Here is a 144179-nt window from a genome sequence, read left to right as displayed (position 1 = left end):
GAATAGAGAAAAATATACAAGTAGACCTTTTGAAAATCCTTGCATTTGTATTTCTTTGTTAGTGAGGCAAAATCCTACCATCAGATGTGCTCATAACGAACTGTTGTCTAATTTAAGTGAGGTCCTCAACATTATTTTTTGGATCATTCTTCGATCATAGTTTCCTTTTACATATTTGTTGACTCTTTTTTTTTTCTTCTTCAATCCTTTATTACTGCTGCATCTCTCCCGTCCGTTATCACAATCTGTTCACTCATTGCAACAATTACAGCCTGTGAACATTTCATTAACCTAATATGTCTTGGCCGGGGCATACAACATGATTGTGCTGAGCCCGCTATTTTCATCACACTCTCATTGCAATAAGCCCTCCCTTCCTGCTAACCCCACCCTGTGCTGTCAACTGAAAAGCAGCTAAATTAATTGTGTGTGTTGTCCTATGCCTTCATCACAAATTAACTCATGAGAGCTACCTTGCATCACCACTAAAGAAGGCATTGATTTAGAGTTGTTCTGCGTATCAGTGTTTAGTTTTTGCACTTTATGCATTATGTTTAAATAAAGTACATACAGTTTCCTTGTAAATAAACCTTTGTTTGTATTATCCTTATTTTAGGGATGATGTAGTTTAGGGGCAGTTGTCCTTTTTTGCAGTTAAATTTAAAAAAGAAGCAATAGACCAGGGAGATTATCAAAATGTGAGTGTGAAACAAAGCCATGCAAAGAGTTTTAAAACCAGAAAGCAGAAGGTGACATGCTTCCTGTCGGCATCAGAAATAAGCTTCTGAAGCTGGACTTCCCTGCTCTGCGTTTGCTGCCTTCATGAACCAGGGCCATGCGGCTATGAATGGTGTCCTTGTGAGAGCTACTCTTTTGTTCTTTTCCCGTGATGGCCTGTCATTTCGACTTGGCTTTGCCAGGAACAGTCTGTTCTGCATTAACTGCTTGAGAGGTCAGAGCAGCGTGATCATTAGCCTCCCGAAGGAGCTTAGTCTCCCGCCCACATTTTTTACATATACTTTTCTTATTTCTGGGCCTTTTCCCCCAATCTCTTTTATTTTTTCCTTTTCTTCCTCCCATAATTCACGGCTGTGGTAATGTATTTGTCCCCTCTTTGCTATAATATTTTCTTAATGCCAGCAGGAAAATATGATCAACTATGTAGATTGTAACTATGCAAAAATCCTTTCAGTCAAATTGCAGAAAAATGTATCTTCATTGCAGTGATAAAGCGATTTAGTGTAACACTGCTTGTACACAATGTAATTAAAATGATATATCATGTTAAATAATGCTATTATAATTATTTATGACACAAATGTGTAAATCTAACAATATGGTTAACAGCTCTCCTCTTCTCTGAAATGGAGCCTGGTTCCACTGCTGCCTGTGCTCCCTGTGCATGGTCAATCATATACACTTTGCATGGGAAATTAATTCCATTATTAAACATGCTGCACTTCAGAAATTTCAATTACCGACGGCAGCAAGAGGAGGAGAAAAAAAGTAATGCATGCCTACTCTAATGCATGAATATTGTATTAGGCCAAGAGAGTAATAATGGCCAATGGCTACAGAAGTCAAGTGTGTAGAGGTCCATTTATATACACGACTTCTGGCCAGATGGCCACCACAGACAACAGGTTCATTTATGAAGCCTACTTATGCAGCCATCAAGAATTGAAATGTGTTAAAATGGTCAAGAGTGTGACAACGGAGAGCTCCCAAACAAAATGGCCACTAATGGGGTTAAGAGGTGTAATGGTAAATGCTCCGAGTGGCGGTTCTGTTTCCCCTGAATTAAAACTGCTGACCTGTCTGCTTGTTATAGCAAGAATTTGTGACACAGAGCAACATTTAGTTTCTACAATCACACCGCCTGTTTTTCACAAAGTAAATTCAATTCTCTTTCCGAACACAAAGTGTTGAAATAAATGCTCAAGGTTTTTTAGATGTCTTTTGGGAAATTGGCAAAGCATAAACACAAGGGAACAAAGTGGTGCGTTTTGACCCCGTAGAGGACAAACACTTACCACTGTTAATTTCCTCGCTTGCCATTTCCTCATGTTTTGCGGACTTGAGCACTCTTTCCAGTTGGGTAAAATGTCCCTTGTTGCCATCGAGCCATGAGTCTGAGAGGAAAAAAAGGTCAAAGCAATTTATATGTGACACATAGAGTTTGATCGCTTTGTCATCGCCTCGGGGGCCAAACCTGCCGCTCTCATAAGTACGCTACACACACACAGGCGCACACGCAGCCTCATACACACAGACACGCACGCACAGATGCGCTCATTTACAACGGACACACACACACACACACACACACACACACACACACACACACACACACACACACACACACACACAACAACCGCCATCTGCATGAAAATGAGAGGAAACGATTTTTGGTTGCATGCCTTTGATGTGTCTTTGTGTTTTGTGTGAAACAAGGCAAAGCGTCATTACACAGAGGTCAAATAAAGGACTGATTTAAGATTCAAGATATTTCAGTACATAGATCTCCTCCAGTCACACATTTATTTTGTAAAATGCTTCATTTTTTTAAGGATATTGTTGACAATGAAACAAGTTAAAATGTACATCCCAAGTAAATAGAATTCATCTAATGAACCACAAGAGACAAAGTTAACGTTTAAGCTGTAGCAACTAGAACGTGTACAGAACCATATTCATCACGAAAGCATCGGGCATTAACTGTTTAAGGAATTATTTGACATATATAATGTATTAAATCTGCTTCACCTTACAAAATAAATGACATCAGTTCTCAATAATAAAGTCATAAACAAGTAGCAAATGTGCAGATTGACTTTACGATGTGTCACTGTGTTTATGATATTAAAAAAATGACTCCTTTAACTCAATACACTGAAATGTCAAGATACTCGAAGACAGAAAGAAATGAAGACCTCAGGTAGAATGGTGGCCATGGCATGTCTGCTGCTAGTGTACTGTAACAGATGAAATTGTCCAGATGTGTCATTATTTATTGTACACATCTGCTCGGGTTACAGGCAACAAGGAGATGATGGGTGAGTGGGAAAGACCGGGAGGCAGTAGCTGCCTCCATGAATACCCATCATTCCAATTCCCAGTGATTTATGAAGAGTCTTGCCAAAGCAGGGGACAAATGACCTTCACACATAGTTATCAGAGGAAGATATCAGTGGACAGGGATTTCTGTAGCTCATCCGTCTTTGCCCCCAGCACCCCCCCCATCTGTGTGTTTCTCTGTGTGCAGGTGTGTATGTGTGTGTTGTTGACTAAAACTGACATTGAGCTGGTCCTCGGGGCGGACGAGCACTGCCGCTTGCGTTCCATGTGTGGGAGTCTGTCTTTGTGGGAATGCCATACCAAGTGTTTGCTGTGTGACAACTACAGATAAGAGTCTGTGCACGGCCAGTATGCAAAGTCCAACAGGCTTGATGTGCATGATGTGTGACATAATGTCCTCTGCGATGAAAAATAATGACCACTCGAATCATTATCACACAGTCTGCTCTCTATATCAGGATGTTTAAATGTAATAATGTGCATTGCCGGGACAGAGATCTAAGCTTTAACTTTATTTCCAATACCACTTGCTATTGCTTTTTGAAGGACCATATATCTTGTATCACTGTCCGTTTATCGTACATATCTAATAAACAATAAGAGTTTTTGTCATACCTTTTTTCTACATCTAAACTTTTTTTGCACAGCCAGACGTTTGCGTTACTCGTGGCATGTTCAAGCTGCGGGTGTCTTCTTGGACAGACACTCTGGTTTGTGTGTCAGTCTGTCGCTTAGAGATCCTGCTGGTTCTTGGCGTCGCTATTTCCCTCATGACTCCAGATGTTGTGTGTCATCACCTGCTCTAGCCAGTCCAGGTAGTCTGGCTCTTTCCAAAAAATGTTTTCATTCCTCTTTCTTCTCTGAGAATGTCAGAGCACTTTCCTACAAGCCAACACAAAATATACATCATGTTTTTTCAAAGGCGGACAATCAAAGCTTTTTTTTATTGCCGTTTGCTGGCACATTGGTGAAATAGTGTAAAACCATTGGCAGGAATATGCATCACAGCACCTGTGTCTGTTTGTGTGCATAGCTTCATAACATCCATAAAGGTCAAGAACTCCTGAGGGTACCTTTCTTAAATTAGGTTTGATCCCAAGCTGAGGACCCACTTTTCATCAGAATATATTGTAAAAAGTCAAAAAAGTATTGGAAAGGATGCAGCACAGGAACAAAGATTTATGGTTGCTTGTAATATGTAGATAATCAGAACTTAAACACTCAACAGTGCCTGACACTGCCCATGTGTTCATGAGAATAAAATGTGCTGTATCTTCACATGAAATGCAATCGTGGTTACATTTAGTTTAATCTAAATGCTTCTAAACACTTACATGACATCACAGCATAAATGCTTTTTGTAGCCGACCAAATTTGAAACACATGGTCGGAATAAATTAGTCAGAATAGATAGAATATGAAGAGACGTTTTTACACTAATTGAATGATCGGTTTCCTTGTCCAGAGCTATTTAACTTAAACAACAGTGGGAGTAGTAATTCCCCATCCAGTGGACGCAGAGCCTGGCACTAACTCCACTTGTGTCTCTAGACGTCTCCAATATTTTTTCAATCTTTATAACTGCATTAAACGGTGATAGGAATCAGCGTGTCCCATTTGTCAGGCCTTTTTACTGGAGGCTCCTGATGCTCCAGTCCACAGATCATGAACCCAATTAAAGCATGCAGTTTGAGTTAAATTTATTATGCCAAGGCTGCGCTGCCATTGGCTCAGAACTCATCAGGCCTCACCTTTATCACCCTTAGCAGTGAAGCCTGGTCCCTGAGAGGTCTCTGGTCGTTTCTGTTATTGTACCTTTTGATTTATTTCCTTCATAGCATAGGAAGTGGCCAGTGACTGCCCCCGCTGCCCACCGAGAGTAAAATAAACTACTGCTCCATTATGAGCTCTCTTATCCTCTGATGACAGTATTATGGAGGAGAAAGATATACTGACTTATTCAACTGTAGAAACTTGGTCTAAGCTCATGTAATAGCAAAGTTTACAGGTAAAAAAAAACAAGTGGAAGATGATACACGATACGTGATACATTTTAAGTATAATATACTGTCATTAATATCTCAGCCATTAAAATATTGATCCCATTATAACTTGATCGTGTATTTCCACAAAGGATACATTAAGCACACCATATGTATTTATTTATTTTACTTGTAACTTATAGCTTATAACATAGAATTCTCAAAATTCTTTGGTTTGAAATGAACACTTTAACTCTATTTCTTTTCACATTCCCTCTGATTGCTATAGAATAGCTTTGGAGGCAGTGCTTGGAAGAAATCTCATGAATACAAGAGTTATTTAACAAATACTGCAGCGCAGGAGGGGAGGAGACGAAGGCATTGTTTCATTTCAAGCCTGTCAGTCTGACTGATGACTTCTGGGCCTCACATCATCCCTCTCTTTCTTTTCATTGTATTTATGATTTGAAGTAGAGACCTACAACGCTGAAGGTCTGTAGAATCTCCTGCATTTATTTTAAATCCTTCTTTCACTTTCAACTGCAGGTAGCTACTTTTTTTCTTTGATGGACACATGCGTTTAAAAGAACACATGATAGACCTTTACAAGTACTCGTGCATTATTAATCATTTAAAAAATATTTTATAGATGACAACTTCCAAACATTTCAAAGCATACCGCAGTATTTACGATCTGTTCCCTACCCTTCAGGTAAGCTATTCATGCTCTTTTTAAAAACAAATTTCAGTAAAGGCACACTGCATGAAAACAAACCAAAGACTTGAAACTAAATTCCGTCACAGTGAACTTAGTTTGTGTGGTGAAGTCACTTTCCGGCAAGAATTGACATCTCAGAATTGGCCGCTGAATAGTGTTGATTTAATGGATTTAAAAATCAGTTAGGTGTCCTTTGAGGAGGGTTTTACAGTTATGATACACTGTAAATATGACTACATAGTACAGTATAAATGATGATACATGGTGGTGACAGACCTCTCATCAGTATTTCTAACATTTCCAACAAAAACACAACTTTCACAACAACAATACTGAGTACATTGTCCACTATGATGGATTACAAACCTAAACAAGTTTAAGTAAGTGAATTGTGTCACTGTTAAGAAATTAACTGATGCCAAGGGCTGCTTGCAAGATTGAAACTGTACATTTAACTTATCAAAAACACTGCGGTACACCATTGGAAATTGGATATTGCATAAGGAATTTATTGTAAATGTGCCTAAACAATGGTACATTCCTTTAATTCCTTTAAAAAGATGTTAACATGCTCACTCAGATTTTTCTCATCCTTCAAATAACATGCTGAAAATGATCTTCTGCATTTAATCTTTGCTTTTTGTCAAGACGTATCATCAGTCACACCTACACTCCCCAAAGTCAGTCTGTCCCATGACAGAAACATGGCACATTATGCTGGGCTCTTTAATTTCTCCCCAGACAACATTAATGGGATGTGATGGTCCATTGAGTTCTTGTCCTTCTAGTTGTCACCTCTCTGCTCCCTTCTTCAAGCCATACTGTCTGTGACATATTCTTCTGAGGGGGGGGGGGGGGGGGGAGCCCATAGGAATCTGTTCAAGGAGTGATTAATTAGTCTAGGTAAAGAACTTGCTATATCTATGCTAGACTAAAAATAATTAACAGTATAAAGAAAGGAAACCACCAAACAGCAAACATTCTGTTGACAATTTTTGTGTTTTTCTTTCTCTTCTCGAGCAAGAAACCCAAGTTTGCAACCGCAGAAATGTAATGCAATTAGAGCAATCCCCAAAGTCACAGGCGAAGCATGTATTCTATACAGAGGTGTCAGATAAATGATCACACATGGGCACACACATTAACTTTTTTTATTGGCAAAATAAATAGAAGATGTTCAGTCATTTTAACATACGCAAACACACACGCATGCACGTGCGTTCAAGCCAATATGTGTGTGCACCCAGCCGGTCACACACATGCAGACTGAGGCATTGCATTAAGGGAGAGACCCATCTGGTAGTTTGTGCAAGTGTAGCACTCAGCGGAGCCTGATTTCATTATCTCAGCGTGTTCTCTGTGACCCGGAGAAAAGTGACATCTGATTTACCTCAAGATCAATTTGTATGTAAATCAGTGAGAAACTGGAGGGCAATAGAGGGGTGGCGTAACAAAAGCTGTTTTTGAGTCCGTGAGCAGGTTTGTGTGTTTGGTCGACGCAGCGGCCCCCACAGAGACACTAATAGAGCTCATTTAAGTAATAGGACCCTTTGGTCCACAGGGCAGAGTCTCAAATAAGAACCCGGCACAAACCATACTGTCACTTTACATTCAAGACCAGCACGCTAGTGTAAAATTCATGTTATTTGCCATTAAATGCTCACATAATAGACCTATTGCAAGGACTCTGCATGTCAGTACATTACCAGAGCACTATGGTGCATCTTAAAGTACAGAATCGGACAAAATTGTGGCCTTTCTATGGAAATGGATGGCATCAGAGAGAGGTCACATGCTAATCCCTCCAAAGTCCTGCCAACTGGTTGTTGCAGCCGCGTTACCGCGAACCAGACTTTGCCGACACTAAAGCCCCTCTGTGTGGTCGTAAAATATTACAACCACATTGAGAGAACACATTATGTCTTCGGATGATAAATGCTTCTGCCATCTCAGATATTTTGGTCAATTTCCTCGTCTTTGATTCGAGACCCGGGCAGGCCGTCCTGAATCTTAATGGATCACATAGGAAGTGTCAGTCATCGATGCTTCTGCTCCTCTCCGCCATCTGCAGAGAGAGCTGCATTTGCTTATATTTACATTACGGGCTCATACCGATGTGGAGCTGTTATGTGACAATATCGTACTTAATGCTTCAGCATGAAATCTGTAGCATCTCTCTTGACTTGAGTAGAAGCTTGCGTACCTGTTTGTCTCAGCACACAATGATGCTGTTTTCATTACTGCGAAGATCTCACACATTTTTGTACAATCTGTTACTGAAAGCTTTAAGTGATATTATAAAATAAAGACATTTGTGATTAGGTAACGTGTGTTTTTGGTGGATATTGGCATCTGGGTGTTATGGAAGGGTCAGGGTCACTAATTTGTGCAGGTGATTGATGGTTAACCTTAAGTGATCTCTGTTGACTGACCCGCAGGAGCCCAATAGGGGAGACTCAATAGTGGGATTTAGTCTGACTGTGTATAACTACAGGTCAAGTGGGAAAATATCGTTATTGTCTTTGTTAAGAAAGGTTGTATGAGATTCAACCTGCTCAGTTTGAAACAGTTTCTAACAGATAGAGCGGACTTTCCAATATCGTACAAACTTCAACTGGCTTAAAATGTGTTTTATGTATTTATTATGGTTTTACATGCGCACATCTGCACGCACCCACACACCCACCTTACAATTGTCATATCAAATATGAGCTCAGGACTGCCCCACAAAATTGCATCTATAAATTATGTTGAAGGTAGTTTCATTTTATCTGCAAAGCGAAATGGTCTTTCTAGCCAATCAAAGTATGCCAATCCCAGGGACACAGTCATATAAAAGCTCTTTCTATTATTAAACAGGTATATCATCTCTGGCCGGCACTGACAGTTTAGATGACAATGGCTGCATCACTCACAAAACACCTTTAATTTCTAAGTGAAGAAGAGTTGCTTACTGCGAACAGTGATGTCGTTAGAATGGAAGTTGGTTGGTTTCAGTAACCAAGCTGCCCATGGTATATAGTTCTAGTAAATTAGCATTACCCTCTGAGCATCAATCATTACTCATCATTAGCTGTGATATGGACCAAACTTACATCAGCTGTGCACTAAGAGGATTTTAAAGAGTAACCAAGAGACTGTTAGGAATACAGTTATGGTTGAGTGATTTTTTCTCAACATCTGACTTTGTTCATCTCAAAGCTTTTTGATGCTCATCCGCTTCATTTGAATATCCCCTTTACCATGTATATGCTGCAGTACACCTCAGTGTATTGATTGTAGCCTCACTACACACCTTCTCGGGCCCTAAATGAAGCACCCCCTCCCCTCTGCCATTGTATTAGGCTGTTCTGTAGAGCCTTACAGAACACAGGCATGGTGGACTGTGTCCTCCTCAGGCCATTTAACTCCTCAGGTACCACTCACACTCCTCGGCCCGGGGGATGTACCAGTGCTCCATGGCTGCCCTCGGCTGAAAGGAGCATACTGTCGCACACGCACACACACGAACAATGAAAGGGCTGAAAGCTGATGATGACCTATTTCCCTTTATATCTTCCATAAATTACCACATTAACATCTCTGTAACAGCACCAGTAAAGACAGAGGATTCAACATCTACTCCTCAGGACTGACCAAGCGCAAAGGTTATGGCCCATCACACAGCGACTGGGTCCACCTCTGCGTAGACTCTCTTCATTTTAGTATCTCCTCCGTGCCTGAGAGAATAGACTTTGTGCAGTAGCTGTGCGTGTGTGTGTGTGTGTGTGTGTGACAAACTGACTTTGCTTCAGAGAGAAATTAAATGATTGTCGGTCTGAAATGGATGTATATTATTAACACAAACCAAATAGAGCTGAGTTCAACAGAGAGAGATTTTGTCTGGTTTGCACCATAACAGGCACACACTGCACTTAAGTAAAAGTAATTTATTGAGAGACAGGTTCAAAGTGAGATGAAATAGGGTTAGAAGTGAAGAGAAATGTGATGATCGGTAGTATACGAGGTAAAGAGTTGAGAACGGTTGAAAATCTAACTATGCAATTTGTTTGACTCACAGAGATTAAGAAAAAACCTGAAGATACTCATTTAAAATGGATCTCAGAGGGTAAACAAGCATTTACAGAACTCTCTCTCTCTCACTCTCTCTCTCTCTCTCTCTCTCTCTCTCTCTCTCTGTCTCCTCAATAATTCACAATAAATTCAGTCTTCATTATTTTGTCAATCAGAACTTTAGTATTTCATACTCATTTTGTATTTCACTGTATAAATGCAACGTTGTTCTGTGTGTTTCATTTTAGCGAAAAACCGTAGAACAAAGAACAAAGACGACAAACAAAAGAAAAGCCTGCATATACATTTTTCTCCTCGACACTCCAAAGAATTAATCTCTCAAACTGTTTTGACAAGTGACCCTGTGGGGGGCTGCTAATGTTATGGCAAGGGACCCTATTTAAGTAGCCCACATCTACGCTTTTTTTCCCCTCCAAACTGAGTGATCTAATTATTGCATGTTAAATGGGCATCTGGTAAATGGTGCATATAATGATGCGCTTCCACAGAATTAAGTGCCTGCCTGTCCTGCTTCTGGGGCTAACACACAAATTGGCCTTCTTCTGTTCTCTCCTCCCTTTTTCTCCTCCTCCCATCCCTCATTTGAGTTCTGGGGGTAACCTCTCGCAGAGACATGCCTCAGGTTCTCCCTGGATTAATGAATGCAGACTGAGGTGATTCTTGGTCTGCAACCCCCATCACCAGCTCTCGGGTAGAGGGGAAAAAGTGCAACAAAGTGCTAGAGATGGGTGAATTACAATTAAAAGGTGCATTTATATTGAACGCTTATTCTACAGTAATAACAATTAGGTTATGATAAAGTCAAAAGAAGCAGCATTGCTTACTATAAACACTCAGGGTTCAGATAATCTTGATTGACATTTTCGGAGATTTGGTTGTCCATCGCTGGACAAGAATTGCTGTGAGATCCAATTTTGTCAGCAGGCCATGCCTTCCCCCCATCCTTCAGACTTGGCTCTGCTGTGTAAATATCAGCAGCGAGCATCATGTCTGCTCTGTTTCAGTAAAGCCTCAGCTACGTTGCTGACATTTATCTATATCTGCTGCCAGAGAATAACCTTTCTGAGTTATGAGAGGCTGTCCAAGCCTGCCTGTTTAAATGTCGTAACACATAAGTTCATCATCAGGCCTCCAAGGACGAAGCTTAAGGGCCCAATCTGTGATCCAAATGTAAACAAAAGGGTAGTACCCACCACTGACATTCAAAACACAGGATTGAAACACAATAGACTGACAATAAGAATGTTTATGTTGTCAAAGGATCAGTTCGCTAAAATCACAAAGAACATATTTTCACACTTACCCGTAGTGGTAATTTTGGCACCAAATAAATGGACACACAGCTGTTCGTAATACTCAGTGAGTGGGTGTGCTGTTCTGTGGCTTTGTGTGGAGACAAGCTTTGTCTTTTTGATTCAGATTCATGATTCATCTTTGTGCCTTCAGAGGGAGCTATTTTACCAATCACTCTACAGTTAGGCTCAAAATGATGCCCTCTCCCGACATTTTAGGTTATATAAGTGACTGACAGTCAAGCACAACATTTAAAATACCGCAGTAGGAATTTTTAAAAACTGTTGTTCTCTGGATTACAGTACAATACGGCAGTGTTTCCTTTTGCATGCCCTGTCTGGGCCTCTCAGCTTTTCAGAATAAAATCAAATCACATGACCTTGGTCTTTGTGATTAATGACAGGCACTGAGGGATTTTGCGTATGCTTATTGTCTCATTAATGGACACGACCATTAGTCATAAGTCACATGCTCACACTAGACATCATTAACTATGACAAGATTAGAGGATAAAGAGGTTTTTGTAACCGTGCGTGAGAGCATTTATTAACATGTTCAAAACAGATACAGTCTGTGTGCGGTTGATATGATAGATGACAGCTGCATGCATATTTCAAAAATGTATTGTATTTGAACTTTATGACAAATTGATATAAAAGGTGAGCAAATAATTCAAGTATATAGACTTAGCAATCATTTTATATTTCAATGAGAGTTTCATACATATCAGTAAATTCAAGCTCTTACAACTGTGCCCATGGCAGATGGGCAATAAAACCTCCCATAAAACACTAAGCGTACTATAAATGTTTCACAGTTGTGTTTCTTAACCCACAGTATGCGTAGTATATAACTTGGTGGTCTCATTTGCACAGTAAGCTCCAAACTGACCACTTTATGGAGTAATTTGAGTTTTGACTCGACGGCATCAATAATTTTCTCGCTCTATGAAGCCTTTAGATTTACCACTGAAATATCTGCATAGGAACAAGATGATCTCATCAACAGCAAACAGCTTCATTTTTGAGCAAAAGCATGAACATGTTTAGTTTTTGAACAAAAGCAAGAGCCGGGTGACCAAGCCTGAGTCGTGTGGCGCTCGTCTTCAGTCCTGTGCCATGTCTGGTCTGGTTGGCGGGCCCGGGAGCGACTGGGAAACAAGTGAGGCTGAGGATCAGCAGACTGGAGCTGTACACTCCGGTGCCTCTGCATGCTGAGGACAGCTGACACACGCTGGTATTGAGACAGACACACCAACGGTCCAAAGTTACAGAGAGGTGATGCTGCTCCAAAAACCTGCCTGTCCCCGCTACATGTCTCACCTGTCTCCTGTGTGTGTGCAGCCAAGTCTTCTGGCAACATGCTGCACACGAGCATGCTTAAGTGCACAAAGACAAAGGATATCCAAGCCTCAAACATACACTCGAGGACGTATAGTCGCCGACAAGCAGGCAGGGAGGCAGACAAACACACACTCTTACGGAAAAAAGGGAGGCACACACACCAAACAGCCTATCACAAAGTCTGTTAGTCATGGTCCAATAGAACTGTTGTCCTGACCACATGTTCTGACCACATGTATTGACCATATCTGTTGACCTGGAGGGCTGCTTGCACGGGGTTCACCGACTGTGCTGCCACACTGGAATGGATTAGCAGACAGCAGGCCTAACAGCTTGGTTTGGTGCTATCCTGCCTGGCTGCCATCCTGCCTTGAGCACTGCAGATGCCACCTCACTAGTGGGTACTGGGAATGTGTTGTGAAAGGTGATGATACTTCGCTGCTAGTGGACCCCAGCTTTAGAATAAATTATAGCTATTCACAATAGCCTTTTATGATAATTGTAAAGTCTGAATGATACTGTACAGTTAAGGTTAAACAGGCCGGACAACACAGAGATCATGTGATGAATGTTTTATTATGGCACAGTTCATATGCCCCATGCAAAAAGCCAACTGGTTTAGATATAACAAAGGCACTATAGTCCACCAGGGAACGTCTTGTGGAGAATTTTACAGCTCAAGGTCCTTCAGGTTACACACAACAATAACCCACAGTAAACAAACAAGTCTGACATGGAAACCAATGCTCCACTCCTGCCTTTGATACTTCCTCATGGGAGTCTGTATGTTTGCACGCACGACCGGTAAAGATGCCTTTAGCTGTGAAGGTCACCTTCAGAGGCTTCCCCGGGTTTTTACCTGCACTCTACTAGCGAACATGAAATCCATCACCTGGCACCACCATGGTAATAGACTCATTTCTTTCTGGCGGCTGGTTGTCGGGGAGATTCACGAGGGACACAGGTGTAGTTCCCACGCAGTGAATAATTGACCCTGTGCCAGGGGGGAACGTGGAGGTCATAGCTGCCAATGACAAAGAGGACGCCCCTGAGCCTGGACCCCCAACTCTTTGTGAATGGGAGGTAGAGACGAGAGGGCACGGGACAATGAGACTGAACGAGACGGAGAGATCATTAAAGTTAGTGAGGAGGGAGAAATAAAGCCGGACGAAGTGGGATAACAGGAAAAGAGGTGGTTATTTGGAGGAAACCATGAATGGAAATGGAGGGATAACATAAAACAAGCTGAGCAGGAAAAGCGAGAGGCAGAAATGTTTGGGCCAGATATCATGAACACCGTTTTGTAAATTTGATTGTTATTACAGTGAGCTGACTGCAAAGTCCCAGGCGTGTTCCATTTGTGGTTATTTTAGGTATTTAAATGTGTGATGCCAGCATGTATAAAGACAGAAGGCAGAATCACTTGCCAAGCAGCATTACTTTATAATTGCCACTGCTAAAAAAAACAACTACTACCATTTATTTTATTTAGCACACTATAGAAAATGGCAAAGGTTTGATTATGTGAAATGAAAACATTCATCATTTCAATTATCCCTTTTAGCACACCAGTGATAAACCATCAAGATCTCAGAATTGGCATTTTTATGTTAGAATGTTTATTAAACAAGAATATATAACGATTAACAGTATGCACCATTTAACCTCGTGCAGTAAAGGGGTGAGGGAGGGGGGGGGGGGGGGGGGGGGGGGGGGGGGCACAAAGTCACAGCCAATTCCAAAGTAGAGCGTCAACAGTCATATTTTCCCTGTAGACCAGAGAGCGGATATTACTCGATGTGTTGTGGATATTAACGTGCAGTCTGGTCTTACAGTGTATTTACCCACAGGGCACAGGGTCCTTGCATCTACACATGATGTTTGAGCTCCGGGGCCAGGCAGAAATCTGTGCATGGCAGCAGAGCTGGCACATCATCTGAAAATGATGTCAAAGCCATGGTGCTGTCCTTCTGTTCACATATCATACAGCCATACGTTCTCTTTTCTTCCTGTTTGTCTTTATTATAATAAATTCCTTCTGTCCTTAATAAAGGGTTTAAATAGATACATCCCTGTGACTTTTATGTAGATGAAGTTGGAAATGTTAGAGAGTTTATACAATAGAGATATATGTACTTATTGTAATTTTACTCCTATAAGACCTGCGGTTTATCTGGTTCATGATATAGAGCAACATGTAATGATAATAACGCAGTTCTAATTACTTTGGAGCTTCAGGTTAATTGTCCTAGAGGGTATTTGTCGAATCATCTCCTTATCTAAGTCAGAGCAGGCCTCTTCTGCCCTTTCAAACCCAAACACCTGAGATGCCCAAGTGTGCACTTCAGCTACTGTAAGTAGATAACTGCTCACTATAAAAGGGCTTTTGGGGATAAATAGGAACTGTTCAAAAATAGGCTAATGATAGCAATTTTCTAAAAATTACTAGAGCCCAGAATTGCCTCTCTTGATTTAGGACCCACAATAAAACCTGTGATTAATTGCACCCCTAAATCCGTCTAGATTTTAAGTATTCTGCGACTATTAATCAGCCTAAGAGCCGAATAAAGAGACTCTCTTCCTTGTTGATCTACACCTTATGCCTCTTCTCCCAAACGTGTTAAAAACTAACTTGCTGTCCTTTCCTCTGTGTATTTTGTAATATGCTTTTAGTTTAGTTTTTTGTCATGAAGAGTTCTGTCTTGATTAAAGTACCTGTTACATCCCCGCCTCATTCATTCTCAGTGTTAAGTAACATGTAGCCCTAGGTAACAGAAACATTGCCAGGTAATTGCCTTTGATAAGGAACTTGTCTCGTCTGAAAGCATTGAAAGAAGACAGGTGTTTTACATTATGAAGTGTTAAGAGAATCACAGCTGAGTCTCGGAGGAAGAGCATGCTACACATCTTGATATGGAGGGAAAGACTCGCTACGTTTATCTTGCACCGGAAGTCCTTCAGGTATCTGAATTATGATGATTAAAATGACACAGCGTTTGGATGTTTTCTTTGAAATGTTAATAGTGTTAATAGACCAAGGTCTGCAAAAAGTACGATGTATTCTGACAGAGAAAATGTTCTTTTGTAAAGTCACTTTCCCACTCCCTACTTCCGATGCCCTTGCTCGATCCACCCATATCCTTGAATTCGGGCCCCCATTTTAATCTCAACATCTATCAGGTTTTGTGACTGCCTCGTACACAGTCGCGACGCTCAGAGTGACAAAACTGCTCCACTTTCTGTGCATGTGAGTGTGCCCCACTGGTTAGCTCGAACACTGTCCAGACATGCCCTGTTAGCGTTGTTAGCTGCAGGCCACCGGCTCAGCCGTCGCCATTTTGAGAGCCGTTGAGATGCAATATAGAAATGCCTGCAATTTCGTATTCAGCACATTTTAAAGGAATAATCTTTTCCCCATTTGAATAAATCTTTTTTTTTTACTTTCCAGCAACCTGATTTCATTCCACCCCAGCTCAGCATGTCGCTGAGAAGATGAGCTACCATTCAGTGACTTTGTAATCCAAACATTCTTCCCATAACATATTTTATGATCTGTCGGGCTGAGCAGTTACAATAAGTCCAAGGCCACGTTTCAAGTCTCATAAATCCAATTAAATAATTGCAGCCACATTACGGAGATTTTTCTCCCACTATTATCTATTTGTCACCTAACTGTCCTGGTTTTTGATTGATTAGCAAAGGAAAAAGAATGCTTCAAAGGATGCTGAGCAGTTTCATACACATTTTTACACCTTTATCACACCCTCCGCTGTCTGTATGATCACCAGCCACCATCTGCACAGATGTGTTGCGACACACACATTTGGCTCTCTTTCTGTGTGGAGCTGCAGCAGGGACCCCACACTGAGACGGCGTATGAAGAGCCCCATCTTAGCTCCCCACTTCCGCTGAGCCACCAGCTGTAGAAATGAGTGAGGCAGGCTCTTCTCAATAGGGTTATTCCACACGATTCTGCCAATCCAAGCCTGATAGTAATGAAATCTTTTTAAGAGGAGGATACTGAGCTGCTGCTCTGTGGGTATGCAGCTCACACGGGACAGACAGAACTGGCGCACTGTAAATTGGTCTGATCCTGGCTGCAGCTTTATCATGTTTGGCCACAAAAGCCGATTAGTGGATTCCACCCCGGTCTGGTATAGAGCAGGGGGACAGTGAGGCTGCCTTAGCCCTGTTCCCCAAAGAACGTTCTTGATGAATCCAAAGAGCCGGCACTCTGTAAAGAAACGGGGAACATAGTAGTATCAATGCGTGTAGTATCAGGGAGAAACGACGAATGAGGGAAATTAGTCGTTCTAACCAAACGGATGAAAGTGTTACTCCTTCAAAGAGTTAACACTAAAGTGCCACAACTGATACAAATAATGTGAATTTATGAAATTCAAATAATGTCAAAGGTGTATACAGATATGCACAATGCCGCTCTTTTTTCCTTTGACAATAGGCAGCCATGTGCCTCATACACATTCAATCACAATCAGTCTTTAGTGTCATGACTATTGATTGTGATAGCGAAGCATCAAATGTCATAATTACCTTCACTATTGTATTGCAGTGTAATATATACTTTTCAAATAAATGTAACAGTAAACACAGTAAACGTGTATATGTTATTCCGTGTGATGGATTCCTTTAAGTTGCTGAGCCATTTCCTCATCATTAGCATGTAGACTACACACACAGACACACACACACACACACACACACACACACTTACTTCCCACTGGCGCCTAAGCACTTGCTTAATATCATACTTAATGGAATAAGAAATTAAGTCATTTATTTGTAAACTTTGTGAAATAGAGGTCATAAAACACTGTCATAAAATCACTATTGATTTGCATCTTAATGGTATAGGATAACAGCTCATGTCTATTTTTAACCTGTCTCCAAATATACAGGCCTTTATGGCTGCTCCCTGGCTCCAAACTCATCTCGGACTGTTAAATCCGCACGCAGTTTCTGCCCATGCGTTGTAAGTCCACATTATAATGACATTTTAAATTGTTTATTACTGATTTTCTATGTGCTTAAATGTTCTTTCCTTGATCTAAATTGTAATGGGCAGAGCAGACGGTCTGAATAGTCTGGACCTCTGTAATGGTGCAGCCTTATCTTGGTTGTGACTCAGACTGACATACCGGCTCTCACTGCATGAACACGACAGTCAAAACAACAGAAAAGACGCTCCAGTCAATTGTGGAAATGAATACCAAAGAGAGAGAAAATTGGTATTTCAGAGGACAGATAGATAGATATGCAGCTCTCTCATTCATATTGTGCATATTCTGTGAAACAATGAAAATGATATTGTTCACGTGATTAGATTTAGTTTTGGGCGGTCTTATGTGTTGTCTACATCACAAGACCTGCGTCTGGCCTTCAGATTTCAATACTAATTAAAAAGATTATTTCCTGACTTTACACAGCTGTATTTCCATCTGCTTGTTCTCCCCAAAGAGGGCCTTTAATTGATAAATGCAATAAACACATTAGCTATTCAGACAGTCACGGCCCAGCTCATCTGCATAAAAAAGCAATGGGAGTATATTTGACCTCATTATGTGATTGTCCGGACGGATGTCAAAGTCGCATAAACGTTACATTTTCTAGTGACCAGTCAAAGAGGAAAGATCATTTTCATGCTCTTATTGTGTTTTTTACCTTTTCTAATCTATTATCATTTCCATTTAATCTAATCTATTTTCTGTCCTGTACAAAAACTCATGGATTAAAACTCCCATTTTCGCTGTTGCGCTTTAACAGAAATCAATATTTTTTTGTTTACAAGCATCTTGCATATTATTCCAAAAGGCATGTCAGTGCAGTCAATATAAACAAGCATCTTTTACTGACAGGTCCGCCCAGCCAGGCACTTCCTGTCCACAGCTCTTCTGCCAACACCTTCATTGGATATTGTGAGCATCACTTAGGGTTTAGCTCCACTCATCTGCATGTCATATCACGGCCATATACAGTAAACGATACTGTCTGTCTTCCTTTATACTCTGGCAGGAGGAGGCTACTGTGCTGGTGTCACAACAGAGTGGAGAATCTGAAATATTTTCTTCATAACTGAAAAGATAGGAAGCGTTCAAAGACGGATGATGTAAGTGCACTTTACAACAAAGATTACCTCCCTTCACGCTGATGCATACAAAATGGTTACATATTATTTACAGGTCCATAATTGTATCAATTATTGGATGGACCAGCATGGTTTTTATAAAGACATTCCTTGTGCCCAGAAGATGTTTCTTACTGGCTTTTCCTTTAGGACCACAAGGTTGACATTTGTGGTTTAAAGTGAAATATCTTGAGAATTATTCAATGGATTGCCATGAAATTTGGTATAGATGTCGCATAGAAGGTCCAATGAGGATAAATTGTAATTATAGTTGTTGGACTGACTCTTTGATACTCTGATACTTTTCTTGGTTTAACAACATACTGACTTTTTTTTACAAAATAAATTGTATTGCTATGACAATAAGAATTAGATCTATAGTCAAAGGCTAAAGAGTGTGTAAATTGCTGTGTGTGTGGATGCAAAAGGAGCACATAATTTTTACAACTGAAGAAATATACACATCATTTTATTATCAATTTGTCTTCCATAAAGCTACAAACAGGCCTGTAGCTTTTAATGCCTTTATATGTTGATGAATTACACGTTTGTTCAGTAAATAAAGAGAGCTATGGACTACAGTGTGACATGTATATGTGTGTGGTTTGGAGTCACTCTCTAATTTGTTTTTGTTTAAGTATTGATTTCTTCATACTTTTTCATCTATTAAAGAGATTTACTGAGCAGTAAATGCTTTTATAGAGCCGCAGTGGGGAAGCACATTACAATGTATCATATGATGGTCGTTCAGCATTTTGTCATCAACTGGAAATAAACACTTGCACTTTCTCAAATTCATGTACAGAGTAGTGAATTATTTCGAACACTAACGCGGAGCGAATCACAAAGGAGGTTGAGTGTTTCAGCATTGACACGTCCTTGAACTTGTGCACGACATAATGTTTTGTTGAATATTGTTCCATTATTATTCAGTGCCAAGGTTGAACCTATTGAAGTTTTCCAGATCATAGATCAGCCAAGTCCAGGACTGAATATCTTGCTCATTGTAGCACATCCATTGACAGTGTACAATGTAACCCAGGACGAGGACGTGTACAACTCCCATGCTTATCGTGTATTTCTTATGTAGCATCTACATTGGTTAAAAAGAACAGAATCTCATTAAACAAATCACATTTTATTAAAGTCATAGATGTTTTTGTTTTATGCGACGGTGTTTTTCATTTAGACTTTGGCAGGATCTTCAAATATTGACATCATTTATATTTATCTCATTTGGTAGAGTGACAAAAGTCACTAATTGAATATAAATGAGTTGATACATCGTACTTTGTCTGCAATTATCTATTTTGTTTTCCACCCACTTTCTTTGACTTCATGTTGAATCTATTTTTCTTAATTTTCTGTCTCTCTTTTTGTTTTTTCATAAAAAAAGTTTTACCACAAGTTTTGGATCCGTTGAACCTGAGCTTCCTTTCCTTGTAAAATCATACATAATATGACATCAATAAAAGAAGTTATGTCAAAATAAAGACAGCGTCACCATATCATGAAATCATCTTATTATGAAAGAAACCTCATAAGTCCTCGATGCGTTTCTTCTACAATGTCACATTGCTGCCGTGTCACCTTCACCAAATCACTTCATCACCAAAGAATTGTCTCTTCGTGCAGAGCAGCTACTTGCTGTACCAAGAGAACTGTAGAAAAATGTGCCCGTTAAAGATTTGTGACACTGGAATAGAGATACAAATCCATCTGATTGCCTTTATTTTTGCTTCACTGACAATTTCAGGAGAATACTCCAATCCCTCCACCCTAAATCTACTCCATCCTTGCTGCCATTCAAACATATGGGCCACTAATTGATCCCCTCTTGCTTGCTGGTCCAACATCAGGCTGACTGTCAGCATGGGAGATGGGAAGCATTGAGAGGTGCACTGCTGCTTCAGCAGATCTGATTGAAAGCACAAGCTGTATCATCTTCTCCCATGCAGACGTGCAGGAGAGGAGGGCGCGTTTGTCAAGGAACTTTTTTCCTCACACTGTGCAATATTGTGTTACTCACAAAATGGCTCATTGGATGTAACGATTCAATTTACCTCATCTTGTGTTCATGCTGTCCCATCTGTACTGCGGCCTGCAACTGAAGCCATCTTTCTATGTTGACAAAGATTCACACAATACTTACTATGGAGAGGAAAGAGCATCTTTGGGATATTAATCACACAGCTCTATAGATTTGCAGGCTATACTGTATTATGTGACTTTTCTGACCATATTAATGTACAGAAAATCAGCATCATCAAAGCAATTACTATTCTTGGTTTTGATTGATTTTTATCTTTCATTTCAAATTCAGTTATATGACTTGTGTGTGTGTATGTGGGGGGGGGGGGGGGGGGTAAATAGCATCATGAAGTATGCATTTTATTGTGCATTTTGAATAGTTAAGTGCCACTGACCACTGGAAATTACAAATGTGATTGTTTTCATAAAGCATTTAAATCATTACCAACTGTGACAGTGTGTGGCTGCTGTTGTTTTCACCTTGTGAGTCTGTGTGTGTGTGTGTGTCATCATGGTCAAATGTGGAAGACACCTACTGTTGCTGGAACTACCACGGAGGCCGTTTTGAGTACTTTGCCAGGTGTTTACATTTCTGTCACCACGATAGCAGCGCAACTGTGCAAGATACTTGGGTGTCTGTAAAGAAACTTTATAGGTGTCTAGTTGAGATCAAAATGAAGCCTGAGGTCCAAGATGGGTTTGGTCTGATCAAGGACACCGGAGGAAGTGGGGTAGGAAGTGAGGATGGGGCCGTACACTTTCGTCCCAGGCCCGATTTGGCGTCACAGCTGGCGTGATCTTATCACAAGATGGTTTCTAGTTTAGTTTTGCACATGCTATTTACATTTTTATTTTTAATTTTTATGCTCAGGCAGCTGATTTACTCATGTCAACATGTTAAAATAACTTCAGCATCATTTTAAAATTGTGTACCGTTTTGATAATAAAATCTACAAGTATTTGGGGACAGTTCATTTTCCCTTTTAAAAACCACACTCTTGGAGCGCCTTCATAGCTGAGTTGCTGCATCATCTCGGGTCAGATTCCAGCCTTGGGACCTTTGCATGTCATGCACCTTTCTCTCCTCCCATTTCCAGCCTCTGTCTCTACACAGTGAAAGAAAGGCAAAAAATGCCCAAAAAGCACAGTCCATTATCTAATTTGGTTCGTAAAAATGGACTAAATTAAATGAGGAAATAAGCAGTAATGAATAAACAGAAATGGCACAGGGATTAATGCGCAGGAAGGAAGGTTGGTGCAGAACGATAACAGGTGCCTCTTGCTCCATCCCTATGCAGTGTCACGTCTTAAATTTCTTTTTATATCTCCATACATTCTTTGTGGACAGGTGATTCACAGCAACTCAAGACAGTTCCAGCTCCTCATTGTCCCACACTTCGCAGAGCCTTTGCGTTGTAGCTGATGCACTGCAGAAACAATACAGTAAAGTTTCCATGCAGTCGGCCAAATATATTCTCATTCTGTGAGCTACAGAGCAATAAGCATCTTCAGAAAGCTTTACTGTACAGCCCTGGTGGCAGTACATAAATTAGCATGAGAACGCAATGTTCACTTTAGGATATTATGCAGAGAAGGCGTCGTGGGCTGTCTCTACCGCCACTGCAGCAACATTACTGTGATTAATGTCGCGTTTCACCCATCCCAAAGAAGAAAAGTCCTGAAACTGCCTCTTGTCCTTCTGCTAATGCACCAGCCAGTTTGACCTAATTGTAGCTCATCTCAAGCTAGAAAGCTGCTCACTGAGACAGTTATTAACTATCCCATTCCCCCCCATCATGAAATCGCAATTGCATCAGAGCATTTAATGTTTAATACTTCCATAAATTTCCCAGCATGTGTCCTATTCGGTTGGAGGCTGAACCGGCGACGCATTTCCACTGTCTCTAACTGTGACATACAACCAGCCCTCTCCCATCAGCCCTCACTGTGTCTGGTACAGAGGACGGCGCAGTGCATCTATAGTGCATTGTGGCCAAAACCATAAAGAGCAAAGTCACAGAGTTATTAAAGTTGGGAACGCTGGCCCCTTCCAGAGGCGTTCCCACTCTAAATGTGTGCAATGTTTAACAGCAAATGTATCCCAATGCAGAAATCAGAATTATTTGAGATGTAACGCGTTTTATTGCGTCTCAGTTTATAATGAAGATGCGCCAAACGTGTCTTTTTTCCAGTTATTTCAACAAAACGAATTTAAGTACATCTGTAAACCTCAAGGTGGCAGCTCAGCCACTGCCTTACTTCCCACTGAGTGCATCTCATAAACAGTCAAATCCCTATCTGCCATCACACGCTGAATCACTGCTCCGAACAAAACAGTTTGGTTGAGTACACGTCTACGTCCTGGCCAAGTCTCTTTTGCTTTCCGGTTTGGAACAACAGCGTGTCCTTAAGCATCAGCTAGATTAGCTGTTGTATAATGTAGTCCTCAATGCTCTACATTGGGAATCAGTGGATCAAGTGAAGTGTTTTATTTTTGGACACTTCCTTCTCCGCATCTGAGTTCTCTTCAACGCCACACTCCCAGCCAAATACATGTTAATCTGTCCCCAAATGCAGTCCAGCTGTCTGTTGTCTCCTACACTGTTGTAGGAACTTTGTGATGAAAAGATGCAACCTGCGCTGACATCGTCTTTTAAGATAGTTTCACAAAAACCTTGGTTGACGCTTGAGTTCACACTGAACAAAGACTGTGACTTGGCTGTCTTTAGACCTGTAGCTCAACGAATCATACATAGATCGATGTAAAGCACAGAAGAACATGCATCTCATTTTATATGCCCATGTCGTCATCAAATTTTCTCTTTCAACCTCTGAAATAACACTATGATGTCTACCGTCTGTGGCTGCACATCCAGTCCAATACAGAGGGTGACAGATAGGCAATACACGCACTCCAAGAAATTTCACACTTTTTTTCCCCCCCAGAAAATCCAAGCTGGCCTCTCATCTCAATATTCAGGAGGGTCAGACTGCCAAAAAAGAAGAACACACAATGAGCCATCTGGTATATCGTAGTCTTCTCATCAACTCTGGCCAATCTGGAATCTCTCAAAAAGTTGACATCAATAAGCTACTTTGACCTGAGGGTGAGATCCTAAAGTGATATTGAACAGATTGTAAATTAGATAGATAGATAAATAAATAAATAACTATAAATATAATAGAGGAATGGCAAAATCCTTTTAAATATCAGTTGTGTGGAGGAAATACAAGGCAGGCACTCTTTTAAATATTCTCTTAGGAAACAAAAAAATGGGAAACATTTGAAAATAGCTGCTAAACATGAAGCCAGTACGCAGGCGGGAGAAATGGTGTGCTTGGATGCACTCCAGCGCTCAGATATCCAAACTGTGTGTGTGTGTGTGTCTGTCTATCCGTCTGCATTAGTTGGCCACCATCCTGGATTTCTCTGTTCTTGTTTTAGGGTTGGGAGATTTAAACATGACCCATAATTGAATGCAAAGGCTGCAGAACCACAGTTTTTTCCTCCAGCCAGAGCAGGAGGACTGGACAAACGAGGGGAGGGGGTCTTCTCAGTTCACCAGCATCCACAGGGTGGAAAAAGTGGGAATACGGCGAATGCAGCTGATTTACATTTAGAGCTTTTAATTGCCCCCTTTTGAGTCCTATTACTGGGTGTTTTGTACCTGTTTATGTTGGCACCCCCGTATGTTCCACCAGGATTTGAAATTCATGTACTGTCTAAATTCTCAATCATACTGACAGCTTGAGAGAGAGAGAGCTCCAGCTGCCATGGAGGCCAAATGCTTTATAGTTTTAACTCTAAATATTGCTTAAATCATAAATAATAGTACGCTCGTAAAGAGGAGTTTATAAGCAAAGCCGATTACAGGAAATACATACAGTAGGGGGGCAAATATTGTATTTTGTATAAATAAATACTTTGTTCTATTATTTCAGTTTTATTCACAGCATCAGGACAGGATTCTATTTCCTTAACAAGATCACACACACACACACACACACACACACACACACACACACACACACACACACACACACACGCATTAAATACACTCAACCGATCCACTCAACTGACTTAAGTCTCAACATGCTGTGGCATGAAATATACAGAAGTTTGGTCTCATAATAAAAATCACAACATTATTCACATGCTTCTTCAACATAGAAGAACAATCTACCTCTGTGTCCTCTTTGTGACAGGGCCCAGATATCACAGTGCAGAAGGCTGAGATGTTGAGTCAAAAGAGCTTCCCTTTACTGTAGAAATAGTAACTCAGGAGCTCGAACATGTAATGATCATTATCAAGATCTGCATTGAATCCACTAAACTATATAACATGGACAGAATATTCCATACTCTCGTAATAAAGAAATTCACACCTTAACCTAACTTATGCATATATGCCTAAATAACCATGCTGCTCTGTGACCTGATGTTACCTCTCAGGGTTTCTGGCTCAGTAACACTGGGTGCATCTATGGGGAACTAAATCCTCCTTTTGACAGACGTGTGTCTCCGTTAAGGGGATCAGTGTGTGGAGCTCCTTCCAGAACTCAAAATGGATCATAGAAACAGCTTTGAAAGGGGAACTCCTGACTTTACAGGTTGTTTACGGGTCTTTGGAAGTACAAACGCATATCTGAAAGACTACACAGGGGCATACATAATAGTAATAGCAATTTGGGGCTCAGTGTCTTGCACTTTGACACGCAGTCTGGACGATCAGGGATTTAGCCGCTGATTTTCTGGTTGGACGACGAGCCGTTGTACCTCTGAGACACAGCCGCCCAACACATTGTTGGTAAAATATATATATGCTTAATGGTGTGTGTGTGTGTGTGTGTGTGTGTGTATGCTAGTGACTAGCGTACACTAGGGTTCCTTCATAATACTGTGCCGGGAGGGCCCTTCATAACAACCTAACGCCACTCAGACTACAAGTTTGCAAACAATATGCAGTAAAGAGCGATGTTATCCGCGCTTTGTAGCCCGCTGCTCATCTCTGCTTGAAGCTAGCAGTTCAAGGCTACATTAGCCGCTACTATCACAACACACCAGAAACTCCGACTGAACTGTCTGCCCTCGTGTTGCATTGTGGAGAATGTAGGAGCAAGGTTTTGACAAGAAAGAAGAATAAGACATCTTTGGTTCTGCTGAATACATCTTTTTCTTCTATTTCTTACAACTATTTATCGTGAGTCCAACAATGGTGTAGGAGTGCAATGCTAAATCCGTGGAGTTTTCTTTCGGAGAGGGTTCAATTGTGTTTGTTTGCATGATCTGGTGCTAGTCATATTCTATGGTAACTTTATTGTATCATTGTTGCAGTTTTGTGTGTTTTTTTTGTTGAGGGGATGATCATAAAGGTCAATTCAGGTCAGTAGTATACCACACACATCCATAGGCATGTATGCAGACCCGCCATTGTGTTCCTTTTTCAGTTAGGATCCTTGTGCTTTTGCACCTAAAACAATAAAGAGGAAAAAAGCTTTTTTTTACCAAGTTGAGGTCAAACTTAGAGGCTGCTCTTATAAACATGACTGATGTCTCTAAATGCAGACTGCGAACAGCATGAAGGGCTTGGTGACTTTGGAGGTGGTTGTACACGTTGAATGACATACAGCAGATGAAGGGAAAATGTGACTGAACAGCGTTTCCCCCAGGACTTAACATCAAAGCCTCACCAACAGGAAACATAGTTAATCTCCCTCGTCTTCTTACCCAGTGGGATACTCACAGCACAATGAGGGAAAATGGGCCAAGTGCATGAGGCCTATAGAAGGATAAACACATGTGCACAAACAAAAGCACACTTTTGAATCCAAACACTCACACACCCAGGCCAAAAGTACAGTATTCTTTGATACGTGGATTGTGTTTACCGTGACTACTGCTGCAGCCCAAGCCTTTCATACTGTATCACTGCCTACGTCTTCTTTTGAAATTTCTACTTCAAAATGCTCGTCTCGATCCTCCGGGATAGTAGATCTCAGACTAACCCTCGAGAAGTGTTTACTGGCCCAGTGAAGAAGAAGAATAAATTTCACCTTTCCATATATCAGTGCAGTATCCAGCCATGACACAGTGCTCTACACTGAGAGGAGAGAGAGTTAAGGACCCAACCCAGCTTAATGGCCTTCCTCCCCCGAAAGGAAGCTATAATTAAAGTTAAGTGAGCAGATGCTGAAAGAAAAGCTTTTTTTGTGATGATAAATGTGGTTTTGAATTTAACACCTCGGGGTAGAGGAACCCTATCTAAATGACCCTGGGGCCCCTGCCACTTCTACAGTACGGCACAATGCTGTAAAATGCGGTGACAACACCCTCCTCCACTTCCACTCAGCTCTCCTCCCCTCCCAGCCCGCTGGCTAAGGTTGAAGCCCTTCTGTTTCAGAAGGGATTAAGTTACTGCACTTAAGTGTAGCAACAATGTCGATGAAATTGAGACCAGTAATGTTTGCATTGTACCGACAAGATAGAAAGCCCCAACAGTAGAAAGAGGTGTGGGAAGAAAAAAGAGCGTTAAAACTGCAACATGTTCGCTGTTGCTTTATAAAAAACATGTTTAGACTGTTAGAACGCTAATCGTTTATTTGAAATACTTGCAAGTAAGCATATATTTGCATTTTAAAGAAATTGTGCAAAGAAATGGCACATTTTCAGAATGTGTGCGGTTTAAAAAGGAATAATTTTCACTGTTATTTTCAAAGTATGACGGCTGCTATTTAAGCTCAGAGGATTTTGTTGATACAATGTAACACTTTTACACAATTAAGAATGTAATAAAGGTGTATTTTCTATATTTGTGTTTGACCGACATCATCTAGTTCCTTCCAAAAAAGGAATAAACAGATATAATTATCATACTGTATCAGATAAAGCAGGATTTAGGCAGTAGGCCTATGCACAATTTAGATGAAATCCAACTACTTTCTATCAGTTCATCTTTAGTGTCCTTTTCAGGGCTGATGACGTGAAGGTTTGACTTCAACCTTTTTTTTAATTGAAGTTCACCCAGAGGGTTAGGAGACCCTTCGGGGACTGGAAGGGGAGGACCCCCTGCTATAACCGGTGTAACCTGGAGCAGAAACAGAGCAGGGGTCCCGGGATATCATCCGCTCCCTGCCCAGGAGGGACCCCACCAGATCCTGTCTCCTCTGTTTCTCAGCCTGAAGTGAAGTCTGCCTGAAAGCCGTGACTCTTTCGCCACAGCCCATCTCAGCAGGGGTCTGGTGGAAAGCTCTCCGGGCTCCAATCTGGTGGAGAGAAACAACAGAAATGCAATTAAAGCCCTCTTTTGGTTTTTCATCAACACCCCCTCAATGTCTGGTTTCTACAACTAATCAATAACGGGATCTTCTGGTAGCTGTTAGTTTCTGTTCAATATAGTGTACAAAGTAATGACTGCAGGGGCAATTTTTCTGCAGCAGTTTGAAATATGCTGCTCTGAAACATTCTGCCTAACGGTTTAAGCATATGGGATTTAGGAACAGTTGCGTTTTATCTTTTATGTCTTTTTATTTGTTCATTGTCACAGTGAGTGTGAGCATTGTGTTTACTCATTGCTGTGCATTAAAGCTTACGACTAAAACTGATTTGTGGCACAATATACTGTGTATACAAAGTGAAAAAATGAATTCCTGCCGAATACATAAGATACAAAATCTTCCATTAACAGTAACTTACTTTTAAACAGCCATGTGCCAAAGAAATTTGATTAAGTGTCCCTTGTCTCTGTTGTGGGAGCACATGTTTATTTACAAATCAAAACCCTCACCTATCAGGACCGTGAGTGCTTTATGAGCTGAATAATTTAATGCGCTGTGACTGGGAGTGTGATTATGTGTGTTCTGTCAGTGAGAGTGTGTGACCACGGAGGGCGGAGGGAGAAAATATTTTGATTTCCATTTTTCCTTGGTTTGCATATTGCTCCCCTCCGGCAACAACCTATTAATGAGACAAGCAGGTCATTCCCAGAAAAGGATGCTTACCGTGCGACTACACACAAACACACATGCTTTTTGCCCTCTTTTGTGTTGAGGGCACACACACACACACACACACACACACACAGACACTCTCACACAACTGTACAAAGACACACATGCAGAGATAACTTTCTCTCCACGCTTCTCTTTGCTCATTTGTGACCTGTAGAGAGTAAATCAGCTGTTCTTCGATTGATTCGACCTTGTGCTGACAGTTTGCATCCATGCCTGTGTTGCAGCAGCAAGCAAGGAGCAGTAATATCTTGCAAGGAAGTCAAACCCATATCTCCATGTCCTCCCCCCTTCGCCCTGAATTCCTCGCTCTTTGTGTTTGTCTTGTGTTTGTCTCCCCCCCCCCCCCTGCTCTGCAGCTGTGCAGATCAGATGGCTGATACATTAATGGGACCTGTGCTGAGTAATGGGGCAGGATTGGAGTTTGACACACTGACCCCACCCATCAGGGCTGCTTGCCACCGGGAACCCCACAGGATGCTCTCTGGGAAATGTCTTTACTGCTTATTGGAATTTCTTTGATGAGTCTGAGTTTCGGGTTACAAATGCAAAGAGGAACACAATCCGAGTCTTCCAACACATTTGAGCTCACTCTGCCATGTTGGTCTCGGCATCATAAAGAGTAGATTTTATATTTTACTATGGCATCATTTTGTTTTGCCCCATCCGGATAATACTTTTCTTGGATTCCCGCTTCTACCTTGAGGCAGGTCACTCATCTCTAAGATGTTTAAATGAAGTACTTTGGCCCTTTGTTGGCCTGGAATAAGACAGTTTATTGTGCAATACCATAAGAGTGGAATGTAAAAGGGGGTAATGGATTCCTGTGTGAGCCTTCATTAGGTGTCATACACTGTGTTTACAGTAGCTTTCTCAGTCTGACTGCATTACCACAATCCGGCCCTCAAGCGTTCATAAATCATTGTTAACAGACAGACCTGACATCCTGCTCATACATCACCACACAGGCCTTTAGTCCCCCGTAATTCAAACGCTGGATGTACAAACATCTCTGGCTGTGTCATGTCAGTTCAAAACACAGCTGAAACTCACACCCTAACAAAGAACAACAGGCCTGGCTTTCAGACGGGCCAGATGAAAGTGTCCTAAAGAAAGTGGAGAGCTCTCATGCTTCAAGAGCATTATTCTGATCCTTCGTCTGTCATCTACCAGGAATTTGGATTTGTGCATGATCCTGCCGAACTGAGAGCGATTCAGACTACTGTGAAACTATAAATTAGATGGTTGAATGAGAAGGGGCAACAAGAATGATCATAAATACATCACGGGGGTGAAAACCATTTCTGAATGACTGTATGTATGTACTACTGAATACTATACACATATATATAATATTACAATGGTTACTTCCAATCTGACATCTGTTCATAAAAATTAGAGACGTTTGAAAAACTGGAAAAATAAATTAGTCAAAAATGTTTGACAGCTTTATGGAGCTTTAGGTTATTAAAGACGTGAAAGATACATTTTAGTATCAAATCCTTTTCAATTACATCCAAACATTGCTTGGCAGCCATCTGGCTGATTGTAATCAGTGTTGCTCCCGCTTTGCCAAGACGCCAGTTGTTGCTCAACTGTCACTTCACCTCAAAGCAAAGGACTTTTAATGCTGCTTCCACAGTGATTTTGTGATCTGTTATCTAATGATATATTAAACCAATTTACAATAAGTTCCACTGAATATATAGCAACGTAAGTGTGGGGTTTTATTGAGGCTGCCTCATTTGAATCTCTCTGAAATGTGTGCAACAACAGTTTCCGATGGTACAGTTGACCATAGTGACCAGTTGGCCATCATGACAGAGAGAGAAGTCTCTTCATTGATCACTTATTGGCTGCTTTCAAACCATCAATACCTTTTAAAGCACCACTTAAGATGAGGAACATATGTCTCCCTGCTGTCCAGCTGAGTGCTTTGGTTTTAATGAGCTGAAGACCAGCAGAAGCTGTAGTTGCTTTAAGACATGCAATAAACGGACTCACAAAACTTAACAACATGCAATGTAAATAGAATCTAATTCATAATTTAAAGGATAGATTCTTGTTTTTTTCTAGAACAACACTCATATGCCCACATGTACAATGAAACTGGTTTTGGTGTCTGTAATTATTCGTCCTGTCCATACTGGCTGAGAGGAGATCCCTTCCTAATGTAAGAGATCAGTAGTCCAGAGAATGTATCCTACAATGTAGATGACAAGACAGTTAAGTGGGTAGATTCCCCCAGGAAACAGAAACACACACTAAGGGGGAAATTGACAATACTATAAGTTTGTAACACACCCTCTTTATTTGTCAATCCCAGACTGCTGAGGCCAAATGTAAGCTTCAGCTGAACTTCAACCATTTTTGCAGAACGAGGGCTGTGGATTTTGTCCCAGATTCCAAAGGGATCTCTTCGGGCCCAGCAAGGACAGGGGGAAGGATTAAAGTGCCCAAAACCTTTTGCAATGTACAAAGACTGGAAGCATCTACAGTACTTGTTGTTTTAAGAAAGAATTGAAAGAATTCTAACCAATCCTTTAAAAAGGAAAATTTAAAAGGAACATTCCAGGTGAATCCGACCTCATCAAAAGAGCTGATCAACGGCATAGCATATATACATATCTATATATATATACATAGAAACAAACACACATAACCCTGCACTTGCTTCCAAATAGTGTGCTTGAGGTGCTAAGGTTAATGCAGCACCAAAGTCATACTGAGAGATGAACATCAATAATTTTCTTTTGTCACTCGCCTTAACTTGTCTAGAATTATCCGCTCATGTATTTTCATCAAGTTTCTCTGAAGCAGTACTTTAATTAATAAATTAATTAATAAAGCAGTGTTTAATTATCAAAATGGGTTTTACTCAAAATTCTCTGTAAACCTTGGCAACATCACCGATAATAAGAAATTGAAAGAAAGAAAATTGGTGTTTTATTTCTGCAGCATTGTATTTCCCAAAGATCACAGAAAAATCAACCGCTATCTTTTGTAATGTGATGCATTTTTCTCTGGCTTTTCTGTTGATTGCGATTCATTTTCTGTTGTTAAAGTTGATTCTTTGGCTTTAAAAATGCCACTCTAGACCTACATGAACAAGTCTCACAAAGCTGTCATTGGACTGTAAAATACTGGGTTGCATACAGTAAATCTTGGTTGCCAAACACTGGGGATTTTAATTAAATAGCAGATGATCATAATGAATGACAATGGTCTGTGGTCATTGAGCAGCATCTTTGTGCCTCAATGAGTCATAAAACACGTCATGAGTATATACTAGAACTAATTAGTTGAGATTGCTAATGTCAGTGATCGCTGGTTGTGTCAGAATATACTTGACTTTATAAACCCTTGCTCATATTTGGGTTTCAATACAAGGAGAATGATGTGTAACATGCAATAATACAAATGTGTATGGGATAATCCAAATTAAAACTCACATGCTATGAGTAATAACATATTGGTTTATAGGCTCATAGAATAGTCTGTGAAACAAAAAAACATCATCCCAATTAGCAGTCAACAATATCCTCTGTTTTTTTTCATCCATTTGAAATATCATTTTCTACACCATTCATAAAGAACTCTTTCAAGATTAAAAAGGCAATTATGATTGCCATTCATGTTTCATAAACCGCGGTAGATTGTGTTATTCATCTTTTTGAGAGCTAACAATTAGCACAGTACATCAAAAATTGAGAAATCATAAATATTAGTCCTCAATTTTTTCATGGACAGTTTTTGAGGTTAAGTATATAAACCTTCTGCTGAGAGCAGATTTTGTGGTAAATTTTGGAGATTTGAAATGTCAAAGAATACAAAATAATACCGCATCCATGTATTCATTTTGTAGGCAGAAGTGAAACAATGGAGGTTTTTTTTCTGGCATTTACCAGTGAAAGTGCGTGATGTTTTTTTTTCACTCTCTCATATTCATCACAGATCACTCATTAATAAATCCTTATCCAAATGTGTGAACTACTTGTATTGTTGTAAAAAGGGGAACAAGAGACACAAAAGAAAAACAATGATTATATTTTGTCCACCCACTGCTCTAGTTTACAGCAGCATGTTTCACCCCGAGCCAAAGTGCCACCTCCTCTTCTCACCGTCCTTGACACACTTACCCAAGGTGGACACGCTGACCCCATCAGCTGGTGCGGTACACGTCCCATAGGGGGCCATAACACCCGGCAACCCTACAGCATCTATCTCCTGGTCCCATGTGCATCTGTGTGGCCCCCTTCAAATGCCTTGGGCTGTCCCTCAGACAATTCCCTCTCAAGGAGTGATTAATGCCTGTTTACTTCAGAAAGGCCAAACCATTTCCCCGGATGGGAGGTGGGGACTGTAGAAAAGGAAAAAGAACGAGGAGGAAAGTGGAAACGATGGGGAAGGAAACAGATGTGTGGAAAGCATGTAAGATGCTGCAGTGCTGTATGTGCTACGAGAGTCTGGCCTCTGAGCCGAGGTGAGCAAGAGATAATCAGAGGCTTTTACATAATTAGCAAAGGCCATGCAGCAGCCTCTAAGGATTTGAGCCACAGCATGCTGTGGAAACAGAGCAAATACTTTTCTTCAAAGATGTACTCAGTGTTTATTAAACAACGAATCACACACATCCTGTGGCTGCCTTGTGGATATTGTAGTTCTGCTCTAATGGTGAAATGCCACTGGTCCAGGCTGCTACTTATGTGTTGTTGAACCTTAAGAGCCTTAATGAGCTTCAGTTTCACAATACATCTAACAATAGCATCAGAAACGCTAAGCATAGAGGAACCAAAATGAAAGCATCCTACTGTATAAAAAAAATAGTTCATGGAAAAAGTGATAAACAACTAATTTGATTTATTTCTCCAGGAATAAACTTTGCACTCGCATTTGTTTGCATATTATGCAGGATGCTATTTGGAATCAGTAAATTGGCGGTGCATACAGTATGTATGAGTGGTTGGCTTGTGTGTGACCTGCTTATGTTTGGCACTGCGTCTTGCTTTTGATGTTCCTGTGATAAAGAACTATGCCCGGGAGGGATTAATGAAGTGCTTCTATACTACTACTACTACTACTACTATAACTGTACTTACTGCTACCATATCAGTAGCCGTGAATCTTTTGGTCATATTTCTGCTCAGATTGTGAGATCTGCTTGGCTCAGATCTGATCTTGGAAGGTTTGGACGGATACTAAACAGAGTGGAGCTTCAAACTTTGATTCTGTGGCCACAGCACAGCCAAACCCGGGCTGTGGAGAAGATGTAAGATGTGTTGAAGGGGATGTTGCACAGTAGGGAGATCATCTTCCTCCAGGCCAAGTGTTCAAATGAGAAGTCTGAACTATCAGTGGCTGGTGCACAGGGTCAAGGTCTGGCTTGTGTCAGCAGTCACATCGGAGCAACCCTGGTGGTCTATAAGGAGCTGCAGCATGCCAATATAATCAACCCTTATTACTCTTTGTACTGTAAATGTGGTCAGAACAAACGGCCCCTCCTTCAAGCTTCTCTCGTGGAAGAAACAGACATTTTATTTCAGCTCAAACTGATAAAACCATTCTCCCAGTAAGACATACCCCATGAAAGATATTTCAAACCCCATGCCTCACACTGTCTGCAGCAAAAAAGAATGCATAAATAAAACATTCCCTATGTTTACATCATCCCTTGCTGTGTAAAGTTCATTAATTCTGTGAGGCGAGCAAATTATTTCACAGATATTCCCCGACACCAGAAATGAAGTTTTGTGTGGGCATGACACACACAAAAAAAGAAAAAAGAAAAAGAAAACAGATTTCAGCGCTGGGACACTGACTAATAATGTAATTTCATCACATCACTTGCAGATAATGGAGATGGTAATTAAGCTCAGAGTGTGATTATTTTCATTTCAAAAACTGCAATTGATGAATTGCGTTGATATTTTCTTATGTGTCTATTTACATGACATAATCATCCACCATCCACAAAAATAGCTCGTGATTATCTAACTGTCATGTTGAAACACACTCCTGGTGGCAGCGCTGTCATTGGCTTCGTGGTTTTACACGATGACTCACTATTGTGATGGACGGGCAAATCGATATTTTGACTTTGGCCACTGGTTTTTCTCTTACAGGAGGAGCGACTGTAATGGAAGCGGACTGTAAATAAGTGGAAGGTTCTTGACAAATGAATCCATTAACATTTGCCTGTGTCGCCTGGCGAGCATATTTGCTGTTTTATGGAGCAGGAAAAAAGAGCTAGTAAATCTGAGGGCGCAGTGAGGGTGAGGAGCTGAGAGCAGGCTGGGGAACACATCTCCCATGATGCAGCACTTTATCTCCCTCCCAAATGGCATCTTTATCTGCCTAAATTAAGTTTTGATTCCTTGCCACATACGGAGCTGCAAATCACTTTTAATACTGATATCAAGAGCAGCAGTAAAGTGTGCCCAAAGCGATGGAAAGCAGCTTTATTGTGTGGCACATACTGCCATCACCACCATTCACTGTGGCTCTGTGGCTCACAGTTGTAAAAAAAAAGAAAAAGAATCTGCCCAAAAACCGCTGCTTTGTGTGCAAAACATATTATGCTATTTGTCATCATTCAAATTCTTCTCTATCCTGCAGCTCTGCACACAGAGTAACTCCAGCTACCTGTAACTCTGTGGACGAGGGAGAAGGATACCCGTAAAGGTGACTTAATTTATAGCTGTGATTAATTTCCAATTCCGTTTCCACTCAGTGATGTTTATCTTTAAAATTAGAAAGACGCTCGGGCCTATTTGTGTGGATGTGTGTGATGGTGGGAAGGGGGATGGGTTGAGATTAGGGAGTGGGTCCCACATAGAAACTGCATCACATCGCCTCGGCTTTATCATCGTTCTGCCTATATCTCCGTTTGGTTGGCTGCCTAACAATCTGTCTGACTATCTGTCTGTCTAATTGATCAACAGCCCGGCGGGAGAGACAGGGGTCCTGTGAGCGCCCAGCAGGAGTATGGGATGTCTGGCATTTGTTGAAACATTTACCTCAACAAAGGATGAAGAGTCTATGTGGTAACTGATGGGAATAGCATTAGTTCGGCAGGTAATTGGTCCTAAACCACACCAAGATTTAAACTTTTGACCCGATGGAATGTAACAACCGAAGTTACAGTTTATCCTGAAAGGGACATGGATGTCTGTATCAAATGTGATGGCAATTCATCCAATAGTTGTTGAGACATTTCACAAAAAGACCGAAATGACAAACCTCCTGGTGGCATTACAGAGGATTGCCAAAGTTATTAGGATTCATCATCTGGGAACCATGAGCATGAATATAAAATATGTTGTCGATCCATCAAGTAGAGATATTTCATATTATGGTTCAGCATGAATGTCTGAACAAAAATGAATGGCAAAACATCAAATAGTTGTGATGGACCGACCAGATAGCCACACGGGAAGCGTGGCTGGAAACAGAGAAGCTTTCCCTCCAATACGTCAAGAAAGGTTACTAAGTGTTTTAAAACCATGAGAGGATATGTGTCATCCTGGCTTCTGAGGATGACAGAGCTAACTTACATCCCTGTAGATTTTCTGCTCAACACAGCCACAAAGCGTCCTACTCTTTCCTTTTAAAACTAACAGCCTCTGATACCATAAAATACACACGTTTCACCTGTTCTAGAAAAAGACGGATCATGACACCGAATGATATAATCTAAATGGGGTGAACTTTGGGTTTTTACGCTTCCCTTTTTGCAGGCAATAAAGATGAAATACACGCACTCAGTATCCATCTTCTGAGGTACCTTCCAATTTAAGCCAACAGCTAAGTGACTCAGACAGTGGGTCACGCATAAATAAAGCAAAGTTATAAAGCATGTAAAGTTCAGGAGTTCAGTTGCTCTTAAACTGAAAGCTAAAATGGGCGTTTGATTCAAGGGACTTTTAGTTTGCTGGGGTTGTTCGCTCTAGACACTCCACTTCCAGCATCTCAGACAGCTTTCCTCCTGGGGTTGTCGCGCACCACGGTATCAAGTTTCCTGCAAGACTAAAACATCCATCTAGCAGCAGAGCTGTGGGCAAAAGTGTTTTTTTCCCCCCGACAAAGGTGTGCATGTGAGTGGAGTTATTTGCTGAAAGGGTCATGTTAACAATCTGGGGGGCATATACGCCTCAATGTTTTCTTCTGAAGACATCTTCCTTTTTTTCTATTACTCCTTCAAGCTGGATACAGTAATTGCCAAATATTGTGCTGCTCAACTGCACTGAGAAGCAGTTAATAAGAAATGTAAACACAATTGTAAACCTTGATAGCTGCCAAGCCAAACAAGAGACAACCTAGAAATATTATTGATTTAGTGCGATTCTTTGGAAAGCAACAGAAAGTGTGTTTTTTCTTTTGTTCTGTGTGATTATGTTTTAAAATTTCACATTGCAATTAAAAAAAAAAATGTAATGTCTAATGTCAGTGAGAGGTCAAATGAATTGAAAGAGTGCATATCGGTGCTCATAACGAATTATAATAGTTCAAAGTAACTCCCTTTAAAGATTATTCTGCTGCGTTTCTGCTTCACAGTTCACAACAGATTGAGACAGAAACAATAGAAGGGATCGTTTAAGTGAACTGACACCTCGAGATTTCACTTGTTGCTTTGAGAATCGGCAACTCAGTGGCTCATGAGAGAAGTCAGAGGAGACTGGCAAAACTTGTTCAAGTTAACAGGCCACAAATAAATGACAGCCCAGTACAACAGCAGTGTGCAGAAGGACATTTGAGAAAGCACACATCATTTAACCTTGAATTGGATGGGCTGCAGCCGCAGAGGGCTGTGCCGATTTCTACTCCAGTCAGCAAAGAACAAGAAAATGAAGGTGAGACATCACCAGAGCTGGGTGACTGAGGAGATGAGAAATCCTGGTTTGCAATGAGACGTGCTGGTGACAGGGTCAGGATGTGGCCTTCATGACGGTGCACTTTTATTTGTTCAAATGAATACATGCAGCAAGATAAGATGCTATTTCCCATGCACACATCCCTTCAAGATGGTTTTTAGGAGCATGGCAGTGACCTCAGTTTTTCTTCCTCAGCTCGCGCACTCGTCATATCTCGACCAAACAGAGCACCTTCGGGACGATGTGGAATGTGTTGATAGGAGCATGAATGCATCACCACGGAGTCAGCATGGACCAACGCTCCCAGAGGAACGTTTACAGCACCTTGTTGAATCCATGCTTCCATGAAATGGCTAAAGGAGCTCCGACAGTACCTCATTAAACACACTGTGCATTATGTTGAATATATACTATGTAGTATAATTTTGGAGACCCGAAACACAGCTATCATTCCCATGCTAGGAGAGTTTGAGTCAAGAATAAAAGCAATTTCCTGCACATCCGACCTGAAATTGAAATGCCAGCAGGATGACAGCTGCTCATTGACATCAGAGTACATGAAAAAAAATGTTGATGGAGGGGAGGAGAATACCACGCTTCTTAAATTAGATTCATATTTTAAAAGTTTATCACATTATATTTTGGTGCAGAGATAGTGTCAAGCTCATATTTCCCATTAATCACAAAGTATCGGGGGCATTGCCTAGACATCTGTCATGCATATGTAATTATTCATGAGGCTTTTATCGGAATCACTGAAACAAATTTCCCCTTGCAAAGGAAATCAAAGCATTGTGTGTGTGTAAGTGTCTCTCTCTCTCTCTCTCTCTCTCTCTCTCTCTCTCTCTCTCTGTTTAAGAGAATGTCTGTTAGGCTGAGGTCATTATTGATCAGGTTTTGTGACATGCTATTACTACTTCTAAATAACAATTAGAGTGACAGAAACAAGGGCGAGTGCAGGGCCCAGTCAGATAAATTATGCCTTCCTGTTGCAGCGCCTGCATACGCTAAATTAATGACGATTTATGTTCTCAAAATACACAGAGAGACCAGGAAACGGAAGCACCTGTTGACAATACACAGAGGTAGAAAGGTACTCCAGTACTGTTATATTTGACAAACTTGAGGACTTATACTTTACTTGAGTATTTCCATTTTTTCCTGCTACTTTATACTAAAATGGTTTCATTTGAATAATGTTTTGAGACCCAAAAAGGTAAAATTCCAATATTTCATAAAAAATAGAAATATAAAAGATTAGAGAGAAGTCCAAAAATGCAATAGAAGTTTGTGTATTGTACTTTAATCATCTCACGTCTCCTCCTTTTATTTTCTGACCCTTTGGAGCGGGCTCGACCCTTGGGTTGGAAACTATAGCTTCAAATGCATTGATGCTTCAGTATTCAAAATCTAATGTCATTTATATGTATAAATCAGTGGGATAAAGGGGGTATTTTACTGCAGAAGCAGTACATTTCACCTTATGGTAGTAGCCTAGCCTATTTTACTTTAGTAAAGGATCTGAGTAGTTCTTCAACCACTAACAATTCAATAGCCCTCTAATAAACACCACACTTATAATATTAATTTGCCAGAATGTGGCTCATAAATTGTTTCATACATGTTTTGCAGTTAATAGAGAGATCAAATTACATAACGTGTAAAAAAAAAATAAAAAAAAATAAAAACACTTTAGAGCTGTAGGCATCACTAACTTCAATGATTGACATGCACATTGAACCCAAAGCGTCCACTAATCATGCATTTGATAAACGCCATCCATTCCTCGCCGCTGTCCGGGCCAGGTTTTGATACAGCGCCGCCACTTGCCGGAGCACTTGGATTGGCTGAAGGAGCAAGGTAGCCCGCAGAGACCGCTCCTTCCCCTGGATCAGTCCCGTCAGTGGAGCGCGAGGCGCGGCGCACTCACACACACACCGGTCGACACGCGTGAGAGAGTGGACTCACCGGAGGACTCAGATTTCTGTGTGTGGGACTAATCGGAGCATGAATTTGTCATCAAGTCATCGATCCACACCTCTAGACAAACCAAGTGAACCTTTCGAGGGAAAAGCAAACGGGGACAGATTTTAATGCAACATCCTTCCTGACGGAGGGCGATGCACCCGCCTCTTGTTCCCTTAAACTGTCACAGTTTTACATGACTGCGAAAACAGAGCGCTGGATATATTTTCTGCAAAGAGAATTTTTATTTTTATTTTTTTTTTTTGCGCTCGGGAGTTTTTTGAGGGCTGACATTTCGACTGCAGCGCACAACAACGAGCGACACTAGCGCGTGCTTGAGCGCAATTTCTCAGTGACTCGGACTTGCCTCTGAGCGGAGTTTGACTCCTCATCATGGGGCACGGTGCACGGACTGAGAGAGAGAGAGGAAGAGTGCCGAGATCATCGCCTGAGATGCTGACCGTGTCTTGGCTTTTGCTTATTCTCCTGATGGATATCGGAGTGGCTCAAGGTAAAGTCCAAAGTCTTATTCTTGACCTGTGAACTTGGCTTTACTCTCTGTAAAAGTTGTGTAAACTCCTACATGCTACAGCAGGGGTGAAGTGGTCAGGAAGAACCACCTGAAGTTAGTCCACTCACACTGTTAGTTGAAAAAAAAATACAACAGCCACCTAAGTCACCAAGAAGGCCTAAGTCATGATAATGCGGGCTAAATATGGAGATATGACAAACAAGGTCAAATTAACTATAATATAGAAAACCACGATGGAAAAAAGCCACCACAGTTTAAATCAAGACATTTAATGTTGCTTATTTCAGTTGTGTAAACCACAATTGTCGTTTGTAAACAGAAACAGTCACACTGTCACATGCGTGTTTATAGGAAAATAAATCATGAAGTGCTGTTGTGCTCCGACAGAGAAACCAGCTCAATGAAATTGAGCCCATATGTAGGTTGCTCGTTTTACATCCAACCCAAATCGACCCTTAAATATACTTGTGCACAAATGTATTTACTACAATAAAAATGGCCTACTCTATATCATATTACAGGAGGTATGATATAATACAAACTGTAATTATTATGAACCAAATTATATTTTAATTCTGACACATGGCCCAGTTCCTACTGCTGTGAATTTAGTTTTAATGTGGACTGCTCACACTGTGAAAACCCTCTAGAGGATGTTCATTCATTTCCTTTCTTTTCCTTTTTATAGTCTACAAAATGATTAATCTTTGGGCCATCTTGTTTTAATGTACATATTAATAGTTTCCTTACAAAGTAAGATGTTCATTCCATAGAGACACAAGCTCATCATTCTATTGATAATTATTGTGGAAGTCCAGTGAAGCTATTACAACTATTTAATAGTCTTCACCGTTGCTAAGAAGACGGGTCTTTATTAGCATTAAATAATCGTGTTGGAGTTTCTAAGGACCGTTTTTATTTTCACCACACACATAATCAGCTCTAATTTCTCACTGTATTTACCTAAGAACCCTTTTTATTTTTTTGAACCTTCAGTGTTTTCTCCAGCTTTTTCCCACAGAGCAGAGTCGTCTGTTGAACAATGTTTTTTCCGTAAATCGTGCTAGATGTCAGTTATGAAGAGCATTGTGATAATGCCACAACACCTGAAGCCATTTACTTAATCTGCTCCCTCCTGAGTGGGGATTGTCTGTCAAACAAAGGGGGCTAGGAGGAAGCCATCTGTGTGAGGGTGAATGTTCAGTATGTGTTTGTGCATGTGTGTCAGATGCCAGATGAAGTGTGCATGCCTCTGGTAGGTGGTCTGCCTGCTCCTCTTGGAATCAACTGTGGCTGAATAACGTGATGAGATGGGAGGAAATGAGCAGATTCTCGGTTTGCAGACAGAGCTCGGCGAGGAAAGGCTTACAGTATCCGATTTTTCAATGATCTCGCATATTTTTTTGGGGAAAGTTAAGGCTGCTCATGCGAGAGCAACACTAGCTTAAATTGGAGGTCCAAGCACATATCCTAGACAGGTATGAGGGTCTGTGAGCAACCTTATCTAGCTGCTCCAGACCTTCATCTCACTCCTACATAGTTAATGAGCAAAAGAGGGAGAGCAGGAATAAAAAACAGTGCAGGTCCGGTTTCTGAAGGGCAGGGTGAGATGACATAATACCCATTCCAAAACCCCAGAGAGCCCTGTGTCATTGACTAGATGGGAATACGAACAAGGTCCTTCTCTGTCCATTAAGGAGTCGATACAGCAGGAGAACATTGTTTGAGACTAATTAATGGGCCCCGCTATTTTTGGGCACTGATGAGCTCTACACATTTCCAAATCGCTGGAGAGACACTTCTTCAGTGTAAAACTACTGGTGATTAAAGTGGCTCACTTACCCGGGCGCTCGTCGCGCAACCGCCCCGTTTCTGCATAGGTTTGTTTGGAGTCATTTGAACACATTTCAATATTTGTATACTTACTTTAAGGTACATTTCTTCAGGCTGTTGTAGTTTGTTTTTACTTCCTGACTTTGCCTTTGGAGAGGGCTTGCTCTCACCCCATCTACAGACAGAAGTGAGCGCTGGGAAATGAGAGTGCTCATTAACCTGCTGAACTCTTGACAAAGGAGACAGGTTGAGACGGATATAAGCTGGGAGCTGCCAGAAAGGTAGCTGGGAGCTCTGTGACAGCAGCTTGATTGGAAACCCTTGGTGCAAGAACAGATGTACTCCGGGTATTTCCAGCACAGCAGCAGAGCCGTACAGTATGTGCAGTGTCCATATCCGTGTGCAGTTGTTATGGGAATGTGTGGAATACTTCCTCCTGATGATATGTGGTAAAAAGGAAGAACGCAAGATGTGTTTAGAAAAAGTTTTTCTAACTTTGCATTCACAATGGGGCGAAGTGAATGTAAAGTTCTACTGGGTCGATCTGAAATCTTAGAATTTGTTGTCTAGCAAACAGAGAGACCAGTGATTCAGGGGGAAAAGGCTGCACTGTCTTTATTGATTTCATATCAAATGTGCTTCAGGGAGGACACATGGGTTCATAGAGGATTTCTAAACCCTCTGCAAATAGAGACAGTTTTGTGTGTTAAATGTATTGCGAGAGAGAGAAAATAACATTTTTAGATGTTCCTCTTTATGGATTTCTACCAATAATACCGACATATCTATATTGTATCTCTGAGTTATAGGCACTGGTTACAAATGTAAAGTCCCACCCTAGGGTAGTGGCCTTCCTGGGATTAGTTCAGTTTTTCCATAATGCTGCTCCTCCTATTTTACTATGTTCCTGTCTCTGCCGCTTCCCCACTTTCTGATGATGTGCCCTCTGAGGATTGTTTTTGGGAGGGAAACGTGAAAGGTACCTCATTATGTATGATTTCTGAAATATGGTGACTCAGTGCACAGTAGGACGTTGCTATTTTCCACACGCGACACTCCCTTTGAGGCTGATCTGAGCGTCGCTTTAAGAGTGCAGGTAAACGTGAATGTTATTTCTATCATTATTATTCTAACTGGCTTCCCTGCGGCCCGACAACTGGCTGCTCGGGGGGGCCGCTAACATTACAACCACTGCGGTCATTCTATAAACAGGGGCTTCTATGCACAATGAGCACATTGTGCGTAAGGAGCAGTATTTATAAATTACCCTCTGTAACCCATGAGCAGGCCATATGACGCAGTCCAGCAATTTTAGGTAATTGAAGGGAATTGATATTCAGTAGCATACTCCCCTACGTACAGGTGAAGGAAGAGGTTAGAGTAAACAGTGTGTACAGTATGGCCTGACAGTGCTGAGTGGGGTCAGAGGTGCTTGCCGGCTGCCGGCTGAGCCCACAGACGGAGCGTGGAAGTGAGTGATAATTACTGTGGAAAGTGTCTGCTGCTGAACTTGCCTCCCTGCTCCACTTGATGTCATATACTATTGTTATGATGGCAGAAAGTATACGTGGAGCTATTTTGGGGCTGGGCCCAGTTCTGCAGTCACCTGCTGGAGGAGGATATTGTGATGTGCTGTCGCTGACATTGTAGCCAGGATTTTAGAACCACTGGGATCAGCTCAAACTTCCCTTTAGTGCAACCCCACACGGCACGCCTCAGAAATCTTTTACCAGCGAGAAAAGCTTTTGAAATATTCTGAATACTTTAGATTTTTACTTTACCAAATCATCATCTCCCTTTTATAATGCTCTAACTTCAGTTTCAGAGCTTTGCCTAATCTAATATAATAGTGGTAGATAAATTCTAAAATCTTGTATTATTATACTTGAGCGTAATTTATTAAATGTAGCCTAAAATGATAAGTTAAACAGTGTTTAATCTGTGTATAATTACAACATTTGAATGTTGTGTTAAGAAACTCCCAGGAACCTCGGTTTCAACAATGCTTCTGATGGTTAGGGGCCTTGCTGTCAATGACCATGCACCGGATTTCGGTGGGTCCCTCAAGCAATTAAGTTTATTCTGCATATTTATGCTCTCTGACCAGCCGAGTGGAAGGATGCCTCTTCCAGTAAAATAAACCTGAAAGCTTTGTTTCCCCCTTTTTTTTCTCCCTCACTGCCATTTTTTATTTGTTGCTCTCATATTTTAGGCTTTGTGAAACCAGAGCTTTGCAAAAAAAACAAAAACTTGACTGTCGGGGAGTGTAATACTGATTTTAGATTCCTAAAATCTCCCCCTCCTCCCAGAGAGGCCGCAGAGAGGAAAACAATTTCAGTGGTGAGAGTTAGAAGAAGAGGGTGATCGCAAGGACACACAAGAGGCAAATGGGACAGAAAGATTAGTGGCGAGTGGACAGGAAGCTGGAGGAGAAAGAAAGAAGAGAAGGGTGAACGCAAGATATGGAGCGAGGACAGGGATGGACAGGGGAGGAGAGGAGAGTGTGTCATTAATCACCCCATGTGACACTCTCAACTACAGGGGAGCGTCACAGTGCAACATTCACTTCTATTAGCAGTCCATTAGCAGAGCCCGGCACAAGTAGCAGCACTTGACAGGCAGGCCTGAGCCAGAATGGCTGACCTGTGTCTTGACACAATGTTTGCTGCACCACCTAGATAGTGTGTGTGTGTGTGTGTGTGTGTGTGTTTGCTAAGAGTTTCTGTGAGAGTAGGCGAAGTCAAAGTGCACCACAGGGCCTACATTACTATTGTGGTACATTTAGCTTTTTAGGCTTTGGGTGACAAATGAAAATAATTGTGTAAAAAGGTCCCACTTTCAATTACGCTACTGCATCAGACGGGGCATAATGATTGCAAAGATGATGATGATGGTGGTGGTGGTGGTGACCTGATTTCCTATACCTGTGATATTCCGCTCTGCCAGAAAATGGCTCTTCAAAGTTGAGATGGCTGATGCATTAGAGGTACAGTCATATCCCATTCAAAGGCTTGTTGGCCTCTTACTCGCCAAGAGCCTGGTGATTACAGGATCTCAGCCAAGGGGGGGAAGGGGGTGTGGACCACTGTCCCTGCTCTTGATCTACAGTTCATTTATGATTAGAGATCAGAGCCAACAGTCAGAAAATCAGGGGTTGAGGGTGGGGGGGGGATAGAGAGGAGGACCAGAGCCAAAGGGGGAGAGAGAAGTGATTACGAGTTAAGTGGCCCTTCCCATGCCATTATAAGCAGCAGGGCTGACAGAGCACATCATGAGTGAGCATAAGTACACACTCCACTTCTGCCCTTTAATTTGGCGTCATGGCCTCCCCCCTGGTGCTCAAACCACTAATGTCCTTCTACATTTTTGTGTCCCTAAAAGGAAATCAGTCAAGGGCATGTCATTACAAACACAGGTAAATAGGAGTATGAATCTCTAAATGATAGTAGGTGGAAGGAACTTTAATCTTCATAGTTTTCTCTGTATTTTTTTCTCTAGTCCTGCCTGTTATAGTAATATAGTCCATGTATCCTATCTGCTTATCTTCATGTTTGTTATATAATTGTGTGATAATCATCATCATCATCATTTTTCTGATGTAATCCTCAGTGGACGCAGCAAAAAACGAATGTCCTGTACTGTTGCCATTCATGCTATTCTACCTTGCAAAGAGGATTAGTGTACGAAATAGACAAGAGGTAAGGAGGATTTAAGATGGTGCTGGAATGCTGCTGCTATGCACACAGAGACAATATAAAAAGCTCAAACTGCTGATGAAAGGCCGAGTCGGTGGGAATGCTGTTATTTCCCCAATGTCCTTTAACGGTGTTCCCCGCAGTCGTGGTTCCCCGGCCCAGCGTGGAGCATGGAGCAGTCTTGCAAGCTTCTACATAGCAAACACAGTCCTAACATGAAACGGCACGATAATGGGAGCTCCAACAGTAGGCCAGAAATTTAGGGCGAACATGCCCTGCATGCAGTTTGAAGGTGCGAGATAATCCTAGCTTATCTCAGTCGTTGCATATCTATGTGGACCAAGAAGCGGCACTGGTCAAAAATTGAGGTTTGAATGAAAGAAAAAGTTAAAACATTTTGGAAAATGTGCATATTCGCTTCCTTGAGAATGAGATACGAAGTTTGATACCAGTCTCGCATCTGCAAGTTAAATATAAAGCCACTGCCAGCAGCGCTTAGCTTAGCACAAAGACTGGAAACAGAGGGAAACACAAGCCTGGCTCTGTGCAAAGATAACAAACTACCCATAAGTAGGGAGCTTTAGGGGTGCTGGTAGTTGGATTTGATACTTAATGTTAGTACTTAATAATATGAATGATTATTATTAAGTATTGGGGAGAGTGTAACATATTTTCCTACCTTTAACCAAAGCTACTGCCAATCACACAAAAGTCCAGTGACTGAGTGAAACTAGGATAATCCTACATAAGTCACATACCTTCAAACTGCACACAGAGGCATCTCTGAAAACAGCATCCACAATGTGCTGTTAAGTAAAAAACCTACATAAAACAAACTATTAGAAAATGAAGACATTGACACTTTGATAGGTGATGAGATCATTCAAAGACAGAAAGCGAAAACATCTGCCTTGGGCACGAATACCTCTTTCAATCCTCTGCCGCCGCCGGGGCACCTATTGATGGTAAAGCCAGGTTATATGTTCAGGTCTGATGAGAACGTGGAACGTACCACTAAGGCGGTAATGAGTGAGATGATATCATTGGTGACTCATAACACCTGAGTCACACATGCAGCATTGAGGCTTTGGCAATCACCTGCAATTTCACATCTCTATGGAAATCCAGCCTGCTCTCCAGAATGGAAATCCAGCTGCTATCTTTCCCTCTGTTCTGACTCTGATTGACGAAGCTAAACCCTTAATCCTGGCTTTGCCCTGTCTTGTGCTCCGAGCCGGAGCCTCACGAGTGGAATGGGACTAAAGCTAATATATAAAAGCCCTCATGAAGAATAAGAACGGCATTCATCTGTGATATGTCATTTGTATTTTGTCAAACTCTCTAGTGGACACATCCATAAACACATTTTATGTACCTGCAGACTGAATCGTTTACTTCATTTTGTTGCTGAATGTGTCACATCCCTGTATTGTGAAGTGCGGTGGTGCTTTCCAGACGCTGCACTAATGTCTGGTTGGGGAGGGTTGTGGTTCATGTATGTCAGCAGAACAGAGAGAGAGAGAGAGAGAGGGTAAGGAGGGAGGGAGGGGGGGGGGGAGCAGGTATGGGACCACTGGTCCCGACTGAAACATGAGAGCAGGAGACCCACGCTCCCCATTTCCTGTCTCCACTTTATCAGCATCTTGCTCTCTGTTATTTCTGTGCTCTTAAAGCATCCGATGAAAGCCTTGCCACAGATAAATGTTTGTGCCTCCTTGTTTTTTATGGGGCTCAAATGAGGGACTTTATCTGCCTGCCCCCACCCCCCTCCTACATACTCTTCTTTCTCCCCCCCCCCCCCCCCCCCCCCCCCCCCCATTCCTGTGTCTGCTTTGAGATGCCACAAGAGAAGTTATGGCCTCTGGTTTACATTACGGCTCCTTTGAGATGGGCTTGGGACTTCTAAAAGGACAATGCTGGTTCTTGTTCTTCTAAAGGAATACATTTTTACAAGACATTAGGGAAAGGGCATGACAAAAGACGGACGATGTGACTAAACCGCATTTGTGCTTACTGAGAAATAATTATTTCCACCTATAGATTTATTCAGATGTGGTGAATGAGAAGTTGAAAAGAAACCCATGCTTGTCCTCACAGTCTGCGCCCTTTCACCTCTTATCACCTCACACAATATTATCCTTTGGACTCGCATAATTCAGCCTGCTTCTGTTTTCTTAGCTTTCTGTATGAGCATGTGTGTGTGTGTGTGAGCGTGTTCTTGTTTGTCTCGATTGGTGGCACAGTGTGTGTTTGCGTGTGTGTGTGTGTGTGTATGCGCGTGTGTGTTTATTCAATAATAACAGAGTCCAGGAAAGTCTGTTTCAGATAAATCTGTGTGAATACCAGACCATTCATCCCCAGGAAATCAATCTTTCTCATAATTCCCCTCATTTTTCTTCCATCTGTTATCTACAGAGCTGCCAAACAGACTTTTAAACAGAGCAGACCATTACCAGAGGGCAGAATGAAATGTGTGTCAGAATGCCAGTCTGTAAAGTTGTTGTTTTTACTGAGTTAAATGAGGTGCTAAATTAAAGCTTCACAATTGGTAAGCACCGTTGTATGATTAAACCCCCAGTCTCCACGTACTCCAGTTGTCAAGAGCAGAGAAAAGTCAAAATGTGTGCTAAGAGTCAGGGATGGTTTTTAAAAAAAAAATGATGCTATTGAAAATCCTGCTTGACTGTTGGAGGCATGTGATAAATGGGTGTTTGTGGCTGTTTTTTGTGTGTAATTACTCCGTACAAGTCTCAACAAACACTGTGGAATTCATCACCAGCATCATGGGAAACATTTTATTTCTTAAAGCAAGAGAAGAGTTTCAAAGCGGAGTTAAACCCCCCCTAACTCCACCACCATCACCGCGACCACCAAACACCCACTAACCTGAACACCCCACTGCGTGACCTCTTTTCTTCACTTTGGGCTTTGTTACTGTGTGAATCCAGTAACAGTTTGCAACTCGAGATTGCTGTTGGGTGTCAGCACTTTCCTGTGTTTGTACAGCGTGTGTTTTCGAGCCTGTGTGTGTGTGTGTGTGTGTGTGTGCCATATCTCCACGATCAGTCCCCAGTGACCGGAGTACTGGCAGACAGTGTTTAACTGGGGCAGGCTCAATGGGTCTCATTTAAATGGGGCCCAGACAGAAGCCCCACAGTGAAGGGTTACTTTATGACTCCTTATATGTAAAGCACACTGTCAAAGCTGCTACAATTTGCGTAATTGCCAGAGAAGGCAAAACTGTACTGTATTCTTCTACTTCAGGAATCTGTCAGGGAACCAAAAGACGCTGCTTATGTTTGAAATCTGCCAAATAAGAGGGGTTCCACGTGGAGAATTGAGTGACTGTGTGGTCGTTTGGTTTGTGTGCATTCTTCAGTTAATGAATACTATGGAGATGAGGTTGATAATGACAGAAAGCAGTCAGCGCAGCTCCTAAAGTTCACTGCTGTAAATGTCAGAATTATTAATGAGCTCAGTGTGTCAGTCCCTGCTTGTCCTACATGATGTTCTAACATAAAAAGAATTGAGCAAAGTCGAGTCACATTGACAAAATGCCTGCAGTACAGTGCATGCATGTCCTTAACGGCTGGAAGAGTAGTCTAATACATTAGGAATTATCTCCTCTACCATGAATCCACATTTCCAAGTTGTGTCAGGGATTGGCAGCAGAGGAGAGCTTCCAGCTGTGCATTTGCCCCTTTTCAAGGAGCTAACCAAACAGTAGGCAGAAGGTGAATAATGGATGTTGTTGTGATGAATGCTCTGAAATGCAGAGAGAGAGAGAGAGGGAAAAAAAAAAATGCAGGAGTTTTTCCTAAACCAGGTCAAATGTCTGAATTGGCCCTATTTTGTGTACGGATGAGCATTCTCGCTCCAAGTTCCCAGAGCAAACACAGCTCCCGTTTGTTGTTTAACAGCCACAGGCTCCCAATCCGTTCAGGCATGTAACACACAAATATTGGTGGAGACATTTAACGTTGCACGTATGCTGCTGTCAGACCTGCACCTCCAGATTAGAATAAACCCAAAAGTACTATCACAACATGAAGGATCAGCTACTGCATTTACAAATACCCTTTCAAACCAACTGATACGTTTCTTATGTCCAGTATTGCTACTACCGTTATAAAAAGGCGATCATTGTAAATGAATTGCGCATAGTAGTATGTGGAGTTTTCTTGGGGCCGACCTGCCCATCAGCTTGGTGGGGAGTAACGGGGGAGGTTTTGTTGAACTGCTCTCCCTCAAGTCAAGTTAATGGAGAAATGAGATCTGAAGTTTGGAAAAAAATTACCGAGCTTACTAAGATGACAGGCCTGTTTCTCTAATTCCAGACCTCAATAAACTGTGACCCCCATACAGTACACCAGCTGCACTGGAGTCAGCACACACAACTGTAAACTGATCCTCCATAATGGCTTGCTGCAGATATGCTCGAGCATGTGCTGCGGAAACCGATAATTCAGTGGTGACACACCAGGCATAGGGGTTCCCATGGTTTTAGGCTGACGTGAGGTAAGCTGATCCTTCAGGTAAAACACTGAAGAGACCTGGAAGGGGAGGACAACACAGGGTAACCTCTGCTGTGTAAAGGAAGGAGCAGCGCACTGGTAAATCATACCTCCTGATGAGTTGCTTTCAGTAGCTGCTTGTTCAAATCCTACCGCTCGCATTCCTTAGCCGTCGCATTTACCAAGCTGCGCATCACTAAATCATGGTATTTTTTGTTTTTACAAGTCTGCAAAAGGCTTACTAGCTTCCTGCTAGCCACATTTTCTTTTCTTATCGCTGGTTTTTCCATGCCAAATGTTTTATTTAGCAGCTTGCTCTAGCCCGAGACCCCGCCAACAAAAGCAGCGATAGCGGCCAAAGGAAGACGAAGGTGGAGAGGAGGAGGTGGAGACAAGGGATGCAGTGAGACAGAGATAGCCACTCCTAAGCTGCGTGGCTTTTACCCACAGGATGAACAGGCTGAGAGCATTCAGGATTCAGGCACATTACCCCACAGCTATTCTGGGCTGCTTTGTGTGGCTTTTTGTTCATGGGAAAGAGGTAACAGTCTGGTAAACAAATACAACAATGTTGAACAAACCAATGTGTTGTAAGGATTGGACAGCTTTGAGCATTACCAACTAACATACATGCACGTTTCCCTCCCCTCGCAATTTCTTGGGAAATTTGACGGGGTAATCTGAGCCTTATTGTGTTGCCTTTTTTTGTGGAAAACCAGATACCAGCGCAACCTGGTTTGGGTTTTGACTGCCATTTTCCTTGTTGGCAGTTGTTTCCACATTGATTGAGTTTGAGGGCGAGGGACATGAGAAACTCAAGCTGGAGTATTTACTCTGTAGCTTCCATTTTGGGTCTTTTGCCATAGTTTGTTTTAATAAGCGCTTGAGAGAATGCAGTACTCTGTGCAAGGAATTTCGACGGGGCATGTCAAATTTAAATCCAAGGAGTGTCGGCGGTCACTGTTAACACGGGGCTCTGTCTGAAGCCGGCGGTCATGGACTCAAATGGATTGGTCAACGAGTGGGAGGACACAAGTGATCAGTGCTTTGACGGATGCATCACAACGGGGGGGATGTAGCTGTCTTAACATCAGTTGTTAAAGGTTTTCTCTGCTCAGCCTGTCACTTACTTTTCTACCTATCTTTCCCCATGGCTCTCTTCTCTTACTCTGCTAGAAGAAGCTGGGTGTTGGATGGACAAAAAAAAAGAGATAACGTCAAAGCCTACAAAGAGAGTTTTTTTGTCAAGGTTTTAAAGATTATTTGTCACGGCCCCTGTTACACGGAGACAAACTATGTCCTTTGTATCGGGGTGGTCTCTTGGGAGTGAAGCAGACATTTTAATTCAATCAGCAGCAATAATCCCCCCCCCCTTCCCCCCCTTCCCTAAAACTCACTCATCTCACTTCAGTGATACAATTACGAGCTGAGCTGCATTGGCCATCTTGTTGTGATTATATGTGTTTACTTGGGAGGGAGGTGTTTACTGTGGAAATTGTGGCCCTGTCCCGGTGCCCATTTAGCTACCGGGGGAAAAAGAGCTTCTGCGAGATTTAATTTATTTATCGTCTCTGGGGCAGAGTGATAATCATCCTCTAACTAGCATTACGATTGTGTGTTCCTGAGTCCTTGAGAGTCTTAAGATGAGCGGCTCCAGCTGTATCGAAAAAAAACCCGGCTATAATGTCTAGACGCAAGGACACATGGATGGATGTGCTTGTATGTGAGGAGAGATCTATAGCATGGACTCTCAAGCAATAACTGGAATTCACTGTGTACTTACTGTTGCTTTTGATGCTTTGTAAAACAATATGAAATATGGGCCATACGCAGATTTGTGTTTGATTCACAGTATTTTGAAAAGTCTTTAAATACTTAAAATCTATTTGATTAGGACTTATTTATCTTTTTCATATAATATGCTCTATAACTGTGCTGAAGTTTAGTAGTGAAGTCTAATCTACAATGTACACGGAAAGTACTATTAGAATACTGATATTCTATAAATAACCCCTGGATTTTACAAGGTCTTATTTGTCAAATGCCCTTTTTATGTAGCACAATGCAATCCAAAAAGAGTAAAAGGGGTAAGTAGTTTTTGAGTAATAGCATCCACAATCAGTCTCTTAAATTGCACGAGACTTTTGAAAAGAAGCAAATCAAATCATTTGTCTTCCATTTCATATTTCTAAGTACCCCGTCCACCACTGGCCTTGTGTGTCGTCCCATTCTGGTGATAACATTGCCTCACTAATCTTACTGATGGTCACATTGCCTTTTCAGGCCCCAGCACTCTGTTTTATTGGTGGAGCATTATGCACAGTGTTTTGACCGTTGTTTATTCCACAACATGCCACTTGTTATCTTCCGCAGAAGATGGCCATGTCTTTACCAATCACGTCTGGCTTTTGTCTACATTCTTTTTTTTCCCACTGGATGAGCAGCCATTTAGTGCAAGGGTCAGGGTTGTAATTGACAGCCACCACTAAACAAATCTGCCCGGGCTCGGCGGTAGACCAACCCCACCTCCCGTCCCCCCTCCCGCTACTCTAATCTAACTAATGCACCCGTGTGTGTGCTGGAAAGTGAATTAAGCATAGCAAACTCAATACCTGATCCATCTGACAGAGCTGCCCGCGTGCACATTAGCAGTTTCTCTGCAGCCTCTGTAATTGTATTACACAAGTTGGCCGCTCTAACGATCAGGCCTTACACACACTTACACACTTATACACACTCTCCCTGTTGTCGTTAATCGCTGCCTTCGCTGGCCCCGGAGGCGTGCAGCGGGCCAAGAGCGGAGCGACCGAGAAGGAGGAGGATGAGGCGAGTGGTTCAGCCCTCCCTCAAGGCTGACATAAAATGAAATCTTGATACGTGGTCTGTGTGTGCGCGTACATGTGTGTGTTCTGAAATTGGTGCATTTCACAGCGTCTTCTTTTTTTTTTTTAAAGCTTTGTTGCTGGACTTTCTGTATCTGCCTCTTTGCCTTCTAATCAGTGCCTTTCTGGGCACTCCCGCTGCGTGGCCCTGTTTCTGTTTCTGCCTTCCACATATCCCACCGCCTGCTATCTGTGTACTGTCAGCAGTCCTGCCCCTTTCCAGAGACCACAGCGTGATAAAACGAGCTCACACTCTCCTCCTCTCCTCCCTACTAATTTCCCTTGACCTATGCAGACCTATGCAAGGTTAGAAAAACATCTCTCTGCTTAGTATTTTAACAGTATGCCGGAGCGAGGCCTCAGGAGATGCAGATGTAATGACCAATATATTTGATCACGTGGTGTAGTAAACATATACCTGTGCTCCTTTACTGGACTTTATCAGTGAGAGCCCAGAAAAGGGAGGAAGAAAGGGAGGAGAACAAAAGGACTGAGAGGGTGATTAAAGGGGTTGTTGTGTTGATTTGCTGTGTGTTGCCATGCACGCAACCATCTTCTCTGGCCTCACTAATGGAGACTTCAGTTAGAATCCGGGGAGAAGCTCTTTAAATTTTTATTCCTTCTAACAGGCTGATTTATAATGATGAGCCCCAGACTCTTCCCACCGCAGAAGGGCATCACAAAGAGTCCAGGGAAGCGAGGGAACTATATATAGCGAGACCGTGGAGGGACACGCTACAGGCATGAGAGAAACCAGTAGATGGATGGTGAAAGATGACCTCCCCACACAGCCCAGCCCAAGGCTGAAGATGTATAGATGCACTGTGTTGTCCGGGAGACCTCCGTGACTTCTATGTAACCACTAAGGTCACCCCCCCATTTTTCAAGTTCCCAGGGTCCAGTGATACCCTACCTGCCAGATGACACCCCAGGATCCAGACCAGTTTGTGTGCATGTGTAGAAGTCCCTCGGGGAGGACTTTTCAGAGAGTAGGTCATCAGATATGCCAGTGTGTGTGTGTGTGTGTGTGTTTGTGTGTGTGTGTGTGTGTGTGTGTGTGTGTGTGTGTGTTTACCGCCGTATGCGTGCACGCTCACATTTGTTTGTGTGTGTCTGTGTGTGGGCACATAACGGGAGGAGCTGGGAGGAGCTGGGATGGGCGGATTCATCATGCTTATCTGAAAGGTCACTCCGTCATTGTCGGACTGCACTTTACAGAACCTCCCTGTGGTCACCGCAAGGCACACTGATCCTGGAGAGACAGAAGGTGGGAAGGGTTGGAAGAGATTAGGTTAGCCCGGAAATGTTGCACCAGTTTGCATCAGAAATTTCCAAAAGTCAGCAAAGGAAATGCAAATTTCCAACAACTGCCTCAATTTGCACACAATTACATTATCAAAATGGCACCTATACCTCTTCTGGGACTCTTATTTCATGATATCTCACTGGGTTTTCCCAAAGCATTTATGAAACTAGAAGTAGGTCCCACAGCATGGCTTTTACTTCTATTTGTGATTCCTTACAAATCTTTACTATTTCCTTTTTCTTTTTTTTTAAATGTTTATTCACAGTGTATGCAAAACCAGGTCAGTAAAAATCCCCCTATTGTGGAAAAATGAGGCAAGGAACAAGAAATCGGCGGGAGCCTATGAAGGGGTTAATTATGTTTGGAAGCACAATTATCACTGGAGTGAAAAAGCTGTAGAGGTACGATCTCGTCCTCCTGTGCCGACTGTGAACAAGCCAAATTTGTGAGCGACACTAATCCTACTGGTTCTGCTGGTTATCCCTCCTCCTCCCATCATCCCTCAGCAGGTATTCCCTCCCTGCCAAAGTTCCTTCTGTGACACCCATCCCCTGCTTTTCCCTCCTCACCCGCCTCTCCTCTAGAGCTCTGTTTGTTTTTACTGTTGTGTTTCGGTGACATTAGCCACAGTAATCCAATCGAAAGCTCCTCAGACCCACAGCCGGATTCTGTGGGGTTGAGGCGTTTCCATGGGGATCTCATGGATTCCTAATTAAGCTCATTAAAGCTTGTTATTAAAGCTCGTTAAATCTCATCCTGACACGGTGGCGCAGCTCCTGGTGTCTAACTTTACTAATTCGTACACTGATAACCCCCACACACACTTACAAACATGCACACTCGCACACAGAAGTCATCAGTATAATGCACTTTGGTGGGTGTAATTAAAGCTCTCAATAAGCCCTGCAGTTTTTCCTACCTCCTTGGTTTGAACGGAGTGGCGAGAATATCATTTACATACCCAAACACCATTTATGCTCGTGCAGTTGATGTGCGGTTCCTGTGGGGAATTTTTAAAAAGAAAAGAAAAAAAGTTCCCCAACGTTACAGCAGACAACATATCATTCATGAATGACACGTTAGCCTCATGGGAGATATTTCAGTCAAGTGCAAGTCAGGAAAATAAGGAAAATCTTACTTTATTTTTTTGCTCACACACACTGAATCATGTTACTGTGTGCCCTTTGACCTCACTCTGAGTTTACACTTCAATTCCAAATATTGTTCTTCTGCTGAGAGGGAACAGTAAACCATGATGTATTTGGGGTCTTCAGGGGGCTGAGTGGAACAGTGTGTAAGTGTGTGTGTGTTGAGAGAGAGAGAGAGGGAGAGAAAGGGAGGGCGAGAGGGACTCCTCTCGCAACCTGAATCAGCCCTTTGATGCTGACCGGCCTTGACATCAACAATGTGGCCTTTCACAGCCTTCACCCACCTCTGAGGAGCTCACTAAGAACACACACGTAACCAGTCTTTTTCTCTCTGCCACTCTCTCTTTAGTTTTCAGCATTTATGTTTTGTAGCGTTTTGTGTCCATTCACAAAGCGCCTGTCACTTGAGCTTGAAAGCAAAGAAAGCGTGGAAGGAAGAGGGAGGACGCTGTTACATGGAGTGAGTTAAGAATTCAGAGCATTAGATTCCAGCCGGAGACGATCGTTCTGCATTTTTCCCAGCAGAACCAATGAAGCTCAAAGATCTTGTTAAGTCATCTGCAGAAAACACATTGTAAACACGAGGGGAAAAGAAGGGATATTGAGCTGAGAATAGTGAAGAGGGGAATCGGTCAGGGCTAGAGGGACACATAAGACGGTGGATTCCTTACAGTAAGTGCCCCCTCACTTTTTTTGTTTTTTCATTTGTTCCCGTAAAAAGAACGACTGCTCTTGTCATTCCTTTGACATGAAAGGGACTTCAGCTCTTAGAGTATTTTAAATGTACCCTGTGCCACAATGGCTGCGGTTAAACAGTCAGTCTGTAAATGAAGTCCATTCCAGATGGAAGTTGAAACACTCAAAGGGAGGTTCTGAAGTACGGCCTGCCGAGGGACTACCATCATTGACATCATTGCTAATTTTGGTGACATACTCGGCAAAACATGCCCAGCTGTGTGTGAAAGAACTACATGAACTCAGTGTTTCCATGTGGGTTTTTCTTTTCTTACTCTGAACTTTTCAACAGCTTACAAAAGCAAACGCTTATATTAAACATGTGTTTCTTTAACGCTCCGTGTGTGAAAAGAACCGACTGTGATCGCGCTGACAAATGATGTTTCCAGTTGTGTGTCAGGCTCGGGGAACATAAATTCTCTGAACTTAATCTGTGTTTAATCTAGGCATGCTCTGATGGACTGTTAGCATTAATTAGCATTAGCCCTGCAATAATGCCTCCACATTAATGTCGCTGCAGGAAGAGAGACGTTTATAGAGGTTGACATAACTTGACAGAGGTGAAGAACTGTCCCCAGGGCTGTGGCCTTCAGCGCGCTATAATGAGATAATACAAGAGTGCAATGATTACACTGACCTAGGGTGTGTGCTTCTCAATCATACTCCAGTTCACTAAATGGAGATACTTACAATAATGTAGATGCAGGCTACAAATTCATGCAAAAAAAGAAAGACAAAATCGTTCCTGTTTTTTGTTTCCACTGACTTCTCTTCAAAACCAACAAGATTCTCGTGGTTAGGACATTAACTCTGTGTCTCCCGTCGCTCTCCAGTTAAACACATCTTACAGAGCATGCTATTTCCTGAAGATGAATAGTTCCCTGTGATGAGGAGAGCTAAATGCATCCAGTCATTTCCCCCGCAGTGCGTGAGTGTGTGTTTAGGTGATGGGTCGAACTGAGGATGTGGGCAGTCGCAGTTCGGCCACTTTGGTGCCTCGCCGCCTGCATCCTTGGCCTCTTTGCCACGTGGACGCTGGGCGGTTGAAGCCAGTGTTTGTCTTTTTTCCCCTCAATGATTGACTTGTGTGGTTCAAGCCTCAGCCAAATGACTAACCTGAGGATGATTGGCGCCAGATGAAGACTTGTGCCCATTGATCTGGAGTTTAGAGTTCCGATACAGAAACTCTCGATAACTCTTAGCTCTTTTACTTTTTAAAAACCACACTGGACATTGAAATTTGAGAGTGAGAGATGGACCTTGTCTGCATCCCTAGATATATAGGCTCCATATAGAGGGCCCTTTTTTAGGGTGAATTTAAGCCGGTTTTGTCCGAAAGCATTAAATCTTACTACAGTTGCTGCTCTTCACGAACACCATTCAGCTATTTATAACATGTATATTTATAAATGTTGAAAATATGTGGACAGGATACATAAAAAGTTTTTTTTTTAGAACAACGGAATTTGTGCAAAAAACAATTATATTTTTCCAATGTTTAATCCAGGGTGATTATCAAGTTAGTTCAAGCCATTTCCCACTTGAGGTACAGTGATTACAGTAATGGCAACAGTGGACGTACGATCCTTGGGCTGCCTACTGATGATTTAGGGAATCTTGTTTTCTCAGCCAGTGAGCGCTTGGTCAAGCCAACTGCTGTCAGGGAGCCTTTGAGCTCCATCCAGCTGCCGCCTACCTGCATCCACAGCTTCTGTGGTCAAAGGCTCATATTCCAGTCTTTCTGTCTGAGGTGGTTTGCTTTGATAGTCAGGCCTGTTTACCGCTCCCATGTCCTGGGGGCTAACTGGGCTCAGATCACCCGCAAATGAACTGAGGAGTGAGGGAAATATTCAACACAGCTGTGCTTACTCTTAGGGCCGGGGCCAGGAGAGACATGCTGCTGCGTTTTCAGGTACAGGGGCACGGTCTCGCCTCTGATGCCGTCTTCAGAGAGCCTGTTTGCATTTATAAAAATGTTTGCTTGAATACGAAAATAAAGATTTCCCGGATGGCGAGGGATGGGAACGCAGAGAGAGAGAGAAAGTAAGCTGGATGTAGATAAAAGATTTTTTTTTTTAACAGGTAGGAAAGCAGCTAACCCAGTGGCTGCAAGGGAATATAGCAGCCACTCCACAGCAAATCAAAGGTAGTGGTACTCGGAAGACTCTAGTGGGCAAACTATCCTTGAGTAAATCTAGCCAGTCTCTCCCTAGAAGCTTAGATTAAGAAAGATGGTGTCGTGAATGTCGATACTGTACATTTCTTTCTTTTTGCCTCAGCTTGCCATATGTCATACGCAGGCTTGATGCTCAGTCCCAGTTGAATAACAGTCTCTCATCCTGGATGTCTTCGTCTTTCACTTTAAGATCCATGATGCGATGGGGATACATTCGGTTTCTGCTCTTTTCTCAGTCTGTCAAGAGTTCTCTGAGCCAGCGTTGCTGCTTTGACCAATTTAGCATTTCTGTGTGCCTGCACAACAGACCCAAGGCTGGCAGCAGCTATATGAGTGGCACAGGGAGGCTGCCGTGTAATGAATAGAGGGCATGGCTAGCTGTTTGGCAGGAGTGGATGTGAGGGGATCACATATGCTGTTAACTCGGGCAGCGTCAAGAATTATGTCAGGTAGTACGTAAACAGCTTTTCGCCTGCCAATAATCAAAGCTCATCGTGATTCCTGACCAGTTGTGGCTTAGTAATACCGTGGGGCAGTCGTTCTGCATGTGCGTAGCCTGCTCTAATTATCAACCTATTTTCAATTCACGAGTGTGGCCTTGCAAATTAATGCATATGCGTTCCAATGTTTGTTTGCCAAATTAAGGATTCATAATGTGACTTCGTAGTGTGCCTCCTCTATTCCCACCGTCTTTTCCCTCATTCTGTCTCATACACATACACAAACCTAAGCTGAAATATACCATACACATACACAATGTAGGCTAATTTATGCTCAATACTACACAAGAGGCTTATATCCGCTTCTGGTGTACGGTATGTTATCACCGCCATGCATTTACAAGACTTACATCCTGTCTGATTAATGCAAAACACATTTTAACAAATGCACATTTTTTAACCGGATTTCTTCCATTTTTTCCCCCTGAGCTTTCCAAAAGTGAATGTACTGCCCTATAGAATATGGAGCAACTGTCGTCAAGAGAAGTGGAAAGTCATGAGCAAGCAGTGTGAGCAAAAACATGTTGTGAGTGCATCCTTACTGCCCACTGTGTTGCTGGCGCCCAAGCCGGCCCCCTGTTTGCGTGTGCATCCTGCACCCCTCTGCTTCAACGGCCCTCCTCGCGTTTCTCCATATTTCCACCAGTTCTTTTCTGTCCAAGCTTTGCCTAGTGTGAGCTCTGGCAGGCCGGCCCTGCCCTGGCCCTCTCCGCTCTGCTCTTCCTCCCCCTGGCTCGGTGGCCTGGCTGCCCGGCGGGGGCAGCCTGCTCACCTCCGGGGCAGCTGGCATGCCTGATGGTCCCATTCATCAGACCTGAGGGTGAGGGGTTGGGGGCCACCGGTGGAAAGGGGGGGGGGGGTTGCGTCGCAGGCCTTGTTGTTGACTTTATTGGGGTGGTTATTAAATACGCCATGATGACAGGGGAGGTGGAGGAATGCTTTCAACTCCCTCGGCAGGAGATGTCCTACACAAAGCCTGGGACTGGATGGATGTCGGCGAGGACGGAAGGAGGGCGGAACAGAGCAAGGCAAACAGTCATTTTGTGAGCTTGAAACACAGAGGGTGGGGTAGGCGGGGGGGAGAGACAAAACTGGCAGAAAGATATATTTGCCAAGACAGCGACTTTCAGAAAATGATTTGGGAGTTGGGGAAAAAAATTGAGCATTAAGGGAATATGCTGAGTTTTTAGGTTTAAGAGAGAGATCAAAGTTTGTCTTTTATGGACAGATGACTTGCCCTGGGTGAGGGGCCGGCGGCCCGCAATGTGGAGGCTGGTGGTTGAATGGCTGATGACTGAATGACAGAACCCCTCCTGAGATACGCCATTAACACGCACACACACGCACACACACACAGAGTCCATTGAGGGTCCCAGCAGGGGAAAAGACACAGTCTCTGGGCCAGGGGCCAGTGGAGGGATCCAAAGGGCAGCGGAGGTCTCCCCACAGTTTCAAATACAGCCAGCAGTTAACCATTGGCATGGGAAAATCCAGCCCTGTGCCTCCACACACAGGTATTCAAGCCTAACAGTAGCACATCCTTGAGAGAGAGAGAGAGAGAGAAAGAGAGAGAGAGAGATTCCCTTGACCCTAACCCTGCTCCACAGCTGTTGAACAAGGGAGGAAGAAAGCCGTAACACCAGAAAAAAAGAGAGGGACACAGAGAGAATGGACGGCAGAGATGAGAAAGCTTGAATCTAGTCCCTGGGGGCAAAATGAATCACTTACTGACATCCTCTTGGCTAGTCTCAGAAGTCTGGTTGCTCTGAACAATGCTTGGAAAAAAAAGGTTTCATTCCGCTACATTTTATTGCCACATTTATCTTTCAGTTCTTTGTTCTGGATTTTTATGCTAATTCTCTGAGGACCTTCTTGTACACAACATTACCTGAGCTTTATAGTAAAGTCTTGGGGTATTTTAGGGACCATTGAGTGTGTGTTTTGCAGATGATAAAACACCATTTATCTTTGAAATGCAGAACAGAGCCACATACTATTTTAAATAATGCTCCAACAACATGAACCATGTTAAAATGTGTAAAAAGAGGTTGACTAAAGGGAGAATCTCAATCGCAAGTGAAAAATACTTATATAAATATTTTAGCTCAACCTCCCGTCACCATGCTTGTTATTTACTTGTCTACTTAGAGAAGACCTGTCAGCCAATCACAGAGCCCATAACTGTCAATCATCCTAAATGAATTCGCAGCAATTAAACTGCAAGTTGTTGAAATGACACTACCTGTCAGGTGTCAACAATTTAGAGGAATAAAAGAAAACGAGGATGCACAAGCCCGAATTCAAGTTGTCCTAATGTTATGGAGCTAAAGAAGACGAATGCAATGCGTGTGAAAACTACAAAAGTAATGTTTCCTTATCTTCTTACATAAAGCGTTTGATAGCTGTGTTGCTGTTACATGCAACATCACTGAGGGACCTGAAAGCCGCTGACCAAGAGTCACAAAATCAAGTCTAAAACAATGGTAAGCCTTCACCGGCACAGTGTCCTACTGATCAAAGGCCCTCACCACATGGATACATGTGGGCTGTTTTAGGCCTGCCGAGTCCGGTTTGAATGTTCTCATTTGAAACTGGACGAGACATGACTATGAATGGTGAACACACTAAAACACCAATTTTATGGTACTTCCCTGAAACTGATAATGGCGGCAGAACATTGTAGCTATTGTAGGTTTATTACAGTGGCTGCATTTATTGAAATCTGTCACTTTATTATTTTGTTTCTTTATATTCTTTCCTGTATTTATTTTGCACTCTTTCATCTGGCATTGACACTATATGCACAACTATTAACTTGTCGTTTACAAGTTAGCAATTTCCCTTTTCTGGTTTGGTTTCTGATCTTTTCAGCTAATTATGGTCTCACAATGCTTTTATGAAAGGGTTTGGGCAGACGGGCCTCTGTGTTCGAGACTGGCATGTTTGTGAGGGAAACTAACAAAAGTAGCTTGGTTGGCGCCAAGTTTCCCATGAAAACGAAATGACACATGTAGTTACTCATTACAAATAAACAAATACAGCTGCCAGCATAATGAATTGCACTTCGAAACATGTGCACATGTTTAAGAATCCATCTACCCATCTTAAAAATGCACTCGCAGGCATGCGTGCGACCCTGACTGCCGGTTCTCATCCTTTCCCTCAGTCTTGTAATTATCATGTCAATTAACCTGGAGGTGGGAGGATGAATGTCACTCTTGTCTCCCTCACCGTTCTCACTGATGCCTCCCGCTGTTCTCTGGTTTCCAATCAATGCACAATGGGGTGTGTGGAAAGAGACCGATGTATGTTTTGAAAATCAGGAGCTATTTAAATTCGACTTTGCTGATCATTTCAAGATTCCCCCTACACCCCCGGAGATCTTTTATCATGTTCTATAGCTCTATTTGCCTGATTTTTTGGATCACATAGCTGTTATATGTTATAAACTAGCTATTTTTTTACACAGTCAAATTCCCATCTCCAAAATATAGATTCCCTCTCCCATGTCTACTTTGCTCTCATCTCATGTTTTACACCTCGATGAAAGGAGACACTCAAATTCCAGTTCAGTGAATCCGCCAAATGAATATAGACTTTTCACCCTCGTTTACTGTAAGTCATGTGTGCTTTGTGCTACATCTGCAGCAGTCCGTGTCACATCTGCATAGTCTCAGCAGTGTAAATGAGCCTGTCTTGTATCCGTCGTACTCGGGACAGTATGCCGTCACATCTGGTCACGCAAACCACAGTGATTGTTGGATCCGTGCAGGATCCGACTCTCTGGGCAGAATTTCTAACTTCAGCAACAACGACATCCTCCTTATTGAAAACCTAAAAATAGTGAGACAAGGGATGAATAACTGAACACTCTTATTCATTTTTAACAACACGCGTGAAATGAAATGACACATGGTTTGGGGAATTGGAAGGAAAGGAACTCTGATAGAGTTTTGAATGATGAATGGCACATTTTATCCACCTGTGTCCAACACGTCAAGAAAATCTGGAATTTATAACATTTTCCACATACTCCAAGGACATCCTGAATACACCGTACCTAACACTTGGAATTGAACGTTTCAAGCGTGGATGCATTTAGTTCCTCTTGTACCTCAGAACTCATAGAACACATTCTTTTGGATAATTGTGTGTTTACTCACGGTTTCTAATAGAAGTCTTAGAACGGAGATGCTAAGAAGTGCTTGTATGGTCAGTGGAGGCAGATAGTCAATAAGGAAAGATGGGCTTGGCAGCTTGCTTTTTTTCCTCCCTGCTAACTGACTCATTATTCTGTATCAACTCATTGGATCTCTGCTGTCAAAACATGTTTGTTTACAGACAGCGCTGACAGATGTGAGAGGCATTTAATAGGCAATCTAGTTGTCAAAGTTACTCCATCAAGGATAAAAGCAAGAAGCACAAAGACATGTTTAACTTAACATGTATTTACGGTGATACATTATTTAAAAATGACATGCAACCTGTAGTGTATGCTGTTGAATGAGTGAAGTATGACAGTTTGAGTGTTCTTCGAAAATGTAGGTTGACTTGTTTTACAAAGCTGGTTGGGCTCTGCCCAAAGGCATCATTTCTGCTTCGGAATGGGAGAGGTAAAAGAAAATGGAGTAGATCAAAATCTCTTTTCCACGTGCTTGTATGTACATTGAGAGCTAAAATAAATCAAATTCCTTGTATGTGTAAATTGTCAATCAAGCTGATTCTGAGATTGGACACGCCTCCTCACAAAATCCTTTTTTCTTGATATATTAGGCACGCTAATTTCATCATTGCGTGTCATTTGCTCGATTGATATTAATGTATATAACGCAGGAAGTAGGATTAACACAAGGTAGAAGAAACACTGCTTCGGAAACCAAACCTACACAGCCGATGGCTCTGCCAGTGATGCACACTGAGACTCTTGGTAATTGGCGTTTTAACAATCCCGAGATGAAGTACAGACACCTTGCCCCTGTGACCCTGCGTAACAACGCGTACTATATACCTCACACTTCACTAAGCACGACCACTGCTGCATGTGTGCCGTTGCGTGGAAGAAGACCGCGAGTAAAAGAAAGAAAAACAGAGGGAAAGAGATTATGATCTGTCCACCTGCAGCGTTGTCAGTGCATCTGTCCTGTTGGTGTGTATCCGCAGCTGCTCACTCCACTGAGCACTCAATCACTGGGAATGGTTTGTGCTGAGTTTTTGTGTCTGACTTTAAGCAAGAGGGATGAGAGCGTGTGTGTGTGTGTGTGTGTGTGTGTCGGTACGTGTGTTGCAGGGGTGCCCATGCGCAAGCTGAACAACACGCTGAGTGCATTAACACAGCGCTGTGTGTTTGAGGCGTGTGTCTGCATGCCCATCCACACTGCACTCTACTCACAAATCCTCCAGGTCATGCCACTCGTGCTCGGAGTGAAGCTTTCCGTGAGCTCAAGCTTTTAATTTTTTAGAGGCTCGTATGCCTGTTAACTTAACCTCCAAGTGACCTGAATGATGTCAGTCTTTCCGCTTCACCAAGCCCCATTTTTTCTTTTTCCTCCTCAACCAGCCCACAACATGTCTCAGTGATGAATTCCATGATAGGAAGGGGACTTAATTACAGAAGAAACATGAAAAGCCTCCGTCTTTGCATAGCATGATATTCCCAGCAGGGCCGATTAACTTGATAGAGATGGTTTGGATAATGTAATGTGCCGAGTGTGCTATCCTGGTCTGGGGCACCTTTTTACATGTTAACAAGCTTGTAAATATTTTTTAATTTCAAACCGTATTCCTGCTGTAATTTACAGTGGTTTGATAATTGATTGATAGTGATAAATTGTGGAAGGTTTGTTGAAGTGAATGAAAACATTCAAACCTCCGCAGCACATCCCATCAACATCCTCTCTTTGTTCTTTCTCGTCCATTTTGTTGGATATTACAAATGCCTAGATGGATGGAGAGCGTATGGGAAGGAGAGAGCGAGAACAGCGGGAGCCGCTAATGCAAATGCAGATGAAGAGGATCATATAGTCTCCTACACAGAGGACACATGCTGGCCTCTGGATCTTGTCTCGGTGGAGGGCCAGCTACAGCTTTCCCCTGAACTCCTCATGTCGCACCGGATCAGGGCAGAAAGGAAAGGAAGGGAGAGGGAAGGAAGGAGGAGTGGAGGGATTGCATTTGACATTCAGCCCCCCTCTTCCCCCCCCCCAGTCATCCATTTAACCCTGCCACCGCGGCTGGTGCAATATTAATGCCCTTAAACGCAGATGAGGTGAAAATGTGTCTGAAGGAGCGGATCCCTGTAGGGAGGGCAGCTGCATGCATGCACGGGGTTATGAACACACACACACACACCCCCACACACACGGATACTGCACACATGGAACCCTAGATACCTAAAGACACTTGCACAAGTAATGCTAATTAATTTAGCGACATTTACATTCAGTTGGTCTTCTCAGCCAAATGTATGTGTCTCTATACTACACATGATCTATACAGCAGCCAGCCTGCCTGAGTGTTTGAGCAGGCTCTTTTCCTGCTGTTTGAAACTGAAACAGGCTTAGCTGAGATTTAAGGATCAAGGTGTGTTTATGTGAAATCCTAAACCAGCTCAAATGCGGGCTATTCCACCAAATACCCCTGAATACTGGCTTGTGTGGCCGGGGCCCTTTGCACTCCGTGTGGAATGTTGATCTGAGAGGAAGAGGAGGCAGGTGAGAGTTTAGGGCTGAGGGCAGGAAATCGATTTCGTCCCATGTTACCTGAATAATGAATAAGGCGCTGTGTCCAGAGATGTGGAAGGTGTACAAAGAGATGGTTGTGTGTTTTGGTCCTACATCGCTTTGAGTTTAGCATGTTTTTCTGTTTCTTGTGAACATTTTCCATTTGTGCTCAAAAGACTTGAGTGGAAACAGCGGAAAAAAAACAGTAGTGCTCTGAGCTAAATGCTAACATCAGCATGCTAACATGCTCACAGTGACAATGCTAACATGCCGATGTAGCAAGTCATGTTTACCATGTCAGCCGTCTTAGTTTCGGAAGTTAGCATGCTAACATTTCCTAATTAGCAGTAAATACAAACTAGGCCTACAACTGATGCTGATGGGAATGTCATTAGTTTAGAACATATTTAGTAATAAAGAGTATTGGACAATTTCAAATTTATAGTTAAAAGAATTCATCCTAAATGGACATGTTATTCAATTTCATTCCAGTCAATAGCTTTTGAGATAGTTCAGTCTGTCACCAAAGTGATGGACCAATCAACCAGCCATCTCAAGAGCCAAAAAGGCCAAAATATTGTCATTTTTATGCATTTTTACATTTTTACTGAAGTCAAAATATAATCAATATACAATATAATGCCATGATGTACCAGAGTTACAACTAATTTGATTAATTGTGTAATTGTGTAACTTCCTTTTGAGTATATGATTCAGATTTTATTTTGCTGAGATGTCAAACATGACCTCTAGCACAGTACTTCAGGGAGCAGCATAAGACAGCACTTCTGTCAAAGTGGGCACTCCACCTTTTAGCCAACACTCAACCTTCACCTCATCCCTCCCCGAGATCTCTGAGTAAGTGTCCCACGTTGCTTTTTTAAGATGGACAAAGTGTCCACAAACTGCCGCTGGATGAGCTTTCTGTGTTCTCCAAACCAGATTCAGCCGCTGCAGCAACAGCGAGTGAGTGCTCACAGCCTTTTTAAATTCAGTTTTTTTATTCTGTGAAAAAGCGTGTTTTGGGCGTCTCGGGGATTGATGGAAGTAGTCGTGGCTGCGGTGGTGAGGGGAGAGGGGAAGTGCCAAACAAGAGGAGAGGGCTTCGGGGAGAGTGAGCGCAAGACAACTCTGTAATGCTCTGCAGAGAGAGCAAGAAGTTATTCTGTACCCCAAATACTTACCATTAAGTCCCTCTGAACCTCTGGGAGCGTTCTGCTGTCACCACCGCCCTCGACTGGCTTTTATGAGGTGTCTTGCTTGGATGTTTTATTGACATGTGAGTTGGAGAAATCAGTCGTGTGAGTGAAATGTAACAGATTTGAACTTCTGCCACCTCTGGAGTGTGAAGGGAGGGTATGTAAAGACATTCAGATGGGTGGGGTCACTAGTTTTGGTCATGCCACTGTAACGGATGAGGTCAGCTCCTGAAGCTAGGTGCTGCCAACACCACCTCTCCCACATCGAGAGCTGAAACCATGCAGTACAAATATTCACTTTCAACCCCAACTCCCAAGAACAGCAATGCCCTGTGAGTGACCTCTCCCTTTTCACAGCTACTGTACTCGCACATGCCTCTCTCGCAATTACTTTCGCATCACAACGCAGAGAAAAACACGTGCATGCACACACATGCGCTCTCATGAGGATGTCTCCTGCTCCGACAGTGGTGATGGGGTGACAAAGAAAGGGCTAATATTGGCTCTTAATATTTAATGTGCGAAGAGGAGCTTAGTGTGTGTTTTTCATCAGGATGTCTCTGCCTCTGCTCGCTGTGTCTCGGGTCAGAGATTGTAAAGAGACATTTGATTGCTTAAAGAAATAGATGGTGCCGTGTAATCTACTTACATCATTGATTCATCTTTTATCCAATTGTGTTTCCTTTTGTAACCTTACTCCAGGCTATATCTCTTCATAGAAATAAGAAGTAGCCTCTTAAATGTTTATCGACAAAGTCTCTACATATTCAATTAACAGTCTCTAGGTATTGTAGGACAAGTCTTACTATAAATTTCGTTGCTTGCTATGTTTGCATTTGCAGCAAGGGCTCCCCCTTTTCATGGAAAGTTGTCAAAAATTCAAAGATTGTTTATTTTTTTTTTTTCAAAGATCCCAGAAGACACGATATTTGATGTCATTGTTTGTTGCAGGAAGGGAAGCAGTGTGTGCTCTAGCCCAAATAATTGGTGGAGGATTCTCAGCAGGGGAAGGTAAACTGAAAGTGACACCGTGGTGGAAAGCTCGGCATGATGCCTTCTTCCTTTCAGCACTTCAGCGAAAAACTACAGACCCTCTACAGTTTCCACTGGAGCACAAGTGAGAGCTCCCTGACTGAAGGAGTGGAGAGCCTTTGGCAGACCCGAACGCTGATTCCCCCCTCTCTTCCCATTAATCTTTTATATCCAGGGCTAAATATGAGCCGAGTTGATGTGACGCTGCGTCTGTGTCGGGGGCAGACTGAGCAGGGGGGAGGCCTGTTGAGGTTAAGTGCTCTGGTGTCTGCGACTCAGGGGATGTGGGGAGAAGAAACGGGGAGGGGGGGGGGGGGGGGGGGTGCTCTGGGCTGAAATTGAGGGTGGAAGAAAGGAAGAGGAGACGGAGGACAACTGGGAGATCATCCCATGATTGGAGACCTCAAAGCCGGGGTAAGGTTTTATGAGTTTGGCCTTTTTGTGCCACACGTGAGCATGCTCACACACAGATCAATGCGCAGGCACGCACATGTACAGGTGGTGAGCCTCAAACAAAAGCTTGCCTAATTCAGACAGCTCTCATGTTTCTGTTTTTAAAGATCCACGGGCTCCTCTCAGAAGGGGGGTACTGGCATAATATTCCGGCTATTGTAATCCAAGAGACATTTGTACATTTTTTTAAAAAATTCTCACAGCAGAGGTTTTCATTTTCGGGCCGCTGCAGATCGTCATGGGGCGCTTCGATAGCGCTGCGGCTTTTTCAAAGCTCTGTATGATTCTATTGCTGGTTGAAATCTGAAGGGAGTGCTGGGGATGCAGTGGAGCGTACAGTAATTCTTTCGGTCTCTTATTTTGTCTCTCGCTCTGCACTTCTGCGCGCACAAAAAGACACACGCGAGACGTGGCAAAGGTCCCCGCTGTGATGCTAGATTATAGGTTGCTAGATGCTGATTGAAGCCTGCGTCTGTATCTCCCTGTGTGTCTATGAGTGTGTGCATGAAGCAGAACACACCCTGATCATCATATCAAAACAATAACGAGGAGAAAAGTCAACATTGTTCTCTTGCCACGCTCCATTAACAACAGCAGAATCCATAATCGAATTCATTTTCAAGCAGCTTTATTTAATAAAGTGAGATAGGCCTGGTACCCCTCATTACCATAATGCTACTTAACATTAATCTTGGTCATTAAAGAAGACTGACACAATCCCCAGGCATAGGAATTAGGGAAGAAGTGAGGGAAGAGAAGTGCTTAATAATGTTTTTGCCCCTGTTTTTCAAATAGGTACTCAATGCAAAAAGATTCTCCATGTATCTGGAAGTATTGATGCTGCTAGCCATGGTTTGGAGGTGAGGTTTTGATCTACCGCTGTGGATGTAAACAACTCATTAGGAAGGGAGCAGGATGCCTGCTGACTGGCAGGGACAGCAGGGGTTCTGGGGATAGCTGGGAACATATTAACTATATCACTATCTCTCTCGCTTGATCCTCTTTTCCCCTTCCATCCGCTCATCAGGCACCAGAGGCTTACTTTGGAGATGTGGTGGTATAATTGTATCTTACTCACAATACCCACCCGTTCTTACTCTTTCCTTTGCCTGCTGATTGAGCCTGAAGCTGCTTTCAACCCCCCCCCTTGTTGCGCTTCCTCTTGCGCTTTAGTCATCCTTTTTATCCCACCTTCTTACCTCTACCTTTTTCTCCCTTGCTGGGCTGCCTCCTCTCACACATTCTTGCTCTCTTAATCAATAACCCGCCCCACCCTCTTCTCAGCATCCTGCATTTCCTCCTTCTCTCTGTGTCTCACTTCTCCTTTGAAGACGATGTCAGACAGTCTTTCCTCATATGAAGCCATTTTCATTCGGCTCCATCACTCTAGAGACATGACCTCTCCAAGTACCTCTTTTTTTCCCTTTCCACCTACGGTATCGCTTTATCGCTCTTGCACCTCCAATTCTCAATTGAGTCACATCTCCTTCTTACGAGCTTAATAATGAAGAAATTGCGTAGTCTTCCAATTCTCTTGTCTCGGCCAGGGATCAGTAAACAAATATTGTTTGAGGACTTTGATTACTGCAACACCTTTAAGTAGGACGGTTATGAATTTTGCATTGTGGTTTAGTAGCATACAGTAGGTAACGTAGCACGCAGCCCTTGTGCAAATTTATTTAACCTCTTGAGCAGGAGGAACATGGTTTCTTTATGATTTATTCCTGCATTTCTCACAGTTTAGCCCACTAAAAGCACAGTTTTGATTACCATGGTGCTTCAGATGTGGAGTGGACTTACAAATCTATTTAGAATTTTGCTGTGATCAATAACTAGGCAAGGCAAGGCCCTTTATTTATGTAGCGCATTTCAAACTGATCCAATTTTAACTGCTTTTTGTAGGCAGACTAAATAAAATCAATTAATTAACTAATTAACATAGAATAAAATGATCGGAAAAATAGATGAAATCAATAAAATACGAACAGAAAAAAGTGTAATAGAGAAAACCAATAAATCTTATTCCTTAAGGAGACCAGAATGTATTTTTTGAAGAGATGGTTGAATAATAAACTAGCAGGAGCATTTTAAAAATCTATTGTGTAAGTAACCTGAAGCCAGTGTACATATTTAATAACAGGAGCGATGTGCTTGGTTCTCTTGGTTCTTGTTAGAACTCTGGCAGGAGTATTGTGAATAAACTGAAGTTGTCCAAATCGTGTGTATTCATTAGACCTGTCATTCTCGCTATTTGATTAAGATGATAGAATGCAGATTAAGTTATTGCCTTGATGTGGCTGCTGAAGCTCACATCTGAATCAATAAAGAATCAAACTGACCAAAAACTTTCATTCATTCCTCCAAAATACAACGATTTGTGTATAGTTTTTATTAAATTAAAGAAAATGTAACTGCATCAAGCTATTTAATTGCAGTTAGAGAATGAGTCTAGGAACCATAGTCACTTGGTGAAAGAGCAAAGTAAATCTAAGTATCATCTGCGTATAGCTGTGATAAGCACCTTTATTGTCATGTATGATTTGATCAAGAGGGTATACTCGTTGAATAATGGCGGCCCAAGAATGAAACCCTGGGGGACTCCACATGTCATTGTAATCCGCTCAGATTTATGATCACAACGTTGTAGCTTCTGCCTTTGAGATATGATCTGATCCAATTGAGGATACCGGATAATCCCAAACACTTTTCCAGTCTGTCAAGAAGTAGTTTATGGCGAACAGTATCAAAGGTTGCACTAACATCAAGCTGCACCAAAACCGATGCTTTACTCGAATCAGCATTCAGACAAATGTCATTAAAGATAAGATAAGAAAAAAGTTTCATTAAGAAAGAAGAACAGAAAAAAACAATAGAATAAAAATAGAAACGTATATGAGCAATAGAATAACAATTACTAAGTGTAAATAAATAATACAAACACCAATGCAAAATAGAACACAATAGCACTTAGAGTAAGGTAAAAAAATAATGTAAAACAATCTACTAAAGTAGAAAAAGTACTAAATGATCCTAAAACTAATGGAAACTCAAATTAAAAAGTAATACTGAGTATGATATTGAGAGGGATATTGTCAATGGTATTGACAAAGTAGTAGAAGGTTATATTGCACACAGATTGAAATGTAATATTGCACGATGTTGGAAAAAAAGGGAATATTGCACATGGTGTGGTTATTGTTGTTGTAAGTGTAATCACTGCAGTCTTGGTGCTGTGATGTTAGAAATCTGTCAAAAATGCCATTTACTGTTGTTAAAAGTTTGCTGAATTGTATCACAACAGCTTTCTCAATATGTTTCCAATAGCAGGAAGATTAGAGATGGGTCTATATTAACTCACTATTGAAAGATCCAGGTTGCCCTTTTCTAGAGGTGGCTTAACAACTGCAGTTTTCAGTGATTTTGGAAAGATGCCTGATAATTAGTGCTCTCACCAAGCAAAATGAGTTGCCGTTGGTGATGTATTGATTGGAAGTAATAGTTCATGCATTCTAATGAGTTTTCTGATCCATTAAGGTGAAGCTTTAAAATGTGAGTTGAGAATTATGATGTCAATACTGATATCTGGGCTGCCCGAGGAAAACACGAGTTCAGACTCAAACATATGTATTCATCAATTGGACTCAACATGACCCAACACTGACAACGTTTATTGTGCGTTTTAATTCTTTTTTTTTTTTTACTTTGATTTATCTTTTTTTTCAGCCCTCTAGATCTCTTTTCATTCAAGGCTATGTTTAGTCGAGTTGTCGTCTGCCTTCACTACTTCCAGCCAGTCAGTTAAGCTGGGATTAGTGTCTCTTTGTCCCCCTGACTGGCATCGCAGAGTTTGTGACAGACCTGAGAGGCACCGGAGTCCCATCAGATCAACCACACTAATTAACTGTTTAAAGAAACTCGGGGCGAGAGTCAGGAGGAAAGCTTTCAGCCCCCTTCAAAAAGCCATTAAAAGGGAACAGGGAGGGGAACTAAGTGACACAAGAGGGGTGGTGTGCAGTTTTATCGATGGCATGGAACCTGACTCTTTTGTGTATGTATGTGTGTTTATGTGGCGGGGAGAGGAGATTACGAGGCCCTGTGTTTACGGCGCAGGTCGGTCAGGAATGAGGATGCCTTCTGAAGAATCCCAGACGTGGGCAACTTAACCTGTGACCTCTGTGCACTGAGCTCAATCAGAGATGGCAAACACAGATTCTAGGAAGGAAGAATACAGGGAGGATCAAACAGACAACTAAACATACCTAAGGGAAAGTCCTGGACCACAGCTTCGTTGTGAACTCCATTTAGGTCGGTGGTTGACATTCATAACCAGTGAATCAGCCGTTTTTTTTTGTTTCTGCTCCCAGAACAGGGGGGTTTAGTTCTTGCGGCTGTGCACACAGCGATATAATATTATTGTAGCTGGTTCTAATGCAGTCACTTGGTTTTGCAATAGTGATTAGCTCTGTAGCCTCTGATTGAAGCGTCTTGATAAGGTGCCATCCGTAGTGTCGCCTGCACCACTAATGAGCTCAGCTTACTACCGCTGCAACAAACTAGCATAACAACCTTCATAGAGTTGTGTATATGACGCATGTCCCCCTTTTCCTTCTTCCTTACTCTCTATGCAGTGTGTTATGTGCTTGTGGGTGTGTGTGTGTGTGTGTGTGTGATTGCTGGCATTGTAATTAGACGAAGGGCTATTATCCAGTAAAGATGTTTTCCCTCACAGACCAGCGGAACATTCGCCTTGAGGATTTTGCGGAGCTGAGAGTTAATAATAGAAGCGTTCAGGTTGAGTAGAGGCAGCATTTCCACAGGGCTTCGTTTAGTAATGAAAAGCCCCCGTCACTGTGCAGTGGACAATCATACGCACATACTGGCACGCGCAGAGAGAACATTGCACGCCCTGTCAGAAAATGGCAGTGTTTTATCTCGGGCTTTGACATCCTCACCATCAATGGCTTCTACTTGGTAAAATCCCATCTACATGTAAAATGTTTCTGAAATATTCTTTACAAAACTCCCCCTGCCACCAGATTCTACTCTGCATCATATACTATATGTAGCCACGTGGTATTATTAATGTCCAGCAAATACACTTAAACAGATGCACAGAAACGGAGACAAAGCCATGTTGAAGTCGCAGGGATGCCTCAGTGTGATGTATGATCTTCATTTCCCCCCCATGGGCCATCTCCAGCTCAGCATCAGCCACAAGACAGACAGAGGAAATGAACGCTGGGGAATTTATCTCCCATGCCCGGCATTGTTTCTGCCTGGTGAGCTCTGAATTAACACATTTATTAAAGTGCTTGGGTGAAACCTCCACTTATTACAGGGCAGAACTGCTGAGCAGGGAATGTGTGTTATGTGTTTTTGTCAAGGTGCAAATTGAAATGAAAGCCGTAGATTAGCGAATTAAAAGGTTGGAAAATTAAAAGGAGGCTATCATCACTCCTATCATCCTCGTATTTACACTGAGGGCCCAAAAAAAACATTGAAACGCACACACTAAAAGAAATGGTGTGTGAATTTGTACATGTGTGTTGACTCATTTCGACACTGTTTGCATGTAATGGTATATAGTCCCAACAAACAAGAGGGCTTTTACCCTTTCTCCGTATATATTTTCTGTGTTTTTGCAAAGTTCCTCAGGAAGTCACTGCTGTCAACATTTGTCACTTCAAAGAAAGTCGCACTGACAGACACATGCTGGAGGAGGTAGCAGAGGTCTTGGCTTACAGGATTGTGTATGCACGGAGTCATTTCGTGTCATTTCTCTCTTTTTTCGCACAAGATTTTGTTTCTCGGCTACATGGTGGTTTAGTCAAGCTTCATTTCAAACTGACACATCCCTGTAAATTTGAGCAGAATTTGGCACAAAGAGGGAATACTCTTTAAGCAGTTTGAGCGTGTGCATTACATAATGCCCCAGCAGGTTAGCTGGTATTTGTTGCACAAAGGAAGGGTGAACATGGTTAAAACCCTCGGTCACCCTGGCCAATCACAATCCCCGTTGCATACATAGGCAACTAATTTAGGGCCCCTGACAGAATGTAGTACAGTCTACATGAAAAACACTCATTCTTTAACTGGATTGGAGAATCCCTCAGTAGCTCCCCACCAAACATGTCAACATCCAGTCAAAGTTTAGAGGGGGAGCAGAGCAGGAAATACCCCTGATTAGTGATTGGATCGGCTCATAAACTCAGAAAGCAGTTTTGCCAACAGTTGAATACCAACTGCACCGATTCTTGATCAGAATCAGATGTGCAGACTGAGAAGCCGTGTTGCCTCAGTGGTTTTAAACCCCTACTTGGACTCACGCTCATTTCCTGTGGTGTTCCCTGCTCTTTTCGAACCACTGTGCTGCTTCTGTCTTTTGGGCCCGAGGGTAAAGCAGTAGCTCTGATTTGGTGCCTGAGCAACAATCTTTAACTTTGCCCTCCAGTCCTTTTTTTCTCCCCTGCCCTGGACTGATATCTCAGGGGCACCTCATCTCCTGTCTCTCTCACTCCTTCATCCATCCTGCCTCCACTTCTACCCCTACGGCTGCTGCAGTCAGCCGGGCTAATGGAACCACTTACTACCCCTTTAAATCTTAAAGGTGCTGGTTAACCCTTTATTGATGTTCCGAGACCCCTCAACTGCCCGCAGGCTGACCAGACTGTAAATCTACTACCTGTGCTTGATCAGCTGCTCACAGGGAAGCTTTGACTGAACGCAGGCCCGGTCATTAGGCAAAAAAGAAGAAAAAAAAACTTAACTAGAACCATTTCTCAAAAGCTGAACTGTGATGTGTTTTCCTCCACATTTCGAAATCCTTTGTTCTGCTTCAAATGCGGTTGCCTTCTGGTGCCCGCAGCCACTGGAGATGGGATATACTGAACATTTTGTAGTTTTCCAATTTACACAATAACACACAAAAGTTAAAACGATTCAAAGTACTCGACTACGCTGGTGTGCACTTATATCTGCATCTAATTTAGTTTCAGCTCGAGGCATGTTTTGTTTATTTTTTTTTCGTGAACAAGCTTTCCATGACATGTCGGCAATAATACGTTACAGCTGAATTCAACCGTCGTGTCCCCACATCAGACGGATCAGCCTCAGTGGCAATGGGTAATCTGACAACAAGCAAAGCTGAGACGTATACACATTAGCTGTAATCTTATGAGGCTCATTCACTGCAATATGAGCGAGAGCTAAATGGGACAAAATGGGAAAAGAGGAAGAAACGGGTGTAAGAGCAGTGGTTGCGAGGGAACAATGACAGGCATCTACATCATGCTTCTCGGATCATTTCCTCTTCCATATTGGAGTTTATGGTTTGTAGATTCTACTGCAGTGAAGAACGCCGCTTCTGAGGCAGATGTTAGCTTTTGATTGATTTCTTCTTTGCCATAGAATATCTCACAGATGCTCACAGATGCTCACTCTGTGTTCCTTGACTGTTTGCATTACAGAGACACACTTAAGCTTAAAAACCATCAGCAGATCTCCCCTGAGGCACATGGGGCTTTATAAAGTCTGGAGAGCTTGTCCAAATATCTAATAACCTATCTTTGGTCTTTAGGCTACATCCCACTCTCATCCTACTCATCTCTCCTTTCCCCCCTAAGCCCTTCAATGGAAAACCAAAGGAAAATATGCTGGTTCACATGCAATATCGCATTTGACCACCTCCATTGGTGTACCCTGCAAGTATATCCACATGACAGGTGGCCTCAACTGTGGCCCAATGAACTACACAAGACTGCTTCTCTTCCTTGTTTTTCCTCCGGCTTCGCTCCAGCCCTCCTCTCCAAAGGCCAGCCGTATCCTTTTACCCCGGGCGAGTGTTGGCCTGATGGTCTGGGACATGTTAGCCAGCTGCCAAATGAAAGGGGATAAATCACGCAAATGAAAACAAATAGAACCAGGTCTGCTTAACTCTAATTAAAGCCGGTTCCCCTCCTCTGTAAACTCAACTGTGTTCTACATGCTTGATGGTGCTGCCGGAAACATGTGTTCCTCCTGAAGTCCTCCATCTCTGAAGCAGAGCCATATGTGGCTGCACGGGGGGGGGGGGGCAGGGGTACGACTCTCTGGGCCGCTCACTCTTTCTCTTTCATCAGATGTTCGGCTCTGTTTATGTTCGAGAGAACAATTCCTCCTAGTTTACAACCAAGATACCCGTTACTCCATGTACATGGAGGAAAAGATACTTAATAGAATATGTGCTGTGATGTTGTACTTTTTTAATGTACTGCGGTTTATTTGTGTGAATTGTGCTAATTGACGTTTCTCTCCCTCTCTTTTTTCCTCTCTCTCCCGCACTCCTTTTCACCTTTCCCCGTATCTGGTGACTCCACTGCATATAGGTAAGCATATTCTTTAAACATGTCTTTTTGCCACATTATTCCTCATCTGAATCGTAAGAGTCATCTGGAAAGTATGAATTATACATGCGTGCACCAAAAGCCATTGCTTTAGTGGTTGAACTTGCACAACTAGAGGGACAGACTAATGAGTGTTGGCTGCCTACTAACTTAATGAGATGTATGCCATGTGTTGCTCTGCATCACTCAGGCTCTCTCATTCATATTATAATGTCTGTGTCAGGGTGACAATTTTATTTGTAATGGGTCTATTCAGGGAGATAGGCATGCTGTGACTGGTTTGTGTGTGTGTGTGTGTGTGCAAATCAAACGCTACTTTTGGAGGAAGAATATATCAAGGATGTTTTCAACTTCCTTATTTGCCCAATGTAAATGAGACATGAATGGAGCTATAGGGATCTGGTTGATATACAACTTAGGTATATACAGTAGATGTCTGTTCACCAGTACATCCTTATGTGTAGCCCACTGGTTGGTCGAACGAAAACACCAAGTTGCCACTCTCCGTAAACCTCGTCATCACAGGGCTCAGAGGTTCCTCCCCACTTAACTGTAAAGCCTACGAGTAGCTCGATTGTCGTACAGTGGGAGGCCGAGGTGCCCTCCAGCAACGACGATGTCTGCTCTGCCAGAATGTATCTGTGCACTTCTGCACAGGGAAAACAGGAAGGCTCACTGACCCATGGACCAGTTCAATTGGCATTCGCCAACGACACCTGCTCTCACCAGCAGCACACAGTGCCGATGTGAGCGTGCATGAGTGTGTGTGTGTGTGTGTGTGTGTGTGTGTGTTTCGCTGGTATTACTGCACATTGCCATTAAATATTAAAACATAAGGCTGGGAGTGTGCTGGGGTAGACCTCCCGTTCCCCTCTCTCATCAAAAATAAAAGGACAGCAACTGTAAAGTATTTGGAAAATGGAAAAAGGAGAGGAGTGGTTAAAGAAAGGATTTCACAGTAGCTAGAAGAAAGCAGCAGGGGGAATATGGGCAAAACAAGTGAAATAAAGTAATTATTGAAATAAAAATATTGTGGACAAATTATGAAAATGTATGTTTTTGTTTTTGTTTACCGAACAAGAGCTGTAGACTTTATAACACCTGCTGCCAGGTCAGCTTTAACTTGGAAGTGTTGAGAAGAAAAGACAGACTGTGGTGAAATGAGGGTTAAAGGTCAGAAAGTGGAGCCACCCAGCTCGTAATGGCTTTAACCTCTGACTCGCAACCGTGTCCTGAGTCGTCTCTTAATGCAGCATGACTGACAGCTCGGCGGCGCTTCACATTCTTACGTCTGTGTCTCCAGCAGACTGAAGGACAAAACTCTAATTTAAACTCCAAATTAAAACAGCAACACTGACTATCAGTATTTTTTTTGTACGTTCTGCCTTCTCCCACAATCTTATGATTCAAAATGCATTGTCAGCATGATGCAAAATGCTGAAAGTTTTACTACAGGAAGCCCCCTACTGTAGGATGCCATTTGTGCTTCCTTAGAGCTAACAGTCCCAGTTTTCTCTCTAATGGAACAGAGGACTTCAAACGTGACTAATTGTTATCTGTTTGTTTGTTAATGTGCCTCTTGTTCGATGCTGTTGGGAACAGATGTGCGTGATGAGCTTTGTGAAGTGGCGGAGATATGCAGTGAGATGAGCCTAATCAGTAGCACAATTATAAGTTGTGGAGTACATCATCTGCATGAGCCGAGGAGGAAAATAAAGTTGTTGTTCTTGTTTTTAAATTTGCTGTACATGCTGCATCTTGAGTGTGAATAGCAAGAGATCTATCAGAAGACGAAAAAAAAGAGGCTATGTGCCCCGGCCCAGCAGAGGAATAACCGATGTGTGTGTGTGTGTTAAAGAACATCTGGCCTATAGTCTGACCAGCCTGTAAAAACACAGGAGAGGAAGAAGGAGCGATGTGTAGTGAGATAGGACTGAAATGAGGTTGGATCTGCTGCTGAGGGATGAAGGGAGGTGACATACCTCCTAACCTCCTATCTGACCCTGTGTGGTGATGCCTGAGGACTTCTGTGAAGGACACGACCTCAGAAATCAGTGTGATAGCTGCCTCGGGCTTCTCCAGGATGGTCTGTGAACACCTACTGGGTCTATGATGTGTCGTGTAGGAGATGCTATAATCATGAGGCTTAGTTATTTCATTCAGTGATAATTTCAGAATTTACCGTACGACACACACACAATCACGTATGGAGCCCCAGATTTCTTATTTTGTTCAGTTGAAAAAGCTGTTGAATTAGGCCATGTAGACTTTGTAGTTGACTTTGTTGAGTAATTACACATGGATCTCATACCATAACCTTTTACATTCACAGAAAGACTTTTACTTTGATTCCTGGGTGACCTCACATTAGCCCTTTAGCTGTTCAATTTGTTATGAATATGTTACCAATAAATACAGTCTTCCTTAAAAAGATGTTTTTCATGTTCACAGCAGATTGCAGATCTTATCATGCTCAGGGGAAGCAGCGTGTGCATGTGTGAGTTTAGATTCCTGGCCAGCGGATCACACAGATTTCTTTATTTTTTTGGAGTGCTGTGGCCTTTGGGACAATGCATTCTGGCGTCAGGTCCTGGATGGCACCCGAAATGCACACAGGGGTCTTGAGGTTACGTTAGAGTGGCACACAGCTTGGCAGTAGAGGGCACAAGCTCCTCTGTCACTGCGGCAGCGTAGCGACACATTACACTGTGGGGTCTCAAAAAGAAAAACATCAAGCATCGTCCAGTTTAAACACAATCAACAGTATTCGTCAAGTACATCGCCCCGAAAGCACACGTGCATTGGGATATTTTGACGGAGTCACACAATAGCATAATATTTCAGCTCCTGGGTGGGAAGGTTAATGCTTATTTGGCTTTTAAATTCCTCTTATTACAAATGCAAACGTAACAGGACTTAAATGGAGATGTTTGCAATTGTGTCTTTCCTCAGAATCCTTTTTTTTTGTCTTTGTCCACCTCCATCTTCCCTCTCTTTAGCTTATGTTTTATCACCCTCCGTTCTTACTTCCTTGTCCCCTATCAACCTCTGAAAAGGAGTCTTTACTGCTTATAAAGGTAGATTTACGCCTTTATGCTGATGCGCACCTTCACTGTAGTTGTCTGCAATGTCTGCTTGCCTTTAATTAGACACGGGGCCTTTGCATGCCACAAGAGTGTTTAATTGGTCTGCCTGGTCTTCATTATGTTTCCTCACAAAATGGTAGCGGTCATAATTCTTCCTTTTTTTAGGGTTCAGCTGAATTAGCTTTTTCTCGTCTCAGAAAAGTAAGCGCAAACTTTTCTCTTCTCCATTATAGTTCCCACCCTGTATCAACAAAGTGAATACAAAATAAATGTAAATGCTTTTACTTTTCACAAGACATGAATGCATAACGCTTCACTTTCTGCAGTTGGAATAGAATGGTGACGGCTACCCGGAACTATAAATCGTTTGCTACTATTTTGGCACCCACAGCATTGCCATATCAATACAGACGTACAATTCAGGCTTAAAATGAAGCTTTCCATATTTAAGGAAATAGTGCTCATTCTTCCTCTCCCTTCCCTGATTAGAGTAATGGAAAACCCACACTAAAGTCCATTCCTCCAATGAAACTCAAATCTCTGTGGGCTGTCTGGAAAGGCCACACATTCAAATGTAATTTTTTTTTCTTTTTTTTCCACCACACAACACATTGGAGCTCAACACACTTCACACCACTTTTGTGTTCCCGAATGCAGAAAGGACCCTCTGCCGTCTGTAATGGAGATTTTGAAGTGTGTGTGTGTGTGTGTGTATCATGCGTTCTTCTCTTTGTGCATGTATATCCGTGCGCATTCCTACCTCTCTCTCAATGTGTGTGCATTGCGTGCATGCTTTTGTTTGCATGTCCTCACAGTGTGGAAAGCTCTCTTTGTGGAGCGCGATATGCTGAGTGTGTCCCCGGCAGTGTGTAGGAGATAATGGCAGCAGACAGAGGCTAATGTAAAGTCCTATAAACAGTAATAGATCCTATGGGGATACAGCGCTGATATGAAACTTGTAGGCCACTCTCATGTTATATTACCTTTAATATGGTGCTGTTGACACACTGCGCAGCACATTATGGGCAAGGATGTTTAGAAGAACAGCAGGAATGTGACATTACTGTATTAAAAAGACATTATGAAAATATGACCCAGGCACTGGGAGGCGCTCAGTGCTGAGCTGCGGTTCCCTTTGTCAGGACATGGAAGATCATTTTGGGATTTTAATAGTTTTAGATTATTCCAGTGTGCAGGAGATTGGATGTGATATGATGCTGATTTTATCAGAATTGCTGTCGTTAATCTGAGTGCACATTCTTTATTACTCCTATTATTAACACAATGACAGACAAATAGATACAATCCAACGCCGCTGGTATTTCTGTTTATCATGGACGTTGGGCTCCTCCGAGTCTCAGTGATTATAGCGAAGTTATGATAATGTTTAGTGTAGTCAGGGACAGTGGTGCTCGCATGACCAGATACACCATTAATCATTCTGTCGAGAACGAAGGGAGGTAGGGCCCGGGAGGGGGGGGGGGTTGGTTTGGAAGGGGGTCGGGGGCAGTGACAGTTTGGCAAGGTGATGTGAGCGGAACTACTAGCCTGTGGAGAAGCCCCCCCCCCCCCCTCCCCATCTTCCCCCATATCACCCCATCTCTCCCTCTGTAGCTACCGCTCCCTGTCGCTCTGTCATCTTCTTTTCTCTTACCAGCCATGTTTTCATCCCCTCTATTCAGGCACTGTTTACCGCCTGGTGTGTGTCTCCTGTGCCTGACTGTCACTCACACAACTGAATCTTAGAATGCACATGTTCCCGATGAGATATAGGTTTCATTCTTCAGATGTGTGTGTGTAACAATTGAAATGTGGGTACAGTATATACACACTGTATATTTACTATTTTTATGTGGGAAGGACAATAATCCAAATATATTGTATTACTGGCAATATGAATCTCTTACTGATCTAAATTGACTCATACAGACGTTTTAATGAATGTCTATAAGCTAACGTTACAACCAATCAGCCACCCAGTATCTTTGAAAGGTTGTGTTGTAAAAAATAAAACAAGTATACAACTAGACTCAGAGTCTGGACTTATGCTAACGTCAGTGTGCTGGCATGCTCACACTGACAATGCTAACATGCTGATGTTCAGTTTTTGTTACCTATTTGCTAATTTAAAATGCAAAGTCAAGGCTGATACTGTCATCAGTTTTGCCAGTATTTGGTCGATAACAAAGTATTGGACAAAGTAAAATTTCGACCTGCTGATGATGCTTGATGAAAAGTCAGGGCATCTCCATCCTCCAGGGACCACGAACGTCTATATATTTCATTTTTATTCGACTGACCGACTGACATTGCCATCCTGTATAGATGCACACTGCTAGCGTGACCAAAAAGTAATTATTGTTGTTTTTTAAGGTAATAATCTTGTTACTGATTTTAGGTCATATCATCCACAAATACATATGTCTGTTTACGTATTTGTACATGTGTGTGTTATCTTTTCGTGCATGCGAGTATGCTGTACAGGCACCACTTGTAACTTAATCGCAATAAGTTCACTGCGTCGTTTTTTGTGTGATTACTGACTAATATGATCCGACAGTAAATGTCACTGTAGAAGCGCTTCGTGTTAGCTGTCAAGTCCAAACCTTTCATGTCTTAAATTTAGTTCAAGGATTACATGCTCTGTAATGGGATGAGAACAACGTACACACCCCTTGATTCGTGAAACCATTTCAAAACCCGAGTAGATAAATTCAAAAACACATGGTCATCGTACTAAAAATGAATAAAAACAATACTGTAAACTCACGCCTCACATGGCAAGTTGTCATGTCATTTACTCTCACAGCTTCTGACAGCTGAAAAGTATTTCTTTCTTTGATAAAGGGTGCTTTGAATGTCAAGTGCACTGCTTTTAACTCCAGTAGGACGGGGGGAAAAAAACATCGTGTGGAATCCTGATATGAGCTGGAAACAGCAGTGGTCATTCCTTAACACAACCGCAGGGATAATTGGTTTATAGGAAAACATCCTTTGGTAGATTTTCAAACATTCTCAAAGGTTCATCCCTGTGTGTGTACTCTTTGATCTGTCAGCTTGATTTCCCTGTGAAGTTTCTTCGTGTATATTGTGTGTCTGCATTAGTGTGAGCTATTGAATGCATGCTCCTGGGTGGAATTGCATGTAGTGTTGAGTATGCCTGTGTGTTTGCGTGTGTATTATCTCATGACTAAAGGCCATGTGTGTAGGAGTGTGTAGCAGTGACATCAAGGGCTCGCCATAGACAGGAACCCCGGGGAGTTGCACGAGCATCGCAGACAGACATGCTCCTATCTGATGTGGTTGTCATGTCTAATTTAACCTTTGAGCCGAGCCTTATTTATATAATCAAATATATAATGGTTACAAGTTGAAACTCTTTTTGAACCGCTTCTTTTTCTCCATCCATTTCATCCTCTCTGTCATTTCTTCGCATTCTGGTTTACTAGTGAGGCTTCTGTGTCAGTTGTGTTTTAAACACCTGCTTTGAGAACAGAGATCAGTCGTGTGGAAAAGCCCAACAGAAGCCTTCAAGGGCTGCGGATCACAGGCAAAGTCAAATATTTGGGCATGGAAAGGCAGGGAGGTACACAGAAGGAATCTTTTCATCCCTCCTCCCCAGATGAGGATTTCTGCAGCTGTCAGAATGCATCTTAGGGTTTTGGGGAATGAGTCCCGGCAGGTGACAGGGTGAGATATGTTCACAAAAGAAGCTGATTACAATATCCATCTGTTTGGCCAAGCTGCTCACCAATGTTGTCCTAAAGGGATATATGACTTAATTTAAAGCTTCAGCTATCATATTCCTTCTGTACGCCGTCCTACTGCTGGGGTGTTTAGCTTGTAACAGCAAACATCTCTCTCCTTTCTGTGAGTGCCAGAGAGAAGAAAGACCAGCTTCTACACCAATCCACTGTACAATATTGAAAACCAGTTGCTTTGGAAAAACCTCATTGGTGACGAGCTTAAAAAGCAATCATAAGAAGTTACTTCTGGTAGGGCAACTATAGGATGCCAAACAAGTAATCCAGTGGCTCGCGCTGTATTCTTACAGTATTTTGTATATTGGCATCAATTTGAAAGTAATGACATCAATACTAGTACATTTTCAGCCAAATTCACTTTTAAATGTCTGTAAAACCACAAACCTGTCGCTCCGTCTTAAAGATCACCGATAGGACTTTTATAGGCCTCGGAAGAGGAGAGTTTCAAAATGGCCACCCGAGGGCCTGGTAGATTTTTTGGGAGAGTAGAGGCACTTCAATTGTCATTATGATACTGTAGTGCAATTGCCTTTTAATCCAAACCATTTAAAAGCAGCACAGGTGGAGGATACAATAACTTAGAACTGAATGTCACACTGTGACGTGAAAATCTTCAGTTTGAGGCAGCACTTCTAACTGCACTTTAAGTTCTGATGCCTGAAGAGTTCAGGAATCTTGAGCAATGAGGCAACAGATCAGATTGTTTCTGTGAAGCGAGAGCTAAACTTAATAACGTACAGTCTTAAGCCTTAGGTAGTCTCCACTGACGCAAGAAGCCAAGATGTTGCATATGATCCCTGTCTGGTCAGGCTTATTCTGGTCTTGAGAACAGGTTTGGCCCCCCAAATAAGGGTGGAAACACAAAGGGATTTTGTAACCAATCATGTTACATTAGGAAGAACTCTTGCTCTTCTAGCTTTTGCCAGAAGAGCAATTTGGGGATCTTTCAGGAAGAGCTGCTATTCTGGGAAAAGGACATCAGGCATAGCTTACAAATAGGGGATACATGCATTAAATGGTGGATGAATGCATTTTAGCTCTTATCGTCATAGTTTATATTAAATATTGACAAACAGAAAGTATGAAAGAGAATAATTTGCATTGCTACCCCATGGACAAACCTCATTTCAGCTGCTCGTGTCTGCAGTGAGGTTCAGTATGAAACCAGGATAATTGGCTGAGTTTCTTTATGTCTGTTGCCTGCTGTCATCTCTCTGCTGCAGTATTTTAGATATCTGCCACTGGGGAGTGTCAAAGAGATGTATGCAGTAGAGATGAGAAGGGGCAGCATCCACTTTTTAGACTGCGGAGCTATCGCTATCTGTGGCTATTTATCTGCATTTCCCTGTGGGTGACAGGGAATGTGGCTGAGCGCGGCTCTGGCTGAGCTCCGTCCTTGGAAGTGGGTGAGCAGCGGACAGGCTGAGAGTCAGACTGATGCCCTCAGCTTACCACAGATCATTAATGCATGAGGAAGATGGAGATGGGCAGTATCCTGTTCCACTGGAGAAAAGGTCATAGCCAGTAGAGACTGCGGAGAAAAGACAACACGAGTTGAGAGTGCAGGGAGATGCAAAGTATAGAAGTAAGATAAGTAGAAGAGAGGGAGGATAGGCCAGGCCAACATATTCTGACTTCAATCAAGAAATACTGGAACGTACACTTCCCATAATGCAAATCCATTAGATAGATCGAGTTGAGATACCTGGGTGATGTCACTTGTGTAATTTTCTCTATAGAAGACTGTATGCAGCTGTTTTCATAGGCTATGTTGTACTCCTTGTGGCTATTGAATTGACTTTGACACGCACATTTGGTGGAGTGTCCATTTATTGTTGGAGCATTGCCGTCCCAGTAAACGTGCTTCTTTGCAAGCCTCCACCTCTCCCCTCCGCCATCTCCTGCTCCCTATAGTGAGCGATAAACCATTTGGTGATTGCAAACAGTTCCACACAATACACACAGTATCCATTATTCAATTTTTCCAATTTTCCGTTGTCATTTAATGTTGCAGAGATGAGCATTTTAAGCCGTTTTTTCATTTTTTTTGTCTGGTGAATGTGCTCATTCCTTACGATAGCCTGGAACCCGCTCTGTTCAAGCGTGGCTGTGTAAATGCATGTTGTGGCTGGGAGGTTGGCATGTTGTGGCTGGCTGTGCCCGTCTCCCCTCAGCCAGCCTCCGTGTGTCCATGGGGGGGGGGGGGACCATAGCTTGTTTTCGGCTGCTAGATGGTTGAGGTAACGGGTGAGGGAGTGCCGAGGGGCAGGGTGGGGGGGGGGGGGGGTGCACAGACTTGCTCCTCATTGCCCTTCCATTATATGTGGTTGACCTATTTCAGTAGTGAGCAGCAGAGGAGTGGAGAGAGCTGGGAGGGGTACATGGCAAAATCACAGGCTGACAGAAGTCCCCTGGTGAGTGGAGCTGGGTGTGTGATTTCCTAATGCAGTCCCCCCCCCCCCCCCCCTCCCTTAATACTCACACAAAACAAACACACACTAACTGCCCTCCATCCCACCAAGTGTTTTTGCCTCTTAACACATCCATTAACAGGTGTGAGGTCTGTGCGTGCTTACGTCTTTCTGTGTGTGTGTGTGTGTGTGTGTGTGTGTGCATGTATGTGTGCGCATGTGTAACGCATGTGAGGGAGTGTTTCTCTGTGTCTGTTTTGAACAATGAATCTCTATGTCAATATAGTGTATATGTTATAATATAATAGCTTTTTCTGGACATATTGGCACTAATATCTGAGCTTTTGTTCCCTTTATGGATGCATTTGCATTTGTTATATATTTCCACCCATTTATTCTGTTTTTTTTTTCTTTGACACTTGTCTATACGTGTGAATTTTTGAGTCTGTGTGTCTCTAAATACAAATATGAATGCACCGAAAATGCAATGAGAACACGCCAGGATCTGATCACTCAGGGCTCATCGTGACGTGGTTGGGGATGCATGGGACCACTAATGAAGAAAGGCCTTCTCTCTGCAGTATTTGCACGCCAAGACAAAGCACCCAAACACAAAAACAAAAGTCTTTAGATATAGATATAGAAACAGTCCGGATATATCTGATGCTCTGATACCGTGTTTGAACAGGGTCCCAGTGAAAATCTGTGTTCATGTGTGTGTAGGCATGGCCCTCATATGTCCACTTGTGTCAGTGTTTATTGTACCATAAAGAAGCGGCACAATTACTGTTCATTTGTGATCTTTTCTGGAAGCTCTCCTCTTATCCAAACAACCATGCATGGGAGCTGAAGGCAGGGAGGGCAGTGGTATCAGACAGAAGTGGCTATTTGGCTTGCAATCGATGATCCAAGCTGGATATGGTGTAGTGTACAGTATAAGAGCCAATGGGAATATGATACCCGATCCAATGTGTAATAGCGGCTATGTTGTCATTCCTCTACCAGCCAATATTACAAGGGAAAAGAACTGTGTGAAATGGGCTGAGACAACAGCTTTTTTGTTGTTCCCGTTATAGCCAGTATAACGAGCCTAATATGTTGATTTGCCAAAACCCGACTCAAAGTATTTTGTGCTACAGGACTGGGTTTATATTCCACAATACGAAAAAAAGGGCTTTGCATGTCAGGGTGGACCCCAAATGAACCAAGTGCGTGCAAACTCCCTTCCTAAAGTGTTCGCAGGTACTGTACAAAACAACAAAGCCAGCAGCCTTCTGCAGTTCTGTGCAGCAACCAGCATGTTGCAATTCCTCCCGAACGCTTACAAAGATTTTTTTCATTTTAGGAATAAGCCCAGCATGCATCCTGGCTACCCTTGAATAAACACGCAGGAAGAAACAATGGGCAAATTCTACGGCACAAGACTATTGTGAGACAGCTAAACATGTTGTGATTCCCGCTGAGTACCTGTACTGCCCTTCTCATACGAGTGTGCTCAGCACATAGGCCATAAACTCAAATATCCTGATGCAAGGGAAATATTCTTTAATGCACCTTGCCCATATGAAAGAACAGGCATGTTGCCGTTGTAAGGATGCAAGCCCAATGAGATGTATTTGTATGTCGTTCTCAGGAGTGCACATACTGTATGAGGAGTTGCATTCATTATTATTTGAATTCATGGGAAAATATGTCTGCTGCTGAACCAGCCCAGCCCACTGCATGTGTGCAAGTGTGATGATGACTCATGCTCTTCACCAGCAGCATCAAAGCCTTATAAATCCCAAGCAATCCACAGGAAACCCATTGAATGCATTAGAAATGAAGGTAAATGTACATAGATCAGCTTTTATAGTATGGTATGACAATCGTGATTAGAAGCAACAATCAGGTCTGTGGGGGCACAATAAAAATGCATCAGTGGTGCATTTACAGTGACAGACCATCTGATTTGAGAGGGACAGCTGTCAGAGTTTGCTGAGCAGTCTGTTTAGAAACAGTCTGATTACCGATCAGCTGGTCAGAGTGCTTTTGACAGCGAGGCTTGTGAATTTACAGTAACACTGGTTAGCGTTCGTCTGTGTTTTTGCTACAGTATTCTCAACAGAAATGCTGTCATGTGTTTTCAGAGCCCCATCCAATGCGCTCTACACAGTAAGTAAAGAATTTGCATGTCGTACAACAGCAAGCTTGTGTAACCGCATTAAGATTTTAACAGTATTACAACCATATCTAACACTTGAGCTGTTGGGCTCAAAGCAGCATAATAAATTGCTGGAAAAGCGGATAGAGTTTGTGTTTTGTGTGTGTGTGTGTGTGTGATTGTGTGTGTGTGTGTGTGTGTGTGTGTGTGTGTGTGTGTGTGTGTGCATGTCATAACCCTCGGGGCCAGATATAGAGTCATGTCTATTAGCAGGCTATTGCGAGGCTGGGGTCTTGTTTTTATTATCAGCATCATAACGGCGGTGTGTGTGTGTGTGTGCCCTTTAATATATCACCTCCTGCTCTGCCTCTGCTGATCCCGGGGCTAAGATTTATGATTCTGCATTACATCTGCCTTGTCACATTAATTCAGCCATCACACATAGACACATGTACACGCAGGCAAACACGTAGGCTACCCTCCCCCCCCCCCCCCGCTCACCCACAGTTACACCATTAAAGCCTGCATTAGGGCACAGGCCCATGTTTGGTGTGTTACGGCATACAGTAAATCCTGATCTTCTCATTTCCCATTACATCTGAGGTCTTTAGTAGATGGCTGCAGGTTCCTACATTCAGCTCAGCAGAGGGGTTGGGGACACAAGAGAGGATACAGTTCTCGAGAGAGAACATTTAAAGACAAAGGAGAACTTCTTAAAGCGCAGCATATGTCTTTTTTCGTGGCTTCCCACCACGCAATTTGATTGACGAGATGGTGAGAATGAGATTTAGGAGGTTGATGTGAGTATGGAGGCTGTGTGTGTGTGTGTGAGAGAGTCTCTCAGGGGATTAAGCAGGCAGCCAGATTCAGTGACAGACATGGAGAATAGACTGTGCTCTGGGGACTGTGTCTCACACATTCTGACACACTTCCATTCTGTAATGTCCTTCAGATAAAGTTCTGCCAGGGATGTTTTGTGTGAGGAGGGTTGGACATTTGAGTGCTTCAGGGTATATATATGTGTGAAGTGTGTATGCATATGTAGGGGATGGCACATATTCCTCTGCAAAATGGCATTCTTATATTGAGAACATGTTATGGAAGGACTGACTGGGCTGTCATTTGGACCGACAATTATCCTAGTCACAATCCATATCTATATGTCCTCTCTAGCCTGTAATCAGTATTATAAAAGAATAATGGTCTATTCAATTCAAAAGTCCGGCATTCACACTTGAAGTTAAAAGAAAAGGTATTGCCATGAAATTACACTATGTTACAAATCACATGTAAGAACATGACTTCTCAGTTGTTAGCAGTGCAGTGCAGGAGCAGTGCAATTCAAAGCAGCTGAGTTTCAAAAGGCGAAGGTATTTGAAATGAGGATGAAAGGTCGCAAGATGATCACTCTCTTACAGGATAGGTTTTTATCTATCGTAATACAACAGAGGAATACATTTGTCTTAATTATCATTATCAATTATCACATTGGAAAATTCCTGCGCATTGGTGTGATTTGCATGCTATCTATCACTGTAAACCTATTGCTGCAAACTAGTTAGTAGAAGTTGGTAGTAGTAGAGTGTAAGTAAAATATAAATGTAGGTATATACACATTTGGAAGATGAGCCGATTGACACATTGTCCTTTCATGATTGTAATTCAACACAGAAAATTAATTTGTTGTTGATTTTGTCTGTTATTGTGTTTAAATAAATATATATTTAGCAATTCACTCTACAAAGTTTGCTGTGTTTGTGAATGGCGCTAGATCAGGCAAACCATTTTTGAGTTTTTGTGTCATCATGTACTGCTTGTTCCTTGATTCTTAGGACCACTTCTTCTGCCAGGAGATGGGATTTTTATGTTCTATTAAAGGGAACCTTTCTCAGGCCTCACTGTCTCTTTTGTGACTTCTGGCAAGATGTCAAGTCGACCCTTCTTTACATTCACCATTTATTTTCCAGAGTTCATCCATGATGATCCTGTGTTCCTATTGTCGTCCGTCTCTTTGTATGTTTTGCATTCTGATCTTTTGGCCTTTTGCTTGGCGGCAGAATGGGGCTGCCCGCTGCTCTGGGCCAATTAGCCAAAGTAGAGGCATTGCATCAAACCATTGGGCACAGTGAGGGGTCAGAGAGTGCGACATGTCTGCTCTGACAAGAACCACTCCACTGCACAGTCCACCGGTCAGCATTGGGTAGGATTGGGTAGCCCTGTCTGACTTTGGGGCACCCAGGGGTGTGACGTGTGACAAGTGAATGGGCATGCCAGTTTGTGCTAAAAGGACCAGTCGTTATGACCGCAAGGGAAGTCAAGCAAGAGGCTTCTGTAGGCAGTGGCTGCTTTAAAGCTGTATTAAAGTGTTTGTGCATCAGTGAATGTGTGTTTTTTGGCAAGCAGTGGGTGGGCCGGGAGGCACAGGGGCATAACAGATATTCATATTGACACCTGTCATTGAGGCCTTGAAGCAGAAAGACAGCAAACAGAAAGCCTGCATGACGTTAATTGTGGTTTGTATTGGGACTGTCTGCGTTTGACGCCCTGTTCTACCTCTTTGGAAGGTGTTAGGTCGGACCCCCCCCACTCCTTGCTTACACCCCTTCACCTCGCTTGTCTCTCCCGCGGACTCCACTCACAGAGCGATGTCTGTGCCGCACTGCACTGCACCGTAAATTAGTCCCGGGTGGTGACATGGTGCTTGCTGGGTAATTTGGACAATGGGGCGTTTGACAGCTCACCCATCACAGCTACAGCGCCCCAGGGAGTCACTACTCCTCCTGAGCTTTTCTCTCTCTCCTTTCTCTCTCCTCCCTCGGTGCTGATGGAGTGACTCTCTAAGTAGCAGCATCATTCTCCAATCAACCACCAAAATGGCTTTTCATCCAGGAGGGAGCAAATGGGTAGAGGGCAGAGGAGAATAGGGAATATACAGTGCAGAGAGAGAGAGTGCGCTGAAAAACCATCTCTACTGGAGAGAGAGCAGGAAAACGTTTAGACAAGCGGCAGAATAACAGAGATTGTGAGATTGCGAATAAGAGCGATAAAATAACCAGATCCCTAAATAACAATGAATAGATGGTCGTGCATTAAAACGCTTTTAATTGATAGCCACTTTCAGGATGTACAACTAATCAGTGTGTACACCAACACATAATCTTAGTATAAAAGATGAAAGGAAGGGAAAACATGCGGCTAAAGGCTTTGTAATTGCCAGTGATAATTACTTGTTTGTGCTTCCAAGCAATGTGACCTTTTCTCGTCGAAGATGAGAGACCTACACTGGTCTTCACACGCATATAGACAGTATTGATGTCAATTCCACTTTGGCAATTTAAAGAATGCAGATTAGTCTGTGTTCTTTCGGAATATCAGTTGACAACAACTGCCTTTTAAGAAATAACATTAAAAAAAAAAAAGAAGTAAACGATGAGCCTTAATCATCATGATGTTTTGACCTTGCCCTTCCTGGCTCTGTGGTGTGAATGGATAGACAGTGGCCAAGGCCTAGCATGACCCTGGCAACCGCCAGCTGCCTCCTGCCAGAGTGCAGCCAGAGAGGACCATGTGAAGGTCAGGGATAAGGACCAGAGAGAACGTGTAAACACCTCCAATGAGAAAGACATAACTGGCTGCAGAAAGAGAGGCATGGTTCTGGGCCCTGAAATCAATTCACTTTATGACTGTGTTTACAATATATTACTTTTATATGACCCTTCTCCTCTTTTTCTGTCTTTTTAACAACTTATGGTCACCACTGGAGATGGATGAAAAGGGGGGGAAGGGCCCATCGTGTACTGTTTATCGCTTATATGCCCATTTCTTGGTAGATGGATTCGAAATGCTTATCTTCAGGCCCACTCCTCAGTTCTGCGGCTGCTTTCTTTTTTAGCCGAGTGTTTGCGCTTTACTGCAGCGGGCTGAATCAATTTGTGTGCAGATTCATTTTCCCAATTACATCACATACTCTGGTAAAGATAAGACCCATGAATTGGACCGCTTTATAATGCCCTGATTGAATTATTCATTTGGTTTATTTGGCGGTTTTAGTGTGCAAGGGTTCTCTCCAGGTCGTTGTCTGGCCAGCAATGGAACGACTATGAGCTGTGAACCGGTTTGGAGGTCAGCGTTGGAGCCACCTGACTTTTAACTTCCAGGACTGTTTTTTCACGATTTCGTCTGTCTTGCTATAGGTTGTGTGATGGCGGGATTCCCCAGAGATGAAATATGAGTGTACTTAGCACGCCCCAGCAAAAAAAGGCTCAGATAGGACAGGGCGAGGGAGGGGTCACTGGCCCCCCAACAGTAATCAATAAATACCTGCTGCAGCCAAGCGTTAGATGGGGCCCTGCAGACAATGTGTGTAGACACATTAGTGTTTGTAAAGCACTTGGCTGGAAAGAGACATTAGAGTGGAAGTAAGCCTCTGCTCACTTTGCCTGTTTCTCATGATGCTTCTAAAGGATTTTGCTTTAAAAACAACAGCCATACATATTGATTTAAGCCGCTGGGATGTATGGGTCCAATACTAACACATATTGACTGGAAGAGGTCGTTACTATTGATTTATGTTCACTCAATATAATGGGTAGGTGTGCTCAAAGTACATTTATAGGTAGATCTGATTGACAGTCTGTTTATCCTGCTTCAATTGACATGACAGCTGAGTGGTTTATTATTCTGCTTGACCACTCAGCTGCAAACCACCCCTTGTCCTTCCCCATTGCGGCATAGCAAAACATTGGCTAGTAAAACTCCCCGTTGTCTATCTGGCCAACCACTTACCGACCTTTTTTCTCGATCTGAAGCGGGAATGTATATAAGAATGATGAGAAGGGTGAGTGGAAAGAAAAGTGACAGGGAGAAGGCAAGTGGGACAGAGCAGAGGGTGAAGAGGATAAATAGGAATAAAACAGGAATGAGGAGGGGGAAGATTTATGCCAGTGTTCATCCTCGTTCATGCTTGACTCTCTCCTGATTGAAGGGAAACATTGGCCCCACTGATACAGTGCTTTCTTTGGGACAATAAATCTACGTGAGTACAGAGAGAATAGAGAGAGAGCTTATCTTGCACAGTGGTGTCAGAGCCCAGCATTCAGAAGCTGTTATCGTAGACACTCACATATATATGGTTTAAGAAATACAGTCTTACAAATATTCAGCACAGACGTACAGGAAAACAGGTGATGTATCAACTATACACGGTCTATAGGGCATACATGGTGTATTTTTGTTTGTATCAGTATCACATCTAACTGTCTCTATTTGTCTCCGTCTGCTTGATTTGGATTTGATTTGGTGACCTTATCTCCAGTGTACCAACCTAGATGGACTCGCATTGTTGGTGAATTGGTTCATAATAATCTCGTGTGAACTCGTGCCTTGAAATGCTACCTTTGCTCACTCTGCAGAAATCTTTCTAGGTCTTGAGTTGGCAACGTTCCAGAGCATCTTTCGTGCAAAATCGACTTTGGCCTCCTGTTGACACGTGATGTCAAAATGTAAAATTACCGGAGAATTTATGGTCTGAAGTGCATTTGTGAAAAGGCAACAGAGCAGCAGCTAAAGCCCAGGACGAATTCATCGCAGCCTGAACACTGGCTCGATCTCTAATGTGTTGTGGATGCCTTGTCATCCGTTTATACTGTTCTCAGCACAATGGACCTCATTAATGTGACTAAGGTATTGATGGTCCAGTAAAAGTGGTGTACTGATAGCAGTAGTTAGGAGTAATAATGATCAGGAGGCATTGCTGTAGCTCATTTTAAATAATACTTAAACTGCAATCACTGGATGCTTCTTTTTATAGCCAGCCAGTGCTCGTTTCTAATGGAAACTATTGATATAAGCTAGTCATTAAGCCCTTGTTGTGTCTAAGATTCAGAGAGCTGATAGTCTCCCAGACAACGTTAAATGAAAACACTGTCAACGTGAACGTGCAGAAGAAATGAGGAGCGCACTGTCGGAAACTCGGACTTTGGCAAATCGGACAGGTCGAGCTGTTTACCACCTCCTGAATAGACCAAAGTGCTACAGGGTGCAAACTCAAACTTCAAATATGAAATGTGGATTTCTGCGTGCTTGTGTTTGGTGTGGGCGTTGTGCAATTCTTTATGCAACAGTTTATGTATTTATGTTACACAGATACTCTTTTTTTTTTTTTTTTAGCTCAAGAAGTGACTCTTTGTGCAAATTTCTATTACAGCTCGCTGTGTCTTATCTGCGAGACTGCTTCGATATGCAGCTGTGCCCGCGTTGAGGTTTGCCTTTAATTTACTCGTGTCCATAATGTAATCATCCCTTAATATTGCTCAACTCCCGCAGTTATTGGAGTTGACTCAAGCCAAAGAGGGGCTGACTGCCAAGACCCTCTCATACCTCCACCACTTGCTAATCTTTGATTCATTTGATTCCTTCTTATCCTTCTTTACATTGTTTTTTTTTCTTCAAACCAATTTGCCCTCTACCTGATAAATTCAGCAACAATGCAAGGGGGCACATTTCATTCATTCATTAACTGTATTTGGAGGGCAACATGCAGCTCATTTATCTTCAAAACCTTTTGTAGTTGGGATGTGGAGCTGATATAAAATTCAACTAATATTCAATTTGAGTCTTAAAATATTCACTAATAAGACTTACAATACGAGTTAGGAAAACTCACCCCAATTACAGAGCAAAATACAATTTGAATAAAAGTGCTTCGAGGACATATTTCATTAAATTTTAAACACTCAATATGGAGGCAAATTTTCTGATTAAAATCAAGCCACAGAATTACAAATGCTCCGAAAAATCCACATTGCATATCAAACAGTGGAGGCATGCCATATTAATGTTCCTATTAAAGGGATATGACACTTAAAAAAAGAGAGGGAACATTTTTTCACAATGCATATTTGATTGGTAGGAGTATTGTAATATGTTCTTGGCTATTAGGTTTGCGATTATACCCGCCGTAGCTGCGCGTATCCACAAAGATTGCATCATCGTGGCGTGGCCAAAACCTCCAAAGTGTTGTCTGTTTGGAACTGTTTAGTCATTGTATGTGAATGGAGACAGTGCGAGAAGGAGCCAGAAAAAAATTGTTTCTCTCTGAGCTTCTTGTATCTCTCGGTATTCTGTTCACCAGGGAGGGAGGAGGGAGATGCTGGGTGTTGGGTTTTAGGGGGTGTGGTTGTGTGTGTGTGTGTGTTTGAGGGGGGCAGTGTGATTGGAAGGAGTCGGGGTCTTTCATTTAGTCACGTGGCGTCTTTTTTCATTTCGAGGCAGATTTTTCACTGGAGGGCTCGTTCCATTCACTTGAATTTATTATTTCTCGCACTGAGGAAGTTGATGAATTCGAATATCTGTGAGCAAGTTTGTGTGTGCCTTCTGTGCGCATTAATGCCTGCGCGGGTGCATATGTGTGAGCGTGTGAGGCGCTCGTCTCGCAGTGTGTAAGGGAGCGACGCTTTCATGGCTGTTTCAGATCTCTCTGCCTCACAGTTCGACAGAACGAGGGAGCCAGGAGGGAGAGAGAGATGGAGAGATAATGGGAATGGAGGGTGAAAGAAGGCTAACACAATCTTTAATGAGTTTCCTTGGCTCTCTTTGCCTGTTTCTGGGTCAGGGTCCCCTGGCTGAGGATGTGGGTGGACTATGGAGCAGAAAAGAACAGACTAACCCAAGGTCTGCCAAAATAGACTTCTACATTAAAGAGTCACCACCTTCATAAAGACATAACTGATGAAAAGCTTGACAACGTTTTTTTTTCTTTTCTGGGTTAGATGGCAAAAGATGAAAGTTGATCAAAACAGCTCTAATCTTGTTCCAGCTCTTCATTGCACCCACACGAACACAAAGGAACACAAAAGAAGCGGTTGCTCTTAAAGGTCAGAGGTCACTTGAGGTTTTACTGCCTCTGCTCAATTAGCAGCCGATTAGGAGCCAAGGAAAAAGAGAAGTTAGAACTTTTTTTTTTCTTTTCTGATGTGAAGCACTCACTCACCCAGCATCATACCACACATGCACAAACACTTTCATAACGGCACACGGACCAACTAGCGTGGTGAGGCTGGCTTTGGCCATTTTCTGATTGGCTCCCCCTGCCCTTTCATTTCCGAGCAATCAACTGCAATCTGTGGCAGGTATGGAGGGAGAGATAACATTAGAGAGACATGGTGAGGAGATATCTGCTCGGCCGAGACATTATTTAGTGCTCCCAAAGCATCCAGGAGACAACCTCTGTCAGACAACAAGGCTCCGGCGTGTCCACACAGGACATGGAGGCGGGTAGATAGAAGGACATGGAAGAATTACTGATGGGCTGATATACTCTTTTGTTATCCGAACAGTCTGCTTTCCTGTTTCTGTTCTCCCGTGCTGTGTTTCTGTCTGTCTGCACAACTCCAATTCAATGTCTCAATCTATGTCTGTCTGGCTGAGTTACTTTCACCGTCTCTCCCTGTTCCCCTCTCTCTCTCTCTCTCTCTCTCTCTCTCTCCCTCTCTCTCTCTCTCCCTCACCTTCTGTTTCCCACTGTATCTCTGTCTCTATTACTCTGCCTCCTCTCTTTCACACTTGTGAATAATTGATGTCTACCGGTTCGATGGTAAGAATAGAACAGTTCTGGAGGTGACAAATGGGGTGGCGAATAGGCTTCATCCTCCTCCTGTGTTCAAAGAGTTAGAAAGTTAGCCGTGCTCGCTCGTGGGCGTGTGTGTGCCCATATATTTGTGTGCTTGCGATGTTTTGTGGCACTGTGAGCGTGTGTTCATGTTTGCGTGCGAGCGAGTGCGCACACACATGCAGTTGTGTGTATGTGATTTAAGACAGGGAGATGAAAGGGAGCTGTAATTACAGGGAAGCGTATCTGTCTACTGCAGAAGTATCCGAGGAATGGCACAAACTGGGCCAAAAGCCTGAGGTCATTAGATCTGCTGCATGTGTGTGTGTGTGTGCGTGCGTGTGAAAATGCGTGCATGTGTTTGTGTGTGTGTGTGTGAGAGAGAGAGACAAAAGCAAAGAGAAAGACAGAGAGAGAGAGAGAGAGAGAGAGCAAGAAAGAAAATGGGAGACCGAGAGAGATCAGCTTATAACTTCAGTTCCTCAGAGTCAACCTCTGAACTCTGCGTCTCATTATTGGCTCTGCCTCGCTCTCGTTTCTCAGCAGTAGCCGTTTGTGGTTAGACCAAGCGAGGCCCTGTTTCTGTGAAGCCATTGCCTGAGAGGAATCCCAGAATTTCCAGCGCTCTAAAATACACTTGTGTAAACATTCCAAAATATCAAATGATAGGGATTTCACTATGTGCTGCGCGGATGGATAATCCCATGCAAAGACTGTGGTTATAATACACTGTCCCAGTGTCTCTTGTCTGCGTCCCTTTCGCTCTCTTTCTGGGTCTCTCTGCCTCTGTTCTCAACTTCTCCCTCGGTCCATCTTTTTTTCTTTTTTTAATCTGCCCTCCTCCCTCACTTCATCTTCTTTCCATCTCTCTCTTCTACAGTCGAGGATGAATTCATCGGTCTCGGCGATCTGCCGGAAACCTTCCCTTCGGATCCGCCCGAGCCGCTGCCCGTGTTCTTGATGGAACCGGAGGAGGCCTACATTGTCAAGAACAAGCCGGTCAACCTGTACTGCAAGGCCACGCCCGCCACCCAGATCTACTTCAAGTGCAACAGCGAGTGGGTTCACCAGAAGGAGCACACTGTGGAGGAGCGGGTTGACGAAAACTCTGGTCAGTGAAACAGACCAGCTACATCTAAATCAACTGTCTGTTTTATTTTACAAATGTGTTTTGGTGACATCATGCTGCACATATTTGCATCAATATAACATGTACATCTTTTACGAGTGTCAATCTTGAACACACCTGGCGACTTAAAGATAATTCATGTTTTTATCCTTGTGTTTAAGAAACTCAAAGTTGGTTAAAAAAGGACTAGTGAAAGACAATTGCATCGGTTAAATATTGAAAAGGTCAGTGTTAACTTGAAGCATGACACAAGATGCATGATACACTTCTCTGACTGGAAAAAATATTGCCTGACACCATTATTCAGGTAAATTAGTAGTATAATCATGTAGGAGGCGGGGTTAATCAAAAGAAACGCATCAAATGTGTGTTCAAACATACATACCGTGTTTGTCTGCTTATCAAACTATGAGTGCATCACCTTATCTGCAGAAAAGGCTTGACAAGCACCACAACTTGTGGTGTGTGTGTGTGTGTGTCTTTTGGGCGTGTAGCTGTGTGTCTATGTACGCGTTTGTACGCATCAGGTAAAGGTATAGTGAAGCTCCAGCAGGGTTGTTGTGTTTCTTTTAGCTGAATTCAGCCTCCAACGGCACCAGAGCCATTACACACAACAAGTTCAGCACTGATTGGCTGCATTCAGTTGCTGTATTGGAAATTGAGTTCTTTCTGTCGCCCACAGGTAACAATCACATCGCATTTACCCTTTTCATCCCCAGTGTTTTGCCACACACACACACACACACACACACACACACACACACACACACACACACACACACATGCCTGTATGCTCAGACACACAGACAGCTGCTCCTTCACTTAAATTTGAATGTTTAGGCACGTAAGCACACACTTCCATACACTTCAAGGATCGGCAAGCGTTTTGTTGTTCGGGTATTTCGTAAAAATGCAACAATCAAGTGCTGTTTTACTGAACTATATGAAACACACGGCGTTGTTGCAAGCTGGTGCAAACTATAAAAGCAGAACGCACAGATACAGAAGAGTGTTGCAGCCCGAACAAATATAAAATGAGTATTGTAAAAACAACCTCAATCGCTACCTGCAATCCTTTCATTTTGACCTGGTGTACTTTCCGAAGAATACACAGATCTGAGGATGTGTTTCATGGTTATGATTACAACAAAGAAGAGGGTGAAGGTATCAGTGGCTCTTAGCCTTTGTGTCAGAAGGTTTTGTGCTAAAAGCATCAACATGGAAAACAACCCACACACAACACACGCACCCACTCTACGCAACCATATCCACAGGCTATTTACTGCACAGATATTCATTCATTTATGCCCTTGCACCCTCCACACACACACACACACACACACACACACACAGACAACACCACAAGAGCCCAATGGATGTTTGTAGCCTCTCTCAACCCACTCCATTGCTTTCTGATTTCCCCAGATTGACAGAAAAGGAGCACCGATAGAAACTGGCCAGCCTGGTCAATACCACTGATAGTTTAGCCTGAAGTAATTGGACCTCTCCCTCTTTTCCCTCCTCTCTCTCCACACCCCTGTGTTTATGTCTATCTCTCGTCCTGTCTTTATGTCTCACTTTCATGCTAGAAAGAACTTAGACGAAAAGAGAGATAATGAGATTAAGAGAGTGCAAGAGACTTAAGCTACAGGCTGCATCCGTTGCATCTTCATCCAGATGTTTGACGCACTCATGTGACGACAAGGTGCTACACAGGAACCAAAGGGTTAGTTTTTTTGTGTCTCACATGTGTTTGGCATATGAATTAGAGTATTGGACTAAGTTTAAATCAGTATGTTCATCCTTAGAAGGTATCATGTTTTGTTGTGTAGTGAATCAAAGTAGATTTAATGGCAAAACCTAAACAATTGAGACACAAACACTTATTGCAATGCCCAGATGTGCAAAGCATCTATTAAATACTGCATGCACTAAATACTGACATGAAGGGGTAAATCCTTATTTGAAACCTTTTTTTTGTATTTGTAATTCATTTGGATCACTTTTTAAAGATCTATTTTCACTTAGACATTGAATCTACCTTGATTCAATGGTGTTCCACAATAAAACATGAACATGAATACTTTTTACAGGCACTCATTTCTGAGACGTATGTGTCATAAAAACTATTTCCTGCTGAAAGCACAATTTGTGTGGCATCAGTAGTTGCAATGTAGTCAGCAATAGGGGGCTTGATTCACTGGTAGCATGTTCCCTGCACAATGTTCTTCACAGCATGACACAATTTACCTCCAGTTCTCCACTGCGACTATTCAAGAGACCTCACGCAGGTCTATTTCCTGGCTAAATGCTTTTTAATCCAACGGGTGTGACACACATGTAGCGCACGTGACACACAAGCACTTGACGGCAAACCACCTGCAAAAAACAGGAAAATAAAGTTGTTTTTTTTTAAGTTCAGCTAGGGAGCAGTAGGGAAGTTTTATTTTTGTGAACATATGACCGTGAACCAACTGAGACCAGTTTTGTGTGAAATAATGAGGATGCACATGAAAAGAAACCATAGATTTAGGTCACATGTACAAAATGTGACTCAGCACGAGTAAAAAAAAAAGGGGCTCAGCAGGAAGAAAGCGTGATGGCAATTTTTTTTTATACGATTGGCCTTCCCCCCACAGTGATGATTTAGCTTCAGATACTCACCCTCCTGTCACCTGAACACCAAAGCATTTACCTCCCAGGGTTGAGGGCAGGTTAGAGTCCGTTGTCAGCGAAAGGAGAATTGATATGAGTGAATGAGCAGCAAATTAATTGTAAGTAGGCACAGCTACAGTAGTGTAATATACACTGGAGACATCTTGTCACACTCTCTGAGATACGAGTCAGGAGATCAAACGAGTACTCTTCATCTGGGCGGATAATCAGAGCACTTACCCCCTTCCTCCTCCTTCAGTGCTCCTTCAATGACCAATGCCTCCTTTTCCGCCTGACTGGTCTGATCAATAATGTTAGCCGGTGCTAACAGTAAGGAGCTAGACTAGCTCATTTTAATGACCACATTAATAATAAATCATCTCCAATGAGGCACCCTACTTCAGCCTATTAATGGGACCTGTTGTAGAATAATTTCTACTGCTAATGGCCACATTGACATGTGTGAAGTAGCCCCTCAACGCTGGTCCTGACATGGACCATGCTCGCTTGCCCCCTCTCGATTGCAAATTGAGCCTGTGTGTGCGTGTTTTGTTGTTATCATTGTAAAATGCTATACAGTGTACTGAGAGCTGCTAGATGAGCAAACAAATGAAGTCACTGGATGAGGTCAGCAGGCCCAGATCAGAGCCCTGCTCATCTGCTAGAGTGATCCTTCGGATGCGATTCAAGTGCAACACGTGCAGGAAGAGTTTAATCCCGCATGAATGAAGTCATGAATTACTCTTAAAGTAGACTTATAGCTGGTCATCACCGTCACTTGAGGCTATCTTACGGTGCAGAGGGTTTATTCTAACACCAGACAGATATTTCCCCGCTATATAGAACCTTCTTCACAAACCGTCTGGAACACAGATGGAAAATAATTAACTGATTCTGGCGCATGCTTTACACCCTCGGAGAATCTTCTTATTGTTTCCACTATTGATTTTACCTCTACTACTCTGTCGGTGATGTTCTAACATCCATCACATCCATCCTTGAAATTCTCAAACTAAACAATACACGTCATCTCAGACACATTGGCATACAGCACAGACAACCACAGACACGCGCCCCTTGGACTCACACATGCATGTGCGGCAGCGAATGTGCACACAACAGATGCGGCTGTTCTCCTGCCTGTCGGCACACTGTGTAAATTTTACATGAGCACTAAGCTGGTGTGTGGGATGTCACTCTGCCTGGTGTGTGTGTGCCAGAACAAGGAGGCTGTGTGAATGCTCTGAACCTGAAGTAAAATGGCATGTTAATTTTTTCAACCACCCGGTCTCTTTTCATTTTCCATTCAACCAGAAATTCAGGCACATACAGTGTAAACCTAGTCGAACCGTAAAACAGATCCTGAACCTTTGTACAAATTGTGATCATCCAGAAGAGGAGAATAAAGGTCGGCTTATTAATATATGCATAAAAAGACTCAGACAAATATACCGACTGCTAAGATACAGTCGGTCTCGTGTGGAAATACTTTGCTTTAAAGTATTCAGTGAGATTTCCATTCCATTGTAGCGATATCTATAACTGCAGTTATGAACATGTGTGTGCTTTGTGATGAGGACTTTTTACTGGCACAATAAACTGAATGCAATGTTTGGGAAATTAAAGGAACACGACAGTTGTCACTTTTCCAAATCAAACAATCAATGTAAAAGATAAAAAATTGCCCAACAGATTACAATAATAGATTTGATAATAAGATTTGTCTTGATAAATCTATTGCATTATGAGTGAGCTTTCAAACACTCAATTTTCAATTTTAGATTGCTGGCAAAGGTTCACAGTGTGTCACAAAAAGGTCCATTTTATGTCTAGTTCAGCAGGTAGCCTAGTCAATCATAATATAATGAATTAGATTTCAGGCAAAGATTGGGTTACTGATTGAATGAACATTGGGACACGATGAGTCACTGATTTGTGACGCAAGGCAGAGCATGATAATGATGTCACATCGACACACGGCATCTCTTGGGTAAGCTCAGTAAAAAAAAATAAACACACTCATAATGTGAATGGTAACTTATTAAATATACAGTAGGAGCAATAGTTTAATTTGTTAGCAATGAGGCCATTACAGAAGTTATTTAATCAGTGTTAAAAACACAAGTTTAATTAAGTTAAATCAGGCGTAATTCATTTTATTAGCTGCTGTCACTGCAAAAAACAACGTGCTCCAGCTCTCATCTGGTAGCTTACGTTAGCACACAGCCTTTAAAGTTATCAGCCTAATCCAGTTTAGTACCTTTACGTTGCATCTGTTAGGATCTTTGCTCGTGGTTGTTTTTATGGTATCTATAATATGTCTGTAAACTTCTCCCAAGTGTGTTCCAATGTTGAAAACTGAAGGAATAATGAAGATACGAAGCTTTAATAAAGGCAAGTCAAACTGTTGGCTGGCTAAATAATAACACCCAATACTAGTTTAAATTAGCTCACTAACTAAAACATAGCACCTTTGTTTGGACAAGCTCCAGTTAAGTACTTAGCTCGCCGTGTTACAACGAGGCCGCATCATTAATTCTGCCACTGCCCCCCGTTTGAAGTGGCATGCACTCTGTGCAGCCCTTTTAATTTGTGTCTCCTCGAGAAGACATCAGCCTCCCCGTTGTTTTTGAATTAGCAGGCAATGGTGTGCTATATAAATGTTTTTTTTTTTTTTTTTTAATTAACGTAAGCCATTAAAATGTGTACAAAAGTACAATGTATGTTCCAAGAATAAGATGTACACACCCCTGTTCGTGTAAACAGATTGGTCATGGTTGTGAGTGTCTGGAGACACTGACTCAAAGCTTCCAGACAGTAGCAGTTTTGTGGTAAGAAATGGCAATATATGGTCAATACCATACAACGACTAAATGACTAACCGCATAAGTGCTCAGGACAAGAACAGTGGATGTTCTACAGCTGCATCAGAAGACTCAGTTTTCTGTCGTAATGTCAGCTAACAACAAGACACAGCTACAGACCTAGTCATCTCTAAAACAGAGTAACTAAAGAGTGGGGGGAAAGAAAGCTGCCGGGGTCGTGGTTTGTAATGCTGATGACACGATCTGATTCATGGTGGACACAAAATGTGTATAGATGCATCCATCCTGGTGGTAATGGTGTGGAGAATGTTTCCAAGGCACACAAAAGGCCCTTCAACAGGGCATCATTTGAATGCCACAGTCCACTTTCACATTATTGCTGACCAGGTACTTGAGCATGACAGTTCCTGGAAAATGACATCAACTTAACTTATTTCCAGTTGGCTGAAACCCCCCCCCCCACACACATTTATACCTAACGGAGCAGCACTTTGAGGATGAGGTGGCATTGGCTATTCACAGCGTGGTCTCAGCAGGTGAAAGATCCACAGTACTGTCGCAGTCATTCATGTGTCCTGACCACATGACGGTATCAACACATAGAATAGTTGTCATTTTTTTTTGTGTCAATCCTGCTCATGATGGGTTCAGATACTATAAATCAAAGAGTTAATTGTCTCCTAATGTTTTAAATACCACAGTACAGTGAGTTACTATAGTACATTTTTACAAGGACCTCACGAGACCACCATTGTCCTCACAAATATCTCATTCAATCAAAACGGGAGGATGGATTGAGCTGCAATAAGGCATGATATTGCATGTGAAGTAGCTTCAGTGAACGCTCGTGCACCACATAACCCATTCATTTAGATATACACACACACAATTCCTATGCATGCTCGACATACACACACTGTCGTGGCAGCGTAATCCGCTCTAGAGGGGCAGCTGTGGGTAGAGGCATTTGTTTGGAGGATGATTTGTTTGTTTGGGTCCTGGCACCCAGATGAGCAGTAATCAGAGGAGTTAGCAAACAGGATTGTGGTAGCCATGACGCCGAGAATCCTCCCCCACAGGGCCCGGACCCAAACAGCTCAGCTCTCTGGCTCTGGAATCGGGGCCAGACTGACTCAAATACCCAGTGTCAAAGCATGTGATGCGACTGATTTTATATTTGACTGATTTGCGATTACAAGGTGGTGTATATGTGTATAAAACTGATTTAATTTGGGTCTGTTTCAGTGCATCGGAGCTCTTTGTTCCCTGTCGATATGTGCTAATGCTGTCCCTCCACCTGCCTCCCTTTCAATCCTGTCCGTCTTTTCTCACAGGACTGGTAGTGAGAGAGGCCAGCATAGAGATCACTCGGCAGCAGGTGGAGGAGTTGTTTGGGCCGGAGGACTTCTGGTGTCAGTGTGTTGCCTGGAGCTCTGCGGGGACCACCAAGAGCCGCAAAGCCCACGTCCGCATCGCCTGTGAGTATTCTCCCCTCCCTTCATCCTGCTCTTCATCCCATTATTCCGTCTTTATTTTTCTCTCTCTAATCTTTGTATTCCTCTCCAAACAAAATGTCTTGGCTGCCAAGGAAATGCATCTCAAAGGCTGGCTTGTGTATCAGGACAGATTTACAGATTCAGGAGATAGAAGCAGTGAAAAAAGGGTCTTACTAACATGGGACTCAAGTGTCCCTTTGAACTTGAGTTGGTAAAAAGCCGACAGGATCTGAATCCCTTTCCTTGTGTACAGTATAAACCAGTGCAGAGGAGGGGGAGAGCTTCAGCAGTGTATACACATTAGAGCGGCTACGGCACATGTTTATGCCAGTGTTACCTCTTCTTTTCTGTAGGTGGTCCTCATTTGTTCACTGGCTTTGTGTTTGTCCGCCCACTGAAACGCACAACACAAGTCCTTTTCCAAGTAAAGAGAAACATTCTGTTGCCTCTAAAGTTTGGGCTAATTTTTTTTCACAACTGTTTCCCAAAGGATGTGCCAATCAAAATCTGAAAAGTAATGAAACCCCAGAGGACATGGTGAGGAAAGCAGAGATGTAAGAGTCCTTCGAGTTGTGACATCAAGGCACTGCTTCTGCAACACAACACATATTACATAACACGACCGCTTCCACAGTGTTGTCAAAATTCCCCCCCCCCCCCCCCCGAAGGGACTTCTTTTGTAGTATCAGCTAGATCACGCTCCACACTTTCAACTCCTGACTAAGTCATTTCGATTCTCACTTCATCGTGACTGACATGTGGCAAACAGACACAGAATGCAACACCCACTTGCAGCGTGTGCTGTAGTCAAATGTATTGTTGTCACTGCTGGATTGGGCGTGATGGGGTTATCGCTGTTTGGCCCGGCAACTCTGCGCCACTGTCGGAGTGATTTCATTTTCACTATACAGTTCTGCAGAGTAGCACAGTACGGAGTCAATATCCATGGTTTTCACTTGGTAACGTCGTATATCTGTCCCTCTCGATTTTGTTCTCACCTAATTCTCATTTTCTTTCTCTGCACCTACATATTGCTATGTCTCTCTCTCTCTCTCTCTCTCTCTCTCTCTCTCTCTTATGGTTTCCCCCTGTTTTCTGTACAGTTGCTCTTTGAATTCAGTGTAATCCCTCCTTTTCAAACACCAGTAGCTCGTCTCATTACCACTTGCTGCTGTTATACTAGCCCGGTGAATCAGAATCATGCCTCTCAGTCTCCCCCGCCGAGCACACTCCCGCTGCTCCACCTCCTATAATCACCCATGATGAGCAGCCTTCCAGCACTAACCTATCCCTCAAATCACAATGGACCCCTCTTCCCCTCCCATTAGCTTCTGCTGAATGGATTAGCTCCTCTGCTGTGCTCTCTCTTCATGCAGGCTTCTTCAGAGCCGGGCTCGATCCTGTTAGACTAATGGAAACTGGGCTTGTTTTCCTTTCCTCTCCCATCATCTAAACATATACAGTTTAATCAGACGGCGAGTCAGCGCCAGCGCTGGCAAGTTAAGGGGTTGTTGTGTTGAAGAACTGGCTTTCAGACCTTAAAAAAAAAGGCTGGTCTGGCTAAAAGTATTGTCAGAGATTCTGTGTGCCTTGTGGAGGAAGAATGTGTAAATTCCCCGTGATTGCCTTTTCTTCTTGTGACCTCCACAAAACCGTTGTGATTGGCCTCCATAGCTGGGGAGCAGTGATTGCTTGCCAAAAAAAGAGAAGGCAATAAAAGCATGCGCATAGAACCAAATTAAATAAATGAATCAAATCAACTGAAATGCCTTTCAAAAGATCGTCGAAGGGTGACGTTTACTGAGAAAGCTGGAAATTGATTTTCTTGTTTGTTTGTGGCATTATCATTTTACGAGTACAAGTCGAGTCTCCGTGGTCATTCCTAATCTAGGTCCGCATCAGTACCTTATGATTCACTAAGCGAGGAAGTCTCTGAAGTGTAAGGCTGGTGTAATTTAGCATGAAAAAGCAGCCAAACTTACTGTACCCACTTAAGGTAATGTTGTCATATGTGTATCCTTCTGAGGGCGAGCGAGGCTGGAAGTGTTTATCTGCTGAGGAGGGAATAGTGCGACTCCCACAGGAATGTCCACTCAGCTGGCCCCACACCCTTCAGTGTCCCACGGTACTGTTCAGGGTTACGAGGAGTGAGGAGAGGAGAGACTCTAGAGGGGGAGCATAATTTAAAACCCACAACCAAATAAAATATGCAGAGCAAAAATAATCACTTGCATGCTACTTACTGTGTTTCATCAAGAGGAATGTCAAAGGTTTGCAAAGGATGATGGAATCAACAAAACAAGCACTGGGTGTTTAACAAGCTGTAGTTGATCTGCTACAACAAGCGAATACAAATCAATTAAAAGCATGAATATTGCACGTATACTCACAAACACTGGCCAATGCTATTCATTCTAATCATTTCATTCAGGCTATTGTGTGGTATTTATGTTTTGTACAATAATCGGAGGTAGTTGTGGGAGTAACAGACAGACTCTGGTTTGACACTAAAAGAATGAAATACAGACAGTGGGTTTTCTGGAAACAAAAACAGAAATATCCAAACAAGCTTATTATGTGGCAACAAAAAACATTTTTGTTCTGATTACTTGGGTTTAAGGAGGCTATTGAGTATTTACTTCTTCTCATGATGAACACACAGTATTTCTAATTTGAAACATGTTTGGGCCAAACCAAAACCTGCTATGCACCGTACCACCGCAGTATGGCTGCTAGGCATTATGGTCCATTCTGCTACAATACGGCACACTGAGCAGCCAGGCCAGTACCCGGTGACGACTGACTTGCTCTTCATAGGTTTATGGAGAATTCATATTTTATTTATTGGATTTGGCTGCAGTATAGCATGAAGTGTATTCCTGTGTAGGAGACAGTGTGCCTGCTTCTTCTCCTCACCTGTCATACTGTGACTACATCTTCTTTTATCTTGTGGAGGCAATTTGAACTAGCATTCATCTCCACATTGTAGTTCTTACATCAGAGCAGCAGTAGAATGACTCTTACAACTTCAAACAGCAGTGCCCCTTTGAGACATAGTTTTGCTGCCTCTTTTCCTTTCCCTACCTTTCCATCTTAATAAAAACAAACTGTTGGTCATCGGATCAAATTCCATAAAGCTTTATATGTCACACAATATGCCCCTCCAGTCATTCCTTCTTTTAATTTCATACCAGACTTTTACAGAAATTGCTTTCAATTCAACACTCACGCTTTTTTTTGCTTTTATAATACATTGAAATTGTGGAGTTAGGGTTATTATTCCCCTGAAGACATGCATACTCACAGGTGGAATTGGGACATGGATTGAATTTGTTATTTTTAAGGTTCATTTTTCCAAATAAAAAATGAACCTTAAAATGACTATATGTATTCTTTGGGGCCTCCAGGTGTAGCCTGATCATGTGGTCTGTAATAAGAACATGATCTAGTTTCTCCTGCAGGGAAAGTGGAACCGTTGGCTGAACAGTGAAATGTCTCTATTTAAGTATAATGTGTCCTCATGTCATAGCTATTGAACAAAAAGAAAGCAAGTGCTGAAATCGGTAAATTGAACCTCTGTTTTGATCATGTTTTAGGGCTGTCTTCTTTATATTCTATAGTAGTGATGAATACGTAAAATCTATAGTGAGAATACTCTATCCTTACTATATCCATTCACACACATACCTCAATCTCCCCACACATTGAAGAACAGTTATTTACGGTTATAGACGTGGGTACTGTAGCCTATTACATATACATTGTACACATTCTGCCACGTGTCACTGCACATCTGAAGGTGCATTTAATCTACACTCGACTCACATCTAAACCTTGAATTCCCAATCAATGTGCTAATGTACAGTTATCTAATAGAAAATACATTTTTTTTTTTATCTTAACACACAATGTCAATAGCAGTCCATTACTGTAATAATGGTGTTCTGTGTAGAAGATCTGCCATATCGTTTGCTGAATTGCTTCACCAGGGTTATTTCTGGGATTGTTTCCATGGACACAGTTGGGTGTCAGTAGAGGAGGAACTGAAGAAATGTGTTGGTATCAGAAACCTGGATATTAAAAGTGAAGTAAAAGCAGACCCCCAACACGCATCTTACTGTTGCAGCCTTTTTTGCAGTTTTATTCAAGCTGTATCTCAGTCGTTTAACATGTATGTTTCCTGCTTAGTTCAACCCTTCGAGGTCTGAGCTTGATGTAATGGTTCACTATAACCTCTCAGCTTGTAGTCTTGGCACAGATATCATTTCCAACTTGGTTTGTCTCACTCTTCCGTCATGCTTGCCTTCCTTAGCAGGACTGGCCTTGGTTTAAGGTTGGCATAGTTGCATAATTCAGCTCATGCCTGCTTCTGTATGTATAATTGTTGCATAGGAAAAACATGTTAGAGCATGCCGTATTGGATTTGGTTACTGCTTTTGATTAAATGTGTCCGTAAAAAGGCTTTTAAAACTGTTTTTTGCCAAGAATATTGCAAAGGCTGCGGAAATGTTATCAGTGGAGTTTGGAGGTTTGATTGTAGATTTGATGCTTCAGTAACTCCGAAGTTCCCAAATGGTGCTGTAACTCCTCCATTGAGTCCTCTTCTCTCTCGCCTCTCTCCCCTCCCCTCTGTTGTTGTGTATGATGCCCACTGCGCCTGTCTCAGTCTGTGCAGCAGGTTATGATATATGTCTAATGGGCTTTGGGTTCCAGTGTAGCATGACACCTTCAGTAATCCTGCCCTGTCAGCTCCACTATCCCTGCCCTGCACTCCTCCGTCAGGGCTCTCACGCCACAAAAAATATTAGCTTTTCATTGGAGGGTGAGAGATCCCCTTCTATCTATCTTCTCTACATCTGCTTCAGGGAGGTTTGTCTGTTAGCTGGAGGAGAGAGAGAGACAGAAATAAAGCAGTTAATGTTTCTAACATTCAAACACACACTGTTGTGTATTGCTTTTTCACAGCGGCAATTATTATAGATGAGTTACCCTCCCTTTTTCTTTTTGATGATTTATTGCTAGTATACCATCTGAAGTATGAATCAGTATTTAACATAGCTTTCACATTTACCTGTCAATGAGACATAAGTAAATATTGACACACAATGTGCTTCTGTCCATTGCAGACCTGAGGAAGACATTTGACCAGGAACCTCTTGGGAAGGAAGTGTCCCTCGAACAGGAAGTGTTGCTCCAATGTCGCCCACCTGAAGGCGTCCCAGCTGCTGAGGTAAGGTTCAAAACACATTTCCTTGGGCCACTGAATTGTAGTTGTTAGGATAGTTATATTTTTGGTTTGGAAAGATAGGTTCTAATATGCACTTCTACATGTTCACCATAGAAATGCAGGCAGTTGTGATTATCCAGACTAAGCCCAGCTAAAAGTTCTCATCTCAAATCCAATAAACTGGCTTGCTCTGAAAAGAGGTTTATGTGAAGAGCTTCACTGACAGTTTTTTTAGTTTCAGCTGAAATGTCGCCATCATTTCTGGTGCGATTACTTTGTTTTTGTTGTATATAATGGGGAGCGAAAATGTCCAACTCCCCCATCATTGTATATTTAGCATATGTGTTTATTAAGATGTATTCTGTGTTTTCATAATACCAGTCAATGGTTCTGTTATTTCATGACACATAAAAACTGTGTTGATAGCAGAATTTTCCTTAGTTTTGAACTCCGCTCATTTCAGAAGTTGTAATAATATAACACTGAATAAATATGACACGGTCCAGCGCTCAGATAAGGACATTTTTTCCACCACTGCCTGAGCTATTCAGAACTGTTTGGTTATTTCCTGAACATCGGCCAGTCCCTGCAATTTGGTCAGAGGAGAAAAAAAATTGTAATTATCTGCAGTGAGGGGAAAAAAAAGAATAAAACCAGTTGTGTCCCCGCATTACCTTAGCTCAGCCAATATCACCTCCCTGCTCTGCTTCCTCCCCACCCTACAGTAGAGCACTGTTACCGCTGCATTTGAAAAGGCTCACTTGTGATTGCAGGAACATAAATAGAGGATGAAAGAGTGGTTTGATTTGGTGGTTTTTTTTTTATTTTTGAGTTGGGGGTGTTGGGCCTGAACTCTGTAAAGGCTTGTGATTGACCAGGAAAAGCCGAGTTAAGTGAGTGGAACTGCACAGCATTTATTCCCGCCTGAAAGTGCTGACAGGCTAAATGGACGAAAGTTTGGGACTGCCACTCCGCAGACTCTCCTTATACAATCCAGGCTTCAGTCTGATAGTGTTGCTGTAACAGCCATATAGCACTGGTGATTTTGCCGCCTGTCTGAGGTCTCTCTGTCAATCCTGGATTGGCTCTGTGCAGCGATTAAAGACTCAGCTGGGCTCCAATCATGACACATCCATGCTTTCTGAGATATGGAGTTGCTGTGGCAACATAGATGTTCAATGAAGGGTAAATAAGAGGCTTGCAAACATTTACAGTGTGTTTAGTCTGGGTAAAAGTGTGTGTGATCAAAGAGAATCAGTGTTGTTTTAATGTAGTTACCCATCACCAAACTAGCCATTTATTCAACAAACGGAGGAAAAATAAAATTTTACGAGGAAAATTTGATGTAAAATTTTAATATTATAACGTCAACATTTAGGATCTTTTAAATCTTTTAAAAAATAACTAAAGAAGCAAGAACAGATTGTTTAAAATTCTCCCTGCATGCCTCATTTTCTGTATTCTGACTAAGAGCAGTGATTGTTTACTGTTTACTTTTCCTTCTATGATCAAGTTGGATTTTGTGTGTGCACAGAGGCCCTTTTTCAGCTTCTTTAATTACTCACACTTACCTCATAGGTACAAGAGAAAGACAACAGTTCCGTTCCACAAGTTGTTTTTCCTCCATTTTTTAAACACAGCTGCCTCAGTGGGAAAAAAGGACAAAACCGAATGCTGCTTTTTCATCTGTGTTCTTCAGGGCTTTTCTCACACAAGCCCGCCGGAGAAAAAGCCTCGGGGAAAAAAAAGAAGCAGATTGGCTAAGTCTGTGGTTACATATGAATCTGCAGAAATGTGTAGCAGCCGTTGTGAAGGAAAGATATGTCATATTTCACCCACTCTAAAACAAAAAAATAATACAGAGGGGATGAGAGAGGCTGAAGGCAGAGGGAGAGGAGCTGTTGAGGTTTGTCGGGGTTGGATCCGGTGGGTTGTTGTCAGGCCTCCAGTGGGCTGTCAGTTCGCTCTGGGCTTCCTTTACAGGGCTTTGCCTTGCGAGGGAGAAGCTAGCGGAATGGCAGGCTTTGACTGAGCCACAAAATCCATACTCTTAGAGCACTTTTGTTAAATCATGTGGACTGTATGTGATGGACATTGTGCTGTGTGGCACACACACACACACACACACACACACACACACACACTGTGCTGACTGTCACATCCCCGCTTTTCCACATGTCGGGGCACCAGCGAGGACATTAACACGACTGTGTGGCCAGGCACACATGACACCATGCTGCCAGCAACTCAGCTGAGCACTGAACGTCTATTCATCTAGTCTCTGGAGTGAACAGTGTGATTGTGGCTGACCTGCTGGCAGACAAAAAGATTCACTGCTGATGTATTGCTTCCTCTTTTCAAACTAGAATAAAAGAGCTTTATAAGGATTTTAGGTTCAAACGCACAGCTAACATTACAATAGTTGCAAGCACTGACACTTTTACTTCAGTTTTAATGAAGATATTTTGTTGAGATCAGCTATAATGCCACATTGTTGCAACTGTTTTAGACGAAGAGTTAGCAAAGTAACTCACCCCCACACACAGATACATCCTCAGAGCTACAAAGCCCACGTTCTCAAAAATCAAAGTAAGTCGTTCACAATTAGTTTTGATCTCAGATTACAAAGTGGAACTGTGCTATTTGATGTTATCCAGTATCGGTCTTGCGTTCCCTCTTTGACTTCCCACTTTACAGATGATTTACATTATAGGTTTTCACGATGGTTTACCACAGTAATGATGTTCTGTTATTCTATTTAAGCGGTTTTGAGTCTTTGTTGGCTTCCTGCAGCGGCTGGTGCCCCCCGAAAATTAAACATTATGCTGAATAATCAGCTTTGCTCCTGTGATGGTGCAGCAACTTTTCGTAACAGAAGATATGAAACCGTTCCCCATCTGACATCTCAGAGGTTTTCATATTCGGAGTTGAGTTTGAGGCATCCCGGCCCTTTTGTTTTGACAGGTTATTCAAACTTCATACATTGATTTTCTGGTGTACAGATAGTCCCGGAGTTGTGGAATACACACACACACACACACACACACACACACACACACACACACAAAGAAAACAAGCAGCCGACATTTATTTTGGCTCTCCTTGCGACCATTACCAATGGAACTTTGGCCTCAAAAGACTGAAATACTGCGAGTGAGGTTTCTGAAATAGCACAAGGATTCAGTCATCTGAACGTCTTGTATAGTCTGAATATATTAGACACTCACCAGGCCCCCTAAAAGTCATTGTTACACATTTCCATTGCCATGAATATTTGATATATACTTACTCAAAAGCAGAAGGAAAATGTAACCGTCGAGACTATTATTGGACGGAAGGGAGAGGGAGTGATTTGGCAGGAAAGGCTTGGTTTCTGTGTTACGTGGGCTCACATGCTGAGCGCTGGCCATAGATAGAGTAAAGGTAAAGATGGGGATGGAAAACTTTCCCTCAGCTTAACACTGATCATTCTCTTTTAATACCTCCATGAAGCTCTTTCTTCGACATCTTAAGGGCCTCTACAGAAGTAACAATACCCTCTTTTCATACTCAAGAACATGTGGCAGGCTCATAAAATTGACTTAAATCTCCTTGTGAAAGAATGCAGCTTTATTGTTCCTTTCTCTTTTCTCCTCCCATGCCCTCCATCTCCATCTCCACTTCAGAGCACTTGTCACAGCCCCGAGAGAAAGACGAGAGTTCAGAGGTGACGCAGCACTGTGAGCTGCTGAGCCTGTTTCCATGGAAGCGGCTTTTTAATTCAGGCATCTCCTCAGTCAGCCGGGGTCCTGCCGTGTTATCATGGGTAACGAGTCATTGATGCTCTGCAGGGAAGAGGCCCTGCTGCCATGATTAAGTCCACTGGCTTTACTGAGAAGAAAGCTAGGAAACGTAAAGATCTTTACTTCACACTCCCTCATCCAGAGAAGTCTGATGAATTTAGACAGCTGGGACAGTAGCCAGAGCCAAATTCAAGGGTTTCACATGTATTATGTGAATCCCTAGACAGTAGATTTTGTTATTTAGTCGAATTATGTTTTCTTCCCTTATTGTTATTCACTAAATGTGCCTGTAATGAATCACAGCATTGACTGTTGCGTTATTAAATCTACTCTGGCTCGAAATACTTGACTGTTGCTCTTTATGGAGGTCCAGCGTTCACCTTTTCCACACCTCAGAGCATGGAAATGGCAGTGATTACTGTTGATGTTAGGTCCAGTTCCACTTAATAGGCGATGTGAAGGCGTAGCGCAGACTGCCGCTCATCGGGTCACCTTGTCAAAAAATGTCTGAGTGCTTCATCCCATTCAAAATGCTGTATAGTGTAGTTGTGAGGGGGGGGGGGGGGGGGCAGGAATGTCAAGAGTAACAACACTTCAGTGCCCATTGAAACAGGAAGTGTGTTTTCATTTAGGTTACCCATGGGAGAGAAAGTGTCAGGAGGGCAGACCAAATCCCCCCCCCGGCAACCAACCAATTGCCCTTTAGGCACCCACCTGTCAATCACTGTAGTTTCCCTTTGCAAAGGCTGTGATTTACTCTAATAGCCCAACATGTGTGAGCGCTGCTGTCCTCTGTAAGTCCCTGCCCTTTTCTACTGTTACCTCCGCTGGGTCAGGCCTTAACAAACATTTATATGTACAGCTTTGGACCCCAGGGTTTTTTATTCTGTGCATACATTCCGTCGGACCACCTATGAGAAAGCAAAGAAAATGTAATTCATGACGGGGCAAAGACGAGAAGCGCTGCTTGGGGCTCGAGAATGATGCAAAGATAAACAGAAAACAAATCCACGGGCTACAAGAAATCCACGGGCTACAAGAAATCCATGGGCTACAAGAGCGGCCTGTGTATTGAAACCCCCCCCCCCCTTTGCCAATCTTTGTATTTTGAATCACCGGTTCACCTACCATTGCTGGATGCCTCGTGGTATTTTCTTTTAACATGGCAATGAGACGTGAATGAGGGAGTTCACGTCTCATTCACGAGGGAGGCCTTATTTTCAAACTATTTACGCTGAACTTGTGAATCGGTTCCAGCCTTTTTTTTTTTTTATCCTTACTCCTGAAGGTTGTACTGCATACAAAGAGAGTTCTGACCTCTCGGTGCACAAAAACCCTCTCCCTGGGTGGAGTTATCAGCTGAGCTTTTCTAAAGGCCAGAAGAGACTTGGGGAGACCAAGGACTGCATGCACATGAGTGTATCACACAGCGCTCCACCTTGCAAAGCTACAGCCTGAGTAATATTTATTCTAGTATATTTAATATTTCACATAATATGGCATTAATGTGCAATGTCTCTCCGCAGCCAACTACTTGTCCACCCACACTCAAGTGTAGCACAATTTTGGCTTAAAAACTAAATGTGCAGTATAATGGCAGATATCCCATAATCACATCATCACCATCAAAATATAATCAACCGTTTCGTCGACCAAGGATGATTCATATGCCAATTTTTTAACAAATGTTTATTTTTTATTTTTTTATGCCTCCCTGATAAACGGACAAAAGGAGAGTGGTGAAAACACCAACTCCCCCCCAACTTCATGTTGCTTGCACTCTACGCATTGAGGGTTTAGGAATCATATTTGAAGAGACATACGAACTGTGCAAGAGGAAATGGAGAGAGTTGTGTTGCAGCAATGAAGTGTCTGGCTGTCCTTGGAGCGGGTTTAAGAAATGGCTGTTCTCCTTCAGCAGAATGTGGAGAGCCTTAGGCAGGACTGAGCTGGAGGAGGCCATTACTCCTGGCTCAAGTCTCAGTTATCTGTCTTCTGTATGATCACCGGAACCACTCCAACTCCATCTCTGTTACCTAACCTCACGCTCTCTCTCCTCCACATACACCGTCACAAATACAGATATAGAAAGCAGCAAGTAATACAGGCGCACACACACACAAACATTCACACCCAACACACCTCAATATATCACATCTTTGTGCATTTCAGCTTCTTAATATTTACACAACTCCCATTTCCATTCTTGTCATGTAGGCAGATGCAGAGCATATGGCTTGTTGTCTCATAGTAAGTGATTGAATAATCAGTTTGTAACCTTTTGTGGTTCATTCTCCAGGTGTGTCATTCAAGCCTGCGGCGGGTATATGCTGTGAAAAAAGGGAAATGAATAAATTACATCAGATGGATAGTTAGGCTTCACGTGGAGGAGCAGTAGAGCTCAAAATGACTTCTCTGTAGAGGAGTCTCACACATTTCTGTGGAACAATTTTTTTTCCTCCCTGTTCTTCCTCTTCACACCCCTCTCCACCCCCACACTCTGCTGTGCGTTCTATTTCTGACACAACAGAGATGAGTAGTGAATGGTGTTGCCTTGCACTGGTTCTTAACAAGCGAGTGGGATTGTGTACTGGTTCTTAACAAGCGAGTGGATTGTATACAGTGTGTTTTGTGTATTGGGTAAATTGGTGCTGTGCTTGTGCGCAGAGCACAGACACGTCCCACTCGATGGTTACAGTCTGGTCTGCAGCCAGTTGTGTTTGCTAGTGGGAGAAGAAGTGACAGTGGAAGGACACTGAAGCTGCGTCCCAAGCGACGTATTGAGGCTGTTGACCCCAATGGTGGGGTCCTTCAAAAGACCCGAACCTGCTTTAGAGCACCTGAGGTGCCATTTTTGCTCAAAATGACACCTTTTTTAATAGTTTTGGGGGGAAATACACATAGAAAAAGCAATCTAGGTCTCATTGCATGTTTTGGTTCATTGTTACCATACTGTAAAGACACTGTTCTGTCTCAGCCAAATGACTACATGCTTTCATGTAAGTTTTTATTGTATTGCTGGATTGATTATATTTTTGGGCTAGCTGTTACCACATTTGATTTTTTTTTCACACTTGAATATTCCAGGAATTTTGCAATTTATTTTTCTAACCTGTCTCTATTATTTTCTTAAAAGCACCAGATTATATTCTGGTCTGTGAAGTTTCCGGAGCTCAATAGATGAAAAAGATGTCTCCTCTCAGTCATTTCTCTCTTTTGTTTAGCTCTCTCTTTCCCTTTCATTACTCACTCACAGAGTCAACACCTCTTCAAGACAAAGTCACCTCCGTGGAACCTTTTCGCCGTTCCCTGTCTTTATTCCGTCTTGTCCTCCTTGCCTCTCAGTGATGATGTGCCTTATATGTTGGCACACTACTGGCCATCCTCCCGCTCATCTACGTATCTCCTCCTCACTGTCTTGTGCCGACCTGTCTTACTTTCTGTTCGTCTCCTTCACGTCTTCTCTAGGTTCAGGTATCTTTCTTGCTGTCTCTCTCTCTCTCTCTCTCTCTCTCCTGCTCTGTCACTTGGCTGTCTCCGACCAGACAGGAAGACTCCCTCTCTTTAAGACAGCTGACATGTGGCAATTTCCCTTCGTTAATGACAAGAAATGTGCCAATTACCTCTCCGGATGTTTCACTGCCAATCAGATGCTAACGAGCTGCGTGTGTGTGTGTGTGTGTGTGTGTGTGTGTGTGTGTGTGTGTGTGCGTGTGTGTGTGGGTGATTGAGTCTGTTGGCTTGCGAGAAAGTTGGACAAATGCTATATGAGATGTAGTCTTCTGCAGATTTGTTATCATTTGAAAGCTTTACACAAGTGTGGTGTAGATTGGCTTACCTTTTCATCTCCGGTTTTATTAATGAGTCCTAATTATAGCCGCTACAGAATAAATGATGTGTGAACTGTTGCTCACTTTTGCTCTCGCACAATCGTTCCCACTTCTGACATACGGTTCTTCCACTTTCTAACTCTCGTCACTCGGCCCCCCTCCCACCCCTCCATCTGTGCTGAAAAGCGCTTTTGTTACATTTTTAATTATCTTCTCATATAAAAGTGCTCGTGACATCTCAGAGCAGCACGTTGGGAGAGGCTGCCTCTGCGAGTTCGATAACCACCTCTTTGTATCAGCTGTCCATCTCGATTCGAAGAATAGACCTTTTACTCGCTAATATCCTGTTGCTCTGCACACACTGATGTGAGCTCTAAATAGCTAAATATTTATGATGTCAACAAAACCCATCGTTTCTCTTGTTTGCATCATCTTTATTTGTTTTATTGGGCTTTTCAACATGACACAAGGACACAAAATGGCAATCGGATCCCTCTGAAATCTTTGTTCCCTGAACGCAAGGGTCCTTCTCTTCGGTCATTCAATTTTAAAATGAGTGGTGGTATTGTAACAAAAAATACAAAAATCTACATAAACCTTGTACAATGAATACACTGATGCATTCACTAGAATCACTGTAGCCTCCCTGTTAATGATGGAGTGGTAATAGTGCGTTATGCTTTCATTATAATGATTGCAGGTTTGAGATCAAGATGATGCAGAGGAGTTATTTACCTTATTTCTAATGTGTATTATAAGATGACTTTTATATAAAGCCAGTGATATTTCAGTGTTGAAACCTCAGGGAGGTTTTGTGAGTTATTATTGAATTCTTGAGCTCCAATCCTGAAAGTCAAGACAGATGTCTAATTGCCACCTCAGCAGATGTCAAGACACATTTGTTGCAGTGAAATTCAAACAGAAGCCAACTAAATAGCAATATACTGAAATGCCTAAATATATACACCAAACACATATGTACAGGCTGGAATAACCATTATAAAGCGCTCTGAGTCACTTGCACCGTCACGCTTACTGAAAGACTGACACCTCAGAATTGACATTGTCAACAGCATGACAATGACACATCTATTACCATGAATTCAATATTTAGTGTCTTATGTGTAAGTCCATACTGCAGTTCTCATTGAGTCGTGTGATGATAAAGCTGCATTCATTAAGCATCTAGTTGTGAATTAATAGAAATTAGCATCTGCTAATATAAAGTTTGTTTTTTTTCATGTGGGAAGTGTCGCTCATAATGCTGTCCCATTATGTTGAGGAATTAAGACGACGTGTAAGATACATCCACGACTGAGTACATCGCATCTTATGTCATGCAGCACTTTATTTCAATGCGCTCCTGTGAGAGAGATTTAATTTCAGCTAGTAGATGGCTTGTGAGGGAATCCTATCCTGCCTTTCACCATGAGATTGAGTCAGCTAATATATGTTTATGGCGGAAAACACTTATAAGCACCAAATTAGCATATAATATACATCACACTTACGGAGGTTTACCGTAAAGCTCTGCTGATATTAAGTAGTACTATATGTCCTGCTGGATATTAAGCATCCAGTGTTTGGTCAGATGTAAGTTTGTCATGGTGATAGGTGTTTCATGGGCTGCACAATGTAAGTGTTGTGTGTACATTCATGTGAAGGAGGACTGGGTATAGGCAGACTTTGACTCTGAGATAATTGTGTCGTATTGAACATATTTTCATCTCAGCCCCTCCAATGTGTTCCCACTGGATAAGAGAGCAGGCAGCTGAGGTGTGACGCCGATGGCGTCTTTGATATCCGTCATGTCAAGCAAACACAGATACTAGTGAAGCTGGTGATGCATGTAACTCGGTGCATGTCACAATCGGCCCATCTTCTCTTTTGAGAAAGTTCTAACAATGCCGGTCTTTCAACATCGCCCAATGTGTTGTGCATCCCGGCACCACTCCACGCCATGTGTGTGTTTCTTCTGAAATCTAACAACAACAGTGAGCCCCCCCCCCCGCACATCGTTTTGTCTTGGCGGCCCTTATGTCAGGTTATTGTCCCACCTTTTTGAGATACTTTATCTCTCATGGGAACAATCTTTTATAAACATCCTACTTATCTTCGCCTGTACTGCTCCTTAGGGTCTTATCTCTTATCAGGCCCCGCTCCTCGTGGGATATCACAATACACAGGAAGTTAGCTATTTGCCAGGTCTCCCCATCGCTGGACGGCTCCTTTTGAAGTAAACCGGAGAACCAGCAAATATTGTTGAATCGAAGTGGCTTCAGAGTGTGAGGCGGCACATGTTATTCGCTTTGAAGCCTTCCAAACCTTTACACCTCTTGAAGAGAAAAAGGATCTTGGTGATTTACTGCCATATAAAGGCCTCTAAATGGTTGTGATAGTGCCAGGAGTTCAATATCCGTATCATTTAGAGAAATGAAACTCATAAGGAAAGGTCAGAGAGACTCTCAGATTCAGGAATGTTCTCTACTGCCGGACTATCCTGCTGTTACTGTCGTGCTTTGTTCTATGGGGAGAGTAAAAAGAGCATGATAGCTATTGACTTTTTGTAGCAGGACCTTCAGAGACGTAAACAATTGTGCTCTAATCCCGGCACTCGCTGCTATTTGAGAGCTTAGTCGGAGACGAGAAAAACCATAGCTGTTTAAACACTTTGCTGTGATTGTTCTACAATTTAATGAGGTCAACCGGTCATATGTTCTCGTTCTTTTAAACGTCTGTTTAAAAAGGACTTTCCTGTTGTCTCCGAGCTCTTTGTCCTTTCTCTCTTTTTTTGTTTTTCAAGTTGTGCTCTCTTCTTCCCCTTAGGTGGAGTGGCTGAAGAACGAGGAAGTTATTGATCCTGCAGATGACAGAAACTTCTACATCACCATCGATCACAACCTGATCATCAAACAGGCCCGCCTCTCTGACACCGCCAACTACACTTGCGTCGCTAAGAACATTGTGGCCAAGAGACGCAGCACCACAGCCACAGTTATTGTCTATGGTAAACAAGCACCATCTTAACACTGAACAACATAGTCAATGAGGTAGAACAATAGTCTTTCATCTCCTGACCGACAAACTCTTTCTCCTTATTGGCCACATGAGGGATGACTAAAGTCAGACACTAGCGCAGAAGAAAAGTGTTGAATTCCAATAAGAAGGCAGCTGAACTCCAAAAAAACAAAATTCAAAGTCACTCTGCATAAAGCGAAATCCTTCTCTCTCCCGGGGCGTGTAACATTTGCTCATTTTGTTCATGCCGGAAGGTGTGCAAGGAATGGAAGATAAGTGATTTTTCTGAACTGTAAGCGAGGTGCTGATGTGGCTGAGCCATACTTAAAGAGACCCCTGCTGTGATTTCACACAGACTCACCCACTGTTTCCCCAACATCAGCTAACGTGACTGTTATTGCACAGCACGGCTGTGAAGTTGAACAACGTCTGCTCGAGGCTGTGCATTTTGCAGACTGAATAAAGAGGTGTCGTTGCATGCACGTGTGGATGGAATACGGACACGAGACAAACGTGAACCGATGCTTGAAACTAATACTTTCACCGGGGTCAAGTTTAAAATCTATAATTCCCTCATCACTGGCTCATGAACATTAAGAACAATGCGGCTAGTGGGGGGTCAATGTAAGGGCGATAAAAATACACAAACTGTAAATCCAAGAGAGACGATTTCAGGGACAAGGGTTGCTGTCTGCGCAAGGCTTTCCTGTCACTAGCGTTGAATAACCGCTTTGATGTCAGCTCATCCTTGACTGAAAGGACAACAAACCACTGCGTCTGTTAGTGCTGTCCTTGCTTTTAATCAAAATGGGGTACTTGCACCTTTTATGCCCAGTTGTGCCGTTATGTGAAAGTACACATAAAGCAGTTTTGGGAAACCCAAAGCATAAGAGAGTCTTTAGCCCAGTGGGTTTCCAGCCCAACTCGCGACAAGGACACTGGGAACAGGAGCACAAGCAATGGAGAAAAATAAGGAGAGAGGAGATAGATCCATAATCCACGGAGGGAAGAGAGCAGACAATAAAGAAATGTGGGGCTTTGGCAGTCTTCCCCTAGAGTGCAATATTGTGGGCTTCACTCATAAGCATGTCACATTTGAAAGTCGGAGGCTCCGAGGGGCCCAGTTCCACCATCTCAAATGCCACGGACTTGTTCTCAGCCACAAGCCCTGGTGTCACTCCGCACTGGATTTAGCCGCTGACAGAGATGGATGAGAGAGGGAAAAGAGGCATTAGGAGGAATCAGTGAATGGAAAGTGCAGCAATGTGGCCAGTATTCACTGTCTGGCTGCATGGCAAAGTAACAACCAGAGAAAACTCCTTTTTATACATTTTACAATGTGCAATGATAAACGATGTATTGATAGGTCACACAGAAGAATCTAATCCGAATGTAATGTCTCTCTGTGATTTTACTTATTTTTATTTCATTTGTTAAATTGCCTTTCATCTTGTCAAGTAGTCTGAGTGATGTTTTAACATGTTTTTATTCCCATGTAATGCCAGTGAATGGTGGTTGGTCGACATGGACAGAGTGGTCGGTGTGTAACAGCCGCTGTGGCCGCGGTTACCAGAAACGCACACGCAGCTGTACCAACCCAGCCCCACTCAACGGCGGCGCCATCTGCGAAGGGCAAGGCATCCAGAAGCTGCAGTGCAATCCTCTCTGCCCAGGTACGGCATCAAATTACAATAAACCCACTCGGTAGTGGGTGGAAAAGGGTATAGGTGCACAAAAAACGGTATTCATAAAATATGATACAACTCTGTGTTTGCATATTTCGCTCTGTTTGTGCCTCCACCCTTACGTGTGTGTGTGTGTGTCTCTCTCCCACATATCCCGCTGTCTCAATCACGCACACATTCACCCACTCACGCACCTCGTTTGTCTTCATCTTCTCATTTGGCCATTTCGTTCACTCTACCCCCCGTCTGTCCTGTCTGTTGTGTGGTAGTGGATGGCGTGTGGACAGAGTGGAGTAAGTGGTCCACCTGTGGGACAGAGTGCACCCACTGGAGGAGGAGAGAATGCAGCGTTCCAGCACCCAAAAACGGGGGAAAGGACTGTGAGGGCATGGTGCTCCAGTCCAAGAACTGCACCGATGGGATGTGCATGCAGAGTGAGTACCCGACTAATCCTCTGCTACTCTCTCTGACCTGCCAACCAGAGAAATCTCTTCACCCTTTGACCATGAGTTTCACTTTGCTCTTTCATTGACACGCTGTGTTTCACATGCCGACATGACACTCTCACCCTGTCTCTCACTCACTCTGTTTCGCTTCACTCATGCATAAACAAAAAGACATGCTGAAACCCCCTTTTCTCTGTGTCTTCTGCACTCAAATCTCTTTATTTGCACATTCATATGACACAGAAGCTGTTGGATGAAAGTGACATAAAAGCAGAAACCACAGCCCCAAAGTCTTTTCTTGTGTTCGGCTCTGCTGCAGATTTAAGTACATGTTTAAAAAAAAAAGACGAGGCCACATGGGGAAGTGCTCTAAGTAATTATCCTTGTCACAGGCTAAGCATTTTGGAGTTATATTTAAAATGATAATAAGTGATTATATTGTAATTACATAAAGGGGGTCACATCTACACGACTGCTTTGATTACTACCTTAATTTAAAAACTGAGAGGAAACGCGTGGCCACAAAGTGGCACAAGTGTAGACTTGCTCCTTTTTTCCTGCTGGCAATTACATGTGTTGCTAAGTGAGCAAGTATTGCGGACTACATAATAATCTAGTCTTATAATGATTTCAAAGTCTCCCAAGATGCACCATCATTTATTTCTCATCAATCATAATCCTTTGAGTGCTTTTACTGTTTTGTTGCTGACAAAAAAAAGGCCAACGCCAAGTTTTGTGGTGCAGCCACAAAAACAAATGTTTTCTGCTTCTCGTTCTTCCAGCAAGTTGAAAACAGCCACGCAGTTTAGTTGAGCCAACGACCGCGCTCCCTCTCCCTTATAATACATTCACAGATTGGAGTCATGCTGCTCTGATATACGGGTGTGTTTACTGCAGTGTTAAGAAGCTACTGGGAGAAGTATTTGATACCTTGAACTTCAACTACTTAAACAGTCTTTCCCTTCTTTTCTTTGCCTGTAGTAATAATAATAATAACAAGAGGAAGTGGAAGAGAATGAGGTAGCTGGAAAGACTGCACAGTAACTTGAGTTCCATTCTGTGTCTAGTTTAATAAAACAATCCTATCCAATGAACATCTTTGAAGGTGTTAGACCCCCACACACTGTCACAGATGCCTCCATTATGTGTATAACCTCCTACAGATGGTGATTGTGACACTAATAATATAACGAAGGCTCTGCTGCTGGATGTCTAGAATTTGATACAGCTGGCCGTCACTGTGTGTGCAGCTGATGTGAGATTTTTTCCATCACTGGAGGGTTGTTAACCGCTACCGGCAGTATATGGTGTCAACATGATGTGCTATAGGTTACGGTTGACGTCACATTGCCGGCAAATATGCATCTTTAGGCGCAGATGGCTGAGGGATTTGCATGCGTCTGTCTAAAGTAAACGCATACTGTGTGTCCATATGTACGGAGGACCAACAGGAAACTATGACTTCAGTGCTCAATGATTTCATTTTGCGTTAGCATGAGAGGAATGCATTAGTGGATTGTATAGCCAGGGTCATATGTCTACAGTGTATAGAAACATCAGGGGAAAAAATCTATAAAAACTCTTATAAGTACTCTTATTTGTCTTATTCATCTTATTTTATTCCTGCGACTCAGCCTATCACAGAAGCGTTAGTTCTCGGTAGATTGATGGCCAGCTTGCAGAGAATATAAAGCCATAATGATATAGATTTAGGAGCGTTTCAGGGATTGATTTTTTTGGAAGCTAAGAGGGTGAAGCCACTTATGTCAATGCTAATGACCATTTCCACTAGCATTTAGAAGAACGGCCCATTATCTAAAAGCTCACATTATGGCAAATATGATTGGGAATGGGAGTTGTGTGCAATCTGAACTCGCCTCGGACTGCTGATCTGCTCCCTCCAGTGCCGGGCTGGGATCTGAGCAAACGCGTGTCTGTGGATTCCATTGCAGCTTGATCTTATTTTCTGTTGTTTGACTTTATTTAAATCATTTCAATTGCAATCCATCGCAGAAATCTGGCAAAGGAATTTGATATACAACCAGAGCTGGAAATAGAACTCGAGATGCTCTGTCTCCATTGCTGCACAAAAACACAACTGACCTGAATCAAAAAGGAGATAGTTGTATTATAATTTACTTTGCAGCTTGTTCATCACATTTAGACTGTCGGTGAGTTTGGGGTTCGGAGTTAACAAAGTTATGTACCTACAGATTGATCGAGAGAGGTTGCACTCTGCCTGTTCAGATAGAACTTCCCAACTCTTGACACAGGAGTGTAGTTTTCACAGTTCACTGAGGCTGACCTGTCTAAAGCTCTTGTTTTGCGCTCCCTCTGTGGTCTGCCTTCCCTGATTCGAAGCCTTTGGTAACCCTCCTCTCAGACATGACATTTTCTTGACATATTGATGTAGAGAAAGGGGAGCGAACACTCCAGGCAGGGCTAATGCTTTATTGCTATCAAACACCAGAGACGGTGAAATCATCATTCTAAGGCTCACTTCAGGCATCCAAGAACATGAGGTTATTTACACTATAGCGGTTGAAAAGATTCGATTGGATATAAATGTCTTTGGCGTATAATCATGAATTCCAGTGAGTGTAGATTCATAACCAAGAAGTAGGACGACATCAGTTTTTCCACATGACAGTATTCTTCTCTGAGGATGAAAATCTGCCACATTCAAGGAAGTAATGGCTGAAACCCAGACAGTGATTTCCTGTACTACGAGTCCCCTTTTCCTCCTCAGCTCTTTTTTGTCAGTAAGGAATAATCTTTGTCTCTCTGGGGCTCTGAGGTTTCCTTTGGAGGCCACCCAGTGAAGCATGCTTTTACTCTCGCTATACTGTAGACTGACGGATGAATAGAAACTCTACAGGATGGGTTCAAATGGGCCATCCGTTAGACTGACCCTGACAGTCCCGTCCCCCCCCCCCCCGCCCCCCCCCTGCTCCGTCCTGGCCTTCCCTTTGCCTGATTACATGAACACACCAGCTCCATCTATCAACTCATTGATTTTCCTGTCGGTCCACTTGTCTGCCCGTGGCTCTCTCCCTCTCCAATAAGGACTTCATTGTTTGTATAGTTGTTTATGGATGTCCCAGGGAGACTGAATATTATGTGCACTAGTGCACTATCCCCGGCTGCCATTCTGCGCTGCTTCTCCTTCGCGTCAACAAGCAACAAAGCCGACCGAAAACCATCTATGTGGAAGATTTTGCGTTCTTCTTCGACCTTTTTTCCATTTCCTGCTTTCCTAACATACACGATCCCTTTTATTTCTTGCACTAACCTCTCCATCCGCCTTCCAGTGACATATTCACGGCTGTTGGTTCTATTGACTCTGTTGTTGGAGCCCACACTTTATCAGTCCCTCCATTCCCCTCACCTGCCAGCATCAGTCCCGCTGCTGCTAAGGCACTAAGCCCAGTTGATGGATCACACCGCTCCCTCACAGAACCTCCATGTCCCCCCCCCCCCCCCCCCCCCCCCGTTCCTCTCATCCATCTCTATACTCTGTACACCGATCTGGAGAGGAGGGGCCAAATCAAGAAAGATCGCTTCCCTGTGTCATCCCTCCTACTCATGAGTTTGTTGCTGTCTCATTTGTTGAGTTTGTTTTTCTGTTGGCTTAAATTTGATTTTCATCATCCCTCTCCCGCCATCCCCCCCCCCCCCCCCCCATCCTTACCTTCCCTACTCTTTCTCCTACCCACAATCTCTACCTCTCTTCAAGGTTCCTTATATCAGAAGTCCTCTGAGGCAAAAGACAAGAGTGATTTTGGAAATTCATGTGAGTTATTGTGTTTTTTTTTTTTTATCATTTGTTTCTTTTAACGTTATTTCTACTTTCATGCTCATGTCTGTCTCTGATCTTTGTTGAAAGGTTTTACAATAAGTTTACAGTCAGTCATAGTCCCAGGTTAGAAAAAAAACCTTTCTTATATTGCAAACGGCATCATTTTACAAGTGGTATTTTTTTCCCAGTATCGTAAAACAAAACAGTACAACAAATGTTTGCCATTGTCCTTTTATGTCCATAATATATGTCCATGTTTCATTACTGATCTTCTGTTATTTTACTTGCAGATAACCACCTCAGGGTATTTCCTTATTTGATTTCCACTCTGCCCTATCTCATAATGTGTCTTAATCTGTTTACCAAATATTGTCTAACTCAGAGCTGACAATGCCTTTTACCCTATTGCCCCCTCTAGAACTTCAGCCTGACGCTTTGCCTCGTCGGGAGCTCAGGCACTCAGGCAAAGAATTTAACCCACTGTGTCTTTGGCAGTGCATATCTCTTAATATTTTTCTCTCTGTATTTCACTCTCCCTCTGTAAATCTCTGCGTCCTCCTAGAGAATGAAGTGTTCAATAATCCCTTTCATTTCCATTTCTTGTACTTTTCCCTCTCCGACAATGGCTCATGTTCAAAGGGATGTATTAATCTAAGTGATACATTTTAATGCGTACACTGAGCAGGTTGCTGCCTTTATCATCAAAGCGTGGATGGAAGATTGTTCGTCTGAGGGAATATATGTTAAATAACTGCAGGGAAGCTCGCAGAAGAAGCACAGTGAAATTACATTTTCAGACTTTCATCAGTGGCTCCCTGCTCTGTTTTCTGTTCGTGTCTGTGCTAGAAGAAGGATTAGAGGCCTAACATATATAAGGATATATCTTGACACTCTTCTTTAATGTGATGTCTCAGTTAGGGTTGCATAAAGAGAGCGAGGCCACACACATCCTGGGACCGAGGGAAATGAAGTCTTCCCGCGCCTCTTTAATTGTGGCCATTCAGTACATCTTAACTGAAAGAAACGATCTACTTTTATTCTTCATCACTATGTTAATACAGCGAGCAAAAAATGATACCCAATTTCAATTCGATAGATATTATCTAAGAGCATTGAATATAATGGATTTTAAACTGAGTGTTGAATGACGTACTTGTTTAGTTAGATTTAAAACCTATTCATCCAGCTAAAAAAACATCAAGTCATAACGAGAGGAAACGAAGCTGCACACGTTTACTCTCGGAGACCACGGATGTGCTAAAAAACACAATTTATGGCTTTCGATTGTCAAAAGAACACTCCCTTCTCTTGCTTTTCTCCTTTGTACAAGAGAACACTGGAGACACAGATTGAGTGCCATCTGTATCCCTGAGACACATGAGGCTAATTTACACAAATGCTCAGCATCATGCATGTCCTGAACGTGCTGTGTATGGATCTATGGCTGATGCTGCCCTCTGCTGGTGCAGATTCTGTTGCATTTGCATACTCAAATGATCTTAAAAAACAGACATTTCTCCCATGAATAAGAAAGCGTCGCTATACTTTGTTCTTTGCCTTTTTGTAGAGTCCCCTGACATCTACAGTGTGATTACATTGGCTGAACAATGCACACATTCGGGCTCGAGCATGCCTTCTGACATTTCGCTCGGAGAAGAAGAAGAGTTTCTCCCCTATTGTCAACACGGTGACCGTGAAGGACATTCTTTACCAAACACTACAGAGAGTTCAGACTGTCAGTAGGCATCCATTAAAAGGTCTGATCGGTAATGAGTGTCTGTCTGAGTCTGCGTTTCCAAGAGCCACCATGTCCATGCCAGGCCCGCTAATCACAGAGGTTACTCCAGCTGGAAAGGGGACAGAAAGACTCTGGGAAGGGAGACAGAGATGAAAGACAATTTGAGAAATGCAAGCTATGTCTAGATCTTATCTTCAGTGTGTAAGAACAAAGACAGAAGCAGACTCTGAACTCCAACACATAGCACGGTAATTTGAAGATGAAAACGTCTATATCTCCGTCTTCAGAACTTTTGATCTCGCTTCTGGGTCTGCTTGTTAGGACAGCGTGTCATTGGGTTGCACTGGAGCAGCCGTCCTTATTAATTGCGTCGTTGTGCGCAGGGTTCATCATCATTATATTTATGTTCTTGTTTTTCTAGTTATCTGTATGATGTGTGGTGTACAGGCCCCCTCTAACGCACAACACATCATGACTCTTGCATATGTTTGGCAGATATATTTGTAAGGAAGAGCTATTTGTGTGCCCTTTAAGATGGCCAAAGCTGAAAGGAGAAAAAGATAAAGTTGTGTGTGACTCTCTACAGTACATGCATCATTATCTCTTTTCACTTTTTACAATTAAGAGTGTCCTCTATTATTTAATCAACACCCAGGTTATTTGCCACAGCGGGCCAGCATTAACCACAGTAAAAGGAGAACTGTATGCATTTATTTCCCAGTAGATGGTTATTAATATCCGGCTCAATCTTAAAGCAGGATATTAGTCTGCTGATAATGGCTTCATCACAACCCCTGCATACTGAGAAAGAAAGCTGTTGATGTGAACTCATGAGATCTTTAAAAGACTGTTTTTCTTTTTTTTTTGTCTTTTGTCTCTCCCGCTCCTCCTCCAGTGGCCCCCAGTACAGATGATGTAGCTCTGTATGTGGGTATTGTCATTGCGGTCATCATGTGCCTGGTTATCTCGGTCGTCGTGGCGCTCTTCATCTACAGGAAGAACCACCGCGACTTTGACTCTGACATCATTGATTCCTCCGCCCTCAACGGAGGTTTCCAGCCAGTCAGCATCAAGACCGCCCGCAAAGGTGGGGTTCAGTATTGATATATGTTTTATTTTGTGTGTGTGTGTTTGCCTGCATGTATTAGCGTGCATCTGTGTGCACATGCTTTATGTCTTGTTTTCACATGCATACATGATTTCCTTTATATCACCTGTGAGTTAGTTAGTGAACATTAAGGCAATTAACTTCTGATACTTATAATAATACAATAAAAATAAAGTACAGATACCAAAATGTTAGCAAAGTTATGACTTAAATCAGTATATATCTGATTAAAGCACAAGTAATCAAGACAACGAATCTGACCGAGCATTCGATCGTTGCTTTTGGTACTGACAGTTTTTGATACTCTGTGTTGTTACAGACGCACTTCAGTCAGTTTCAATACCGCGATGATTGCATAACTGTAATGTCAGGCGTTAGCAACCCATAGCATTAATTAACCTGGTGACATAAGTTTGACTCAGCTGCTCTGGCACCACGTGTGTGTTGGTGATGATGTGAATGTAAATGTGCCCTTTTGACTGTAGATGAGCAGGAAGCTTGTGAGAGAGAAATACAGACGACATGTTTTTGCGAGCAAGGCGATGAAACTATTAAATTGCTCGTCGCTGTGATGGTAGACCGAACTATGCCCCTTCATTAAGGCCAGTCTGCATGTCGCATATTAAACTCTTAATTAGGTTTGGGCTGGTGACGCATGACTTGCATAAGATACAGAGTTGAGGACAGGTGGCAGTGAGCTGGACAATAACACAGCAGTGAAACAGACAGATCAGAGGAATTGTTTGTTGTACATGTCAAAGTCAGTCTGAGGTTTTAGGAACTAGAAAAAGAAAAGCTGGAAAAAAGAGAAAATAATATCAAAATCTTTGCTAAATGTAGGATTGTTGTCACTGTTAAACACATATCAAAGACATCTGCTAATCCACCACTGAACAGAAGAAGAAGCATTTGAACAGGCTTGAGACATAATGAGAATACTGCAATAATTCTGACCACACCTTAACTACTATTCCTATACAATAATTAATATGTTATATAGCATTTATAATAATGACTACTGAATACTACTACAGACTACTACAAAAAATGGTAATGAGAATAGGCATAGATCCTTATTTTACCCGTCTCTTCTTTTATTTCAACACTTTGTGACCAACATTGACATCTGCACCGTAAAGAAAGTTGGTGTTGTGGGAAAGCAGAGAGGGGTCGGAGGTCGTGGAAAAGCTGGAGGAGAGAGCGCTTCCACTGCTATCGCTGCACCCACTCAGCACAGCTATTGAACATTAATCCTTGTACCTATTGGGTAAACTGAGCATTAGTGATGCCATCTGTTACTCATGAATCACAGCTGCGCCTGTAACTTCTCTGACTGAGTAATGTTTCTTGGTGGTGAAGTGGACCTCCCTAATGAGCGAAAAACAAATGAGTAAAGTCAAGCAGCAGTCTTGCCGATTGCCGCCCCAACACTTTAGTTCCTCGTGGCTATATTGGTTTGAAGTTGGCTTCCTACCAGTTGGAAAGAGTATGACATTTACTCTGCGTGACTTTCTTTTCTTTTCCAGCTGATCTCCTAACATCACCTCCTGACTTGACCTCAGCGGCCGCCATGTACCGCGGCCCCGTCTACGCCCTCCACGATGTGGCTGACAAAATCCCCATGACTAATTCCCCTCTGCTGGACCCTCTTCCCAACCTGAAGATTAAGGTGTACAACTCCTCAGGTTTAGTGACCCCACAAGATGACCTTGGGGGGGAATTTTCCTCCAAACTGTCGCCGAAGCTACCACACTGCCTCCTGGACAACAACGATTGCACGATGGGCCGTCGCACACAGACCCAGACGTTGCTCCGTACTCGGGATCCATCCTGCACCGCGTTGGGCTCCTTCAGTTCCCAGGGGGGGCACCTCATTGTGCCCAACTCAGGTACTGTACCAGACAATGAGACACATTTGTGTGTGTTGATCTGTGACTCATTGAGTATTCATATGGTTAACCAGGCAGAAATGTTTGCGTCTTTCGAAATATGCAGAGATAAGCATAGTATAAGAAAGGAATAAATGAGCTCTCATTCATGAAAGAGGGATCTCCAAGTACCAGCAAATTCACAGTTCATCTTAAAACTCCTTAGCTGTCTTTTGTCTGTGTTAATTGGAGCCGCATGCTTTCATCTCCCCGTGGCTCTCCTTTCAGGTGCTTTCAAAGCTTTTATTCAGCATTTAGTAAAATTGTGTATGTGCATGCGAGAACGTGTGAATATGTGTGGGTGTGCATATATTTTCCTACCGGTTAAGGGGGTTAAGTCCTCTCCACAGTCTAGTCTGGAGATAGATTGTCCATCAGCTCGTCCTCTGTGGGGCCATTCAGTTTTTTACTCATAATAGGTGATGATATTCATAGCCCGAAATGTTTCCATTAAAGATTCCATGAAATGGGCACTTGAAACCCCAAACTTTTTCTTGGCTTTGTGCAGTAACTTCCTGGTACCTCCTCTGTTTGCCTTGCACCTGCTTTGTGTGGCACACACATCCCTCCAAAAACACGTGTCATTTTTACACTTTTTTTATACAGATTAAACAAACAAGATATGAAGTGTTAATTAGTGTTTAGAAGTGCTGGTAGGCAGATTTAGTTACCTTCGGACAGAGTCAGGCTAGGTGTTTCCCCCTGGTTTCAGTGTTTATGCTAAGCTAAGCTAGCTGGCTGCTAGCTGTAGCTTTTATATTTAGCGGACAGATGAGAGTGATCTTTTCTTTAAGTCTCTGCAACAAAGCAAATAATCACATTTCTCATTACACATGGTGAAATGTGGCACAACAAATGAGTACTAGTATGATTGTTTCTACCTTTAAGAGACGGGTACATTTTTGAAAATGCGGACTAAACTAGGCTGAAATACGATATAAATGATGTTCCAGATGTATGAGATCTGAGCTGTTTCTTTACCACCTTGCAGGATCAAGGTCACATCACGCAGATGTGACCTTAAAATAATACGCCAAACCATATGCAACCTATCAGCGTGTTAACTGCACACAGAATGACGAGGGTTGATGGATACCTAAGGTCTGTGCACTGGAAGTACTGATGTAGAGGCATACTGTTTCCATGCTGTCGTCACTTCAAACACATGTGAGCTGTTTGTAACATGCCAGAGATGCATGTTGACAGGCAAAGACAAACTAGCAGAGACATTAAAGGATACACCGACTCCTCAAGTTTCTTAACTTTTCCCTTTTTTTGATTCCTGTAAAAAAAATGTTCTGAGCTGCTAGTTGTGCTCAGCCACCTCATCAAGTTACATAGGCAGAGGGAGAGGAAAGAGCACATTTGATATTTGATCTGTTCGTGAGTCTGGGTAATGAAATATTTTGTGGCACCGTCAGTGTGGCTGTTTGGTATTTTGCATCTTAAAATGCGTTTCCTATCTCTTTTGAAGCTTTGCTGTGAGGAAGAGTGGCAGTGTGCGAGACGTCCCTGTGGCAGAGTTGTGATTGCCTTGCTAGCTAGCAAGAGAAGCTGTCTGTCACCTTTTGAAAAGTTCAGTACAAGGACATGGGAAATCAATGAGCTATCTGCGAAACCCCTCCAGAGAGAAAGTGTGTGTGTGTGTGTGTGTGTGTGTGTGTGTGTGTGTGTGTGTGTGTGTGTACGTTTCTGTGTGTATGTTTGTGCATGTAGGGTCCTAAGAAACACATTGGACAGGACATCATATCAAATCAATCTGAGATGGAAAAATGTAAATCATGCTGGCTGCAACATTATGAGAACACTATGAAGAGCAGAGAGATCATTGATTTTAGAAATGAAATGTCACACCATGTCCTGGTGCCATAGGAGAAGGCAATAAACTGCGATAGTTTTTTATAAGTGGGGCTGAGGGGAATGCGATAATTATTATACTTCTGTTATTAAAATAATTATCACTTTTCAATGGGTCTTTAACTACTCTTAACTGGTACAGTAATACACATCTAAATAGTATATCCATTATAAGTAATTGGGTTATATTTGTGAGAGTTAGGGACTTTTGTTTCACAGTGTAAATATACATATGTAATATTAATATATTTTAGTTTTTTATGCTGGTCTCATGTGTCTGTGCTCTCACTGACTTTACGTTTAACAGAAGAAGCCTATTAAACACATGCATTGACATTGGCATGGGCAGCAAAAAAACGTTGTAAAGACGTTGTAAAGATCTACCTGACAACTCGCAACTCTTATGTGTGCCTTTTTGTTTGTCTGCGTTTGTGCTCCCCAGGTGTGAGTCTGCTTATTCCAGCAGGGGCCATTCCTCAGGGCAGAGTGTATGAGATGTATGTGACGGTTCAGAGGAAGGACAACATGAGGTATGCAGTGCCGCCAGCCACATCAATGCCCCCAGAGCTGTGTTTACCCCTGTCAACTCCCACCATGTCACAAATACACCGAGACTGCTGTCACATTGCCACTAAACAGCATTTGTGTCTACATGTATATGTGTGTTATTCTCTGTGCACCTCCAGGCCCTCGGTGGAAGATGGCCAAACGGTGCTGAGCCCTGTGGTGAGCTGTGGACCCCCCGGGGCCTTGTTGACTCGGCCCCTCATCATCACCATGCACCACTGTGCTGTGTTTGACGGCCAACAGGATTGGCTGATCCAGCTCAAGAGCCAGTCACAGCAGAACCACTGGGAGGTGAGATGTGGGATGAAAACTGTGCAGCAGACTCCTATGAATATCACCACAGTCCAAGTTTTGAAAATGTGCTTTTGGCAGTCATGTGAAGTATTCAAATGATATGAGAGGTTTGCCAACTAAAATAAGATTCACAGATGGGATTTATCCACATCCACACACTGCATTTGGTTGGTTAAAGATTCTACCTAGCAAAGAGCAAAGATAATAATAATAGACAAAATAATGTAATGTAAAATAATGTAGCATGGAGGAGGTGAAGGGGATCAACTTCCCCTGCTTTGTTTTAAAGCTCAGCACTCGGAGCGAACCCCTGATGCAACCAGGTGCTGAAATAGAAAATAGCATCTTTGATAGCATGGAACAGGCTGGGACAGATTTTTCCCCTTGTACCTTTTATGAATGACTATTTTTGTGTGTGTGCTGTTTGTGTTTGTGTTTTTGGAAGCCCTGTGCCTGCGGGCTCCATCATTAACAGCGCTGATGACGATAAGTTGGGTTGCTGAGGGCAGCAGTGTGAATGTGTTCTGCCTATCCTGTCTCTCCTTCTCTTCTTCACTTTCTCTGTCTGTCTCACACACATAGATACACAAAAAGTAGACTTACCACAAACATCATTTGTAGAGAAACTATGCTTCCAACCTCATCCCCAAAACTGCTTTAAATTTGGTCCAGCTTTCATCTCTCACCTCAGATGATAACAATAATATTAAAGATCTCGTTTAAGGCGGTTATTAGCATCATTTTCTTACCTGCCGAGAGAGCCTTTCTGAGTAAGCTCTCCTTCCATGTGGATTTTAATGAACTCTCACAGGCAGGAGTGTGCGGAAACATTTTTTAAGTGGAAGATGCTCAAAGTGTAAAAACAACCCATAGGCTCATCAATTGTGTAACAGCTGGATCTAACACGAGCAGAATGAAAAGCTGTAGAAAAACACCCAAATGTTTGATTTTCTTCATAATTTGGATTTTAGTCTATAAAGGCTTCGGGCCTAAATTAATAATACATACATTTGAGGAGGATACTACTCTCGGGGAGGGTATTTAGGTGAATGTTGAAGCATACTGTAAAGGCCAGTCACATTTTTTCGAAAAGCCAACTACTATATCCTATATCTAATATATTTCTGTCAGCATGTTGAGTAGTGCCTTGAATAGCATCACTTTTAAGAAGTCTTTGCACAATCCTCCACTGCTGATGTGATGATATCACTTATGAAGCAGAGAAAAACTGCCAGACTGGCCCCACATGCCTCTGTGACATTGATGAATCACTTCGAGGCAGCTATTATAGCTCAGGGTAAACTGAGTATTCTTAAGGAGGAATAATATTGATCAAGGGCAACACTGGGGGGGGGACACCAAGTGTCTGTGAGCTTGTGTGTGTGTGTGTGTGTGTGTGTGTGTGTGTGTGTGTGTGTGTGTGTGTGTGTGTGTGTGTGTGTGTGTATACGGTCTAATGCAATCTGGAAGTAACTAATTGTCTCACTGCTCAGTCTGGCTCCTGTTTGTAATAAAATGTCCTCGTACCTCGAACAAAGTCTGGAGTTTGGAGTATCCAATGACGTGTCTGGTCATAGAAAATATTGGGGTGGACATTTATCCATATTTCATATATTGGAGGGGACGTGTTCCCCCGTCCCTCGTGGTGATTACACACTTACTATTGAATATATCTCTGACCTGTCAGAAATGCAGCTGGTTATATCCAAGGCGACGGCAGCTTCATTACATGAGCTTGTCTTCTCACTGAGGCCAGCCTCCATGCTGCATGTGTGAAATATTGCTTTATATGACGTGATATTGCTTTTTATGACTCGCTCTGTCAAAATGTGTATTCACAAATGTAGAAATGAGAGAGATGAGCTCCTCTGAAGTGATTCCCATATATATATATATATATGTATATATACTGTATATACATACATGCATACAAACACCCCATCCCCGCCAAAACACACACGCACAGCATCATTGAGGGAACGTGGTGTGATCATGATGAAGACAGCAGGTCATATAATGAGGAACATGTGAGGCTTTCTGCTTCAGTAACTCTCCTACAAAGATTCATCCTCCCACGCCTCTAAGAAAGAAAATCTCTGCTGATGAATGCAGTCGCAAATTTGTGAATTATGTATGCTGTGTGAATATGTGTGTGTGTGTTTCATGTTTGCGCCTGCACACGTATGTATGAAGCAAAAGCCTACTTTTCCACTGTGTGTTCTAATTATCCCCCAATAAGGAGCCCCAGTGCCATCCCTCAGGAGCAGTTAAAGAGTCTAATGATCAGCCATAATACTGCTGTTAAACGGCCTAGCTCACAATAAAATACTGTAATTCCTCTTCTGTCTCTCATAATAGGCTGAGTTAAAGCCAGTGTGCTGCTCACGGGAGTGTTTGGATTAGAGAGAGAAAGAGAGAGAGAGAGAGAGAGAGAGAGAGAGAAGGCAAGATCAAGAGAGATCAAGAGAGGGGGAAAGCCTCCCCTGACCAGACCGTCTTATTGGAAAATACATATGTCCTGGCATTAGTGCCATTACAGGGGTCAACTGCAAATGGTCCAGAAACTCAGTCATTTATTACCTGACATACACAATGACAGTGTGTCGGATATAAGTAATACACACTTGCCAAGTGTAATATTTTAAGGTCACAGCTTATGTGAAAAGCCAATGACCCCCAGTTGTACTCTCTCCCTTACATTGAAATTTGAACTCGGTGTCAGTTAACCCATTTGTGGCCACAGCTGAAGTTTTAAATTTCCCTTGATGGAATTATTCTCCCGGCTTGCCTATACTTTCAGAATCGATCTTATGTGAATTACAATGTAAGATCAGTATGTATGCCAAAGTATGTCCGTACCAGATTTCAAAACTCGACCAATCAGAGTAAATCGTGTGGCATTTTTCCTAATACTGAATATCGTCTTTGGGCACAAATGGAATTGACATGTCTTGTAAAATCTAAAAATTCTGCATGAAACTAGACAAGTCAGTTCTTCACATCTCTGCTTCCAGCTTAGCTATCAAACATGTATGTCATACAAGTGAACGTTTGAGAATGACCGCTGTGCCACAGACAAGTTTAAACATTTGATAATTACAAATATGACAAATGAAGTACCCTTTTTTTTTACCAATACATGAGACCAACCCCCCCCCCCCACAAAAACAGAACAAACTTACATTCTGTAAAACAACAAATTGAGCTCAACTTGCTATGCCTAATTGTCCCCATTGAATGAATACATAGAACATTTATTTTATTTAGTAAATAGTGTCATGTATAATGTACAAAGAAATCATTTAATTAGATTTAGAAGAACATTAACTTGATAATGTACCTTTGAGAAAGCAACAGTGAACCTTTTTCTCTGATATTAATTGCTATACTTGCCAACAAATGAGCAGAAGAGAAGAGAGCCAGAGTGACAGCATTATAAATGCTTTTAATTATGTCTTCTTTTGTTCTTTTTTCCCCCCTCTATATAATGTTATGCAAATACTCCCGCATGTAACAAAATGATGAAGCCTGGACTATTTCTGTTTAGTTTTTTTTGTAGCTCATTATCTCCCACACTTGTGTCACTTTTTTGGTCTTCCTGTCCTCGTGTAGGATGTGGTGGTGGTAGGAGAGGAAAATTTCACCACGCCGTGCTATATCCAAATGGATGATGAGTCCTGCCACATCCTGACAGAGACACTGGGGACCTCCTGCTTAGTGGGCCAGTCTCTCAGCGCCGCAACCACCAAGCGCCTCAAACTAGCCATCTTCGGCCCCGTCACCTGCCCCGCCATGGAATATCACATCAGGGTCTACTGCCTGGACGACACACAGGACTCATTCAAGGTAAATATATACGGCAGGTTGCATGTGTGGATCCGTTCTGTTGTCCCTGTGTGTTTGCAAAAGATTATGTAGCAGAAATTAAATGTGTTTGTGAACATTAATGATGTTTGTGAGTGTGTCATTTCGACTAAATTGTTGATTTGTGTGTGTGGGTGTGTGTGTGTGTGTGTGTGTGTGTGTGTGTGTGTGTGTGTGTGTGTAGGCAGAGCCAGCAGATGAGCTTAGGGAGGCAGAATGAGAAATCATTGTGTTGGTTTGTCATAACAAGCGCTTGCGTTTGTAAAGTGTTGCTGTTCCTAGAAAGATGTAGCTGCTGTGCCAATACAAAATAAGCCACCTTTATCCCTCTACTATTGTCTCCCTCTGTTTAATACCTCCATCTACCTACATGGAGGAAAGATAAGGAGGGATTATTGTACTGAGCAGGGATATTAAACACGGTTATTACGTTTGGGAATGGGTAATGAGAAGTGATAGTGATCCTGCTGCAAAGGCGTTGAAGTTTGTTTCAGATGTCTGGTCCAGATTCAGGTTCTTGCATCAAACAACAACAGTTCACAGCGCGGCACAACAGTAGACCCCATGTGTGTCGAGGTCAGCAGACATGGTTTCAAAACTAAACAAGTGTGCGTTTTGTGTGTTCAGGAAGTCTTACAGATGGAGAAGCAGATGGGTGGGAAGTTGTTGGATGAACCAAAGACTCTCAACTTTAAAGACAGCACCCACAACCTGAGACTTTCCATCCACGATGTCCCCCACACGTTGTGGAAGAGCAAGCTACTAGCCAAGTACCAGGTAAACTCGTCGTGCGCCTTCTCAGAGAGACAACAACCGTTTTCCACACGCTCGCTGACAGCTGAGTCAATCTTCTGCTCTCTGCACCCCTCTGCAGGAGCTTTCCTTTCAGCAAGTGTGGTGCGGCTCACAGAGAAACCTCCACTGTTGCTTTACCCTGGAGCGGTTCTCTTCCAGCACTGTGGACCTGGCCTGTAAGATATGCGTGCGCCAGGTGGAGGGAGAAGGACAGATCTTTCAGCTGGACACTACACTGTCAGAGGTAGGGTTTGTACTGGCATGAATTCTCCTTTCACCTGTACAACTATTGTGCCGTCAACCTTTCCTGTCTGTCCTTGACTGTGTTGTCATGCTGCCCCGTCACTCGATTCGCTAAACGCCGTGTATCAAAGTGCATTACGCTATTATCGTAAATGACACATTTGAGACATTGTTCATTGTTCTCCGTATCACACGGTTGGCTGGACCTCCTTAAAGTCGAGAAGAAATAGCAATCTCATTCCCATCTCGCTATTCATTTATATAAAGCTGTTATACTGTTAAATCTTGTAACTACAGTACACAATCGGATAGCTACTTACCCTTACACTGTTGATAGAGCTGGTTTTCACATACTGCTGTGGACGGGGGCAGACACCTAAAAACAGTATAGATACGTTTCATCTCGGTTCAGTTCCTCGTCAGAAGATATTCTAAATATAGCGTACACTTAAACTGATTTTTTTTAGGTGGGCCTTGCTTTTAGCTGTCTGAAATACCGTTACTTAAAAGTGTTTACTAAAATAAGCTGTTGACCCCATTTACAGCAGTACATTGCTTTGCTTCCGTGCTTGTACTCCGATCTGCTTCTCCAAACCATCATCTAGTGGAGGTTATACACTGACTATGGATAAGTACCTCATACAAGCCCACTTCAAAACACCTGAACTATAGCTTTAATCTCAATGAGACGAAATAAATATGAAAGAAAATGCAGCCTCAACACTTGTTTAAGAGAAGGACTCTCTTTGTTTAGATATGAGCAATGCATCACAAAAACACATTTTACATATTTTAAAACTTGTAATTTATGCATTTCCTCCACCACATTGCTTCCCTTCTCCCTTTGTTGTGAGAGTTACTTGAATGAATTTACCCTCTCTCCCGTGTCCTCTTCCCTTCTTTTGCAATGTTCATAAAAACACCGACAGGGTGGAAGACGGGGAGTCTCGACCCTGCGGCCTTCATATAGTCCTGACAGGCCAATGCAGAGCAGAGGGGGAATAATCACCTTCCAGTCGTGCTGCACTTGTTTCACAAAGGCCATCTGGCCAGAAGGATAGAGCTTGAGGGATGGCGGAGCACTCAAGCTTTGTGCTCAGTAATGAGATGAATTACAGTACATGCAGTCCAGAGCTGCGGCCCTGCCTGACCTTGCTTCATTTGTCTCTGGTTCTTGCTCTGGTTTCTGTAGAACAGACCTGCAGCACTTAATCCTCCAGATGCAATATATTTCAAAATCAGTCACTCGCATCAATAAATTAACGACATTAACATAACAAATGTACCTGGAAACAGACATCTTTTGTGCAATGGATCAATTTTGAGGTTCATTATGGTTCATTTTGTGAGATGTTGTTCGATTATGTACATGCAGAAAAAGTCTCACTGCTACATTCTGTGTCCCTCCTCTCTCTCTCTCTCATTCTCTGTCTCTCTGCAGGATTCGCAGAGTATTGACACGTCTCTGCTGGACCCTGCAAGTAACATCACCACACTGGTGGGGCCCAATGCCTTCCGCATCCCCGTCTCCATCCGACAAAAGTTGTGTGGCAGTCTGGATGCACCGCAGACCAGGGGAAATGACTGGAGGATGTTGGCCCACAAACTTAACCTCGACAGGTGGGTGGAGGAAAAGGGCTGTCTGAGAGAGAAGAGGAGTGACCGTAGATTTAGGCTCTTAGTGGTCACGGTCTGGCCAAAAGAACATCAGGTTGAACATCACCCGTCATCAGGTTTTGCTCATTTTTCAAGGGAAAATGAAAGAGATCAAGTGAATAAATAAGAGTGACTTGTTTTACAAATATAGTCAATCTCCCTATTCTTCAACAAGTTGTTGATGTGGAATTTTAGCTGCCAACTTCTATTTTCACAAGAATTGGGCATCAAGATTAATGCAGGGATCAAAACTGAAGTCTGTTTTTATTTGATTCAAATTTTTTCGGAGGCAGCGCGACTCATTTCGATAAGCATCTGCTGAATTGAGATTCATTGAGTTTGACTAAACTGAGACAGACACAGAGAGAGACAAAGATATAACGATGCTTCTCTTTTGAAAACGTTACCCATGTGTCTTTGATAGTCGTGTGTGTGTGTGTGTGTGTGTGTGTGTGTGTGTGTGTGTGTGTGTGTGTGTGTGTGTGTGTGTGTGTGTGTGTGTGATGGAGATACAGTGTGTGTCCAGTTATAAGGTCCCAGCTCAGCGGGGGGGCGCCTTATCACAGGCAGCAGCTGCATATTGACGAGACCGCTCACAGAGTGTGAAGGAAGGAGAGACTTGAACCAAGCTCTCATTCACAGTGATGATTCACACAGAACCGTAGTGTAATACATGGGGCTCATTAGTTTCCACGTACAATTTTTCACATAAGAATCCAGCACCATGCAAAACTTTGCTAATCATTGTTAACCTTTACCTGCAGCCAGCTAATACAGCTCATGAGTCCTCATTATTGAGTTATAGTAGGTCTATCATACAGTTGCTTATAACCGTACACAGTTGTCACTTTACTTAAAGCTTATATAGCATGTTATAAATGCTTGATACCTCGACTAGAAAACTAGAATTTATAATTTGTTATGATGCTTTGGTACATCATGGTAGTTATAATGTGCGTAATGTATATGTTATTATACTTGTTATAAGCATATAGAGTTTTACAAGGCCTCATCAACGCCTTATGATGTCGTATGAATGTGCTTATAGCGCATTCTAGACATGACCTTCATAGAAAGTCTTTCCAAAGGTAGACATCATTTTTCAAACCATGCCAGCGCACCAGCCAAGTCCTGTGTTGTAATTCGAGAAAACAAACATTTGTCTCTTACTTCCTTTTTCTTCCATCCATCTGTTTTGCCACCATCATTCACCCAGGTATCTTAACTACTTTGCCACCAAATCCACTCCTACGGGAGTGATCCTGGACTTGTGGGAGGCCCAGCACTTTCCTGACGGCAACCTCGGTCGCCTGGCCCAGGTACTGGAGGAGATGGGACGCCATGACAGCCTTGTTCCCGCAGCGACTGAACACTGACACCTGCCCCACCAGGGAGTGTGACATTCCAGGGAGGAAGAAGACATAAAAAGAAAAAATAAAGAGCGGTGGACGCCGAAAAGCAGGCGAGACATTTGGCATCACGATGACAAATGCAGATACACGCTCACAGGTACTGTGTGTGGGTGTGTATGAAAAAAGAAACCGCGAGCCATGACCCAGTTAAACAGTGGCAACAAAGGGTGTAAAAAGTTGGAGGGGTAAACAAGAATCTCTGTCATTTCTCTCTGGCTGTTCCTCTCTCTCTCTCTCTCTCTCTCTCTCTCTTTCTGGTCCAACGACTTGGTATTTTTGGCTCTTGTTTCCTTGGAAACAGCTGTCCGGTTATTTGGATAGACTGCGTATTAGTGGATGAGGCCCTTGCCATAGACAACAGTCTGAGAAGTGAGACTCTATCAAAGGTCAAAGGAGCAAAGGAACACTGCTGGGATCAGAGGAAACATCTCCAAAAAAACAGTCTCCATAGCAACTCCATGGATGAGTATGTGTCCTGTGTTAACATAGTATTTAATAATATGCCTATTTATACATATCTTTTTTTGTATTTTACGCTGTCTGTTAAGGGATATTTTTTTTTTCCTGTTCCTTTATGTTTGACTGTATCATAGCACCTCCAGCTGGACTCTTGCAGTAATGACTCCTTTACGTGTACAGAGGGAAATCAATAATGTAACCATTTTACAACTTAAGTCTTGTTGTCGTAACTACTTTTAATACTTTTTAATTCATGTCATGTATAATTAATGATTTTCAATTATGTGTGCTTATTTTTTACGTGATTATTGTTTAGGTCTTTTGAAATATTTTTGATAAGTTGCATTGGTTATGATTTTTCTTTATTTTCTTTGCATGTTTATTATCAGGTCATTTGGCTAATTACATCAATTTATCGCCCCTAAATAAAGGGTGGCCGAGACAATATTACCATACTGAATAAAATTCATGACTGATGCTGATGATTTGTATGTTGTTCAAGATTATATCATCGACATTAAAGAGACTCATCGGGGAGGAGAGGTAGACGCCGTAGAAAGGGAATCAAATAAGTATATTTTTGTAGGACCAATGCAACTGAATACAACTGCTTTGTACCAAATAATTGACATACGGTGTATGAGGTCAAACAGAGGGTGGTCATCTTAACTATCACACATCATTCAAAAAGTGTCATTTATTGTGTTCAGAACTGAATGACTTCCATCATGTCATTTTGGAGAACAGACTCAGACTTCTGTGTTTGTACATTAATGACAGAAGCCATCAGTGTTTTGATGACACTGAATGTGTGCATACAAAGATCTGATAGTTGTAAAATGCAACATTCCCTTGATGCAGCAGCACTTGTGACTGTTTCAAGTGTTCTTGTTTGGCTCTTGGTTTTATTTTGGTTTTTCTAATGGCAGTTGTCCCAGTTTTCGTAAAGCCGTCTATGCAAACTTTGCGTCTTTCTGAAACAATCTTTACATTCTCAGTGGGCTAGCCTTTTGCATTCCCTAGTTGTTCTTCAGCTTCATGATTTTTATTGTGTATAGTGAGAATGTAGCCTGTCTGTTTCTGGCACTCATGATGTTCCTCGCAACTGCTTGCATTTCATCTGTCAAGTTATTGTACAAAGTGTAAGAAAGAATTTTTAAGACTAATAATAAATTATATTTATATGCAACATTGAACACGGAGCATGAGGATCTCATTTGTTTGCATTGCGAGATTAATAACGTGAATCTTACTGCAGCGTTCAACATAAATAGGCAAGGTTTTATAGAAGCATAAAGTTTTATATACTCACACACTCATTAATCCCATGTTTACAGATTCAATAAGAAACATGCCATCGTGGTAGAGTTGCCAGGACAATTCGATGATTCATCAGATAAATCATTTTAAACACATTTTAACATTCAGCAAGACAATAATTATTAATAGATTTCAGCAAAATGATGAACAAATGAACTGTGAGTGAAAAGAAGAGACAATAAGGGAGAGCAAAACTTCAGCCAGAATTCACGAATTCATCAATGACGAGTGTTTTATGCAGAGGTCCTTTTTTTAATATTTAATAAGATGAACATACGAATACTATAAAATGAATACAGAAAGCAACCTGAGTACTTTTAGTCTGAGGCAGAGGCGGCTCAGACAATGGGAGGCAGATCCCCCGTGACATAATAAACCTTTTGCCTCTCATTTTTCAAACTCCCTGTAGACTGTTGTCTCCAT

At 42.5% G+C, this 144179-nt stretch overlaps 1 protein-coding gene across 1 annotated transcript; it reads left to right on the top strand.

Moving 5' to 3' along the window:
* Positions 1 to 39899: 39899 nt before the first annotated feature.
* unc5cb (unc-5 netrin receptor Cb) lies at positions 39900 to 141941 on the top strand (the record flags this gene model as incomplete). Its single annotated transcript, XM_079179678.1, has 17 exons — positions 39900 to 40017; positions 97504 to 97734; positions 104567 to 104710; positions 109855 to 109958; positions 120394 to 120574; positions 122091 to 122258; positions 122540 to 122704; positions 126453 to 126509; positions 129149 to 129340; positions 130888 to 131250; positions 133589 to 133676; positions 133833 to 134004; positions 137620 to 137853; positions 138499 to 138648; positions 138746 to 138910; positions 140351 to 140529; positions 141782 to 141941. The coding sequence occupies 17 exons, from the start codon at positions 39900 to 39902 to the stop codon at positions 141939 to 141941; spliced, it is 2871 nt and encodes a 956-aa protein (XP_079035804.1).
* Between the last annotated feature and the right edge of the window lie 2238 nt (positions 141942 to 144179).

Source organism: Pholis gunnellus (genome assembly GCF_910591455.1).
Source record: "Pholis gunnellus genome assembly, chromosome: 18".
NCBI lineage: Eukaryota > Metazoa > Chordata > Actinopteri > Perciformes > Pholidae > Pholis > Pholis gunnellus.
This window is presented reverse-complemented; position numbering and strand designations above follow the sequence as displayed.